This window comes from Tasmannia lanceolata, unplaced genomic scaffold (assembly GCF_043159265.1).
Source record: "Tasmannia lanceolata isolate RefF3 unplaced genomic scaffold, GAP_Taslan_0.1 ptg000026l, whole genome shotgun sequence".
Lineage (NCBI taxonomy): Eukaryota > Viridiplantae > Streptophyta > Magnoliopsida > Canellales > Winteraceae > Tasmannia > Tasmannia lanceolata.
Window position 1 is genome coordinate 2,050,005 of NW_027518703.1, and position 121,896 is coordinate 2,171,900.

The following is a 121,896-nucleotide window of genomic DNA, read 5'->3' on the forward strand; positions in this document are numbered from 1 at the left end:
CCACGTGTCCCTCATTAATGAAGGGCACACACTTCGAGGCAAGGGCGAGAGTAAATGCGCGTGTGTATGGGCCACGCAGGTGCGATGTGGATGCGGAAAAATCTCCAAGTGACTAAGGGTTATCTATGAAGTGCTTGAGCACGGAATACCTTCTAAGTGACTGTGCCCGTCTTAAAATCTGCTCAGCCCAAGCCGAATAGAATATGACGCGTCCGCCAAAAGACAAAAATCTGCCCGTCCCAAGCCGGCCAGAATATGACGTGTTTCATAAAACGATAAAAATATGTCCGTCCAAAGCCGGACAAAATATGACGCGTCCGCAAGAAGACAAAATATGCCCAGCCCAAGCCAGACAGAATATGACGCGTCCGCAAGAAGACAAAATCTGCCCAGCCCAAGCCAGACAGAATATGACGCGTCCGCAAGATGACAAAAATATGTCCGTCCCAAGCCGGACAGAATATATGACACGTCCGCAAGAAGACAAAAATTTGCCCGACCCAAGCCTGACAGAATATGACGCGTCCGTAAAAAGACAAAAATCTGCCCGGCCCAAGCCGGACAGAATATGACGTGTTTCATAAAAAGACAAAAATAATATCACGCGTCCGCAAGAAGACAAAAATCTACGCGGCCCAAGCCAGACAGAATATGACGCGTTTCATAAAACGACAAAAATCTGCCCGTCCCAAGCCGAACAGAATATGACGCGTCCGCTAGACGACAAAAACCTGTCCGGCCCAAGCCGGACAGAATATGACGCGTCCGCTAGACGACAAAAACCTGCCCGGCCCAAGCCGGACAGAATATGACGTGTCCGCTAGAAGACAAAATTCTGCCCGTCCCAGGCCGGACAGATTTTACACCTCAACCTCTGGTCGTCCCAGGCCGGACAGACGACTTAGCCAGACAGATTTCACACTTCAACTTCTGGCCATCCCAGGCCGGACAGACGGCTTGGCCGGACAGATTTTACGCTTCAACCTCTAGCCGTCCCGGGCCGCCCAGATGGCTTGGCGGGGCAGATTTCACTCCAAGTTTCTGCCCGTCCCAGGCCCCAGATGGCTTGGCCGGACAGATTTCACTCCAACTTTCTGCCCTCTGGCTGTCCCGAGGATTTCACTCCAAGTTTATGCCCGTCCCAGGCCGCTCAGATGGCTTGGCCGGACAGATTTCACTCCAAGTTTCTGCCCGTCCCAGGCCGCCCAGATGGGTTGGCCGGACAGATCATTTCACTTCATTTTTTCAGCCGTATATCTTTTGTCACAGCCTCCTACTTCCCCAAATCACCACACTGACTTGGAGAACTGGGGGGCAACTGATGGGGTATGAAAAGCAGCGACCAATTAGCTGCCAACACGTGGCCCTTAAAGGGCCCACCACGAATTCGGCACTTGCCCAGGGGTAGTCTGGTAATCTGCCAAGAGCAGGTGAACCTAAACCCACAAAAGGGCCGACACCTGTTCTGGGGTAGGTAATCCAACCACCCCAGGACTCCCTCTATATAAGGCCTCTCAAGGCTCAAAGCAAAGGGTAATAACTTCTGAACCACCACTTTTAAAGTTTAGGCTCTGCACTTCTGCTCATACTGACTTGAGTGTCGAAGGGCCCGTCCGGAGCAACAACTTCGGGTTGGTCTTCTGACTTCGTGCGCTCTTGTACAGGACTCAGTTCTTTCACTTCAGCTCTTTGGGCCGCCAGATCAACACCTACGTCACTGCCGTATCTCTTACCAATTTTAGGCCTAACAAGTTCCATTTTTTTTCCATTTGAGCAGCCTCATGAATGGAAAGCAACCGTATAGTAGGCAAGAAAATTTTAGAAGATTTCCTCAGTGCAAGCTTTTCCTATCAATAAAGATTTCAGCACATGGTGTTGCCTAAAATACAAGGATTTTAGGATTGGCCACCATTAACTGATTGTCTCCACTCTCCACAATCAGCCCGCTACTCGCCCATCTCAGAAGAGGAGGAATTGGAATATATTGTCAATTCCTATTCCTGATTCTGGCAATCCAAAGGCAAGTTCAAAATTCTAAGGAGCTATTTATTTGGTAGAAATGCTATGAATAGCTATTCTTCAACCATTCTCATTTTCTGACTTTGGCGAACACCATTCTCTCCTCTCTTTTTCCATTCTCCACACAAAAAAAGTCCAAAAATGCTGTGGAGAATGGTTAAAAAACATGCCCAGAGGAACCTAGATCACACTTAGACAATGTAATCCGGAAAAAAAAAATTTGTACGGGTTTGCAAGTAGGTATGCATGCATTTTTTTTTAAAATGCAATGGCTCTACTTAGTTCAAAGATTCAAACCATTCATTTTGAATGGTCTCAACATAAATAGGCCATTTCCCGAAAGTCATTTCCATCGAATCATCCTAATCCTTCTATCCATGGAGCTTTATATAATTTACCCCATCAATGCACAGATCGGAGGGTTAGGATCATCCGATGGAGATTTTTAATGGGGCACATCTAGACCTGGCAAAAAGTGACCCGGACCCGTGGGCCCAACCCGCCCGTAATTTACAGGCCTGGGTCACTAAATTAGTGACCCGTTGAAATTTGATATAGCCCGTACGGGTCCCATCAAAATTGTGTTGGGTCGGGTGGCCTGCGGGTGCCCGTAAAAGCCCAAATGATCGAGATTTTATATGGTGAAAACCCTTATAGTCCGTATTTTTCATAAAGTGTTGTACGGACCACATCATAGGATGATCTAAACCGTCCATGTGCTGGAACACAACGTAAATAGGTTGTGCCCCAAAAATCATTTCCATAGGATGATCCTAGCCCTCCGATCTAAAGAGGTTTCCAGAATTAATAATATGAAATAACTCAATAGATCAGAGGGCTAGCTTCATCCTATGGAAAAGATTTTTTTGCCACAACCTATTTACGTTATGGCCCATCACATGGACGGTTTGGATCATCCTATAGTGTGGGAATAAAAACAGCCAAAAAAAGAAAAAAATGGGTGATCTGCGGGTCCACCCGGCCCATACGGGTGGGGTCTGGGTTCACCAAATTGTGACCAGTAAGATTCAGGGTCATTTGTAACCCGGTTGTACGAACCGGACCCATATGAGTTGAGTGAAACCCGGCCCGCCCACCCGTTTTCTAGGTCTAGGCACATCCTACTAATGTTGGCCCAACAAATAAATGGTTTGGATATTTATACAAAGCAGGCCATGCTCTTTTTTTTTAGTAGGCGCTGGGAGTGGACACTATTTAAAAACTGAGTCTAATCCCTTTTTCTGTTGTTCTTGTTTAAAAAAATAGATACATATGTAGTACAGAGAAATATGTAGTAAAGCTGTGTGCTTTGTTTAATTCTCTATTCTGGAAGCTGAAGCTAATGGCATTTCTTGGCCTTGAAAACGAGCATTCATATGGGCAGCTTCTCCAGAAGAGGTTCTTCCCGAGTGACTAGAGCCAATATACGTTTTTACGGGTCCAGGAACTGAAAATTGCATTACCAGTAAACATTCAATATGCTGCCATTAGAAGTACTGCTGGAGGGCAGGTGGGGCAGCTTTCCATTCAACAAAAGAAATAGATAATTATTGACGTGAAATGGAGCGTCTGAGACAAATATTGACGTGAGATTCTTCTCGATGGATGTATTTCTAAATACATTTGCTCCATCATATCCCTACATTTCAAAGAGGGCTCAACTGAACTTGCGTTCAGATGAGAAATTCCCATCGGTCTTCTTTTCGTTGTAAACAAGTTGAGTAAGTGTTTTCTTTCCATAGATCCCTATGGCAACGACAGGAAAAACACAGATACCTCTTGGGTATTCATCAATCTTCACCAATCTCTTCTTAGTAGTATTCATTCTATGTGCTACCTGCTTCCAATTGCTGGTTTGATTTCCTCCTTTCTTACGCTTTCGAATCCAACAACCCACGTGCTTTGTGATGATGTGAACCCCCATTTTCACTAGGGACGCCCCTCCTTAGAAACGTGAATGGTAATAAAGGAAGAAGATTTTTCAGTAATCTTGGTTGATTTTCGTTAATAATAAGGAGTGCTTATATAAAGCACTCAAGAAATAAGGAGTGCTTATATAAAGCACTCAAGAGACAAATACGGTAAGTAACAAGGATAAGAATAGGGGGTAGAGTTTCCTAATCAACTAAGTTGCCAGATCTAAATAATTACCTAATCTATTACCCAATACCCAATAATCTGACAGTCACATCATAATGGATCTGATATATTTAACATATATGTTAGAATATGTGAGAATTTCTATTGTTCTTGGATACAATACAATTAGCCCTAATAAGTGATTATATAGAACACTCAAATGGTTAAACATAGAAAGAGATAAACATAACCAAGGCAAGAGATAATTCTAGAAATCCTACCTACAAAGATTAGCCTAATTGTTGATTTAAGCTAGCTACCTAATCTAGCTAGGTTACCCCTTTCAACCCACTTGCCTAATCTAGCACTATGGTGATCCAATGGTATGAATTCAACACAAACTGACTGTGAGATATCACAAATTCTAACAATATATTCTATCGGTTTTCTGACCGCCGATCGACTAACTTTTACCGATCCGAACGGCTAAAGATAGTCCACTTGCAGGCGTAAAATAGATCTAAATTTACGATATATTATTAGATGAGTTCAGCCCGCAAACCACCTTTTCCCACTTAATACATCGGTTGTATAAAACGGATGTACAAAACCGAAAGTGAAAACCGAATTGGTGATAAACAAACTGAAAGTTCGGTTTTCGGGTTAACTGAAATTTTTCTTAGAACTAGCTGAAACCGTAACCGAAAACCAAAATTTCTTTCCACCACTAACCGAATAAAAAAAACCGCCCCAAAATTTACAATTTCGGTTCGGTTATTCGGTTATACCCGAATAATGCACACCCCTAATTTATTGACTAGACATGCGTACCCATTGTGGGACCAAAATCGATTATTTGGACTGTAGGATTATTCGTCTAGTCATACTCATGTGAATAATACTTTTTATTTCTTATTTTGATTGAAATGAAATATATTTTTAACGCGTTTACCTACGAAAACACCACAGCCTAACAGGGAGCGGAACTGGGCAAATCGCTACATGCCATGAGGCATAGGAAGGAGTGGTGATGATGCCAAAAGTCGTGCATGGGCGTCAGGTGAACGTTCTTGACGAGTCCGGCTGTTCAGGTTGGTAGAGCACAAATGTATGCCGTCCTACGCTCACAGAGAACAACGTTAGGAGGGCCAGAAGTGTGGACTCGTGGCACCCTCCGACCCTCAAGTCGGAAATCGGCACACAACAATATCTAAGCAAGACTAATTCATGGTGATTGAGCATCCTTATGGGAGGAGAAGAAGATGTGTACCTTTGAGCAAGGGCATGCCTTTTATAGACTAGAGTCCTTACACCGTGGTTCGGTGTGCACGAGACGTGTTGCAGCCTTATTAGTGGAGGAGTAATAATGGTGTTATATTGTGTATCTTTGTCCTTAAAAAGGAGCTGATTGGCTGTCAGGCAGGTGAGGCACGCTTCCTGGCGCCGCACGTGTGGGAGGAATGTCAATTTCCTTTTATGACAGCGCGTGCTTGGTAGGGGGTGAATAGAACCGCGAAGTACGTTTTGGCAAGCCTTTGCCATGTGTCAAAACAAAAAACGCGGGTGCCGATTTTACCCCCAACAAGTGTGTATGTCATTTTTAAAAAAATGCCAAATAAAAAACTAAAATAAAGGGAGGAGTTTCTTGGTTATGTAATTGATTCCCATTTGGGTTTATGTATCATTTTTTGTATCTTAAGAAGTTGTTAGGCATGGAGACCTTATGTGGTGTGGAAGATTTTTCCTCCAAATTGAAAAATGGTGTACCTGATTTCTGTAAAAAAAAATAAAAAATAATTGATGATAGGAAAACCTTTTTGATGCGGCGAGTTGCGGCATGGACTAGGTCGCTCTCTTTAAGGTGAATTTGCACTTCTGCAGAAACTAATTCCTGTGAAACAAATTCGAACGCAATCACCCCCAGGATACAACAGCCCAACACGCCGTCGATATATATCAAAACTGCATGTTCAAATAGATCTAAACACCCAACAAGCATTCTGATTGCCCAACAGAAATGATTTAAAATAGATAAAGAAGGAAGAAGATAGAAGGCACCGTTAACAGAAAGAAATGACATAGAGTAAAGTAAGAATTCAAAGGTTTTGTTCGTTTTTTGAGTGGTATACAAAAAATACAAAGTTATCTTGGTTTTTATAAGTAAGATGTGTCTCTTCAAGACACCCTTTTAAAACCGTAATAACACCCCTCAAAACGCCCATTAGAAAAATAGTCGTTTTCCAAATGTTACAGATGCAAAAGGTCGCGAAAGGTCGGATCTTTAAGGGTCACCATATGCGAGGTAGGTCGCATCGATAAAGTACTTATATATAGTAAGAAGAAATATAAATTAAGAAAACTAACTATGGCATGTCTAGCAAGGTATAAACAGAAGCATGGAAATTCTTCAAGGAATAATTGCAGCCAAACTATCCACATTTACCATTTTTTTCCATTTGAGCAGCCTCATGGATGGAAAGCAACAGTATAGCAGGCAAGAAAATTTTAGAAGATTTCCTATCAATAAAGATTTCAGCACATGGTGTTGCCTAAAATAGATAGTCTGTTAGCCATCAATTGGATGGTTAGGATGGTCTGATTTAGTTGGCATTTCAGCTTACCAAGTGTGGTCCACTAACACAACACCATGTGTCCAAATATTCTATAGGCCTACACAATACTTCATTTTGAATGACCTCAACACCATTTCCCGAAAATCATTTCCATCGAATGATCCTAATCCTTCTATCCTTGGAGGTTTATATAATTTACCCATCCATCCAGAGATCAGACGGTTAGGATCAGCCTATGGGAATTATTATCAGGGCACATCTAGACCTGGCAAAAAGTGACCCGGACCCGTGGGCCCAACCCGCCCGTAATTTACAGGTCTGGGTCACTGAATTTGTGACCCGTTGAAATTTGACCCGGCGCGTACGGGTCCCAAAAAAACTGTGTTGGGTCGGGTGGACCTGCAGGTGCCCATAAAAGCCCAAATGATCAAGATTTTATATGGTGAAAACCCTTATTGTCTGTATTTTTCATAAAGAGTTGCACGAACCACATCATAGGATCATCTAAACCGTCCATGTGATGGAACGGTTGTGCCCCAAAAATCATTTCCATAGGATGATCCTAGCCCTCTGATCTAAAGAGGTTGCCATAATTAATAATATGAAATAACTCAAGATCGGAGGGCTAGGATCATCCTATGGAAATGATTTTTTCGCCACAACCTATTTACGTTATGGCCCATCACATGGACGGTTTGGATCATCCTATAGAGTGTGAATAAAAACAGCAAAAAAATAAATAAATTAGGTGACCTGTGGGTCCACCCGGCCCATACGGTGGAGTCTGGGTTCACCAAATTGTGACCAGTAAGATTCAGGGTCATTTGTATTTTGTAACCCGATCCGTACAACCGGACCCATACGGGTTAGGTGAAACCGGGCCCGCCTACCAGTTTGCCAGGTCTAGGCACATCCTATTTATGCTGGCCCAACAAATAAATGGTTTGGATATTTATACAAAGCAGGCCATCCTTTTTTTTTTTAAGTAGGCGCTGGGAGTGGACACTACTTAAAAACTGAGTCTAATCCCTTTTTCTGTTGTTCTTGTTTAAAAAAATAAATACATATGTAGTACAGAGAAATATGTAGTAAAGCTGCCGTGCTTTGTTTAGGTGCCAATGGCATTTCTCAGTCGCGAAAACGAGCATTCATATGGGCAGCTTCTCCAGAAGTAGTGATTCCCGAGTGACCAGAGCCAATGTACGTTCTTGCGGGACAAGAGAAATATGTAGTAAAGCTGTGTGCTTTGTTTAGGTGAGGTTTGCTGTTCTGGAAGCTGAAGCTAATGGCATTTCTTGGCAGCAAAAACGAGCATTCTATGGGCAGCTTCTCCAGAAGAGGTGCTTCCCTAGTGACCAGAGCCAATGTACGCTTTTGCGGGTCCAGAGCGAAAAATTGGATTACCAGTAAACATTCAATATGTTGCCTTAAGAAGTACTGCAGGAGGGCAACAGGGGCACCTTTCCATTCAACAAAATCATCATATACTATTGGGAATCTCTCAGAGGATGGAAATGGAGCATCTGAGACAATTTCCCATCTGTCTTCTTTTCGTTGTAAACAAGTTGAGTAATTGTTGTCTTTCCGTAGATCCCTATGGCAACTACAGGAAAAACACAGATACCTCTTGGGTATTCATCAATCTTCACCGATCTCTCCTTAGTAGTATTCATTCTAGGTGCTACCTGCTTCCACGTGCTGGTTAGATTTCCTCCTTTCTTACGCTTTCGAATCCAACAACCCAAGTGCTTTGTGATGATGTAACCACCCATTTTCACTAGGGACGCGCCTCCTTAGAAACGTGAATTGTAATAAAGGAAGAAGATTTTTCAGTCATCTTGGTTGATTTTCGTTAATAATAAGGAGTGCTTATATAAAGCACTCAAGAGACAAATATGGTAAGTAACAAGGATAAGAATAGGGGGTAGAGTTTCCTAATCAACTAAGTTGCCAGATCTAAATAATTACCTAATCTATTACCCAATACCCAATAATCTGACGGTCACATCGTAATGGATCTGATATATTCTAACGTATATGTTAGAATATGTGAGAATTTCTATTGTTCTTGGATACAATACAATTAGCCCTAATAAGTGATTATATAGAGCACTCAAATGGTTAAACATAGTAAGAGATAAAAATAACCAAGGCAAGAGATAATTCTAGAAATCCTACCTACAAAGATTAGCCTAATTGTTGATTTAAGCTAACTACCTAATCTAGCTAGGTTACCACATTCAACCCACTTGCCTAATCTAGCACTATGGTGATCCAATGGTGTGAATTCAGCACAATCTGACTGTGAGATCTCACAAATTCTAACAATATATTCTATCGGTTTTCTGACAACCGATCGAGTAACTTGTACCTATCCGAACAGCTAAAGATAGTCCACTTGCAGGCGTAAAATAGATCTAAATTTACGATATATTATTAGATAATTTTCAGCCCGCAAACCACCTTTTACCAACCGAACTTCTCCCAATTTCATAATGGCGAGGAAGAGACCTTAGTCACCATTTATAGCAGGGGAATACCCGGTAGTAACGCTAGATAAAATGACATTTTTTTTTTTGAAAATTTAACTCTAGAAGAAGAGCGAGCTGCTAAAAAAACATTTTGTTTGGAAAATAAAGAGGAAACACTACGTTGTGACACAAGTGCAAGAAGATAAGGATGTGAGCTTGAATCCCCACTACATGCAAAAAAAAAATACTATGAAAATGACCAAATTGTCAGTCATTTCCACTTTTGTCTTTACTTTTCAAATGAAATCCCATTTTGGAAGTTTTTTATCCTTTTAATCACTATCCACCATCGTCTTTACTTCCGGAAGAGAGAACTGGGAGGAGCGTCCCTTGTATGACAATGAGGCACTTTTATTATTCCCCTACTCTTCGAGTCTATGGGCGCATCAAACATGAATCTTTCCTAACAACCACTTTCTTCGCTTCCACGTGTACCTCGTGGATTTGATGAATAGTGTTGATCTATCTGGTGATCACAACTTGATCAGATGATCTTAGCCTACCAATTCTTTAAAATCAAAAATGAGATTTTTGCTAAGAAACGACCACACTTTTTAGCATAACTTTAGCAGCAGGGAATTGCTTCACTTCCTATCCTTGAGCAACCGAAACAACTCTTGATCCATAAAGCCTCTTTTAATGTTATGCCTATAAAGGCTAAATCATTGATTTCTGTAGGCTTTTATCTAATGGTTATGATGTTCGTGTTGGCGTGGGACTAGAAACGATTTGGTCATCTCATAAACGACCGGATAACACATCAGAAGAAAGTGGAAATGACAAGCCATTAGGTCATGTCCGGTGTTTATAGCGTGTGGTGGGTATTGGAGTTCATTTCTCTGTCTTCTTGCGCATATGTCAGGACAGAGGATGCCATTTTTCTTTTCTTTTTCTTTTTTTTTACTTTTTTGACAAAAGTGATTTTTCGTTTTGCTACAAATCCTCTAAAATATTAACGATATTGACTAGACATGCATACCCATTGTGAGACCAAAATTTATTATTTGGACTATAGAATTATTCGTCTACTCATACTCATTGAAGAATACTTCTTATTTCTTATCTTGATTGAAGTGAAATATATTTTTAAAACTATATTAAAAAGGGAGTTTCCCAACGGAAACTCAACAGTCTAACGGAGAGCGGAATTGGGCAAATCACTACATGCCATCTGGCATAGGAATGAGTAGTGATGATACCAAAATTCGTACCTAGGCGTCGGGTGAACGTTGTTGACGAGTCCGGCTGTTTGGGTTGGTAGATCTTGATCTATGCCGTCTTGCGCTCACTGAGAACAACGTTAGAAGGGCCACAAAGTGTGGACTCGTGGCACCCTTCTATGCTCAAGTCAGAAATCGGCATACAATAATATCTAAGCAAGACTAATTCATGGAGATTGAGCATGCTTTTGGGGGGGAAGAAGAAGATGTGTACATTTGAGCAAGGGGGTGCCTTTTATAGACTTTGAGTCCTTACACCGTGGTTCGGTGTGCACGCGACGTGTCGTAGCCTTATTAGTATAGGAGTAATGATGGCGTTATACCATGTATATTTGTCCTTAAAAGGAGCTAATTGGCTCTCAGGGAGGTGAGGCACGCTTTCTGGTGCTGCACGTGTGGGAGGAAAGTCCATTTCCTTTTATGACGGCACATGCTAGGGAGGGGGTGAGCAAAACCACAGAGTAAGTTTCGGCGTACCTTTGCCATGCGTAAAAACCAAAAAGGGAGTGCCGATTTTACCCCCAACAAGTGGCTTTGCCATTTTAAGAAAAATGCCAAAAAGGAAACTAAAACAAAGGGAGGGGTTTCTTAGTTATGTAATTGATTCCCGTTTGGGTTTCTGTATCAATTTTCGCATCTTAAAGAAGTCGTTATCAGAGGACAGTTTTTGGGCCCTATGTGGTGTTGAAGATTTTTCCTCCAAATTGATATATGGTGTACCTGATTGCTGTAAAAAACATAGAAAATAAATGACGTTAGGAAAAACCTTTTTGATGTGGCGAGTTGAGGCACGGACTAGGTCGCTCTCTTTAAGGGGAATTTGCACCTCTACGGAAACTACTTTTGGTGAAACAAATTCGAACACAATCACCCCCAGAATACAATAGTCCAACGCACCGTCGATATCTATCAAAAGTGCACGTTCAAATAGATCTGAACCACCCACACGAACACTTAGATTGCCCAACAAAATGATTTAAAACGAAGGAAGAAGATAGAAGGCACTACATAATGAAATAACATAGAGTAAAATAAGAACAAAAAGGTTTTTGTTCGTTTTGTGAGTGGTATATAAAAAATATAGAGTTATCGTGGTTTTATAAGTAAGATGTGTCTCTTCAAGACACCTTTTTAAAACCGTAATAACACCCCTCAAAATGCCCATTAGAAAAAGAGTCGTTTTCCAAATGTTACAGAGTAGAACTTAGTTGAATCCCTTTTTTTGGATGATACATATCTGCATCCTTGTTTTAATTTTATATCTTCATCATTCCTTTAAAATGATGTCTCTTTAATTTTGTTCATATGCTTCCAACATCAGGAGGCTGTTATATACATTAGTGAAGCAAAGCTTTTGCTTTCTCCCCTTCCATTCTTTTGAAATATTTTTTTTATTTTCGCGGCATTGTTTATACTATCAAAATTCTTGCACTAAAGACATCGTTGTTAATACCGCCTCGCTAAAACGATATTGTTGAAATTTTTTTTTCTCTTTCTTTTTTTGAACAGTAATATTGTTAAAAAGATGGATGATCAATGGGGGGTAAAAATGCCATAATCTGTCCTCTCCAATCCACCCAAGAGGTGGTATTTTGATTCAGTCCCAGCCATAATGGATTTTCTTATTAGATTTTTTTAATTAAAATCCAGAATCTATTTCCCGCCCCATGTATTCTGATTCTGCCTTTTTTAATTAGAATTTTTTTTAAAAAAAAAATTTAATTAGAATTTTAATTTTAATTTTTTTCTCCTTCCGTTGAGAGTGTCAGAATAGTAGTTGGAATATGATGTCAATTCCAATTAATTCCTGATTCTGGCAATCCAAACATAGCAGAAGAGAACTTAAAAATCGTGTGTTCGGCAACTATTCTTTTATGGGATTTTCCCCTTTTTTAGGGGTGGAGAATGACAAGAGCCAAAAAATCTCAAAAATCATGTTCGGATGCGTGACCCACTAAGGTCCGTTTCCAAAATTTCTGCTACTTTGTCGACTAAAAAATAGGATTCCTCGAAGCGATAAATAACCGTTTCTAAAATTTCTCATCACTCCGTTTCCGCCCGATTCTTTACGCGAGAATGAGAAGTGTTGCCGAACATGCATTTATTCGGTAGAAATGCTATGAATAGCTATTCTTCAACCATTCTCATTTTCTGACTTTGGCTGAACACCATTCTTTCCTATTTTTTTCGTTCAACACACAAAAAAAGTGTAAAATTGCTGCGTATAATGGTTAAACAACACGCCCAGATGAACCTAGATCTCCTAGACACCATTTAAAGAGTTTTTACATGGTACCAACCGTCATGTACCTTGCCGCTCTTGATATTTGATCCAACGTCATACCATTTTTTAAAAGGCTGCTGCCACCATATAATTTCTCCCATTGAGATTTTATATGGTGCAAGCCTGTATAGTCTCTTATTTTTCTTGAAGTACCATATGGCCTATACCACAGGATGATCCAAACAGTCCATTTGATGGGCCACAACATAAATAAGTTGTGCTATGATCATCCTATGGAAATTTCGGATTTTGTACCGAAATTTTGGATTTTGGCCGCGACCGAAATGAGTACCGAAACCGATTTTGGCCGCGTATTAGTACACAAAATACGCCTTTTTTCCCAACCTAGATTATAAAATCCAGGAAGAGGAAAAAAAACCGCGAAATCAGATCGTTGGCTCTTCAAACTCTAACGACGGAGAATTAAAGAATCTTCCAGCGATGAGTTCTCAGGTACTTGCCGGAGTAAGATCGAGCTCCCTTTCCTTTTAGGAAAAATTGTCAATTGGTGACACAAAAATGCGAAAATAGTGGATGGGGGACACCCTTTTGAAAGCTTGTGAACGGAGGTCGAAACACCTTTTTCTGACATGGCCTTTTACCCAAATACCCCTCATGGCAAAAAGAACACATTATAGTAGATTTTTCTCTCTCTTACTTTTCACCTACCAAAATTTACCGCCAACCTCTTGCAAATTTCTCCATTAACGCCTGAAACCCACGAAGTGTAAGTGAAGGTTAGTAGCTTATCTACTCTCTTAGGATTAGTGCTTCCATTAATGCATTTGAACCCTGTCTTTAGTGTGTGATAATAAGCCTGTCTGTATTGTGTGTGATAACCCTATCTTTATTGTGATTGATAACCCTATCTTATAACCCTTTTAAAATGGTGACTTAGGGCTTGTGCTTCTATTATCTCTGAAACCGTTCTTATAGAGTTGCTACAAGTGAGTTGAATCTCTTCTAGAGTTGGTACCCTGCTAATAAAGTTGGTATTAGTGTTTGATGACCCGAATATAGATGGTTTATGTAAACCCTTTTGTACATGAATCACAATTTTTTGCACTTGATAATCCCTTATTTATTGTTGGTAAGTCCCATATATTTACCTGATAAACTTGTTTTGACACTTGATACACCTCGAAGAGGCTTGGTAACCCCTTTGGAGGGGGTTGAAAAGCCCTTGTACATTCTTGGTAATTCCCTTTTTACTAAAAAAAAACAACTTATAGTAGAAATTTCTCTCTCTTACTTTTCACCTACCAAAAATGACCGCCAACCTCTTCCAGATTTCTCCATTAACGCCTGAAACTGACGAAGGGTGATTAAAGGTGAGTAGCTTATCTACTCTCTTAGGATTTGTGGTTGTATTAATGTGTTTGAACCATGTCATTATTGTGGGTAATAACCCTGTATTTATTTTGCTTGATAACCCTGTCTTATAACCCTTTCAAAATGGTTAGTTAGGGCTTCTGCTTCAAGTATCTCTGTAACCCTGCTTTATAACCCATTTATTTACTAGATAAACACTTGGTACACCCCCGGAGAGGCTTGGTAACCCTCTTGGAGAGTGTTGAAAAGCCCTTGTACATTGTTCATAACTCCCCTTCTATGTACTTAGTAATCCCTTTAGAAACTTGAAAACCCCCTTGTGTAGAGAGTTGAAAACCCCTAATTTGCAACTTGATTACCCTTTACAGAAGCCTCCGTACGGACTTGAATCCCCCATTAAGTAGCTGATAATTTCTTAGAACACCTTGTGGACTGACTTTCAAACCCCCATTGAGGTAGTGAAACCCCCTTTAGAGTCCATAACCCCACTTATGAACTTGGTAACCCATTGTGTACACTTGAATACCCCTCAAGAAGATATGAAGATCCCCTTTTAGCAACAACTCTATTTAGAACCCCTATTTAGAATTTTATAAAAATGTCTGAAACAATGGTTTCTCTTCTTTTACACTATGATGGAGATTTGAAGGATAATGTTTCTTGGGAATACGTCGGAGGGAAGAAGACATTGTTATCTGTCAACCGCGGAATCAATTTCGACGAATTTGAAGCTGCAATCCGAAGAATGATTGGTGTTATAGAAAGGCAGGTTTTACTATTGATAAAATGTCGATATGTTGTGGATCCATATATAGTCACTTTAATCAACATCGATGATGATGATGTCCTCCAAACAATGTTAAGGATGTTTGACAGATACATGTTCAATTCTGTGATGATATACATAACTAAGAGCATAAATGACAAATGTATTAATTCCTTGAATTCGTCAATGCTTCCCCCAAACAAACTCTGCACTAGGAGACCCTCTCTTAATCGTAGCATTCCTTCTACTTCAATTCCGTCTCAAAAACGTTTTCGTTTTGAAGTGGACTTGCAAAAAGACTACGAAAGTGAATTTGATGGGAGATATGTAAGTGAAGAGATCAAAGGTGCTCCAGTAAAACCTGTCATAAGGTATTGTAGTTCTTTGGCAATGTTTGAATACTTCCATATTTCAATTTATAATTCATATGGATCCAACTTGATTATATATTGCCGAACTATGCAGGTCTGAAATTGACTTAAATGAAACATTGGCAAGTGATTTGTATGGCAACCATGTTAGTGGAGGTATGACTTCCAAAATGTGAGAGATCTTGAAGTGGACTTCAGTAATATTTTTTAAGACGGTTTCTGTGTGAGGGGTTTAGATTTAGAAGAAGAAAGAAATGATGATGATAATGACGATGGTAGTGATGATGATGATGAGGAGGAGGAGGAGGAGGATGATGATGACGATTATGGAAATATCGGTGTTAGTCCATGCGCTCAGTCTTTCAGTGCGGATTCTCCTATCAGAGGGGGTTTTCCTATCAGAGAGGGATCTCAGCCGGTTCCGACTGACAGTAGTCGGTCAATGAAAGCAGATGGGATGTTTGTTGGGGCCCATGATGTAGATACTAATAATCTTCAGTTTGAGCAGTTAACGGTTGGGGCAATATTTTCTAATATGCAACACTTCAAAAAGGTTGTCAAAGAGTACGCTATTCGGCAGAGGTTTATGTTCGTGAGGTCAAAGTCAACACCGAAGAAGTATGTCGTTCGATGCAAGGTAGAGGGTTGCAAATGGCGTATAACGGGTACTAATCATATGACCTGTGTGTTAGTGAAGTCATTTGTCCCCGACCATACGTGTAGAACTAAATTAAGGGGCAATGATCACCCTCTTGTCACAGCAGCTTGGGTTGCGCAGACATGTTTACGCTTATTTGCTTGCCCAGATGATGCGAGGACGAGGATCATACGAGAATATATCAAGATGCATTGGGGTATAATTATAAGCTATTGGAAAGCGTACAACGCGATGAACATCATACTTGAGATTAAGTGTGGGAATGTGGAGGACTCTTATCGAATATTGCCTGCACTCACAGTTCAGATGATGAGAAGAAATCCCGGCAGCTATATGCGTGTTTTCGCTTATTTTGGACATTTGGTCCCAACATACGGTCTTTTCATCGAACACTCAGGCCTATAATTTTGGTTGATGGGACACATCTGCAAGGGAAGTATCTAGGAATCTTATTGATTGCAATCGGGGTCGATGGTAACAACGGTTTATATCCATTAGCATTTGGGGTTGTTGAGACGGAGAACGAAGATAGTTGGAGGTGGTTTTTTATGTTGCTGAGGCAGTACGTATTGGCAGCGAAGATGAACATATTCACCATATGCTCCGATCGACAGAAGGGGTTGTTGTAGGCAGTGCCTAATATATTTCTCAATTCTCATCATAGTTATTGCATGCGTCACCTAGCCGCCAATTTGCGATCCGAGTTCAAAGATGTTCTACTTGAGATATTGTTTTGGAAAGCCGCACGGACTTTGAGAGAGTGTGTGTTCAGAGAAACAATGGACAAGATTAAGATGAGGAATGAACGTGCACACAAGTGGATAAGTGACATTGCGAACGAACACTGGGCTAGTTTTTATTTTAAGGGGGATAGGTATGATGTATTGACTACAAATAGATCGGAGTGTTTCAATGATGTCCTGAAGGATGCGAGAAGATTGCCGATTGCATCATTGGTAGAGTACACTAGACATCAGACTACAGACTTCATTCAAAAGCGTCCGAAATTGGGTCATAGTTGGCAAACAAAGTTGACTCATTACGCAGAAGAACGTATAACATTAGCGAGGGAAGAGAGCCGCCAGTATACAGCTTATCGAGTTGGGGTTCATGAATATGAAGTACGGTCGCTTGAACATACAGATGGCGTAAACTTGGAACTTCGCACGTGCAGTTGTCGTGCATTCCAAACATTTGGACTCCCGTGTGGACATGCCATGGCAGCCATTGGCATCACAGATTTTGATGCATACGATTACTGCGAGAAATGGTTTCATGTAGAGAGATATCAGGATACGTACGCTGAAGTTTTGCACCCGACACTAGACAGGACCCAATGGGAATTAAATCCCGAATCCTTGATGACAATATTACCGCCGATTGCAAAGCGACCATCGGAAAGGCTGCGTACGAGAAGAACTGGTCGCGAATTGAAAGGTGGATTACATTACAAATGCACCCGATGTCAACAACTTGGCCACAATAGAAGAAGTTGCAAAGAACCACCCGTGGTAAATCAACAAGTTGACCAAACTGCTATTGGGCCTTCTGCACCCATACTCAGTAGGTCGGGCGTACCTTGCCAAGCTCCCTTCTTTGTGTAAGGGTGTAATTGAATTTTTTGAATGTTCTCAGATATTGTGATGACTTCTTTTTTGTTATTTTGTAAAGAATGGTTGTAATTGGAACATCAATACATAAATAATTTTTTTAGATATAGATATGCTATTTGTTCTCTATTTAGTTGTCGCTCTCCTACATCTAGACCATGAAAAGGGACTTATCAACAGTCAGAATTGGATTACCAACACAAATAATAGGATTATCAACCAATTCCCTAGGTTGATAAAGCTACTTGATGTTGGAATTCAGGTTATCAACTCCCTCCAAATAGGTCATCAACCAATCGGAAGTGAGGTTATCAACATAGAAAATGGGATCATCAACCTATTCCCTTGGTTGATAAAGGTACTTGAATGTTGGAATTCAGGTTATCAACTCCCCCAAAATAGGTCATCAAACAATCGGAAGTGAGGTTATCAACACAAAATGGGATCATCAACCCATTCTGTTGGTTGATAAAGCTACTGGAATTCAAAATCCAGGTTATCGACTCCCCCAAAGTAGGTCATCAACCAATCGGAAGTGAGGTTATCAACACACAAAATGGGATCATCAACCCATTCCGTTGGTTGATAAAGCTAATGGAATTCAAAATCCAGGTTATCGACTCCCCCAAAATAGGTCATCAACCAATCGGAAGTGAGGTTATCAACACACAAAATGGGATCATCAACACATTCCGTTGGTTGATAAAGCTACTGGAATTCAAAATCCAGGTTATCGACTCCCCCAAAATAGGTCATCAACCAATCGGAAGTGAGGTTATCAACACACAAAATGGGATCATCAACACATTCCCTTGGTTGATAAAGCTACTGGAATTTAAAATCCAGGTTATCGACTCCCTCAAAACGAGGTTACCAACATTCGAAAGTGGGTGATCGACCGAAAAAAAGGTTACCAACCATTTTCCAGGGGAGTAAAGCTGCTGGAATTGAAATTTAGGCTTACTAACCTCCCATTATTTTGGGTGATTGACCTTGGAAAGTGGGTTACCAACCCAAAAAAGAGTCACCAACCATTTTCCAAGGTAGATAAAGGTTCTAGAATCGAAATTTAGGCTTACCAACGTCCCATTTATTTGGGTGATTGACCTTGGAAAGTGGGTTATCAATCTAAAAGTGGGTCACCAACAATTTTCCAGGCTAGATAAAGCTTCTGGAATTGAAATTTCGAGTTACGAACCTCCCATTTTTTGGGTGATTGACCTTCGAAGGTGGTTTACCAACCCAAAAAAGGGTCACCAACCATTTTCAATGGGAAATTAAGATTCTGGAATCAAAATTTAGGCTTACCAACCTCCATTTTTTTGGGTGATTGACCTTCGAATGTGGGTTATCAACCCAAAAAAGGGTCACCAACCATTTTCCAGGAGAGATAAAGGTTCTGCTCTCAGAAACACAACATAGGACCATAGAAAGCTGTATACTTAACCTGTAAAAATACACATTTCAACTTCAAACACACATCATATTCTGTTCACAAACACAAACACACATCATATTCTGTTTTAATTTACAACTTTCCTAGTCATTCAGAAACACAAACACACATGTCAAAAACCTGTTTAAATTTACAAGTTCCAATATTCAACTTGAAACACAAACACAAACACACTTCCATAAAACCTGCTTACATTTACAACTTCTCCACCCATTCATAAACAAGTTCACAATTCCATAAAACTTGTTTCACCAACCAAGTTCTCCACCCATTCACAAACACAAACACACTTCCATAAAACCTATTTCAATTTACAAGTTCTCCACCCATTCACAAGCAATTTCACTTATTCACAAACAAAAACACAGACCATAACAACTTCCCCTGCCATTTAACAGTTCCCCTGCCATACTTTCCACCAATCTCCATTAAAAAATAAAGTTTTTACCATGATCATCAGAAAAAATAAACATCCATGAACATTAGAAGGTGTTCATATATAAGTGTGCAGTCCCCAAACTCTCCTCGTAAAAATCCCTCACGGAGTTGCAGCCGAAATTGAGGAATGTCTGTCGGCCCAAAGTTCAGTGGTTGACCATAGTGGAGATGCTCAATCGCTTTTAGGACAAAAGCGTCACAATCAACCCTGTATAAAAGCATGCATTGAATGGAGTTACTTTTAAGGTAACTACGAATGAGATAGGAATACTAACAAAAATTCAAAAGTTTTAAGTTTGAACCCACCCATTGTTCTGCTTTCGGAAGGCATCCATCTGTGAATATGGAAAGTCTCGGTGTTGCAACCCCGGCCCTTCAAATATTCCTTCATTAATGCTACCTGAATTTAAGACAACGAAGGAATATTGAGTGTTATACATATGGAAGTAACTTTAAATGTTACGGAAGATGTTAATTTACTTACAGTGGGAGATGCTCGCTCCTGAAATGAGTCCCCTTCCATTGATTTGAACTCGACCATCTTTTTATTCACCATATCAACAAGCACAAGAGCCCAATGAAAGTCTTGACAGCATGGGATTAAAAGCATCCTAATATCTTCTAACGGGATATGGTCAAGTGTACGATGCAATAGCTCATTCGCCAACCGATCGGAGTCCAACTTATTTTTGTCATCCATTGAATCACGCCCTAAAGTCTTATATCCCTGTACAATGAAATGAATTTTGTGGGAACACTAAATGATGGATAAGTTGTAAAGTAACATGTATAGCTACAAAAAAGCCTCTTACATGTACTGATGAAGGAATGTATACAATCCGTCCAGTCAAGGCATTGCTGGAGGCGCACAAATACTTCCCATATACATCCAACACCTACAACTCAAAAAAAAATCTTAATTACCTCAACCATGGGTGGGTACTGAAGACAACACTTAATTTAAAAAATGACACTTACTTGGCCACTGAGGACTCCTTTCAGGTTCCACAACGTTTCGAGATCCTCGGCCAAGACTTTTACCCCGTTGTGGACCCCGATCCGAGAGAGGCGACGGGGGACGTGCCCCACGCGCGCAGTCTCAGGATCATCCACGTGAATGGAGAGCTCTACCAAGGAACTCTCGAAAGAAGTGCCTCTCACAGCATGAGTGGGGATATAAGGTGAGATACCTCTCGATTCGGGGACTAGCCCAGATTCGAGGCGTACCTTAAACAAAGAAGAGTCGCCATCCAAGGAAGTGGGCCAAGGATCCCATACTATGCTCTGTTGCAACGGATAACCAGAGATTATAAAAGAAAGGTTCGTGCCTGGTTACGAATTTGGAAGGTCCAAAGAGCACCTCGTCCGCCCAAGTGCAAGCACCTGGTCTCTTATGCCATTTATTATTGATTTTGAAGAGTTTTGGGCGAAAGTCATATGAAATGAGAATCAATATCTCCGAGAAGACGTCTATCTAATCATGCATGTCTCGGAGATGAAAATAATAAGTACACATAAGATAAATGAAATAAGTGTCACCTGAGAATAACTAGGTTATGAATGTCATACCTAATTGGTGTCTAAGTTCTGGGGTGCAAACACATGCATGCTACAGCTAAAGGTATAGGATCTGTACATGAAAGTAAGAAAACATAGCAAAACATACAACATAAGTCAATTCTAAACATAACTGGATAAAATGAATCCTAAAACTCTAATGCATTGACTCGGACCAAGATGGCCGTCCATCTCAGCTGCTCTACGTATCCCGGCCTCGGGAAGAATCGGAGTCAACGTAGTTCGATGACCTATTCTAAACTACGATGCCTAACCATCTAGAACCGCTATCCTAGACTCGATCCACTAGACTCGACTAATTTTTAAAGCTTTTTGTACAATTGCTTAAGTTCAAGTGAATTGTAATTTTTAGGACCATCTATATGCCCTAACTAATGCAAGTTGATTAGCCTTAAGCTAATGCAGGTGGGCCCTATATCCTATGTGTAACTAGGCTATGCATCCTAAAGAAAACCAAGGGCTGACTATATGCTTCCTAGTCTAGCCATCGGTTCGACTAAATGTCTAACCGATCGACTCGATGCCTCCTAACTCTAGGGACACTCACACGATAGGGCACACCAAAACAATACAAAACAGGATAGCCTCCTAACTATAAACACCCCAAACAGCTAAGACAGACTCCTAACTCTAGGGTAAGATCTTTTCGAAAAGGTTTTGAAGAATTTTATATTTTTTGAAGGTTTAAATGTTTATTTTTAAAGGTTTGGCTGGACTTGGGATGTGGTTCCCAAGCTGCACTACGTACCCATTGGAAAGGGATCAAGCCAACGTAGTTCGAAAAGAATTTCCTAACTACTCCTAATGACTCTTGATTTTTAAAATTTTTGGGTTTTCAGATGTTTTTGAATTTTCAAGTGTTTTTGAATTTTTTTGTTGTTTTGACACAAGAGGATAAAATCCTATCATCATAAGAGTAGGACAGACTCCTGATATCCCGCAAAAGATGGACAGCATCCTATGCTTTGCGGGGGAAAAAGACAGAATCACGACTCTGCAAGGGTTGGACTGCATCATATACCTTACAAGAGTGGATAAAAATCACATGATTTGATAAGAGGTTGGACGGAAATCTAACCCCTATGATGATAGGACTGACTCCTGAAACTGAAGGACTGACTCTCTAGCTAAGGACAGACTCCTATGCTAAAGATTGACTCATATAGGAAAGGACAAACTCCTATTGCACAACTCTTAGAGGGGAGTGCTAATGAGGCTAGGCTAGTCTCCTAAAAAAAGAAAAGATAAAAAAAAAAGGTGCTAGTGAGACTGGGCAAGTCTCCTAAACACATAGATGGGCTCCAAGTAACCTTATCATTGCCTTAGCAATGATGCAAGGAGAGGCAACTAACAGACCGAGTTGGTCTTCTAGTGAGAGTACAATTGCTTGTGAGACTCGGGCAGTCTCCTAATATGCGACTCACTAATGAGACATAGCTTATCTCCAAAAGGTTTGATTTTCTACCGAGACATAGCGTGTCTCCTAAAAGAGGGCTCTAGATGACTCTTTCATCGCCCTTGCAATGAATGAGTTTCTAATGTCTAGGGGATACACATATAAAAGACTGGTCAAGTCTTTTGAAAAGAAGAGGAAATAGGGGTCATTATTTGGACTAAGCAAATCCCCTAAAAGATGGGCTTGGGATGACTCCTTCATCGCCCCTTCGGTGGGGGGAAACTAATGAATGACTCAAGAAAATATCTAAAAGACTAAGTTAGTCTTTACAAAAAGGAAAAGGGAAGATGGATTGTTATAAGGACCGAGCAAGTCCTCTAAATGATAGGCTTAGGATGACTCCTTCATCGCCCTAAGGAAACTATGAAGAATCAATAATGACAAGACTTGACCTGATAATGCTCAAAAGCATTTCAAAATGATTATAAGATTATGAATATCATCAGATTACCTTTCATTTATGCAATGATTATCATAAAGCAAAATATAGTAAGCAGATATAATGAATGATATTTGACAATTTATTAGGGCATTCTTGGATTATTTCATCTTCAAATATTAACTATTATAAAACAACATATTAAGATTTCAATAATAAACTTTGAACCACCATCAATACATCTATATATCTAAATAAAATCCAATATCACACTAAACATTTTACATATGGAGCAAGACAAACAAATTAATTAAACAACAATATTTAAATATGATATCATGACATCAAGAATACATTTTTCCCTTCTTGTACAAACAAATCATACCTAGTTATGTCCAATTTTTGCATGAAGAAATATGAACATTATTTTCCATGAATATATTGTCATAAAAGAATTAACCCTATTTTATTTATTATCCAAACAACAATAATGAGGGAAAAGGAACATATAAAATCACTTTAAATCAAATAAAACCATGGATCAAAAGACAAAGTTTGGGTGACTCCATTTAAGATAAAATCTGCTGGAACAAATTAATTATGCTTCATAGTTTACATCTAAACTTACAAAGTACTCTAATATGTTAATGTCTACAAATAATGCAAACATAAGATTATGAACCAGGCAACATGAAGCGAACGAATGTGGAGGAAGTAAATATATTTTAAACAAATAACCTTTATATATCAACATAACCATTCCATCAAAGAAGACAAATAGAATTTCGACTAATGTAATTGTTGTCTTATTTCAGTACTCCTATCCAATCCTCCAATATTACTGCCAATAATTATTCAAATTATTTAAAAATCACTAAAAGACTACAACCAACATCTTCACATCATCAAACTAAAAGCCACATTTTATTTACTACCATTAAGCAAATGAGATTTATCCTTACAGACATTGCTCTCCATTCCATCATTTTCTTGAGAACCATTTGAATAATGGAAACTGCTATTGTTTATGAGAAAATAAAGATAAATGACCAACATAAACAAGCTAATCATAAAGAGCATCTGAACTTAATGTTATTAGAATCACACATGTAACACTACTCCATTTTGATATACTAACAATCCGGCATAATATCTTTATATTTCTTCAAGAACTTAACATAACTTTAGTCAACAAAAATTTCTAGAAACCCATAATAAGAGATCTCCACAAAGAAGAAAAAACAAATTGGGATATTTACAAGACAAACATGGGCAGTCCAAATCTCATCTCTAAGTTCAATGATTAGTGCTAAAAAGGTGGTGGTAAGAATGTGACACTGATTTTCACTTGGTTTAGGATACTGTCAAAAACTGTTCAAGGTATGATGAAAGCGACAAGAGACCCACAAATGGATATAATCTATAAGATAAACATGCAAAAGATAATTTTTATGGTCTAAAACAAATGGCAGATCCATCATAGTTCACATTCAAGGATTTAGAAGTACAAAGCACCATCAAATTACTGTACAGGTACAGACCATTAAGGGTAAAGTCTACTCACAAACACGGATCATTTCCTAAACAATTTGTAATCACATTTCAGCAAGACTAAATCACAACTAGAGTTAAAAATCAGGTTAAAATCGAACTTATGAACCAAACATTATTTGCGAAGAAACTAAAATAGAATTAATCATAGAGACTTTAAACAAATGAAGGATGTGGAAACCCATATGACAGCAACCTGATGCTTTGGGCTTTTTAATAGTTACAAATCAAAATTACAAAAGGCAGAAAACTGTGGGGACAGCATCTGTGTGCTTTTAAACCATTACATGTTACATTTACAAAATACATAAAACTGTGGGGAGAACATCTGTGTGCTTAAAGACAGATATGAATTATGAATGTAAGATGTACAAGTCTCGAGCAGCCATGGGCTTTTTAACAGTTACAAACCATAATTATGAAATGTAGAAAACTATGGGGACAGCAGCTGTGTGCAACAATGGACGGCAGAAATGTGCAGAAAATGATTGGGCTGGTTATGCACTTGATGGGTATTGGGTGGACACTGGACTAGTTGTCTATTTGACGGGCTAAGGGCTGTTCATATCAAAAGAGGTGAGGGATGTTAATATTAAAGTGAGAGGGCTAATATTTATATATATATATATATATATATATATATATATATATATATATATATAAATAAGGTGGTTGCCAATACAAAGGAGGTGAGGGCTGATTTAAACATGTAAAAATAAATAAATAATATCAACAGGTGGACGATTTAATTAATCATAAAATAAAAGGTATATGGAATTCAAGATAATTCATCCACAACAATAATTTAACAATTGCATTACTAATTTAATTGCATTCATATTTAAAACAATTACATAACCTGATAACATAATGAAAGCCACTTGATTTTAATTACTTCAAAATTTCTCAAGAATACTAACTGACTATCCACAACTACTTGGTAATTTGATGACAAACATAATAGTAAGCATTCAATAGGTAGACTTTAATCATCTATAAATAAATGAACCTAAGGTTTATAAATGAAAGCCATGTATTGAGTCTAACATACTCAATAATACAATGAAAACCATGATATGAGATATTCAATAAATGGTCACGTTGAAAATTTCTAAAAAGAAAACTATGAATTTTTAATATGAATTATTTTACAAACTTAAACTCATTATGTACAGATAAGTAGCAATCTGTAAAAGAAAATTTCTATTTGGGAAATGGAAAGAATGAGTTTGATTATGGATCATCATATCAGTTTTTAGACTAGCGAGTGAGTTTTAAAATCCAACCCAAACAAAACCTGTATAGCATTAGACTAGCGAGTGAGTTTTAAAATCCAACCCAAACAAAACTTGTATAGCATGAACTGGATATGGTATAGCATGAACTGGATATGAATGAGATTGATTTTTTTTTAAAAACATGGACAGATTAACAGAACACAACTTGAACTAGCCCAAACTACAAAAAGAAATTCCAAAGTATTAGGATCAACCTGACTATTGTCATCCAATAAAAAAAATCTGAAAGAATTGGTCCTATCGTTAAACACGATAGAAACAGCATGAATTTCATTTTTTAGTTTTTAATAGAAGTATAAAATCTCAAGAATCCAAAGCTGAAATAGGGAAAGAAACTAGAAATACAATTATTCATGGTAGCAGATTTGACAACAACCAAATTCATTTTATTTTTCTATTATAAACATGACCGGTTAAAAGTAAAATCCAACAAAATATTTTAGTAAATAGGAAGCTTGTACTATGTACAGAACATGACTGAGTTAGCACCATTCTAACAAAATCCTCTGTTGATCTAAAGAATCCTCAGAGTTGTTGTTCTTTACAAATTACAACTACATTTCTAATCTCAACAGACATGTGCTTGAACAATGCACATTTCGATTCAACACATTCATTCAGGCTTGAATCCTCTTTTACAAGGGATTTAAAAAAAGACAAAGTTTAATATCAAAATATTAAGGCCTTGTAAACTATAGAAATTTCGCAATAGAAATTATTCCTAAAAAAAAAACAGGTTCAAAAATTATTTTTATTTCAAGATATTGATAGAAAATGAAGCACAATTAAAATCATCACATGACCAGAAAATCGTATTACAACAAATCTGAACATATGAACAAATAAGAAATCATGTGATTTCAAATATGTTAGGATTCCAAAGCAAAAGCATTTCTTAAACAGTGATTTCAACTCCATAGAAATTTTAAACCAAATCATGTAAAAACTCAGATCTAAAAAAAAAAAAATTTAAATGACAAATCATATAACAAGATTATGCAAACTTACCTCTCTGATGCAATCGATTCCCCTTCCTTGATCAAATTATTAATGAATATGCTTTTTCTACTCAATTCTTTGTTCTAATCTTTGCTCTTTTCAATTCCAAAGTTCAAAGTGCTAGATCTGAACAAAGTGAAAATCTCCTTGCCAATATCGAATATCTCACATGCCGATCGATCTATAGATGCATTCTCCCTTTCTTATCTATTGAAAAATCAACAGATCAACTATAACAATAAAATTTGACCTAAATCTAAACAAATCTGCTCGGAGAAGAAGGTATAATAAGATCTAAATATGACCAGAGTCTTGCCGGAGAAAAACGGACAGAGAAGAAAAACAAAAGGATTAGAGTTTCAAAGATCTAGATCTAGGATTTTGATGAACAGATCTACGATTTCAATGGACAGATCTAAAGCTTTGAGTGACAGATCTAAGGAAAAATGAGGAAAGAACTAGAGATATCTCTTGACCGGAATTCTACCGGAGCTAGGCCGGAGATTGACGGAGAAGATGAGAATAGGGTTGATCGAAGAAAAAAAATGAAAAATGGGTTTGGGATTTGGGAAAGGCTCTCGCTCTTTCTCTTCTCTCGATCTAGAAAATGAAAAATCTCCCTTTAAACGAATTTTTTATTTATTTTATAGGTAATATGGGGGTTGATATTGGCACTCACAAATGATGGGCGCGCGGTTTTTTTTTATGAGCGCGCGACAAATTGATGGACGTGCGGTTTCGTATGTCCCATATGGCCCAAGCTTGACACCATTCCAGGATAATCCACCCCCCTTTTCTGGTTTATACTACGGCATTCCCTCGGCTCATTTACTAGGCAAACGCGCTCCGATTTTGACGAAATTTTACGAAAACCTTGGTGGGACCCTAACCTACCTTAGGGAGAAATTTGGACTCCTAAAACAATGGTTTGATAAGGTTTTGCTCAAACTTGGAAGGATTAGGGCACGGTCAAAATGGGGTGTCTACACCCGTCAACGGTCATGAGAATACGACTGCAAAAATATACAAAGGTTAGAGGAAGCAAGTATCTAACTTTGAATAATGGTTAATTGAAAACAAGTGTACTTGCCTTTGGTCTTGTTTTTTCAACTTCTGAATGAGATCAGTTCGCCTCCGTGTTACTTTCTTCGTTGCCCTCTCACTTTTTTTCTTTGTCACTGGGGGTACTGTATAGGGGCTCTTGGCGTAGCTTGGTTTCCTATCCCTTATCTAATTTTTCACTCTCCTCTCAATGCTCCCTAATTTTTCCGTCCTCTTCCTCTTCTTTTTACCCTCAGGGCTATCGAGAATGGTAACAACATCTGACGCTCCTGTTACAACTGCTTCATTTACGAAGCCAACATCTTCACCCTGACTCATCACATTTTTTACCTCCATTGCCAGTCCACCACTGACAATGTTTGATGTCTCCAGAGTCAGTCCATCACTGACGATGTCTGTTGTCTCCATATCTTCCTCCTCTCTTCTTTTTTACCCATCTTTTCTCAATTCTTCCTTCTCCATTTCAGCTTGGTCTCCCTCCTGTCTTCTCATCGCTTCCCACTCCTTCTGTATAATTTCCCTCTCAGCTACAATTTGTATTCTTAAATTCTCCTTCTCCGCCTCCATCTCCACCCTGACTCTTCTTAACCTCTCCTCCTCTTCATTCTGTACCCTCTCTTTTTTTATATTCTCCCATGCCTCCCCTATCTTCTCCCACTCTCTTTTTATCCTCCTATCCTCACTGGCCTCCTCACCACCCTCCTGACCACCCTCCTCAACTACAGTATCCCTTCCTTCAAACGCAGGTGTGCCGGTTAATGCTGGGACAGTAGGTGACTGCCCTAATGGTTCTCCCTGCCTAATGATTCCTTCTTCCTCGGGTTCCTAATATACAAATAAGGGATACAGCACACAAAATTTGTAAACATTACCAAGTTAAATAAAACATAATATAAAAAGAGCTCCATTGCGATACCTGCTCGGGAATGTACCGCAGTTCGTCCTCTCGTGGCGTCAATGTCACCACTACCTAACGATTCGAGAAAGTTGTTAGATCAAAAAATATTAGAGACTATCTAAAATGGTATCTAGTAGATAGGGTCTCACCTCAGATTTGTCTATCTTCCCATGCTCAATCATAGAGTACTTCTTCGATTCATTTCCTTTCGAGTTCCACTTCAAAAGACGTGGACAGGCACCTGGATTTTTTGGTATCCACAACTTCGTGTGCTCGAAAAGCCACACCTGCACACACAAGACAGACTTTGTTAATATTTTATTAATAGGAAGATAAATAAAAAAGGCAAACTATTTCAAAGGCCATGATACCTGCAATGTGAGGGAGCAACCTCCAAGATATTTTCCACCTCCGACGGATACGTTTAAATACTCGAGTATCCAATTGTATACTGCTTCCCCCCAGTTATAGTCGCACATCTTCTCTAAATCATCGATATAGGGCCAAAACAGCTGGTCGGCCCGATGTGCAGCCTGAGTGAATAACACAGTAGCGAATAGGTGTAGCACAACATATTTCACACAAGTCTCTATGGAGGGTTGGTCCTCTAGACCAACTAAGGCCTTGATTTGCACAGAAAGGTTAGATGCCATAACAGATCCTCTACGAAATGGCCACCCAGTCAGTAAAGGAGTGGGTTTACTCTTGTCCGTCCACGGAACCCTCGCCAAATTAATTTTTTCCCATCTAAGTGGAAGGCCTAAAGCCAATGCAACATCGCTAGCCCTAAATGGAACTACGATACCCCCTAGCGTGAATGTCTTCGTCGCCGAAACCCACTTACTGTGTAGTGCTCTAATTAGAGGCTTATGCATGACAGCCTCTTCTAGTGGATTCTGTTCTAGGCGGATGAAGTCCTTGAAAGGGGTCTTGCCTATAGCATCATAGTGGGACTGCCGGAACTTTGTACTCCGCATCTCCTTAATAAAGCACGATGGAGAACATCGTGCAGGGACATATGGATCCTGTAAAACAACATACATAATCAGAGCTTGAACTTTTATCAAGTAACTTAGATTAAAACTGTAAAGATCAAATACACTTACATGTATCTTCTTCACTTCACTCTTCTCACCTTTCACGTTGCTTTTCATCTTCACACTTTTCACATCGGTTTTCATCTTCTGACCTTTCACTTTGGTTTTCATCTTCTCACCTTTCACTTCAACTATCTTCTTCTCACCTCTATTTTTCATTTTTGCCTTGTCACCTTTCAATTTCATTTCTCCCTTTTCACCTCTCAATTTCATTTTCCCCTTACCACCTTTGATTTTCATCTCCTCATTCTTTAAACCCATTGCGGGCTTCCTATTAGACTTTCGACTCCGGCTCTCATTTGCCTATTAACACAATTAGAGAATAAAGGAGCATTCTATTGACTAACAATCTAAAACGAGAACAAAAAATACTATACTTACACGCGTCTTCATTGTAGACTTTGCCTTCTCCCAATCCAACTATATATATTATCACTGTCACAAAAAAAGAACATAATTAATTGTAATGTAAGTTCATGTTTCTTAAAATGGGGTTCGCAACTCAAATATGTGATTCTCAAGTATAGAAACCATACCAAAAATTACTATATGAACAATGATCCAAAAGAGGATTGGCAACAATCTGAAAATGGGGATTATCAACCTCCCTTGAGGAGGTTTTCAACACTGGAGAAGGGGGATTATCAACCTCAACAGGGGGTTCTCAACACTACAAATATGAATTATCAACCTCAACCGGGATTCACAACACTGGAAATGGGTATTATAAACTCCCTGAGGGGGTTTTCAACACCGGAGAAGGGGGATTATCAACCTCAATAGGGAGTTTTAACACTGGAGTAGGGGATTATCAACCTCAACAGGGGGTTCTCAACACAAGAAATGGGGATTATCAACCTCCCTTGAGGGGGTTTTCAACACTAGAGAAGGGGGATTATCAACCTCAACATGGGGTTCTCAACACTGGACATTGGGGATTATCAACCTCAACAGGGGGTTCTCAACACAAGAGAAGGGGGATTATCAACCTCAACAGGGGGTTCTCAACACAAGAGAAGGGGGATTATCAACCACAGGGGGTTCTCAACACACGAGAATGGGGATTATCAACCTCAACAGGGGGTTCTCAACAGAAGAGAAGGGGGATTATCAACCACAGGGGGTTCTCAACACACGAGAATGGGGATTATCAACCTCAACAGGGGGTTCCCAACACTAGAAATAGGGATTATCAACCTCCCTTCAGGGGGTTTTCAACACTGGAGAAGGGGGATTATCAACCTTAATAGGGGGTTTTTAACACTGGAGAAGGGGGATTATCAATGTACCTAGAAAGGATTCTCAACACTGAAAGTGGGGGATTATCAGCCTCAAAAGGGGTTCCCAATACTGCAAATGGGAGATTATGAACTACCTAGAGGGGGTTCTCAACACTGGCAATGGGGGATTATCAACATCCTAGAGAGGGTTACTAACACTGGAAATGAGGGGATTCTCAACACTGGCAATGAGGGATTATCAATCTACCTGGAGGGGGTCCTCAACACTTAAATTGAGGGATTATGAACCTCAAAAGGGGGTCCCAACACTGGATATAAAGCATCCCAACACTGGAAAAGGGGGTCCCAACACTGGAAATGGGGGTTCTCAACACTGAAAAAGGGATATTATCAATCTCAAGACGGGGTTGTCAATAGTGAAAAGGGGGTTCCCAACAATGGAAGTGGGAGATTCCCAACTCTCAAAAGGGGATTCTCAACACCGAGAATGAGAGATTATCAAAAGGGGGTTCTCCACAGTCAAAATGAAACAAAATAGGGAAAAATAAAAAATTAAACCCTAGATGTGTAAAGACTTCCAAATAGTGACAATGAAACAATACACCACGAAGGTAACTTAATAGAACGAAAATAAAAAGTAAAAAAATATGAAACATGACACCCTAACATACCTGCACGATGGGGATGGGGGAAAAATGAAGCCCACGCCGGAAAAAATGAATCCCTCGCCGGAAAAATGAAGCCCTCGCCGGAATACAGTTGATAACGGAGGAGAGAGGTTCGGAATAGCGCAGGAAACCGCCCCACTCCAGAGAGAAGGAGAGATCTTCACGCCGGTCACACCTCACGCCGGAGAAGATGGGTTTCAGGTGGTTAAAATGAAAATGGAGAGTAAAAGTTAAAAAAAGAAGCCTCTGTACAGTTAAAAACGAAGAGAAGTAAAAACAATGAGCTTTTCTTCCTGAAGGGTATTTATGTAAAAGGGTATTTATGTAAAAGGCCATGTCAGAAAAGGTAAAATGACCTCCGTTCACAAGCTTTCAAAAGGGTGTCACACATTCACTATTTTTTTATTTTTGTGTCACCAGTTGACAATTCTTCCTTCCTTTTAATATGCATACGATTCTTCAATTTCCATTTGATACAGACCAGATTTAGATTCGGATCTTTCTCCTTTTTCCTGCATTTTTTCTTCCTCAGATTTCAAAGAGATTCGTTGATTTCTTGCGTGATTCGAGAGATTTTGCACAGATAGAATTCAAGATCTGTTTATATGCTTTTCTTTGATTAGAGAATGTCCGAGATTTGCTTTGGTGTGTCTATTTGTCTCATTTTCTTGCAAATTTTCTCAGATTACAATGAGATTCGTCGATTTCTAGTTTTCTGCGAGAGATTTTGCTTAGATAGAATTCAAGAAACTCAAAAGATCTGTTTATATGCTTTTCTTTGATTAGAGAATGTCCGAGATTTGCTTTGGTGTGTTTATCTGTCTCATTTTCCTGCAATTTTTCTCTGATTACAATGTGATTTGTCGATTTCTTGCTTTCTGCGCTGCAATTTTTTCTCAGATTACAATGAGATTCGTCGATTTCTAGCTTGCTGCTAAAGATTTTGCGTAGATAGAATTAAAGAAACTCAAAGATCTGATTATATGCTTTTCTTTGATCAGAGAATGTCCAACAGTTGCTTTGGTGTGTCTATCTGTCTCATTTTCCTGCAATTTTTCTCAGATTACAATGTGATTTGTCCATTTCTAGCTTTCTGCGAGAGATTTTGCATAGATAGAGTTCAAGAAACTCCAAGATCTGTTTATATGCTTTCCAGTTGTCCGAGAGTTGCTTTGGTGTGTCTATTTAGTCATAATAGTGGAATGTTTTTAGATATATGTGTAACTTTTGAATTCTAGCTGTTTTTGCAATTCCTGAAAACTAGATATTCGTCCCTCGTTGGGTATTTAGTAAACAATCTTAGTAAGATCTTTCTCCTTTTGTTGCAATTTCTCATATTATAATGACATTCGTCGATTTCTAGCTTGCTATGAGAGATTTTGAATACATAGAATTCAAGAAACTCCAAGATTTGTTTACATGCTTTTCTTTGATTAGAGAATGTCCTAGAATTGCTTTGGTGTTTCTATTTAGTCGCAATGGTGGAATGCTTTTAGAAGTCTGTGGAAACTTTCGAATTCCAGTTGTGTCTGCAATTCCTGAAAAATAGATCTGCTGTCTGCCTGTCTGCCAATTCCAATGTATTGATGATTCTTCTATCATCATTACACCGGATTGGATGTACAAATCCTCGGTTTACTTATTGTGCGGATGGTATTTCGGTAATTTTCCCGATGTAGTGGCAGTGATATATAAGCCACATGTTAGGGTTACGGGTTGCCAAGTTTTCTTTGTGTTTTCTTGGCCAAGAAGAAGACAAGTTTGTAGCCCTAGACCAAAATAGTGAAAACACTTCTCCTGTTGACGCAGGCACACTACTAAATCATGTAAATCTTGTGTTTCTTGTGTGATTGTGCTTATTTGTATCATTTCTTGTCACTTTTGCTGCACATCCTGTTTAATCCTTGTTGAAAAGGTATGTCTTGGTTTTCTCCATTGCTTCCATTATTTTTCATAATCATACATATATGGAACTCCTGACTTGACAAACTCTAATTGATCTTCACTTGACTGATGGAATCAGTCAATTGGAAGCCCGAAGATCATAAATTCAAGACACTTTTTGCGACTTACATGAGATGTTAGAGCAGAATTCACTTAGCTCATAGGGAGCAGTGATTTGCTCAATTGATGAATTTCAAGTTTTTCCTTGAAGGGCTCCTCGTCCTAAAGAAGAAAAAGAGTACAAATTTTGAGGAAAAATCAACTGGGAAGAAATTTATCGCTTTTGCATGCTTCAATATGTGTGTGTAATGGACTTGCTATGTAATTCTAGCATTCTCTCACTTGTAATTTATTGAGGTAGGATAGATATAGCTTATTATACCTTGTAATTGCAGAGAAGCAGCTTCTTCTCTGGATTCACTCAGCTGTGTAAAGGCCTTTCTGCGGTACTTGTTGGGGGATATGCTATACTCCAGATTTTCCCTTCAGCTGTTTCATATCTTGCTCTTATTCCCGCGAGGTATGGTTTGTTGTTCTGATTCCACATTCATAGTTATTTTAATCGTGCTCTTCAAACTCAACATGATTTATTCATGGAAAAACTTTGCTTTTCAGTCAATTGTATGCTAGATATATTTGGTCTCATCCCCTGCTTAAAAGTCAGCCAAATGCTGCTGGTGCAAGGGATTTTACAAATGCAATTAGACTTTCTGTTACAAGATTTTGTTATATTATTTTTTTTTTTTTAATGATATCATCATCGGAAGGTGAGAATCCAACTAGAAGTCAAATGGTTTAGACTTTAGAGTAATTTCCAAATACTAATCCAAGTCGATTCTGCTTGGCTGGACTATGAGTACCTAGTCTAAAACTCCAAATGTCAAATTTGAAAATAAATTATCCAAAAAAGAACTAGTGAAGCAGTCGGTAAAAGGTTGAGTAAGTGTGTTGAGAAGGTGGTAAAGACATGACTTCCTATGATAAGGAAAAAAAAGGATGGCAAAAGGTTGAAGCACTTCGTAAAGTGGGAAATTGGAAGGGGGTCTTAATAATGGAAACATCCAAAAAATGAAATTGTCCACTATTAGGAAGATGACTTCGGAAGCTAGGAGAAGAAATTGTAGATAAGGAAGTCCTTTGGGGATCTATAATTATGGGTAAATATGAGGAGGAGTAGGGTGGATGGGAGGGGGGCAATTTAGCTAGTGGTAAAGACTTGGGGGCATGACAGTTGGTATGTGAAGTCAAAGAGCCGTTTATGTCATTCATTAGGTTTAGGTCAGGGAAGGGTGTTGGGATTAGGTTTTGGGAAGGTGTATTGTTGGGTAGTGTCTCTTTGTGCCACACCTATTGTGCCACACCTATTAAGTATTTATAGGCTAGTGAGCAGGGGCTATGCCAGAAATTTTGCACAAGGGGGACAAAAATTATAGTAATTTTTTTTTCTCCAAACAAAAGAAAGCACTATTATAGTTTTTTTGAAAAAACCCTCATATGTTCATTGTTATATCCTTAAAAGGGGGGCATATCTTTTTTTAAAAGGAAGGGAAAAACCCTCACTTGGGAAGAGAAAAAGATATTTTTTAGAAGGGAGGGATATAAAAATGGTAAAATTAAAATTTTAAACTTATTTTGTACTCGGGATTCTATTGGCCATAATACGCTTTGCTGGTTTGCCCTTCTCTAACTACGATTAATACATCGGCAAAAAAATCGGTCAAAATAGTCGGCCATGCTCCATTCTTTAATGAGCCTTTCTCGTTATAGCGTTATTCTCGACGGGCATTGACGGAGTAAATATAGTTACTTGAGACTTCCATGTTATCACGTGTCAACTTGTTGGGGTTTATTTGAGTCAACAAAAAAACCCCTCTCTCTAACGAGATTATATATGGTGGCTGCCCCACATCGTTTGGCTGATCCAAACCATTAATTTTTGGGCCTTACGTAGATGTAGATAGGGTGTATACCAAAAAAAATTCTCCATACTGTTCATCCGAACCCTCACCCTCTGTTATGTGCAGATTTCTATATTGTACTGTCAATTTTAAACCTCCATAAATTGGAGGGTTAGGATCATCCAATGGAGAAGATATTTTGGGGCACATCTTTATACATTAGGGCCCAACAAATGAACGGTTTGGATCACCAAAATAATGTGGGCCTGGGCTGCACCCTCATACATGACCGGCCATCATATAATCTCCCTCTCTGAAAGATGTCTCTCAACGGATCTGAGACCTTTCAATTAAATGGAGTGCAAATATTAGATTCTGCGTGTGTCCTATTAGTACACTTTGATTTAGGAATCACGGGTGAAAAAATCATCTCCATAGGATGATCCTAACCCTCTAATATGTAGATAAATTACATTTAGAAATATCTATAGATTGAAGAGTTAAGATCATCCAATGGAGATGATTTTATGGGCAAGGGCGCAACAAATCAACGGTTTGGATTGTGAGGAAAATGCCAACTATTTAGGATTCTATTGATGGTATTTAAGAGAAGGATTTATTTCAAAATCGATGTAGCCTGTCAGTTTTAGCGTCAAGAGGAGATGGGCGATTTTTTTGCCACAAATCTGCCCATTTTTCTAAATGATTCATTTAAAAACTGAGTCTAATCCTATTGTTGTTATTCTTTTTTAAAAAATAAGTACATAGAAATATGTAGTAAAGCTGTGTGCTTTGTTTAGGTGCCAATGGCATTTGTCAGTCGCGAAAACGAGCATTCATATGGGCAGCTTCTCCAGAAGTAGTGATTCCCGAGTGACCAGAGCGAATGTACGTTCTTGCGGGACAAGAGAAATATGTAGTAAAGCTGTGTGCTTTGTTTAGGTGAGGTTTGCTGTTCTGGAAGCTGAAGCTAATGGCATTTCTTGGCAGCGAAAACGAGCATTCTATGGGCAGCTTCTCCTGAAGAGGTGCTTCCCTAGTGATAGTCCACTTGCAGGCGTAAAATAGATCTAAATTTACGATATATTATTAGATAATTTTCAGTCCGCAAACCACCTTTTACCAACCGAACTTCTCCCAATTTCGTAATGGCGAGGAAGAGACCTTAGTCACCATTTATAGCAGGGGAATACCCGGTAGTAACGTTAGATAAAATGACATTTTTTTTTTTTGAAAATTTAACTCTAGAAGAAGAGCGAGCTGCTAAAAAAACGGGATTTTGTTTGGAAAATAAAGAGGAAACACTACGCTGTGACACAAGTGCAAGAAGATAAGGATGTGAGCTTGAATGCACACTATATGCAAAAAAAATTACTATGAAAATGACCAAATTGTCAGTCATTTCCACTTTTGTCTTTACTTTTCAAATGAAATCTCATTTTGGAAGTTTTTTATCCTTTTAATCACTATCCACCATCGTCTTTATTTCGGGAAGAGAGAACTGGGAGGAGCGTCCCTTGTATGACAATGAGGCACTTTTATTATTCCCCTACTCTTCGAGTCTATGGGCGCATCAAAGATGAATCTTTCCTAACAACCACTTTCTTCGCTTCCACGTGTACCTCGTGGATTTGATGAATAGTGTTGATCTATCTGGTGATCACAACTTGATCAGATGATCTTGTTTTCCATATCATTGTCTTTTTATGTTTATCAGTGTCCTCTTGTTTTCCATATCATTGTCTTTTTTTTCTTGGAAATGGAGCCTAATGGTATTCTATTCTGCTCATTTTCTATTTCATCTTGTAAAGCTGTATGATCTCTACGTCCGCTTTAGTAGAAAATGTGTAGGAATAATCCAGATGATTCAAATATTTAATCCTGCTTGGGATTTGTTCCAAAAAAGTTTCTCCTGAAGTTGCTTTCGATATCAAATCTGGCTAACTACAATCGGCGTGGTTTGCTATAATATATAATAATTACATGCAACCTTCTAAACTGCTAGTCATGGATGAATCAGCTCTAGCAGGACGTAATAAATTTATAATCAGATTGTTCTTGTTCTGGGAAGCTTGTTCTGGGAAGAAAAACATGGGCCATCCATGGTTGTGAAAATTGTGTATGCGAAGAGAAATCTTTTTACTGAAGAACTCCTACTGAAATTGGGATCATTTGAATTTACCTTATCCACTAACATTATGGATATGATAATTGAGGGACGGTGATGCAAGTAAACTACTGGGAATCCATCAAAATATAAAATTTGCTGGAAAATTGAACAATCATGACAATAACCCAATCTCAAACAATGTTAGAAAGAGATAAAATGACAATAAATATGATCAAAACATGATCAAGGATGGAACTCAACTCAACTAAGCCTGCCCCAAACACGATCAAAGATGGAAAAAAAACCCAAAATCCAGTGGAGAGAACTTGTAACTATTCATCGACCTTGTGGAAAGTGCATTAAAACTTTATGCATATATAGACCCAAAGCACCATGAACCCTATGATTTAGCTGACACTTGAATTTATTGTTGACACACATGTCAACACTGAGACATTTCCACACTCATTTCGACACTAGTAAATGTATTGCTAGAAGTATCAGACTTAATATGGGCTTGTCGATACGTTTTTGTATGGTGTCAAGTGTGAGATTATGTTGTTTTATTCTGAATATTGTGTTTACCTCTTATTATGAACTCTTCTATTTAACACTTCTTACTGATATTTGTTGTTATATCCCCTCCCCTAAACCTAAAACTCTAAACAAACTCATATTCTAATATGATATTCATTGCATCCTATTGGTCTGCCTTCTCATTGCATATTGGATACTGAAGAAAACTAGAATAAATTGATGAATGCATCGTTATTTTATTATCTCATGTTTGTTTTAGAGTATAGTCACTTAAGCCTAAGATTTATTAGTTTGTTAAATGAATTGTTTTTACATTGTTGCAAATTATTCTAGTAATCAGTTATTTTCTACGTATGTACATGTATGGGCATGTCCCCATTTCTAGATTTTTTAAGGGTTTATATGTCAGACACCTCGTATCCGTGTCGAAACCTGTCATACAAATCCACATCCTCAAATCATAGCTATATATTTTTTTGAAAGGTAACAACAAATCACACATGCACGCACGCACATATGCACACACACACTTTGTTTTTAGTCGTGTCTCCGTTCTATTTTATTATTTATTTATTTTGATTTTCACTTCATGCTTGTGTCGACGCGTAACACTCATGTTCGTGCCCACGAATCATAGCCTAAATCCAATCTCTCTATAATCATTTTGCTGCATTATGGGCTTGTTCATAAACTTTGCATACATAAGAAGGCTGTTGTAGTTTCCAAGCATATTTGATCCTTTTGTTCGGCATTTTCTTAGCCCTGTTTTTAACTTATAATGTGTGATCTTTGGTATATTCTTACTGAAAATTGTGACTTGTATTTAGGAATAGAATGCAGCATACTTAATCAATAACTGATTTCCATCTAATTCCTGAGACTTGTAACAATGCATCTTAGTTTTTAGATCTTTAGTGACATATATTATTAACTACATGATTAATTCTCATCTAATTCCTGAGACTTGTAATAATATATCTTAGCTGTTAGATCTTTAGTGACATATATTATTAACTACATGATTTCAAATTGCGTGTTCTGATGGTGTAGCTGTTTTGCAGGTGGCCATTAGCATAGTTGGTCTTCTTGTCATTGGGAAGTTGCTAGAACCAATATGGGGTTCCAGGGAGTACCTGAATTTTATTTTTCTAGTTAACTTTTTCACTTCTGTGTGCGTCTTCATCACAGCTATAGCATTGTACTACATAACAAAGAATGAAAATTTCCTGTGAGTATTGTATGCTCCAGAGAGTATAATTTTGGCATGTTTATTTATGCTCGTAAAATTTTCCTTCATGTTACTTCTTGTTTGTCTTGTATGTGTAATGCTGTTTTCTTTTCTTTTCCCTTGCTTGGTTTCTTTTAGGATTCTTATGCCTCTTATGAGAATTTAAATGTTCTTATATTATATGAAATCTTTAAAGCTGGAAAGCATGACAATGCATATGGTGGTAGGACCCCTTAACCATCTGCTTGAACATTTTGGAACATTTCCTTCCTAAATGTGTTGTGTAGCTGTATGTATCAATGTTAACATAAAATAAACAAACACCGTTTCTCATTGTATTACATTAGCTTTTATTGATATGCTGGCTATTCCAATGTATATATTTCCTTTTATTTCAAGTCATGGTGATTTCTTAGAAGTCCGATCGTTGGTAAAATTCTTATTCTTATTTGAAAGTGCTTATTACAATCTTTATGGCACTTAAGCAAGAAATTCCTGTTTGAGCTTATTAGAGTAGATAAAGATAACGTTAAGCTCAGTCTCAACGAAATATTTTCTTTTCTTTTTGTTCTGCATTATTACTCTCTAATTTTGATGATTTTCTGTGTGGCAGTTATACACCACTCTCTGGCTTCCATGGGGTTCTTTCAGGGTTCCTGGTAGGGATAAAGCAAATTATTCCTGACCAGGAATTTCTTCTCTTCAGGATTAAAGCAAAGGTATGATAGACACAGTTCTGTTAGATTACATCAAAATTATCCATCTTTCCTTACCATTTTCATATAAATTTAGCATCTCAAAGGTATTTAGCTGATACTATCATCTACACGCCTTTTGTACTCTCACTCCAGTGGATCCCGTCCCTTGTTGTGTTGGTATCAATAGCTATAAGCTTCTTTACAGAAGAGTTAGCATCATACTTTCCAACATTAATATTTGGTACTTATATGAGCTGGATTTACTTGCGGTATCTTCAAAGGAAGCCAGAAACAAACCTCAGGGGTGATCCTAGTGACGAGTTTGCTTTCTCCTCTTTCTTCCCTGAATTTTTCCGGTAATAAATAATAGCCTCTTATGTGATTTCTGTCCTTGGAAGAGGCTTTTGAGTTAGGCTATATTGCCATGCTCTTTTTTTTTTCTTCTTATTGAGTGTGAATCTCTCTATTGGGATTTGCAGGCCGTTTATAGATCCCATTGCATCAGTCTTTGATCGTATGTTTTGTAGAAGATCTGAAATTTCTAATGAAGACAAGGGCCATACATTAGGGGGTGCCCCATTGCCTGGTTCGGACCCTATTGAGGCATCCAGGAGGAGGTGATATTTTGTTCTAATCTTGAAATTTTGGGATCTGTGTATTTCTAGAGTACTCTTTTGCTGTCATGTGTTTCATTCACTCAACACTAGTTTAGAACTATGTCACAAATATCGTTCTTGGGAATTTCTTGGCAAGGAAAAATGTCAGGATATATTATTTTTTTATTTTTTCAGGTTTATATAGAGAAAAATGATAAATAAAATAATTTAAAAATATAAAAATAAATAAATTTAGAAAATATAAAATAAAATTTATCATAAAAATATTGTGATATTATCGTAGTAAATGAAAATATTGCTTATATTTTTTAGATTCTCGGGATTATTTCGGGCTTTTTTCCGTTTTATTAAAATATCACAATAAAAATCACTATATTTTGAAAATATCGGAGATATTTGTCACATACGTTTACAAATAAGATATAATTCATATGGAATTCGCCAGCCATGAGTACAATTAGTAAGTGACTAACCTTGTTTCTCTTTCGTCCTAACTGGTACAAGCTTTAGCCAGCATTTTCCTGGATGCATCTGATTTCCTTTAGCTTTTCCCCCAATTCAGCTCAAGTTTGTATTTCCACTGCAAGTTGGTACCACATTTTCTTAATACTCTAGTTATAAGAAACTCATCACAGGACTTCACAGACAATATTGAATAGACACTGGCATTAAGAAATCTCACCCATAGACCTTTCTTGCCAAATTGCAGGGAACGAGGGGCACGGGCTCTGGAAGAAAGACTAGCAGCAGAGAAGTCCTCTTCTGAAGGGAGTGTTGGAGACCCATCTGGAAGAGATGGAGCAGAGAATGTTTGAAAGATCAAATGGTTCCTCCATTTTCCCCAAGACATGTTCTGTTTGTGCCTCTTCACTTTAACGGATTTGTGCAATTTCAGAGAACTGGTTCAGATTCTATTCGGAGGAGAATTTTTTTCCAGGTGTGTCACTCTTTTCTTTTTTTATGGAGAGAATGATAATTTTACTGGTAATGAAGTTTGTCTCTCTTCTTATTTTCATTCATGAAGATTTGTGTGTGTGCATCCAACTAGTTCTCAGATAAGGTCGAAAATATGTAAATAATGGCAGGGAACTCTCTGAAGTAGTGGTGTCATATGATGGATATTTCCTTCGATATGGGCCCCATTGCATCCAATTAGGCCCAGTGTTTAAAAACGCGGATTTGACGCGGAACGCGGCCAGGAAAAATCCTTGTCGACTCAACGCGGACGCGGCCAAGAATGCGGTTGACGAGGTTGACGCGGTCATAACTTGGGAGAGTCGAAGGAGTTTAATGACTATGTAGGGCAAAACGCGGAATGCGGATGTGGTGCAATGCGGAACGCGGCCAAGGCAAAAAGGAGTCGACTCGGGGGAGTTCCTTGTCGAGTCAAGGAGTTTTTGAACACTGATTAGGCCACATTGATGTGCATTGGGCTGCAACTTAACAATCCAAAGGTGGGATGAATTTTGAATAGAAAATTTTATGTACAAAAGGAAATGCCAATAGTCTCACTTTCACCCGGTTTACCACATTTGGTACCTCACACTAGTCACCGGCCCCATTGTTTATGTGGGCGGTGATCTCTTGGGCAAGTGGACTACAAGGTTTTAAATTTCGGTTTCAGTCGCCACGGAAACAGAAATATTAGGGTTTCAGTGGAAAATTTCGGCGGAAATCCTATAAAAGCATAGAAACATATCACAAAGGCAATGATAGAATTTAAAGATGAAAATTCAGGAAATGCTAGAATGACCATAAATACACACTTAAAAATTATCACCTAAGCAAGACTATCATCTATAATGGTTTAAAATATCGAACACCCAGCGACAGTGAGCGACATTCACTGTCGCGTATGTATGTCCGATAATTTAATAAATACTAAATTTCATATATAATTCATATAATCATTTATCCATAATGAATGCACCATATTTCACATGTAATTTATGTAAATATAGGTATCTAATATACACCGATATAGTTGAAATCACGGTGAACTAAACCTGTCTAGTTCAGTTTTAGCAAAGATCCTAACTGGTCTTAGTCTACAACATTCAACCAATGTCTTCAAAATGACAGGGAAATCATGTTTGGAGAGAAGATCAGTAGCAGCGTTGAAATTTCCATGCTATTAGATGATTATCATCTTTCTAATATTCATGAACTGGTTACACATAAGTCTTTGACACATTCTTTTATCTGAGTTGGTTTCCATTTGTTTCTTTTCTTCCTCCTCACATAATCATGGTAATTTCATGTTATAAAATCCCTTCCAAAGTACTAATGACTTTCTATTATTTTGTGGAGCACGAGGAATGAAAGCATGGGTCTGGTGACCAAGATAAAGTCATGGTGGCCACTAGCACTATTATACACTTAGCATCATGGTTGCAAAGTTTAGAGTTGGGTAAATTTCAGCTTGGCAGTTATCTGTGATTTGGGGAAAAATCAAGTAAGCTATTCAAGTAAATTTTGTAGAAATGGTAAAAAGATGGGAATTAATTAAAATAAGAATACCTTAAGATTGTGTACTTCTTTTAAAATCATTTTTAAACATGAATTCTTGAAATGATCACGAAAGACTCAATTACTTCAAAACCATTGCAATTAAATTCTTGAAATATCATCCATCAATATTGTTGGCCATCACAAATCCAGCTTATTGCCCTTGGCCCCACCATCATCGGACGATTTTAGACCTTTGATCGAGCAATATGAAAAAGACATCCTTTAAGATGTCTTTAAGCCGTTGATTTTGTATGTCATAATCTTATGAATGAGATCTATTTTCAGCATCAAACTTGGACCCCATGTGATTGCCCTATGATGCAGTATGAGATCAGCGGTCCCCGGTCAATCATCGAGAGAGAGAGAGAGAGAGAGAGAGAGAGAGAGAGAGTTGCAAAACCCCAACTGCATGGATGCCCTGTTGGATCCAAATGTCATGCATTTACAGTGGTACTGAAAAATTCAAAATTATAGGCAGTTAAGTGATGTGAATCCAATGTGAGAGCCCTGGTTAGTTAGGTAATGTGGATCCAACCAGGGCTCCCTTCAATTTAGCATTCCTCATAGATTTTTGGGTACTATTCCCATACATGCTTGAATTTTTATAACACTTGTCTCGCCCAATTATTCCGGTATAAAGACCTTTTTTTAAAAAATGGTAGCCAAATTTCATTAAAAATACAAGGGACCGGTATAAAAACTTTGTAACTATGATCCGATTGAGTTGCTCTAAGGACCTACTCGTTTTGGATTTTGAGAACTGATTTTGAGTCAAAACTGATTACTGGGCTCAAAATTAAAAGCAATTTTGTCCAATGTTCAGTTTTGGACTCACAAATCAATTCACAAAATCCAAAACGAACAGGGGAAACCAAACTGGAGAGGTCAGCTAGATTTTCTCTCTAAACCACCAAACAAATTTCCTTTCCTTTCATCCTCGACCATGTGTTTTGTCATTGAAAAAAGAATGTCTTTTTTTCCTGCCAATACAATCAAATGGGTCTCCTCTCATTTCTCTTCTTCATTGTGTCATTGAATCATAGTCACTGAATTTTGGTCCAATGCAGATATACCGGCGATGACAAAGATGAAGAAGATGAGACCTGCAGTGTCTGATAAAGAAAGCACCGCTCGAAATGCCTACTTCTTCTCATGATCATATCAAATGTATTAGGATACTGAAAGAAAGAACACCCAAATGTTTTCAAGCTCAACGTGGATGGTTGCTCTCTTGCAACCTCAGAAAAAGAGGAATCGGAGGGGGTTTTAGAGACAGTAATGGCGCCATCATCTAAGTCATTTCTGGGTCAATTTGAATAACGGACTCTACCGAAGTGGAGGCTCTTGCTATTCACTTTGGCATGAGCTTATTTAGGGATCAATTAGAAGGCAAGTTGGAGGTAGAAGGGGATTCTTCAAATGTCATTTCTTGGGTTCAAGGCACGAGCATTGGTCCATGGAGATTAGCTAAGTTTTTGGATGAGATTAGTTCAATGATCAACGATGATTTCCTTTCTTTTGTTCATGTTCCTAGGAGTGCCAATGATCTAGTGGAGGATCTGGCTGGCTACATCTGGAGCATTGGACTCATTGTACTTCGGGTCCACTCTCCCCATTGATGTGAATCTGTAATCTCATTTTTAACTGAATATAGTCATCTTTTTTTCAAAAAGAAAAAAAGAAAGAAAGAAAGAACACTCGCCGTGCTTAAATTGACAACATCAAATTAGCTACAATGAATGATCTGTTTTCAGGTTCCTTCAAGAAGTACACAGACCTAAAGCAGCAGGTCCATATCGACATGGAAAATGGGGCAATGGTGGATGGGGAGATGGCAGGGAAGGAGAGTGTCAACCTTGAAAGGTTCTGCGAAGATGTGGAGAACATCAAGGCCGACATGAGGGTGGTAGAGAGACTCTACAAGCAGCTCCAAGAGACGAACGAGGAGAGCAAGAGCGTGCACAATGCGAAGACCATTAAAGACCTCCGGGCACGAATGGACACTGACGTCGAGCAAGTGCTCAAGAGAGTGAAGGTCATCAAGACGAAGCTAGAGGCACTTGACCGGTCCAATGCTGCCCAACGGAACCTCCCCGGTTGTGGGCCAGGGTCGTCGGCTGACAGGACTCGAACGTCTGTTGTGGGTGGGCTTGGGAAGAAGCTCAAGGACCTCATGGATGACTTCCAAAGCCTTCGAGCCAAGATCACGTCAGAGTACAAGGAAACTGTGGAGCGTAGGCAGTGTGAAGCTTAAGCTGTTAGAGTTGGCGTAATTTAATCATTTATACTTTCAACACTTCCTCTCATGTGTGGCTCGTTTTTTTGGGGTGGGCTTTACACGTGAATTTTTAACATCAAGGTTGGATTTTGAACTCTGGACCTGCCATGAGGCAATAGTGCTCTATAATACAATGTGAAACAACCAATTACTCCGAAAGCTTAAGCTGTAAAGAGTTGCTATTTAATCATTTATACTTTAACAGGTACTTCACGATCACGGGAGAGAAAGCGGACGAGCAGACAATAGAAAATCTCATCTCTTCAGCGGAGAGCGAGACGTTCCTTCAAAAGGCCATTCAGGACCAAGGCCAAGGCCAGATCTTGGACACCATCTCTGAGATCCAAGAGCGCCATGACGCCGTCAAGGAGATTGAGAAGAACCTTCTAAACCTACACCAGGTTTTCTTGGACATGACTGCTCTAGCGGAGGCACAAGGGCAATAACTAAATGACATTGAGAGCAATGTAGCATACGCCAATTCATTTGTGCGGAGAGGGACGAGCAGCTACAGGCGGCAAAGGAATACCAGAAAAGCTCAAGGAAGTGGACATGTTATGCTATGAGCCTTGGTGCAGTGATCATCATAGTATTGGTCATACCCATTCTATCATCTCTCACATCATAGATAAAAAAGAAAAGGGGGGGAAATTCCCATAATGGGAAGATTCATTCTCCCTAGTGACACAACTACATGAGCAAATGGAAGGGCACATTGTCTTAAAAAAAAGTTGAATATAGGAAACAGAAATTGCTTAATTTTTCGCAATTTAAGTTTCTTACTGTCGTATTCTCCATTTTTTTGGAAATTTTGTTTCACATTGAACTGGCTCGCGAAACTTCAATTTCATGTCTTGTTGTCAAAGAAGAAGAAACATAGAAATGTATAACATAGTGACATAGTGTACATTACTTGATGTCTCTATACAGCGAAAGAAGAAGACTTTGATTGCATCTAAATTTTCAGTGAGCATAAATAATACAGAGCCATTCCAGTACACTCCACAAAATTCTGATGAAACTGAAACATAAAAAACATACTAGAAATTATCATAAAAAAATTGACATATTTGATATATAGTATAAAAATAAAAAAAGTGCAGATTGATTCTATGTGAAGGACTTACCTTTCCAATTCAAGAAGTCATTAACTGAAGAAATTAAGTAATTAGTCAATGTTAATCATCGCCATGATCATCATCATCAGATCAATAAAGAAAAAACACGCCATCACCAATAGCCGCCACAAGAACAGGAGCCATTCTTAAAATGATGGAAACGACTCGGGTCCCTCACTATAATTTCATGATCGATGATCTTGGAAATGAAAGTGATTGCACTGTGGCAGTCACCACAGATCTGCAGGTTCTTGGTGATTCGAATTGCAGATCCAGGGGATGAGGTCAAAACTCCAAAGGCAAGAGCCAGCTTCTCACTATGCTCCGAGAGAAGGGAGCCTTTCTCCTCATCGTCCACATCATGTAACGCAAAGCTTGTCTCGGGCAGGTACCCAATGGCCTTTATGCGTTGCATCAAGGTCGCGAGGACAGCATATATCTGTTGGGATTGCGGGTGGGACCTGTCCCCAACGAAGAATGATGCTGTGGCATTCTTTCCTTGGATCCAACTGCACCCGGGTTTTTTCTCAATCCCCGCCTTCTTCATCAAGCTTCTGATCCGGGCCACGTCTCTCCAACGTCCGGCATTGGCATAAATGTTTGAAAGGAGTGTATAGGATACATCATTCTCTGATTCCAATTTTAACAGGCGTTCCGCAGCATATTCCCCAAGTTCTACATTGGCGTGAGTCCTACAGGCGCTAAGCAATGCCACCCACACAACTGCACTCGGTTCCATAGGCATGCCCTCAATCAGCTCTTGGGCTTCATCCAAACGACCTGCCCGGCCCAGGAGATCAACCAAACAAGCATAATGCTCCACACCGGCGGCCACCCCGAAATCCCTACCCATGCTTCTGAAGTAATTCAGCCCATGATCAGCCATGCCGGAGTGGCTGCACGCATAGAGCACGACAAGGAAGGTAACTCCGTCAGGCACCAGCCCTGCTTCTTGCATTTCATTGAACCGGCGAAGTGCCTTGTCACCACGGCCGTGCATTCCATACCCCGTAATCAGTGACCTCCATGAGACTTCATTCCTTTGGGACATACTATCAAACACGTTTTGCGCGGCGTCAATGTCACCACACTTGGAATACATGTCTACAAGGCAATTGAAAACAAATAGCTTCACACCCTCGTACTGGTGGCGGGTTACATAGGCGTGAATTTGTCTACCATAGCGCAGGGCCGCTAGACGACCACAAGCCATCAGAGCACAAGATATAGTAAAAGCATTCGGCGTGGCATTGGCCTCAAGTAGCATTTGGGCAAAGAGTTTCAAGGCCATGTTGGCGTCCCCGTCTTGCTCGTAACCACCGATCATGACAGTCCAAGTCACCACATTTCTTTCCCTCGTCGGCATAGAATCAAACAAGGCTCGGGCAACATCGGTTCTTCTACACTTGGAATACATGTCTATGATTCCATTCTTCACCACATGATATTCACCGTCCTCATCATGGTCCCAATTCAGATGGCATCGGAGCACGTGACCATGAATTTCCTTCCCTTGAAGCAGAGCTCCCACAGATGCACAAGCTGAGAGGAGGGACACGAGGGTGACCGCATTGGGCTCCAATCCTTCCACCTGCATCTCCCGGAACACATCCAAAGCCTTGAGCCCATAACCCCTCTGAGCATACCCAGCAATCATCGCACTCCAAGTTACTACATTGAGCCCAATCTTCTGCGCGCGAAATTTCTCAAACACCTCCAGTGCATCCCCAAATCTTCCACTCTGAGAATATCCACTAACCATCGCGGTCCACGACACAACATCCGTCCTCTCCATGCCTTCAAAGATCTTAAGAGCTTCCCCCATCATCCCGCATTTCGCATACATGTCGAGCATAGCATTACCTGTTGAAGTATAAATGATTAAACTAACAGCTTAAGCTTTTAGAGTAATTGGTTGTTTCACATGGTATCAGAGTTATTGCCTCACGGAAGGTCCTCGGTTGAAAACCCAACAACTCCTTGATATTAAAAATTCAAGTGCAGGGTCAACCCAAAAGAAGAGGCGCCACACATCATTGGGAGTGTTACGGTATAAATGATTAAATAACACTAACTCTAACAGCTTAAAGCTTAAACATTTGGAGTGATTGGTTGTTTCACATTACCCACAACGATATCCGACAATAGCCCATTCCTTACAGCATAACAGTGAACTTGCTTCCCTTGCCACCACGCTCCAAGGGAAGCGCAAGCTGGAAGGATGCTCACGAGGCTAACCACCACAGGCCGCTTAGCCTCTTCCCTCACAGTCATTCGTGCGAAAGTCTCTAACGCCCTATTCCAATCCCCACTCTGCACGTATGCTGCCACCATCGAATTCCAAGACACCACATCGTCTATCCTTCTCTGACACATTTCGTCGAACACTTGGTGGGCGTCCTCCATGGAGCCACACCTTCCATACATAGTGACCAGCGCATTGCACACGAAAACATTGGACTCGAATCCATGGCTGCAAACGAGCGAGTGAACGGCCGTGCCTTGATGGAAAGAACCCAATTCGCCACATGCTTTGAGGATCAAAGGTAAGGTAAAATGGTCGGGTTTGGTTCCGAGACTTTGCATATGGTGGTAAAGAGAGAGGGCATGGTCTAGATGGCCTTGACGGATTTCATGGCGGATGAGGGAGTTGTATAAGAAAACGGGAGATGGGGAGAGTTGTGGGAGGGAGGAAAGGGGGTTGGAAAGAGAGGTGCATTCGTTTAAGAGAGAGGCAAAGTAATGAGAGGTGGAGAGATTGAGGGTGAGATTGGTGGAGATTCTTTTCAGTGCAAGGTTTAGTAGGGTGGGGAAGTGAAGAAGCATGGTATATTCCCATTGCGGCAAACTATCAAACACTTAGCATACCACTCTTTTCTGGCGCCAAGTTCGGTTTTGACTCACCCAGAGCTCCACAAGAGAACGTGTAGGCTTTAGAAAGGGAAATTGTTGTAACCTTTGCCCCCACTTTTACACTAGAGGGGGCTGTCCAGTAAAAAAAGGAAGGGAATATATTATCTTCCTGTATAAAATGGGATTTGTTAGGGACTTCCGCAAAAAGGCATTTTGAGGCTGGCTGTTGCATGAGAGAGCAGCCTTTTCATATGAATAAATGAATAAGACAAAATCTGATGAAAAGTGAGCATATGTGGCTCCTCTCTCATGCAACAGCCAGCCGCGAAATGCCGTACCCCAAACAAATCATCTTCATATGATGATGATCCTAATCCTATAATTTGTAGAGGGAGGTGGGACTAAATGTTTCGATGATCCAAAAACTTCATTGGTTGGACCCTGACTTAAATAGGATGTGCCTCGAAAATCATAAGCCTCAAATATGTAGAGAATGTATCATCGAATGATGTAGTCATTGCCATATTTTTTATAAAATACTAGGGTAAGTGATATAAATCCCCCCCTTTTGATTGCTTGGGAAGTATTTTTGAAGATTTGCTAGGCAATTTCGCAGAAAGCCATTTGCATCTCACTTTCCCTAGTGGGAAATAAGACAAAATCTTGGAAAAGTGAGCCGTGTGGCAGTTCTCTTTTGCAAAAGTGATCCGCGAAATGGCTTACCGCAAAACTGCGTATGAAATCCCTTTTTTTTTTCTTTTTTTTTTTTGAAGAAAAATCAAGGGGGGCCATATGTTTAGTTGATGCAAACCATTAATTTGTTCAACATCGACTTAAGTAGGTTGGTCCTGGAAAAGTCTTTTCCATTGGAGGATCCTAATCATTATTATCAACATCATTATAAGCTGTAAAATAAATGCTCAAGACACCAACAAATAATAGTACCAAATTTTTCCCCAAATCAAGGGCTGGAATTGTCGGATCTAGACGATTTTTTTTTGTCTGGGGCCCATCCACTATATGACTCAATAAATGAATACTTTTTTTTCCCACCAATCTCCTTGGATTTTTTTTCTCCCACATAAATCCCAGGAACCAAAAAAACCCGGCAACCAAACAGAGAACAGAGTAAAGAACAATATCCTACTGTATTCCTCACCCATTCCAACAAATGCAAATAGCTTTCAAAACAGGCAGTGCCATCCCTAGCGCTCTCTCAAAGAGATTCATCAAAAAGCTCCCTATCTCTGACCATAAATGAGCTCATGTGGTAAGCTTTTGGTCATGGAATCCGCCAAAACACTTGTGATACTCATGTGCTCTATAGAAATTCTATGATTTTGAACTCTTTCTAAGAACAATACATCATACATTGACCCCTTAATTTGTTGTTCTTAGAAAAGTAAAATTTTCAGTGAAATTATCACGACACATTCTCAGTGACTTGTTGGCTATTCTTGGGTTGTATTGGATTAAGAATGGAATGAGCAGGCAAAGTGTAAACCATCAGGCCGCTGGAATTCAATAGGATTTACTATGAAAATTTACCCTAGGAATAGGGATATTTTGATCATTTTAGTAGAAACCAAAATTTGCATGACATTTGGAGCTGCCTCTATTTATCTCTTTGTGCACCTACGCTAAATTAGATTTTGTTTTATTGAGCAAAATAGAATCTGTATTGCTTGGAGCTCTATATTCAAATACAATGATTGACTGTAAGAGGGATAGTCATCCCTAGAATTTATTATTAATGCTTTGACAATATTGGAGCTTAGTGACTGGTTATGGTATGCTCCGCCGGCTTTACTGTTAATGTTTTGATGACACTGGAGCTTAGCGACTGGTTCAGGGCCATATTAGGAGAGAGTCTTGAAAAAACCCCTTCATAAATCTTTGCACCAAATTAGAAAGCCTATAATCCTTTGTATTCTTAGTTTCTCAATTAGAAATTTCCTATTCTCATTTACTATATCCCAACTTAAAATCCATATGCCCATTAAAGTTTATAAACTTATTTAACTTACCCTAAACCTTAAGATCCTTGCTCCCATTAGGTGTAGAATTCTACTCCTGAATGTTGGGACCCCATTAGAACTCACCCTTAAAAGCTAGCCATTAATGGGAGGGTGCCCAAGTCCTCACAAGTCCCTCCACAACCATTCACTTTTCCGATGTGAGATCTAATTTGTTTTCGTGTGGAACCCCAACCATCCCCCCTCCACATGAGAACTACGAGATCTTCCCCGATGGATTTTCTCCATCCTCGAAGGGTACACCGGGATTAACAAAATCCTCGCCGAGGGATTTTCTCCGTCCTAGAGGGTACATTGGGGTTACTACGCTCCGACTCTAATACCACTTGTTGCGACCCTGGTAGAACTCCCCTTTAAAAGCAATAGCGCATGGGAATGCAATTTGGGCCGGGTACATTTGCTGAAAATGAATTAGGATCAAACCAAACCTGACCGATTTTATGGTAAAAGCTCAACCCGAATTCCCAAAAATCAACCCAAGCTGCACCGATACTGAGCAAAATCCGCCACACCTGGCAAACCATCTTGGCAGACTGTTCGACAAAAGATCGGCGGTGACCACGAATCAACTTCCTTTTCTTGATTCCTTTGAAGAATTCATGGTGAAATGTTGCATAGCATCGTATTCGCTACAAAAGACATACGCTTTACAAGCGCATACAAACCACATGCACCATAAAATCTCTCTATGTAATTTTATCAAAACATACCCACACAGTCTACATAAATAGTGAGACTTACATAATCCATCCTAAGTGACAAGGTCTTCTCCAACATAAAAATGACATCCTATTTATTACATCTCTCATATAACAGACTCAAGAAAAATGAAGTAGCAAAGCCTTGTAGAGTTAGGCCTTGCTGTAGAAATACCAGGCTAAGGCAACCCCAATGACAAGTAGTGGTAAAAGAAGCTCAAAAAAGTTCACCGATGAACCCTTGTTTTCTTGTGATGTCTTAACAGCAAAGCCCTCTGCTTTCCCAGCGGCCTGCTGGATTCCGACATCATCTTCGTCTTCATCATTAGAAGCCTTCTCCACCACACCAACCAAATAGCTGCTCATCATGCTTACGGCCGAAACACTATGGCCCACCTCCTCAAATGCCTCAGTAGCATCTTTACCTGAAAAAAAAAGTGTCAAAAATCCCAATTTATTTCGGCCACTAGGGGCCATTTGAATACAAGGATTTTAAAATCCTAGGTTTCCTCAAAAATCCTAGATGGAAGACAAAAGGAGGAGACCGTCCATTGTTTTCTGATTTCTCGCCCCTCTTTTCGTCAAGCGAGAGAGTAGGAGACCGTCCCGTGTTTCTAGGTTTTAGAAGTCTCGGGATGGGGGAGAGATATCAAAAACTTAGATTTCTTAATTAAAATCCAAATTTCTAGAACATTCCAGGTTTGGATTGCTTTGCTTTCAAACTAAAACCTGGATTCTATAATCCGCATATCCAAGCAACCCCTGGATACGTGGATTTTAGAATCCATGTTTTTAATTTGAGAACAGTGTAAACAAGGGTTCATGATCAAGCTGTTGTATGCTGTCCTGACAGCGTTTCTTGGATTTTAAGTGAGAAATTCAGGTTTTAAAAATCTCTCCTGCATCCAGGGATTTCTAAAACCTGGAAATATGGAGGATCTGCTACTCTCTTGTTGAAGGAAAGAAGGGCGAGAAGTAAAAAACAAGTCAAAAATGATGGCTGGTCCGCTTCTTCTCTTGTTTCTTAGCTACAATTTTGAAGAAACCCCATATTGTAAAATCCGCGTACGCCCTTAGTATTTTATTATATTATATTTGTTCATGTGCATGGCATGCAGTGAGTGGCTGTTCTGGGTTTGATCTCCTCCTTGGAGTCTTCATATCATTTTCCCTTTTAATTATGAGGTGAGACATGGTAAGAAGCCTCAACCGTGTGAGGGATCTTGCTATAAATGCCGTCTATATTTTACTATGTAAGAAGACAATAGTTACCATTTTTAATGATAAAATTACCCCTTATCTCTTCATAAAATAACTAGGGAGATGATTCCCACCCCACCCCCACCCGGGGTTACGCTCCCCCCTTTTTAACGCGAATGGGGGGTGAAAAAATCATCTACCAAAAACAAATGTATCTCTATTCATAATACACATAACAACATTATGAGGGCACTTTGGGATAACCCGAACTCAAGTGTCTTCAATAAGTACCATTCTCCTTTTTTCTTGGTAGGTAAGCTGGAGTTAAGCAACGGAAAAAGGGGATCTCAAGAGAGAAGTGCCGTTCTCCTATGTCATTCTCCTGCCATTTTAATATCATAAAATGCACGCCACTTTTATTTAAGAATTTAAAAACTAAAGGGAAAATTAAATATACACCCTTGTGGTTTGGCCATTTTCCGCTTTAAACCCTGTGGTTTGGAAGTTACCAACAACACCCCCTTAACTTTTCTTGGGTTTTTTAACATGACGTAGTGGACAGAAAGGAGGAAATGACTGTTCTGCCCTCTTCTTCCCCACCTGAAATTAGCGTTTCCATACTTTAAAACTTAAAATTAGGGTTTGATTTAAATCATTGTTTATTTATCAGCATAAACCCTCGATTTAGGAGTTCTATTTGTCTTCATTCACATCATTATCATGAATTGCACATAAACCCTAAAATTTTAGGGATTTTTTTTTGTTTTTATCAATGTTTTTTTTTCTTGAAATATGTGTTTGATGTAACTATGGGGTGGGGTTTCATTGTATGTGGTGGAGGTGACGGCGGTGGGAAATGACGTAACCTTAATCCCTTTGCAAATGGCTTAAAACCAATGATAAATTGTATTTATGTCCTCAAAATATTAATCATTGTTAGTTTTGGTCATTCCGTCAGGTTAAACTAACGGACCGTCAATGTAGGGGGTCTACTTAAAAATGTCAGGAAGTTGAGGGGGTGTCTGGGTGTCTTTAGTAACTTCCAAACCATAGGGTTTAAAACGGAAAATAGCAAACCACAGGGGGTCTATCTGTAATTTTCCCAAAACTAAAAGACACTTGTCCCCACCAAACCCCAGCTTACCTACCGGGAAAAAAAAAATAAAAAAAACTAAAACACACTTGCAAGTCTTGACACGTGTCATCTGCCGAATGCACGTGAAACATTGCAGATGACATGAAGGTCCCATGTGACCTAGCTCATGTTCTTACGTGAATTGGCATCAAAAGCCGTCTTATTTTACCACTTCTTCCTTCTCTAATTCTACCTAACACCACTTTTAAGACGGAGTCCCACCTCATCTAGTAATTTAAGCTCCTCACCAAATGTAATAGTAATGTAAATTGTGTTTTTAACAAGAAATGATAGAATGAAAGGCGCCCTTGCAAAAATCAGCTTCAACGGTGCCCCTACTGGTTAATTCCTGAAAAGTGGATGGTGCCTAAGAAAGTGGAAACCGTGTTGACTTTGCATAAATCAACTAAGGCGCCCTTGAAGCTAACTATTGCAAGGGCGCCCTTCATTCTATCATTCCTCATTTTTATCATATACAAATAAGATAAATGAAACTATTGTACAGAATTCTAGGTTGGTGATTAGAAGATGGGATGCTAGCAACACGTGCACAGGAAATACACGCACATTGATTGATTGATTTTAAGAGGGCACATATGCAGCATATTTTACTGTTAAGAAGGTGACACTAGCAATCCTCCCCAAAAGGTTGTCCTTTCAATGATCTGAACCATTCATCCCCACAAGGGCATCCTTCTTCTGTAGTGGGACCCAGCAAACAAACGCTTCAGATCATCAAAAGACCTGTGTTTGCGTTGTCCACGCGACTACTTTTATTGCGAACGCACATAGGATTAAGGGATACAAAAATCAACGGCTTAGCTTCTCCTGCTAGGGCTGGACATGTGCTTTCAGCCAGATGGCAGACGTGACATGTCCACATGACAGACAAGGAGGCTAAAAAGTTTGGGTGCAACTCCGGTCGGGTTACGTTTGGGTTGAATTTTCTATCATTTTTTTTTTTCGGAAAATGTTATCAGCACTGCTGTATTTTGATGAGGGCACTCTCACTTTATTCAAAGTACGGTATGGCCCACACCATAGGATGATCCAAACCGTCCATTAGATGGGCCACCGCCTAAATAGGTTGTGCCCCAATAATCATTTCCTTAGGTTGATACTAACCCTCCGATCTTTAGAGGGTTAGGATCAACCCTCTAACATTCAGATCGGGTGCGATTTCTAGAAAATTCTAGAATCTAAAATAACTAGAGGGGTGGAACCTACAAAAAAGAAAAGAAAAAAAGGGAGCTGATCCGCTCCACTTTTAGACTGATCCAACCCGGTCTAAAAGTGGAGCGGAAATATCCAAAGCTTAGGGGAGTTGATATTTCTGCTCCCCTTTTAGACCAATTCACTCCAAGTCGGCAAGTCCGCTCCACTTTTAGACTGATCCAGTTGGATCAGTCTAAAAGTGGAGCGGAAATATCCAAAGCATAGGGGAGTTGATATTTCTGCTCCCCTTTTAGGCCAATCCACTCCAACTTGGAGTGGATTGGTCTAAAAGGGGAGCAGAAATATCAATTTCCGGCTTAAAATATCATCAACCCACACGCAAAATCCCGTAATTTCGAAATCGCACGAGGCATAAATCTTTACCCCCACAACAATTCCGACCTGATAAACATGAAATTTTCTCTTCCTTTTGCCTCTAACAGAAGTTCCCAATAAAGGTTTACCCGGCGTATGTCAAAAATTCTTAAACACATGAAATTTCTCACCTGAGACCTCTATTAGAACGTCTTCTCCTCCTGGATGTTCTTCCAAGAACTTTGTAACATCATAAACCTACAAAATTAAATAAATAGATTAATAAAAACAGAGCTTTAGATCTAAACCCAAAATCAATAAATAGAAAAACAGAAAATAAATTACCTTGCCATGTACAACTACCCAGCAGTCTTGCTTGGAGGAATGAACAGAGACCTGAGAAAGAGAGAAAGCCTTATTTTCTGCCATTTCTGAGAAAAACCCAAGAAGATGAGTGAGAAATGAAGGCAAGAACAAGGCTTTTTATTTCCTTTTTTTATGGGTTCTTCCTTATAAAGAGTTTTGTTGGTTCTTTCAATTGGGTCCCACTAAGCACCAAACCCTTGTCGGTCTGTCAACATATATATTTTACGAGATTTCTAGAATCTTTTATATTAGGTCAACAAATGAATGCGCAAGAATGGGAAAACTCTGGTTTTTTTTTTTTTGTCACGTTGTAGGATAATGCGCCCCACTGTTAACGTGATTTCGCATGAAAAAGAGCTAAAGAAATAAAGTCTACCGGCCACAATTCATGCTAACAGGGTAGAGTGGGGCGAAAAAATCATCTCCCAAAAATAAATGCTGAAATATAGTAAGCAAAAGAAAATAAGGGAAGTAAGATATTCTTCCCAGAAATAAATGGGAGAAGCCTATTTTTTAGCTGACCAAACTTAATATTTTGACAAATTAGTTACGGGGCGTCCTTTCCCACACGGTGGGGCGTCCTTTCCCACACGGTTTGGGAAGCATAGCCGTGCTCTGTGTGGTTGCTTGTAGATGATTGGGAGAATAGGAGAAAAATAAGTCAAAGAGAATTAGATAATAATGGAAGAGAATTGAAGATGGGGAGAATATTAGGAGGGAGATTTGCGAGTAGTGTTTGGTTGCGCGAAGAAATTAGCGGAAGATGTAGGGTGTCATTATCAAAATATAGGTGGAAGAGAGAGAAAAGTAAGAGAGAAAAAGAATAAGACAAGAATTTCTCCTAATTCCCCCAACAAATTTCTCTATTTTGGTGAAAAAAGGGGAAAAGATTATAGGGGAACATCTCCGCCACGTAGGCGCCACCTAGGATAAAAACCAATAATGATGTTTAGAAGTTGTCTGGTGGTCAAAGGTGTAAATGACAACCAAACATGCTTTGGGGAGATATCATGCATTTGAAACTCCTACAATCCCCCCAAAACAAGCAACCAAACTAGGGACAAAAATGTAAAAACATGTGCATGCTACTCATATATGTGTCATCAAGTTTCAACAATTGGAGGATTCGGTTTGTTTTACACTTCTCTTATTGGGTGTTGAAAGTGTATTGGGAATTGTAATAGCCTTTGACAACTCGTGAGAATTAAACATGCAATATAATCTGATTAAAATTGAGAGCGAGCCCTGATTAAAATTTGATAAATGCTAATAGGACAATCATTGTTAGGCACTTTTACAACGATGAGGAATTCCAAACTCAGGGTCGCCCTTGCAAAAATGAGGTGAAAGGGCCACCCCATTGGCAGCACACACCATCATCTTTGACTTTTCAGCCACTATTAATTCAGTTTGGTGATGTGCAGCCAATAGGGGAACCCTTTCACCTCATTTTTACAAGGGCGTCCTTCAGTCTAGCATTCCTCTTACAACGATGACGATGACGATGATGATGATCATACACAACAAAAAAGTGTAAAATGAGGGTTAAACAAATTATTTGTCAAATTGGCATTATTTTAAATTATTAGGGATTTTTAATTTTTAAAAAGGGGATCAAATTAAGTTTAGGCATTCTTTTTTTTTCAGAATTTTCCAATCTTATGAAGAATGATGTAATGATGGGTTACACACCAAATGAACTCCGGTAAAAAACTAAGGCCCTGTTCATTTTAGATTGTGACAACCGGATGTGAGCTTCAAACGGATTATTGGACTCAAGATTAAATGCAATTTTGAGTCTTATAATCGGATTTGGGGCTCATAATCGGTTGTCACAATCATGGTTTGAAATTTCGACCGAAACCGAAATGACCGAAATCCAAAATTGCCGAAACGTACCAAATTTAGGTCAAAATTTCGGAAATTTCGATAATTTCTGCGAAATTTGTTAAAAAATATTAATTTTTTATTCTTTTACAAAGTTTTGATCGAAATCACCGAAATTTCTGTCCAAAAAAACGGTATTTCGAGCGCATGTATCAAATTTCGACCGAAATTTCAGTTTTGGATAAGTCTGAAATTTTAGCCAAAACCGAAATTTATTATGCATTCTAACTTGAAAGATAAAGATAAGGTCTCACATGATGCATTCTAACTTGAAAGATAAAGATAAGGTCTCTATCTTCTGCAAACAAAATATGTTAGTAAAATTAAAGGACTAATTCTAACATTATTTATGTTACATTTTTTTATTTAATTTAAAAAGATGCTCAACAACACTACTAAAGGGGGATGGTCCCTTTTTGTAGTTAAACATGGGTTGAGTCATTTGGGCTGATTTTGTTGGGGATTGTAATGGTGATGCATCTTATTCATAGGTGTGGAAGGCTTCTCATTTGTCCTTTTCATTTTATTTGTTTCTAGCGCATGTGATGGGGTTAGGCACACGGTTTTGCATTAGATATGAAGTGATTTTGATAGAGACACTCCACCTTTAGGCCCTATTTGGATTGAAAGATCACATCCCGGATGGAAAAAATTTGTTTGATTTTTTTCTGACCACAATTAAGGGAAATTATAAGATTATAGTTAGTTTAGATTGATATTATCATAAATAGAATGTCCCTCTAAGTAAAAATTGAAAAGGGTTTATTCAAGTTATATTTTATATTGGTAAGTAGTGTTTAGTTGTCAATCTCGTAGAGTAGTGAGGGGGTGTCATTACCAATAGAGAAAGAGGAGGAGAGCGGGGGATAGATAGAGAGAGAAAACATCATTCCCAATATATAAGCAAACATGCAATAATTACTCATGAGACATCAAGTCTCCAGGGATTTCATTGCTTTATTAGCAAGCAAACAAGGGATTTTGCTAACTTGACACCCAAATGCCAAACAAAACCCACCATCCTGGCTTTTGTGCTGCCAATGTCTAGTAATCATGATTGTACTAGTTACAGACCCGTGCGATGCACAGGGCAAGGAAGAAAAATGGTTAAAAAAATACATCGAACCCTTTTTCTTTCTTTTTTTAAAAAGAAATAAATGCCAAACATTAAATTTAGTACAACCTAAGAGAAAATGATAGATTCTAAAGAGAAATTGATCATAATGGAAGAAAATAATCATCAAGAATTGTGGTTAAGATACATTGAAGAAATTACACTATGTTTCACAATCATTATAGTATCCAAATTTGCAAATAAGAAAAGAAAAGTCTGGAAAAAGAGTTCAGAAATGTACCCAATAACTAAGATGCCAAGCTCACGCCTTCGCCGTGAGTGTTCACAAAGGTAAATGAAGCACATATCAACAGTCCCATTTTGAGGCTATCCATGAGCTAGGAAAAAACCAACCTTGTCTGGGTTCGTCGGAATAATTTTATAAGAAATAGCATTTCTTATCTGAAAATTGTGGGAAAAAACAAAGAATAGGAAATGGAGAAAAATTAATGTAATCATAGGTGTATCTTAGAAATTGCAGCATGAAATTGAAACCCACTATACGTTTCTAGTTTCTCTTGAAAATGATTTCTACGGATTGGAAAAAGTTCATCGCAGGGTGTGTGTTAAATAGATGGTTTACCTGAAAATGGAGAGATAGACAGGAAGAATTGTACGAATGAAATTTATTGGAAAATATAGAATTCATTAGAAGAAACCCTTCTATTGTAACATAAAAAATTCATGTAACAAATAAAATGATTACATAGAATCAAGATAAACCAAAAATTAAAAAAAGGAGTATAGTCTATAGAGGGAGAGAGAGAAGCGGAGAGGTGCTAAATTCCTTTTTCTTTCCCACCTTATATTATAATAGATAGAAGCTTGGGGATGAAGAAGGAATATAATAAAACATATTCCCATTAATTTTGGGGTGTGACTTGAATAAAAACCCCTAATATGAATCACACCCATCTAGTCTACAAAGGTTTTTGGCTTGTCCTATCCATTTAATTAGGACGAATTAAATTATTGAATCATGGGAAAATCATTAAAAAAATGCAAAGTTTATGCGAAATTGTGAACAAAGGGTATTGATTTGAAATTTATAAAAAAGGTGTCGTCAGATGAGAGAAGATGGCTTTTAGGACAAATATACCCCTCTTACCTCTTTTTTCTCTCCACCTTTTTGCACCTATCCCTATGCACTTATTACCTTATCACCTTCCACCTTCTTCTTCCTCAAGACTTTTCTAACGTAGAAAACTCCATGGAAGGGTTTTGAAGGTTGCCATTTACAACAGGGTTTGGTAATCATGAGGGTTTATTCATGATAAACTTATCGAAGCAGTGTTACAAAATGCAAAGAAAATGAATTTTGAGCTTAAAATTCATTTTTTTTGTTTTCCCATTTTCAAGATCCATTTTCTTTGTATTTTTTTATTCTAAAACATCAAAATCAAGCTTCAATTTATGGTTGCCTGCATGACACTAAGATCACAATGTATATCCCTATTATCCTTCGAATTTTTACTTAATTTGAAAATAAAAATCTTTGGAATTATCCCTATTCTACTGGCTTCCTTCGGAAGTCCGAACAAAACTTCGGACTTCCGAATAGAAGCCAGTATACATAACCAAAATATTGGTTCCATTCGGAAGTCCGAAGGTTTGTTCGAACTTCCGAGTCGGACTTCCGACGGAAGACAGTCAAACTTTGTAGTTCGGTAATTGTCATATGTTAGTGCATCATTTTGGTATTTTTTTCGTAATTTTAATACTTTTCTTCTATTTTTTCGTAATTTTTCATTTAAAACTTAGCACTTCAGCCACAAATCCGTAATGATTACTATTTTTTGCAAGCAATGATTACTATTTTTTGCAATTATGCTTTTGCTAGCCACCTTTGCACCCATATTACTTCTGCCAATCTTTGCATCAGAGGATGGGCCACAAGCCGAGAAGTTGCCTCGGCAAAGGTGGCTAGCAAATTCCCATACAAAAAAGGAAAATGTTATCCACACTACTGTATTTTGATGAGGGCACTCCTCATTTAATTAAAAGTACGGTATGGCCCCCCATAGGATGATCCAAAGCGTCAATTAGATGGGCCACAACCTAAATTGGTTGTGTCCCAAAAATCATTTCCATAGGTTGATCCTAACCCTCCGATCTATAGAGGGTTAGGACCAACCCTCTAACATTCTAATCAGAGGGTTAGGATAAACCTACGGAAATGCTTTTTGGGGCACAACCTATTTAGGCTGTGGCCCATCTAATGGACGGTTTGGATCATCCTATGGTGCGGGTCATACCGTACTTTTAATAAAGTGAGAAGTGTCCTCATCAAAATACGGTAGTGCGGATAACATTTCCCAAAAACATCTTAAAAAATACAGCAAAAATCTGGGTGACACGCGGGTCGACCCGACCCGTACGGGCCCGGCGTGGGAACCACATTTTCTACCCCGGAGCCACTAGGGAACCACATTTTCTACCCCGGAACCACTAGAGAACCACATTTTATACGCCGGAACCACTAGGGAACCACATTTTATACCTCGGAACCACATTTTATACCCCGGAACCATTACGAAACCACATTTTATACCTCGGAACCACTATGGAACCACATTTTATACCTCAGAACCACTAGGGAACCACATTTTATACCCTCGAACCACTACCGAACCACATTTTATGCCTCGGAACCACTAGGGAACCACATTTTCTACCCCGGAACCACTAGGAAAATACATTTTATACCTCGGAACCACTAAGGAACCATATTTTCTACTCCGGAACCACTAGGGAAACACATTTTCTACTCCATGACCACTAGGAAACCACATTTTCTACCCCGGAACCACTAGGAAACCACATTTTATACCCCGGAACCACTAGGGAACCACATTTTATACCTCGGAACCACTACGGAACCACATTCTATACTCCGGAACCACTACGGAACCACATTTTATACCCCGGAACCACTACGGAACCACATTTTATACCTCAGAACCACTAGGGAACCACATTTTATACCTCGAAACCACTAAGGAACCACATTTTCTACTCCGAAACCACTAGGGAACGACAGTTTATACCCCGGAACCACTAGGGAACCACATTTTATACCCCGGAACCGCTAGGGAACCACATTTTCTACCCCGGAACCGCTAGGGAACCACATTTTCTACCCCGGAACCACTAGGGAACCACATTTTCTACCCCGGAACCACTATGGAACCACATTTTATACCTCGGAACCACTAGGGAACCACATTTTATACCCGGGAACCATTAGGAGGGGTATATTTGTCCTAAAAGTCATCTTCTCTCACCTGACAACACATTTTTTATAATTTTCAAATCACTACCCTTTATTCAAAATTTAGACAAAACTTTGCATTTTTTTAATAATTTTCCCTTGAATCATACTTTATAGGCAAATTAATCATGGGGAACATTAATAGCTTTATAGCTATGAAAAAAAAGAAAAAAGCTTGGGGATGAAAACTGAATATAATAAATCAGATTCTTATAAAGAAGGAATGTCATAATATCTATCAAAAGTATCCAATAGAAGGAAAAACATTCAATTTCCCAAGAACGCCAACTGATTCCTTTCAAAAATAGTAAACGATTTTCTTAATGGGAAAGGTGTGCATACTCGGTCGAGTAGATAAGCTTATCTACTCGGTCGGGTTAAAAACAGTGGGGGCCCACATTTTTGGGGTGATCCAAACCATTCATTTGAAAGGCCCTTCTTACCTAGATAGGGTGTCCACAAAAAATCAGCCCCATAGGATCATCCTAACCCATCCAACAGTGGAGGGGAAAATGGGCACATTTGTGGACAAGCTGTGTTTGTCCATTTTTCCCCATTTTTCCCTCCACTGTTGCATGGGTTAGGATGATCCTATGGGGCTGATTTTTTGTGGACACCCTATCTAGGTAAGGGCCTTTCAAATGAATGGTTTGGATCACCCCAAAAATGTGGGCCCATACTGTTTTTAACCCGACCGAGTAGATAACACAAAAAAACAGCCCCATAGGATCATCCTAACCCATCCAAAAGTGAAGGGAAAATGGGCAGATTTGTAGACAAGCTTTGTTTGCCCATTTTCCCCCATTTTTCCCTCCACTGTTGCATGGGTTAGGATGATCCTATGGGGCTGATTTTTTGTAGACACCCTATCTAGGTAAGGGCCTTTCAAATGAATGGTTTGGATCACCCCAAAAATGTGGGCCCCCACTGTTTTTAACCCGATTGAGTAGATAAGCTTATCTACTCGACCGAGTACGCACACCTTTCCCTTTCTTAAATTACTTTCACAATCTCATTCTCCCAGTTGTATAATTCTAGACCCCAAAATTCAGAGAAAAGTGAAAAAAAAGGGGGGAAAAACATAAGAACATTCAAAAGAAAAAAGCAAATAATTCCTCTTCAAGAGGACAAAAACCCCCGTTAAACTCATGTTTTCCAAAATTAAAATTAAAATCTCGTGCAAAGATCAGCAACTTTATAATTAAGCACCCAAAAACTAAAAACAAAATTGTCAGAGAAATAATGAAGTCAGAGATAGAAAGCAACGTGGAATATACCCTTAATTTACTTTTTCTTATTAGATTTTTTAATGTCATTAGCACATAAAAAAAATAATGAAAAAAGTAAAGAAAAACTTCAGTTACCAAAAAAACTTAGAAATTAAATGATATAAAACATAGTATACTTTGATGGCTTCTTCTCTCGAAATGTTTACCTAAAAGACGATAAATTATAAACCAAGAGTGATCAGTCACAAATCACAATAGTAATCCAAATTAAACTAATGTATAAGATCTAAAAGTTATGGAACGGTAAGCAATTTCATAACTCGAAAAGAAAAAGAAAAAAGAACACAATTCCAAGGCAAATCACCATAGTTGGAGATTGAAATAGGAGCACAGTCATTGTGACCTCTGATTCTCTCATTAGGTAGAAATAAGAAAAGATCAAAGTGAAACGAAAGGGAAAGAGAAGATTTTTATAGAGATATGCGAGATTGCTTATCCCGTTATAAGCATTTTGGAAAGGAATCACGATATTATTATAAGAGCATATTTTAGAGAGAGAGAAATTAGGAAGAGATAAAAATAAATCCGTGAAAGTTATGCATGTTTTTAGAGTTTTAGAGAGATAAATTAGCAAGAGATAAAAAAAAGATAACAATCCCAAAGATTTTCTAAGCATTTTGGAAAGGAATCTCGATATTATAACAACATATTTTAGGGAGATGGAGATTAGGAAGAGATTAAAAATAGGAAACAATCCTGAAATTCAGGAAAATTGCGTAAATTAGAAACGATTTGTGAGATATTTTAAGATGGGACGTCTAGGATTTCGTTTTACTATTTTATTATATGATTTGAGAAAGAATTCATTAGTTGAGATCAATCTGATCAATCTGTTATTGTCGTAGCTATATAATAATGGATTGTTGTGGATGACAAGGTTGCTTTTGTGAGGAGAAGAACAGGGCAGACGAGATGCAGCTGGTACAAGAAAGAAAAGGAGCACAAGAGGAGGATAAGTAGAGAGGACTAGTGGAGACGCGGCTCAATCATGGACAATAGTTCAGATCATGGTTTTAAATTTCAACCGAAATCTGGGTTCCGGTGGATACCAAAATTGAAATCTGGCATACCAAACGTTACAAAATTTCGATTGAAATTTTAGTAGAAATATCATTTTTTCCGAAATTTAAGGAATTTTAATATTATCCCGAGGAATTTCGCTAATTTTGCCAGAAATTTTGTAGGAGATAAAATACTAATTTATTTGATTTCGTTGGATTTCGACCAAAATTTTGAAATTTCGGTTTCAGTGATGACCGAAACGCATTCCGAAACCAAAATTTGAAACCATGGTCTAGAAAAGCACATGGTTATGTATTCGAAGGAGTACAACCTAGTAATAAGAAGAATATTAGGAACTCAAATCAGTTTGCAACGTGATTGATCCTCTTAGATGGAAGGTTAGTGACGTATGGCGGAATAGCGGAAGCTCTAATATCAAATAAAGGGTTGTTGTATAGGAGGGTAACTATTTTGGGTAAGGTTTCAAGAATGTATCTTGAGATTGTTTAAACAACTAGTGGTGGATTGCTTTAAACATGGGCTGAAGGAGTTAAAGAAAGGGAATAGAGAGGTAGTTTGGCTAGGATTTGGTGACTGGCTTTTACAAGGAAAACAAGGCCGGACTGAGTTTAAAGTGGTGATTGAACAGAGGATTTGGGGCTGATGGAGAGAGGTCTTGGGCTGCTGTCTTCTGTAGGTTTGAAGGTGTTGTCTAGTGATGCTCGGTAAGGGTAAAAGGTGGATGAATGGGCTGATAATAAGCAGGAAGGGGCTGCTTAATGGCTAATGAAAACTTGCATTAAAACAAGTTGATAAAATAGAAAAGAAAAGGGGAGGTTTCAATGATAAAACCTGTAACTTCTTCTTCCCAAAATAAAGATAGAAAGTGGAGATTTTCTCTACCACAACTCAAAGCAAATTTCTATTATTCAAAAGCTAATTTCATTTACAACTGGTAGTTTATTTATAGACTTTCATGGTTGGTTCCTACGTGAACACAATCCCTTACTTCTACTAAATTTAGGAAACAAAAGAAAAGATATACTTCTAAACTATCTTTTCCTACAATATCTCTAAAAAGTCCTAAAAAAACTCAAATTCCTATAACTTAGATACTTTTTTGAACGGCCAACTCGAGACCAATTCACCCAACTAATTTAATAAAAAAAAACTCTAAATAAAGCTAATTAAAATTTGGTATCAATGTAGGCCATTTATCTGCATGCTCGGATGAGATGCATCTGCATCAGTTAGCCTCTTCACAACTATAAGCAGACAAACAAGGAAATTAGAAGACAAAATAGGGAGCAAGAATTTAAGAAGACAAATCAGGGATAAGAACATGGGAAGAAGCAATGCAGAGAGAATCATATATTGATACAAGTTCTCTACAATTTACAATGAAGGAATTTCGTTTTTTTATAAACTCATGTGAAAAAGGTAGAATAACAACCCAATTTCTGAGACTAGGATAATTTACATCTACTTGTTAGGTATATAGTATAACCCTATATATGTTCTAATATAAGCCCAATAAGATAATTGACCGGTGTAGTGGGCCTACATGGGCTAGAGTTCATTAACCAGACAATAACCCTAGTGTATCTCTATATATAGGGGCTGGAGGCAACAAACTAGGTATTCCAAACTAGATACCTAGGGTGTAATGCTTCAAGCAACCTTGCTTGACCTAACACTACTAAACTAAACCATATAAGAAAGGTCTCTTTGTTAGATTGTGACTTGCCTCCTCCTTTAGATCTCTTTGTTAGATATGCGGCTTGCCTTGTTTCTGTTATGCGTCGGGGAATTGAGGAGGATTTGAGTGGTTTTTTTAGAGTATTGCAAAAAGTTGTGCAAAAGAGCGAACAAAATAAGCTTACCTCCAATGAATTAGGGTTACAACTTGGGCCGGATTGGGTCAGGTTGAGGCTAATCCTAAACTGGAAGACCCAAAACCTCAAACCTAGCCTGATCCAAGCGCGAGTCCCCAGTTAAGGAGGGTCAACCCTGACCCAATCTGACTTTAAATGTCTCAACCCCAACCCAACCATCTAAACCAATTTTCCAAGTCAGGCCGAGTTAGGTCAGGATGGATTGGATTGCGTTTGGGTTTGCACGGGAAAAATACAAAAATACAAAAAAATCATCACCTTATGATTTTGAAATTGGAGTTTTTATTGTGGTTTCTATTTTCTGTGTGATTTGCATGCCAGATTGGGCATGATTTCCATCCTCAAATTTGGCATGACTTGCACGAGACATATGCCATCTTGAGCATGATTTCCACCTCCAGGTTTTGCATGATTCGGGCATCAACTTTGGCATGATTCGGAGCATTAACTTTGGCGTGATTTCGATGTTGCCTATGCATTTTAGGTACTTTTTTATTGTATCTTACACATTCTTTATAAATCCCATAAATTAGGGATGATTAAAATCTTGTAATGTCTATATAGAGTTTTTATAAGATACCCGGCCGTGAAAATTACAAGGGGCCCCTTGATTTTTGATCTGGTCAAACCACCTTTTTTGATCTGGTGCAACCTGCCTTGTAATTTTCATGGTCGGTCAACATCCCTTGATTTTTGATCTGGTCAAACCACCTTTTCTGATCTGGTGCAACCTGCCCTTGTAATTTTTCACGGTCGGCCACCATATAAATTCTCTGTCTATATAAACACCACCTTTATTGGAATACAGGCACATATGGTTCAGCACTCGTCTATTTTTTTCCCATTAGTTTTACAGTTTTTATATGGTGTAAGATTAGTACAGTCGAGTATTTTTTTTTAAAAAGTATTCTCTGCCCACACCATAAGATCGTCTAAACGGTCCATTTGATGGGCCACAACATAAAAAGGTTCAGCCCTAAAAAATCATTTCCATTGGATGATCCCAGCTCTCAGAACTACAAAGGTTTCCATAATATGCAGTTCCTCTGCAGATCGGAGGGCTAGGATCATCGGAAATATATTTTTTCTGGAAACATCAACGTTGCGGCCCATCAAATGGACAGTTTGGATCATCCTATGATGTGGGCCATGCAATACTTTTTTTAAAATACTCGACTATACTAGTCTTAGTGTCTTACAGCAAATATCTTTCTGAAATTGGTATAAAAATTAGTGGCAGAGTTGGATTCAGGCCCGGTCGGGTTGCCCGAGGCCTCAATGCCCAACCCGAAATTAAATTGATTTGGCCAACCCAACTAGATCCGAGATCATGTTGAATCCATGGGAGTGGGCCCAATTTTATAAAATGGGACCGGGTCCATCCATTTTAGGGTCTTCAATTTATAGATGGATGTGGTTTAGTAGAGAAAATGGGGAGAAGAAATATGGCTATGGAACTATTGAGGCTTCCCATGTCCCGCTCCTTCTCATGTTTCTCCTTTTTCTCCAAATCAAATAGAACCAAACTTGCAGGTACTTTTTCTAACTTGGGTCTTCCTTTTCTACTGATTTATCACCTTATACACATACCCATCTTCTCATTTTCTCTGATTTTTTCAGTGACATGGGTCGATACTCATTTACATTCATACCCTCTGAGAACTTTTGCCACTGCAAAATTCGAAAAAATTCAACCAAAGAAGAAGTAAGCTTCCCTTCTTTGGCTATGATGTTTCTCTATTAAATTGAGGTTTGGTTTATAAAAAAATAAGCAGTACAGGATTCTGAAACTGGCTTGATAAATTTTATTAGCTTGAGGATTATTTATCAAAGATACTTCTTCATGATCAAAGGAGAAGGGTCCAATTTGCAGGAAATGCATAGTTCTGCAAACTGGATTGTTCAAGGCATTAGATAGACTATTCATGAGTAGACATACACATTTAAGGGTATAAGAATGACTATACATATGATGTATTAGAAATGCAGAACTTTGTTTATCAAACCATAGTTTTAAAACTCCCCCGCGTCATCGTGGACTCCCCCAAGTCGACTACCTTTACCCTTGTCCTCGTTCCACGTTTTGCACTACGGAGTCAATAAAAACTCCTTTGACTCTCCTGAGTTATGACTGCGTCAATCGAGTACTCAGCCGCATCAACCGAGTACTCGACTGTGTTGTGCCGAGTCGACTAGGATTTTCTTCGACTACGTTTTGACTTGCATCAAACCATGAGCTTGATGATGAGCACTTTGTCTTTCAGTTTGACCAAGTGTTTGGATAACATGATGTTATGAAAAATCTCTCCTCTTTAATGATCTGCGATTTCTATGGCAAAGTAAAACGAAGAGCAAAACACAAGCAACTCACAAAGACACAAAGTTTAACGTGGTTCGGCAAAGCCTACATCCACGGCAGAGGCAATGAGAAAATCCACTATATTGACAGGAGATTACAAGAGATGATCAAAATCTCTCACCAAACCCGCATGAAACCCAGCACACCCTTTTTCCCCCATTTTGAGCTCTCAACCCTCTTCAAAGATAAGAATACGAAAATAAGCCCTAAAACCCCCTTTTATAAGGTGGGCCCAAACTTGCTCTTAACGGGCCGAAATCACTTAAAACGGGCCGGGCCAAGCGGCCTTATCTGGGTCGCACACAATATTTCGGACCCAACCGGGTTTAATTCAAGACACCCAACTTAACAAATGAGATGTGAAGATTTAAGCTAGTAAAGTGGACATTAAACATTGATTGATTCCAGAAATGGATATAAGGTTTGAATGCAGTGAGTCTAATCCTGAGACCCTACGTCTATTTAATAGAATAAACTAGAAATGTATAAATAATAGATATAAATGCCAATAACATGACGAAAAAGAAAGAACTTGGTTCCTCATAGTGTGTACAATAAGGCAATATTATGGCTTTAGGTGTGCTTGAAGCAATGCTGTACACATGTCTTTTTGTTTGAATATCGTGGATTGTATTTAGAAGAGTACATATGTAGAAATTATACTGTAAAAAACATTGATTCAACAGCTTCACTTCTAAGTTTGGTTCTATAATTTATATGGTGACCTTGTTATAAATCTAGCAGTGTTTTCTACAGTGTGTCACACTTCTCTTTTTTTCTTATTTCAGTTTCATCCTTATCTTGATATGCTTACATGAAGATCACTTTGATCAGCGTATCCTTCTTATTTTTAACCCAAAAATTGTCATTTCATATGTTAAGTGTTGCTCTTTTTTTTTTCAGGAGGAGGAGATTGGATGAGATATGTCTCGAAAGGTTTCAGCAATACAGTCGAACTTTCATACAATCATGGATCATACAGGGTCAGTTGCAAGCACTCTTTTCTCTCTATTTCCGAAGATTGGTTGGGAATCATGAAGTGCTAAGTTGCTTGCAGGCTAGGCTGAATAGCCTTTAGCTGACTCAACCAGTCTTTCTTTAATGGAAATCTGAAATTCCTGTTTATCTGTGAGATTAAATTTATGTTTCTTCATGTTTTTGTTAATTTCAGCCTTTTTTGGTAAAAGGTCTTTTAATGTGTTATAAATTTCATCCAAATTTATTCTGGATGAAAAATTAAACATAGATAGGATAGGGCCCAATTTAAACCTTGAGGTCATAGTTTAGATCTCAGCTTACCTACCAAAAAAAGGGCCCAATTCATGTTTTTGGCAAGTTTCTAAGCCACATGTTACATGTTAGACCTTGGTGTGGCCTCTTGGTCATTTTATATGGATGTTTATATTTGCACATATGGGTTAGTTTTCTTTCTTTGTTTATTGTTATTGTGATCATGTGTCTGTTACATTTGTTATGTAAGCATAACAACTAGGATCAGCGATAGAAATAACTTCACATATGAGACATATTTCCATCAGTAGGTCAGTCTGCTTCTTGTATAACATTGCCCACCTGGGCGTTCAAAGTTTCCGGACAATAGTTGCATGATGAAGTGTAATGTTGACTCGGTCAATTAAGCATTTAAGAATAGAGGCATGAATGAGCTAGGTATGGGTGTCTAGGATGGTCCTCGGGACTAACAAGAATGGTTGGGATGTCAAACATCCATCTTGTTTGTACTTTGGATACCCATATTACCATCGAAGATCATCGAAGTTATTGACCATAGAAGATGGGGTTGATAATGTTGTGTTGGAAAGGGACTCATTGAATGTGATTAGATGGCTTAGTGGTCCTCTTAATCCACCGTGGAGATTTAACAGCTTATTTGATGAAATGGTAGATTTGGTGAAATCCTACTCTGTTGCTTTTCAGCATGTGCGCTGTTCCGCCTTTCAGCATGTGCGCCGTTCCGCCAATGCGGTGGCGGTCTTGCTAAAGCGGGAGTCTCCTTGGAGTCTTTCGTGCTTTATGACTCTCTCCCTCCCTGATATCCCTTGTTTTCTTCTAGCTTTTGTTTATTGTAGCATCTCTCTGTGTACGGACCATCTCGGTCTTTTACTTTGTTATAAATAAATCTGGCTACCATTTTCAGAAGAAAAAAATCCCAGAAATAGGGGCGTTGAGGATAAAGAAATTGTTGGAGTTACTATTATCTAAACTACAGAATGTGGTTCATACCACACATGCTAGAAACAATACCTTATGGGGATTGATCCGCTATCACTGTGCGAGTAACCACTATCACAAGCCTACCAAATTACTAGTACTGCATATTGACCCAATGAAAGCAACCTAAGTTTCCCTGAATATGATTAATTTTTTTAGAATGGCAAAGTATGATTAAATTTCCAACCACCTATTAGCGTATATGCTTCTGTTACAGCTAGAGATCAATATGATTGAATTTATCCTCAATCACATGCAATTTTCATCTAAAACCTAGAACTTTTGGTTAAGAATCTGGTAGAGGTCACACTGGATGTATCTGTGCCCATATAACTTGTGTATATTTAATCCACGCAGGCATGACTTTATGCATGTCTATTTGAACTTGAAACATGTATAATTTTATGTAAAGTCCACCTATGATGCCCATGTCTTACGTTTGGTTGAATGACTTGGACTGTGGCATTTAACACGCCATTCTCAGTCTTTCTCACCATTACATAACTATATTCCCCTTATTTTTGCATGAAAATGTGTTTTTTTTTTGGTTCATTTTCTTTTCAGTTTTTTACTTTTAGTTGAATGGTTTGCAGAGTAACAGCCGGCACATATTTCCTCGCCATTACAAAACCATATATTACATGAAAACCTTGTTTTTTACTCTTATCTCTCCTTTTCTTTTCATTTCTATCTGATCCAAAAAGCCTCTTTTTCAGGAAAAGTTTTTGTGGATGGGAAAGTAGTAAACAAGGCTGGAACACCTATATCAGACAAAGCTATTGTAGAGATAATGGCCGAAGTTCCAAAATATGTATGTAGGTGAATACCTCTGGAAACTGCCTATCTAGCCATTTAAAACTTTTAGTTGCATTCTCTAAGCTACCATGGAAAAACTATACAAGGATTTCTTTATTGTCTTATTTTCATGTTTCTAATCCAGAGCAGGACACAAGTTAGAGGCTGCCATTGAACAACTAGGAGTTGACGTTTCTGGAAAAGTGGCGCTTGATTCAGGACTTTCTACTGGAGGATTTACTGATTGTTTGCTTCAATATGGTGCATCATTTGTCTACGGCATTGATGTAGGCTATGGACAGGTATCTTTAAATTTTACTCTTGAAATTTCACTTTGAGAGTTTTTTTTTTTTGAAGGGCTTCATATATTTCAGTTTGAGAGTTGCTCTTAAACTTCTTGAAATACATGAGGGTGGAAGCATTTGGAGATTATAATCTGTCACTTGGTATACACACAGGAAAGGAAAAAGTTAAATGCTCGTGTTAATTATTTTTTCCTAGCACAACAAATAAAAATTTAGTTATCTTCATCCGAATAGAAGCGCCATTGATTCCCTTATGTGTGCTAAAGAAATTATTTACTTTCCAATATCATCCATGCAGCTTTAGGAATGGTGCTTTACTCAGCTTTAGGAATTTCTGAATATTTAGCCGAAATTTTGGCTAAATATTCAGAATTTCAGGAAATTTTTTTTTTTTTTAAATATCCGAAATTTGGGCCTAAATTGCTGAAATTCGGGGCCGACACCGAATCAAGGTACATTCGGTTTCGGTCCTGGCCGAAATCCGAAATTTGGGCGAAATTTCAAACCATGGCTTTACCCATGTTTTAATTTTTCTTATTTCTACTACAAAAGCTTTTTTCCCGAGCAAATGGAATTTTTTATTTAAAAACAGCAAGCCAAAGAGGACTTCAACATTACAAGAAAAAGGGAGCGAAAAGAAGAAAAAAAAGAAGAAGAAGAAAGGAAAGAGTGCAAACTTGCCATTAATAAAAAAGGAAAGACTGCAAACTAGACATATCATGCCAACACATCAATGCTGTGCAAGACACATCAAATTAGCTAAATGATAGTGTTTCCTTTACTATGGATATGGGAGAAGGAACACTATACTGCCAATGCTTGTTTCTTTTGAAGAAAGTTCAAGACACTCTACATATCCATGCTTACATCTGCTTTTTGTAAGTACAGAACTTCATATAAAAGAAAAGGCATAAACCAAAAATCCCTACCGTAACTATATATCTCGTATTTACTAATTCCCATACATTAAATCATCACAAAAGATTTGCTAGTCGATTGCAAAAATTGTAAGCTCCCATGCTTAAATTTTCTAAGCATGAAATTTTAGCAACTGGCTTGGACATTTCTATGTTTGATTGTAATCCTTCTAAAGTAGGAGTTGCATTTTCACAACTTAGTCTCGATAATTTTCTATCTCACTTTGGATTGCCACTTTTTCCTCTACTCTGGGATCCCCTCTCCCTCCCCTACTAGTACAATTCCATTAGGTCCGCCTTTAACCTTAGCAAGTCGAATACTTACATTGTTGCTCATTGTTACTTGTTCTATTAAGTGATTGTTTTGGCTTTTTGAATGACCTATTTGTAATGGTGCGACAATTTAGATGGACTTTAGAGTTTGTGAAGATGTCTATGATCACAAAGGGATGGAATTTTTTCCTCACTATATTCCACGAATACTATTAGTTATGTATCTGTAAACACCGTGTAGGGGTGGAAAGCAAATTGGCCCATAGTGGGTAAGGAAGGTGCTCAACGGAAGTTTGGATTCTTCGTTATCTAAAGTCCAGTCCAATAAAGGGGATTGTGTACAGAAATCATGGCCGCTCCAAGGTGGAGATCTTCATTGATGTCAGCCAAAACAACAAGAAGCTAGCACTAATCAGTTTCTCTTATGGTGTTGTGCCACCAGGTTATGGAAACTTTGACAACTAGTCTACGACACCTAAACAACCGCCAGTCATGATTCCTCTTGTGGTTATGACCACTTTTGTAGCACAAAATCCTCAACCATCTTCTACTACTACAAACATATCAGTCATCGAGGTGGCAGATCCTCAAGAACTGCTCACTCCTTCACTGGAAACAACTCATGCTACCCCACCATCAAGCAGCATTTTGTAGATGTGGTTTGGTTATTCCCATTTGTCTCTGTTTATTGGTGGGGAGGTATATGAAGGAACAAATAAGTGGAATGAAGAATGAAAGCTTGAAGAGAAACGGATTCTTCCAAAGAATGATCTCTCTCTCTCTCTCTCTCTCCCCCCCCCCCCCCCCCCCTCTTTTGATTCTCATTTCAAAAAACTATACTTCCCTACCTAATCTCTGTTTATTTTGGCACATAAAAGTAGGGATCAAAGAGATTGTGGTAGATCTTGTTCACCAAGAAATGATTCGAAATTTGATCTTGGTCTATTTGACATTGTTCCTTTTAATTGTAATCAAAGATCTTTTCTTGTCAATCGTTTGTTTCCCAAACAAATCGAAAAACCTAATGTATTAAACTAATCCTTGGCTACTACGTAACATATAGGCCTTGCATTGCAGAAGGGTGATCTGTTCTGATAAGGAGGGTGAGATTGAGAGCAAACAACCTCGTTTTGTTGTTTTGTTGTTTTGTGTGGCTGGATCTTCCAATGATCGATGATCTGTCTGTAACCATTGTGTATTCGTCGGAGGAAATTTAGTTACATGGAAGAGTAAGAAGCATAATATGATTGCTCAATCTAGTGCAGAAGCTAAATATAAGGCCATGTCTGATGACACTTGTGAAGCTTTATGTATTCATATATTACTCTTTGAGTTGGCCATACCGTCCCCCTTCCAATTAACTTATATGGAAAGTTGGAAACAACCAGGCCTCACTTCACATTGCCAACAACCCTGTTTACCATTAAAGAAACAAGCACATTGAAATCGACTGTCACCTCATTTGTGAGAAGGTGGCTTCCAAAATTATTGCTGCTCATGTGAAAACTGAAGACCAATTGGCGGATCTCCTAACCAAGGTCCTTGGGAAAGCTTGATTATCCAAGTTGGCACGATAGATATCTATGCTCCTGAGAGAAAATATTAGAGTTGAAGGTGCAACTGCGTTCTGTGCACACTTCCTTGTGGTATAACTGTAATTTACCCTTTATCTCTTTTACTGTATTCCCAAGCGTATTGATGCCGCTCGAATCTGTATTTGGGTGCGAACGGCCCTGATGTGTGGGTCCTGCCTCTTGTTGGGTTCTGCTCGGTGGGCGGGGTCAACCTGCGACCTGCATCTACAGACAAAAGGTTAAGGACCACCCAGAGTCGGAACTCCGGAGAACCCTTCGACACTCAAGTTAGACACCAAGAGAAAGGAGAACTGAACGGAGGTAAGACAAAGAGATTGCCAATATTCTCCGCAAGTATGCGCACATGAGGGAGTTGTCTTACCAAGGGGGCGGAATGCCAAAGGTCGGTCCTTTTTTTCGTGAGGGTATCCCCCTTTTTGTAGGCGGGAGTTCCAATATACTAGGCGTGATGTGGCAGTGATGTGGACCTCATATATCGTTGTAGATATCGGCGTGGAAGTGCATGCGTGTACGGTCCTGGATGATGAGGGAGTTGTCTTACCAAGGGGATGGAATGCCAAAGGCCGGTCCTTTTTTTTTTGAGGGTATCCCCCTTTTTGTAGGCGGGAGTTCCAATATACTAGGCGCAATGTGGCAGTGACGTGGACCTCATATATCGCTGTAGATGTCGGCGTGGAAGTGCATGCTTGTACGGTCCTGGAAGATGATACGACAAGATAGGAGATCCAGCAGTGATAGGTTGGCGGCTGGTTGAAACAGGTTCTGGTACAGCGGAGATGGGATTTGGAGCAGATCGTCAGGTCATGGTGGTGATGGGATGTCAGGGAGCTTCCTTGTGGAAGATGCCGAGTAGCTTGGAAGGCTACTTGGGAGAGGAGGCCGGGACAATGCCACTTCGAGCCAGGTTCACCCGCGGGTAGGACCGAGTGGTTCGGTACGGTGGCGGCGCTACATGTAATCATCCGAGGGGCTGTTCAATTTTTACCCCCCATCATGCATACATCTTTTTTATTTTTTTATGTAAAACCCTTCATTATAAACAATATCGTGCGTGGAGTTTATGCACAAATTTCACATCCAAACTCCTTCCTCTCTCCTCCTCGCTCTCTTCCTTGGAACTTCATCTCAGACTTCAGCTACCATGCTAAGGATATGACGAGAAGTACTTTTCATCAGGAGCCGTTGGGATAAAACGGAAATTAAGAGGGTTGTTAAGTTACCTAATGAGAAGCTATTAAATCAAATTTCAACCCTTCTCATCTCAGATAATGAGATGTCCAAATATCAGCCTCTATTGACTATTCTCAGATCATGGGATGTCCTAATTTCAGCCTTGAAGTTGTTTCTTTGTTAACCAGTTAACACAGTCACTCGTCTGGTGTAGTTCAAACTTGATGGGATGGAGGTAATGATGTCGAAATACTATGGTGCAAATCTCAATGAAAAGCTTCTTTTAGATGTTAAGATTTTAGGTGTTGATTTAAACTTGATTAAGCATGTATATCGGTAGCTAACAAAGTTTATTATCATTTTTTTAATGGTAGTTTATTATCATCTAAGGCTTCTTTTTCCTCTTCTACCTTGATAGTGATCATGATATTTATTCTTATGGATCATCACTCATGATCCTGCAAAGTGAAGGCTCCTTTTCAAGGCAAAAGTGGGTATCCGGACATAAGCACCCATTAACCCTCTTCCTTGGAAGGCTCAGTAAATGGCTTATCTGAGATAGAAGGCCTTAGAGAAGACACCAACATCCTCCACCAAAACATGATTTCCTGGACTTATAATCACTTAAAAACAATCACTGTGAAGGTTTCTGAGCTGGAAAAGCCATTGGCACCCATGTCTTGCAGGATGGAAGCTCTGTAGTCTATTACACTCCTTGAAGAAGAAAGTGATCACGGTGAAATTCATTGAAAAAAAGTGACTTCAAGAAAGGTTAAACAAAATGGGTGTGGAAACTGTTAAAGTATAAAAGATAAATAACGCCTTTCTCCAACAACTTAAGCTATTGGAGAAGTTGGTAAGTTAACATGGTATCAGAGCCAAAGGTCTCGAGTTCAAACCTCCCGGATAGCAAAAACCCGATGGTCGGCCCAAAGTGGGACCACATGTGCCACGTGTTTGCCAAGTGGGCCACACGTGCGGGGGAGTGTTAGTATAAAAGATAAATAACGCCTTTCTCCAACAGCTTAAGCTATTGGAGAAGTTGGTAAGTTAACAGAAACAAAATAAATGTTGTGCCCTAATTGAAAGTGTGCATCGGCTCATCAGCCAGAGCCTTAATTAGAGGGCTTTTACTATATCCAAAACAATCTTCTAAAAGGGCTTGTGATATTTATTTATTTAACCATATAAATAAGAGAAAAACAATCAAAGAAAAGGTCATCCCTATATTGGGTTGTCGCGGTCGAAAATACCGGGGATTTCACATAAATTCTTGATTCCATTTCGAACCATAATTCGAATGAGCCGTGATTTGATATTTTATCTTCTTAACCTGGTAAAATATTATATGAAATGGAAGTAATTCATAATCATCCGGTTTGGGGAAATGCACCTGGTGCAGTAGCTAATCGGGTGGCTTTAGAAGCGTGTGTACAAGCTCGTAATGAGGGACGTGATCTTTGTAAGTGAGGTCCTTTGGCATAGTATCCTGTTGGACTTCTTTCTTAAACTCACAGTTTTCTTCCGTTTATCCTACTTTTGAAGAAAACGATATCACTATTGCTAAGAAAATGCCTATCTATTCCAAATAATGCAGAAACATCCAAGCACATATTGCTCATAGTATATCTTTTGACAAGTTTAGTGTTGGTGTAAATTTTATGGTTTACCTGATTCTAGGTTTTAATGATTCAGGTGTTTGCTTTAAACGGTTTATACTTTTTCTTTTCTTATTGTTTTCACCGTGCTTTGTGATTACTGCTAGTTCTTGCAACAGATGCTGACTTCTTTATGAAAATAATATCTGTCGAATACTTCTTTAGGTGGCTGACAAAATTCGTCGGGATGAACGTGTCAGCGTTATAGAACGGACAAATTTAAGATATCTTTCTGGGCTTCCCCAAAAAGTGGATTTGGTGACTCTGGATCTTTCTTTCATTTCTATACTTCTGGTATGCTTTCATATATGAGCCATATCGGTATGCTATTATATTTTCCAGTATATTTTCTTTTAATGTTTGAAGCTATTAGAAGTATGTATATGTGCCTAAGCGTAGTTTAGTCTCTGTACTCTTTCTCTCTTTATATAAATACATAAGTGGGGGGGGAGTTCTCTCCAACTCACTCTTTCCTTCTCTCATTCTCATCTCTTCTTTCCTCTTTCAACATGGTATCAGAGCCCTAGGGTTGTGGTGCCTAGGGACCAACATTGGAGAACAACTCATCTCCTATTCTTCTTCTTCCATAGTCTTCCCTTCCTCCACCACCACGCCCAAAACCCTAGCTCCACGCCCTCACTGCCTCCACACCCCAAAACCCTAGCTCTTCTCAACTCATCTCAATTGTCCCCACGTCCCCAACCCAAACCCGACAAACCAAAACCCTAGCTGACACCCATCCCGACACCGCATCACCTTTAAACCTCGCCGGAATGCCATTCTCACCCATCCCGACAACCCATCCCTCTCTGGAATCCTATCTTTCATGAGCGAACCAAGCACATAGAGGTGGACTGCAATTTCATACGCCAGACAATCCAGAAGATTGAGATATATACTACTTTCACTTGTTCGGCGGATCAGCTAGCTGATGTTATTACTAAGTCTTTGAGTAAAGCTAAACTAAATGATATTTGTAAGTTGTAACAAGCTAGGAGCTTGCAGGGGAGTGTTAAAAGTATGTATATGTTCCTAAGGGTTGTTTAGTCTTTGTACTCTCTCTTTTTATATAAATACATAAGTGAGGGGAAGTTCTCTCCAACTCACTCTTTCCTTCTCTCATTCTCATCTCTTCTTTCCTCTCTCAACAGAAGCAATTAAATTGCCCTTCTCCTAATGACACATTTGATCGATGGATGAACTAGAAATGTTGAACTTGACCATGTTTTGTTATTTTGAAATGATGTGGGTGGATTCTCATAATTTCTCATACTTGCTATCACTCTTTCCCGTGCCCTTTTTGAGCTCATTCTCGATGTTTTCTGAATCATGTTGACTATTAGCATTACTGTTTATGTTAGATAACTATAAAGATAAACAGAAAGAGACAATCATGAATTCCAAAATGTAGACATAGTTGTCTTTGATATGATGAATACAGAAATTAAAATCCCAAGGAAAGAAAAGAAAGCGTACAGAAATATCACTTTTGAGGTTATGTAAAAAGCTTCACAGTTGTTTTTTCATTTTGTTGAAATTGAAGGTGCTTTTATTTTCAAGATGCAGGTAGGTTGTGTAAATTACTACTCTCCGATTTCGTAGTGGTCTCTTTTGACATGAACATGGCTCGATCAAATTTGATCCTTTTTATTGTTGAAAATGTTGGAATGAGAGAAAAAGAGCAAACACCAAATATATGCATATCTTTTATTTCATCCGTAAGATTGGTGACTCTCCACGGGCCATTGCTAATCCCTTTAGCCCATAAGACAGTGTTAAAGGATTCGCTTTCTGCTTCCAATCTACCTTCCATGTGTCTTGGTGAAAATGATCAATCCTTTGTGAAGGTCACAGTCCTCGGCTTCTATTGAATGTATGATGCTGATAGGGCCCACAAAAGAGTAGATAATGTCTCCGGAACAATTCCTAAATACGCCTCCAATGCCTGCCTTTCCAGGGTTACCAAGGGGATGCTACCTTTCAAGACTGTGTTCTAGCTCCTAATGACGATGTCTGTCGTGTATCTTGAAAAGAATGATGTTAGAAGAGCCCAAGAGACAACTGTTGATCTGATTTGCCAAACCATCATATCATGAGTGGATTGTGTACCTTCAAAGATGTTTGATTCCTCTTCTTCCAAAAAATCTAGAAAATAGCAAACGACATGAGGTGCCAAAGTGTTATACCAAAAGAGTCAAAACCGGTATTCTCCAATTCCACGGTATCTCTTTGATCGAATTCGGAAAAGCCCAATTAACTCCTAGCCAACTAAGAACCTAGTTCCATATGAGAGAAGCGAATATGCATTGAATGAAAATATGAGTAGTGAATTCCTCATCCGAATCGCAAAGTTAACACTTGTTTGCCAAAAATATGTCGATCTTTTTGCCTATCCTGCGTGTTGACGCTGTTAAGAATCGTCATTTATCAAAAACTTGAACTCTTGGAGGTATGTGGGGTTTCCGAATATTCTACCAAGTAAAGGAAGATGCTAATGGATTGCCCAAAAATCTAAATAGCGATTTTATTGAGAATACGCCATTAGATTCTGGGGCACATAACTTGTGATTAGGTTGATCCATAAGGATATAGATCTCCTCCAATCTGTACAACAGGTTCGAATAGTAAATAATCTCATGGTCTGTAAGGTTGCTGGACAACTCTACCCCATCACCATCCTTTCCCCAACCCTTTGAAAACACTCGAATACCATAACATTTTTTCCTGACAATCCTAAAAAGGCAAGGGAAATTATAGAACAACAGGATAATTCCTAACCGCCTATCACTCCAGAAACCCATGCTCTTCCCATCCCTTACCCTAAATCTAATTCACTGAAAAAAAATGTCAAAAAGAGGATAAATGGACCTCCATGCCCCCGAGCCTTGACCTCTGCCTAGTCCACCTGCCCTTTGCTTCTCCGTACTTTTGATGACCTTTCTCCAATGAACGTTCTTTCCATACCAAAGTGTCGAAGCCATTTTCTCAAGAGAGCCTTATTCCTTCTGATTAAATTTCCAATTCCCATACCTCCTTCTTTCTTAGTTAAACACACTTGTGTCCATCTCTCCAAATGTTTTAATATTTCTTCGTTCTCCTTTTCTTCCCAAAGGAATCCCTTTTGCTCTGTTTGGTTGCTGTGTTTTTTTTGTTCCCAGGATTTATGTGGGTAAAGGTTTAGTGGTCACATCAGCTTTTTCTTGCTGACATCAGCAAAATCTTGTCTTGAAAAGGGTGTTCTCTCTTTCTCTCTCTACCCTCTCTCTCCACTCATCATAATATCTTTCTCTAATTAATGCTTGTCCCCTCTTTTGTCTCCTACCTTTACCCACATAAATCCCAGGAAAAAAAAAAACCCGGCATCCAAACAGAGCATTTGGATTTTTTTCAGCTTCTTTGTGACCGCTAGGGGGATCTTGAGCGTCATAGAAAGTCCAGGTTGATGGAGTTTGGCAAACATAAGCGGGGAGTTTCTAAACTTGGTGAGGGTTTGAATATTTCTTTCCATCAAAATTCATGGGAAGCAAATGAGGTTGCATAAAGACTTGATAAAGGAGTGTCTCGGTCATCTCTGTGTGGGGACTATTTTACCGCTGAATAGCATTTAGGTTCCCTCCAATCAAGTTGTTACGTATCAAAATGCATTGACACACACATGTGTGGTCGTGCATCAGTGTTTAAAAATGCGGTTATGACACGGAACGCGGCCAAAGAAAATCCTTGTCGACTCGACACGGACGAGGCCAATAATGCGGCTGACGCGGCAAAGTCATATGAGTTGTAAACTTTTTAAAAAAAATAAATAAATAAAATAAATATAAAAAATATAGAAATGAGATAAAAAGTAATAAGTATTAAAAGAACAATAACCTCAGATTCATTAAATGAATAAGACAAAATATGCTACCAGGTGGCTGGTCTCTATTGCAAAAGTGTCCCACTAAATAACTTTTTGCAAAATTACCTAGCAGATTAGTAATAGATTCAGAAAAATGATATATTATGCCTCCTTTTTACTGGAGACAGCCCCCTCTAGTGCAAAAGAGTAGTCATAAATAAACTACAAGGGGTTGTCCCAAGTTAAAAAAATGCGACAAGTATATCACTTGCCAAAGATTTAAATGAACGTTAAAGAGGCATGATGAAACAGCTGTGGCGTACTTCCCAAAGACGCTTCCACAGATTTCATAAAAAAAAATGAAATAAAAGGTCAAATATGACACTTCTCTTCTTTGTTGATTAGTGAAAGCACATGTAGCCATGACAGCTCAGCCTGCCTTAATAGCTATCCAGCAGTAGCGTGTGCCAGCACATAATGAAAATAAGGCATGAGATACCCCCCCCCCCCCCCTCTTTTTGTTTACTTGGGACATCCCCATTTAATATATTTATAGCTATTCAGGCTATCCCAAATTCCCAAGTAAAAAATGGCTGAATATATGATTTCCCTTTAAAAATTCAATTCTCGCCTATATTTTTTCAACTTTTGAGTCCCACACAGGACATGATAGTATGGCATGATCCAACGGCTCATATCTCTTGCATCTTTAAGCACTAGGAAAGAGAAAAAGTGAAACAGTCTTTTCTTCTTTGAAACCTCTTTTCAATGTGAAAACAACCAACGAAACCAGGCGGTGAAAACAAATTTTTGCTAAGCGACGGTGAAAGGCGTTTGTGCGAGAAATCAAGTAGGGCTTTCCTCCAGATGAATGTGAATCAACTCCCTACCAAAATGTATAGGTAAGATTTTATAGTTGCCCTTGTTTTTTCTTTTTTTTTTCTGAATCAACTCTGCACATGAAATCTTGTTTTTTTTCTTTTTCCTGAATCATTCTCGTTCGACATGACTCAGACTCGGCCGAGTCTGTGACTCCTTGATGCGGCCACCACCATTCCGAGTCGACTCGGCCGAGTTCCGACCCGAGTCAACGAGTTTTTAAACACTGGCGTGCATGCATGCTGTGTGACTACCCTTTTTCTCTTATAATTTTCTATTTATTTCATTTTTCTTGATTTTTCTCTTCTTTTCTAGTTATTTTCATTCACTTGACTCACCAACTTTTTTAGTTGAACATGGAATTCCAAATACCAATATTTGTCAAAGTCTATTTCAATCTTCAAAACATATGGTGAATCTATGTTGGTTACACTCGTCAAACCTCAATTTGAGGCTCACAGATCTCAGCTTAGTGAATTCAGTATGACACTCATGGCATCGTTGTTTTATTCTGGAGTTTTTGTTAGCAACAATACCCGTTACTTTTAATGAGACCTCAATCATAGCATTAGTATATTTGGTCAGTTTAAAGAAAGAGCAATATGTTGTACTTTTAAGTATAAAAGTTCAATGAATTTCTAGAACCACTATAGAGAGAGTTTTGATTTGTGTGTTTGCAGCCTATAGGCATGCCTTATTTAATTTTCCTTCTTATCTTTTTTTTTTTTTTTTTATAAATGTAGGTAATGCCTGCTGTAGTCAACGTCATGCAAAATGAATCTACGTTGGTTACACTGGTCAAACCTCAATTTGAGGCTCGCAGATCTCAGGTTAGTAATTTTAGTATGACGCTCATGGTGTCTATTTTATTCTGGTGTATTTTGTTAGCAAAAATACTGTCACTGTTAATAAGCCCCCATTCATAGCATTCATATCTTTGGTCAGTTTAAAAAGGGGTGATCTCAAAGCCTGTGAAAGTAATTTCGTTAGTGTTGTATCTTTATTATCCACCAGAAAGAAAGAAAATATCTTTATTGTTATTTGTAGTCTCTCAGTTTGGTTTTTATCTTTAATATTATTTGTAGTCTCTGAGTTTGATTTTTCAGAAACTCTCTGAATAGAAGTCAGCTCTTTGTCACCATAAGATTGTTAAATTTTTTTTAGGGATTTGCTAGGTAATTTAGTGAAAAGCCACTTCGCGGCCCATTTTTTCAGGAGAGAACAGTTTGACTTCTTTAATACGTCTAAGGGAGCTGTTCTCTCCTCAAAAAATGGGCCGCGAAACGGCTTTTTGCGAAATTGCCTAACAAATCCCATGTTTTAATTATTAGGAACTCTAACCTGGTTTATGTGACATGTATGTGTTCTAGACCATTCATTGAGTGGGCCTCATCGTGGGATGTGCCATAACCCAAAAATGGAATTCCTCCAGTTGGATTGATAGAATTGTTAGATCAATGAAAGTTTTTGGCCATGCTCCACTCCATATATAATGGGGTTAAGTTTGTAGCTCAATTGGATGAGTTTTGTGCTTCAACCTTGGACTTGCATGTTTACCGCTGCTTTCCAACCTGGAATCACAAAGAATAAAATAAAGAAATCCATCCATCATGACACCCAGTCGATGAACATATCACGCATTGGTGTGCAGTGGCACACATATACCATATTGAGTATCAGATACCAAAAATGAAAAAGAAAAATAATGGGACACTCAAACCTGCACCCGTGCATGCACAAGAATATACACATCAAGCTGATTACTGAATTCAATATTTTGATGTTTTCCCAGGTCGGAGGAGGAGGAATTGTTAGAGATCCTGCCGTCCATCAAGAAGTATGTATCCATTCTCTTTTATGATTGGTACAGTGAAACTGAACCAATAAAAGCTTCTAGAGCTGTATTTCAGTTTCCAAGTTTGTTTGGTTGAGTCAATAAAAGCTTATCAGAAGACTGCACAACAATGACTATATATATATATATATATATATATGGGGGCGCGAGCTAGAGCTCAGAAACCACTACTCCCATGGTTGAGTCATCCAACCCATTTAGTTTATAGGTTATGCTTAGGGTTATGGTTATGGTTATGATTAGGGTTATGGGTTATGATTATGGTCCTATAGATCGAATGGTTAGGATTATGGTATGGAGCTGGTTTGTTAGGAACACCCTATCTATGTGAGGTAGTATAGAATGAACGGGTTAATATATATATATATATATATATATATATATATATATATATATATATATATATATATATGATACTGCCCATTTTCACCCCCACAAATGGACACCCTATGATGATCAAATGAAGCTGATTTTTGGTACACACCCCAACAATGTGGCCCCACCCTTGTTTCTTGTACTCGAGCGCAGGAACCCTTTAATCTCTCTCTCTCTCTCTCTCTCTCTCTCTCTCTCTATATATATATATATATATATATATATATATATATGTGTGTGTGTGGGGGGGGGGGGGGGGGGGGGTTGTTGTTGTTTGCAAAAGAAGTCCTTTCCTTTGTTTTATTTGCAAAAAGAGTCTTCTTGTTTGAAAATTTGCAAATAGAGTCGTAACGTTTGAGTGAATTTTGCAAATCAGGTCATGTCATTGGTTTGTGACCAAAATGCCCGTGGTAGATTTCTTTTCTAATAAAAAGACCAAAATGTCCTAGTATTTAAAAAGACAAACTATCTTATAAAAAGACCAAAATTCCTTCTATATACACTAGCATTCTTAGAGTTTTTATATGGTGCCCGACCATATAAACTCTTAGAATTTTTGTCTTAGAGCTTTTCTTAGAGTTTTTATCGGGTGGAGATCGTGGGACCTACCCAATCATAGCATTCTTGGCCTATGGTATGCATAGGTGTAAAAAAAATGAGCCCACCCTATCATGGGTTTGAGTTGACTTGGTGTGGCCTGTCCTATCAAAACATATCCGTGAGCATCATGGGTATTTTGGTCTTTTTAAAAGATAAATTTCATCGTTGAAAGGATATTTTGGGCTTGTTAAGAGTAAAAAAATCTACCATGGGTATTTTGGTCATAAATTGATGGCATGACTTGATCTGCAAAATCCACCCAAAAGTGATGACTCTATTTGCAAATTGTGGAACTAGAAGACTCTTTTTGCAAATAAAGCAAAGTAGAAGACTTCATTTGCAAAAACCCCATATATATATATATATATATATATATATATATATATATATATATAGAGAGAGAGAGAGAGAGAGAGAGAGAGAGAGAGAGGGTGGTCTCTTAGTTATTGAGCGTAGGGCTATACCATGTTTTTTTCCTAAAATGATCAAAGTACTCATGAGTGGTTTTTGAGGTTGCAATATAAGAGATTTTGTTGGGTTAGGATCATAGCAGATTTAGGATAACAGGAACCACAACTAGTTGAGTTACAGAACCGAGAGACTCGTAGAAGTTATTTTGACATATACTATGCAAGGGAGAGAGATAAAGGGATGCCAATCCCAAAAGATTCGGGAGGTGGTGTTGCCGGTGGAATCGAGAGATTGGTTTTGCGAGGTATGCGCCTACCGGAACTTCAAATGGAGGTGGTGTTGCCGGTGGGAAAAACAACACAATCGGGGGACCATACCTGGAATTATTCCCTTAAAATCCTGGAAGTGGGTAGAAAAATGAATTGAAAAGGGGGATTTAAATGGGATAGTAGATTATTGGTGTTGCCTCTCCTGTAAATATCTTAATTTTAGCTGGAGAGCCAGATGTTGGAGATGTCGTATGGAATTTAAGGATAAGTCCCAGCCTTCAGGACCCAGCTGTCTGAATCTTGAAACGGACATTAAGATAGATGGTGGCTGGCCAAATTCGGGGTCGATCTCCATGCTCCCTAGGGGAGACACTCCGGCCCTTTCTATATCAGGCAAGGAGGTAGAGGCAAGATTATCTTCGCTTAAAAGTTTCTTAATAGGGAAAATGAAAGACAAGTGTGGGGCTCTTCATGATCTATGGTTATGGGCTAAGAGAGACTGGAACCTTCCCTTCCTATCATGCCCATGTTTTCTGTCAAAAGATGAAGTCTTTATTCATATTTGAATCGGAAGAAGAAGCTGTAGAGATTCTGGACAAAGTAGTAAGGTGTGGGGTGATCAACTTCACTCCCTCCTCACATGGAATAAAGATTTCTGTCCGGGGATGGAGGAATTTTGGGTCAATTTTTATGCCATTCCTCTTCATATATGGGCCACTTCAACAGTTCAAGCTCTAGGTAATCTTCTTGGTCGTGTACTTGAAGTAAAAATGGAAGGGAACCACAACCAATGTATGACCTTTGTATCTGCTAAAATTCTTGCTCCATGGTGGATGTTTCTGCCACCATCTATTCAAATCCAGATCTCCGGTTAGAACTACACAATTGGCCTTGAATCTCTAAGCAGTATGGGTTTAGCGCCTTTGAGTAGGTTCCCACCGGATTGTGGCCCCCTTAGACCATGGTTCTCAGCCCCTGGAAAACTTGGTGTCGGTGTCGTCGCCTGCTTCTTTACCGAAAGTTCCTGGCCGGGAGCCATCGGACCCTCGGGACCTGCCCCATCGTTTTCAAATTTCAAATCTCCCTCCATGCCTGGCCCCTCTAACATTCCTACTAAGGTGGAAAGGGTCAAAATTGAAGGGTTCATTGCTAAAGAGGCAATCAGGATATGTCAGCCATTTTCGTTCTTGGTCAAGGAAATGATGTTTTACAGAGATAAGGAAGTACTTACGTACTGCTACAAAGGGGACTACCAGAATTTGTCCGGAAAATGGTAAATCTGCTTTTGATTCCACGAGGAAAATCTAGCAAAAAGAGGTTGTAGCAGAATTTTGTAAGGGGCCACTTTCAAAAACAAAGGAAAAGGTAAGGCAAAGGCAAGTGGATTGGTAAGCCCACCCTTTATCGTAATGCCCTCATCTCTTACTGATGAAGGATCATTAGATCTGACACGTTAGGCCCTAATATCGGTTACAATTGGCTATTGGGTTACAGTGGGTGGGGTACGGAGGGTTAAATACTTGTTTTGACGAGAACACTTAGTATAGATACAGTTACTTGTGCATTCATTCTTAGTAGAGTCAGTAAGGAAATAGGGATACTCATGGATGGCGTGTGGCTTTTTGGTTATAGCTATAAGAACTCCAAAAGATTTTGCCAGGTATGATACCTGGAAAAAGTCAGCAAGATCAGGAAAGAAATCATATTTTTCTTGGACTCTGGGATAGGCGGTGCTCGCTCTGCCTTTTATGGGTACGACGAGGCGGTTATCCAACCGTAGGCTTGCCTATGAAAAAACACCCAAATCTTTCAAAAGATTGAAAGGAGATATCTGGTGTCAGATTTGTTCTCAAGGGAGGAGTGAGAAAGGAAAGGAAAGTATGCATTATTTTTTGGGATTCTGTTTTAGGCGGCGTTTCCTCTGCCTCTTAATGATAGTATCGTGGCGATTCTAATCTTGTATTCAAAGATTGTTTGGTACTCTAAGGCGGTACTCCTCAAGAAATGGATGATGAAGAGCCCCAAGAATCAACTTCTTGCCCGGGGAATCGATGGCGGAACCTCTTTATAGAAATCATGGTGTTGCACTCTATTGTTGACAAGATTGGAGGAATGGCTTATGATGACGAATCGGCAATAGCCAATGCTTTCCTTAACTGTGTGGGTCGCCGGCCTGAGGATGGAAGACATCGAAGCAATGTATGACATGTTTGCAGAGATTTGGCCTTAGCAATTGTAGAAGACGAAATAGAATCTCGATCTTCCCCTAGTTTTTTGGAAAGGTCTGTGGGAGAATCTGAACAGGTTTTCCCATCCTCTTATATTCAAGGCTTTTTGGATGGGCTTGAGAAGAGTCCGCACTAACTTGTGGGGTATTTAGGAATAGATGGATTTTCTTTCTTTTTACGGGTCTAGAACCTTGCTCCTGGCCACCCTAATTGGTTCTATGTAATGCAAATAGGGACCCCTAGTATGTATTCTCCATAGTATCAATGAAACTGTGATTTTTCAAAAAAAAAATAAAAAAAATATATATATATATATATATATATATATATAAAGAGAGAGAGAGAGAGAGAGAGAGAGAGAGAGAGAGAGAAGGGTCCCTGCGCTCAAGCGCAGCTTATCTGTGCTCGAGTGCTGGAAACAGGGGTGGGGCCACATTGGGGGGTGATCCTAAGCATTCATTTGACAAGCCCCATCATGGATGGAGGGGTGTACCAAAAATCAGCTCCATTGGACTATCTTAGGGTGTCCATTTGTGGGGGAGAAAATGGACAGATACTGTTTGTCCACAAATCTGCCCATTTTCACCCCACAAATGGACACCCTATGGTGATCCTATGGAGCTGATTTTTGGTGGACACCCTATCCATGAAAGGGCCCATCAAATGAATGCTTTGGATCCCCCCCCCCCCCCCCACACACAATGTGGCCCACCCCTGTTTCTGTACTCTAAGCGCAGAAACCCTTACATATATATATATATATATATATATATATATATATATATATATATATAGAGAGAGAGAGAGAGAGAGAGAGAACGGTTCTACACATGTGTAGATAAGTTATCTACACACTAGCTTAAAATAGAGTGGGGGGCACATTATTTGGGTGATCCAAACCATTCATTTTTAAGGCCCTCACATAGATAGGGTGTCCACAAAAAATCAGATTCATAGGATCATCCTAACCATTCAAACTGTGGAGGCAAAAAATGGACTAATTTGTGAAGGTTTAAAGACATCCATTTTACCTCCACAAATCGTAGGGTTGGGATGATCCTATGGATCTGATTTTTTGTAGACACCCTATCTATGTGAGGGCCTTTAAAATGGATGGCTTGGATCACCCAAACAATGTGGGCCCCCACTGTATTTTAAGCTAGTGTGTAGAGACTCTCTACACATATGTGTAGGAACCGTTTTCTCATAATATATATATATATATATATATATATATGATGTGATCCAACCGTTGGATCATCTTTTATTCAGTTGATGGACCATTAGATTATTATTTTAGTGTTATTGGACTCATTTACTATTTTTTTTGGTTTCTCCTAGATGTGAGAGGATGTCCACATCACTAGGGCCCACTCACATGCACACATACACTAGCATCACTTACCCCTATCCTTTTATTTCATTGGTTGAGACCCTTTTACCCTTAAAAGGCTTATTTTCATAAGTAGTAGGAGAGGGGTAGAATGGACTTAGGCTCACTTAAGTTCTTTTATGCACATGGGGAAAATAGGGAGGGATTTGGGTCCACCAACACATATCTCACGTATATGAGAGAGGCTTGGAGGAGAAAACCCTAGTTTTTTTTGGAGTTTTGAAAATAGAGTGCAAGGACCCCAAGAGAGCCGACGGCTACTCCTTCTCTTCTTCTTCTTCTTCTTCACATGCCATGGGCATTTTCTCCCCTCAAAACTCACATCCAAGGTGAGTTTTCTCCCTCTTTCTTCCTCCCTTCTCATCTCTCTCATCTATAATCTTGTCTTCTCATCTCATTTTCTTCAAACATCTCCTTTTACCCTAATATTCCATCTCTTTTCACCATTCCCTTGCACATTCCTAAGGTTTTCTTGAAGGTTACTGCTGTCCACGCATAGATCCATGCTTACCAACCACTCCCCCATCATCTTGGACCGTTATGTGAGTATTTCCTTTGATGAATCACTGCTGCGTTTTCCGGTAAGCTTTCGGAAGCCCTGAAATCCATTTGCATTCCCTCCTTGACCCATATTTTGCACTAGATTTGAGCCATAATCATTTCCTTGTTGTTTTAGGGTGCTTGAGCCTTGATTGATGTTTGTGGGCCCTAGTTTTAGTTTATTTATTTTCCGGACAGCACACTGTTTTTTTTGAATAAATTCAGATTTAGCCCTTTTGTGCTCTCTTCAATGCATTGGAATGTTTCTATTCAAAGGCTGCTTAATTTAGAATAAGGTTGCACTGATCTTGTTTTCTCTCAAAATCTAACCATACGTGGGTTTTCCGGTTTTCCGGGTTGTTTAAAATCATTATGTTTGTGTTGCATTTATTTGGGTATGTTATGCATGTCACTTTGCAGGTTTAATCCCCACAAGCTCCATTAGATCTTGGGTAGTTTGTTGTAAGCCCTCCCAGGTTTGCACCAATATATATATATATATATATATATATATATATATATATATATATATATATATATATTAAAGAAGGTTATTCAACAAAAGGAGAAACCAATACAGAAAAGAGTTACATGAGAGGCAGACATAGCCACTCAACAAATCCAATGACTTCATAATGTGATGGAAGTCCTACACTGTTATATCTGTTTAAAACAATTTCCTCTGGGATTGCTGATTAGTCAGTGATTAATAAATAATTAAAGGATCAATATCAGTTAGCATTCTCATGTCTAGAGATTTATATGTTCAAAATTTTTTGGATTGTTTGAAATTCTGGAAGTAATCAAATGAATTTTTCTGTGGATATACGCGGATTTGAATATGCTAGAACTGATATGATCATACAATCATACTAACAAATTTACAAAAATCAATGTACCTATGTGATAGCAAATTGAAAAAAAAATAAAAATAAATTATATGCACATAGATGGCATAGTTTATCGATTGGATTATACTGTGCAGGTTCTAGAGAGGATCATTAAAGGCGTGGAAGATTTTGGGTTCTCCAGCCAAGGGTGGATAGAGTCTCCTCTAAAGGGAGCAGAGGGAAACACAGAATTTCTGGTTTGTTTTCGTAGAACACTCGAGAAGACCACATGATATTTCATTTCTTTTTTACAAATAAACAGCATTATTACAACGCGAGAGGGTTACAAGGCTCCAAATTTGACGCCTAAGATGGTCAGGTGCATTATCACCCAAAGAATCATCAAGAGAATCTATCTTTATATGAGAGCATGATTTCATTATTATCTCCCATAGTATTTTTATTTTCATAAAAAAAGAAAACCAATATCTGTTGGAGTGGGAGACTGATAGCTGATGTCATATGAATATGTTTAAGCAAGCAGGGAGATTTTTTGGACATTTCCATGAAGCTTTTTGTAAGAATATCATTAAGATGAAACTGGAGGAATGGATGACTCTTTTCTCCCATTGTAGATTTTTGGATATGAAGAAAATGGCATGTTACTCTGCCTACATCCTACAATGGAAAGACTGTTGTGGTTGACATATTTAACTGGCTCAAGTTTGTTTAGTTAGCTCTAGAATGGTTGAGTACTTTCATTTTTTCTCTTGAATCTCATGCAATGATGCAGATCTTTGCTATTCTTAAACCGTTGCCTGTTTGTCTGCTCGGGCACACAATTATAATATGGGTTTAAGGGCCCATGCGTTTGGGCTTCAGGGCTTGAAGCTCAAAATATATAGGCATTAATTGGAGTAAGGCTGATGATAAATTTGCGCCCCCAGAAAGATAATTCGCACCCCTTGTAATCTGATTTGATGTTGAAAAGCGTTGAAGTCTGCCACGATTCATGTTATAAACTGCGTGAATTATCCTACAGGAGGTAGAATTTATCATCTCACTTGGAGTAATATATAATGTCCTCTTTATGAGAAAGAAACATTTCAAGCAAAAAGCTGCCCTTAGTAGTTAGTAGACTGCCCTTCTGAATACAGTCAAATTCAATTTTGATGTAGTTCAAAAGGTATCTTTAGAAATCGTATCTTCAAAAATCACTTGAGATAGGTCCTTCAATGCTTTTCAGGATAGCAGGGGCGAACAGTTTTTTTTTTTTTTGTTAAGGCAAGTTGGCGAAGATTGAACCTGCACCCTCAACCAATTGAGCTACAGGCCTTTTTTTTTTTTGGTAAGTTGGCAAGGATTGAACCTGCACCCTCAACCAATTGAGCTACAGGCCCAACCCTTGGTCAGCTATCATAGTACTATTCTCGCCCAAGCACGCTTAACTTCGTTCTGATAGGATGAACGCATTTGTACTGTGATCCAAGAAAGCGGAGGCTTAGAAATCTGTAAGGACGTTTTTAGTGACACTTGTTATTCAAAGATTTTCATGTGCCAAAAACTTTGCACAACGCTTGGTAACTTGCTCTATCCTCAAAATTGTTGACATAAAATTTTATGAAAATTGTGAAATTTTATTCCATTAAAAAAAAAATGAAAAATGATCTTCATATATCTTCATTTTCATTTAAAGCGATTACTATTCTGAGAGACATGAATGCGGGCAAAACGAAAATCCTCCATCTCAACTCGTGCATACAAAAAACAAACACAGCTCAAATCCCCACCAAATACCAAAATCACTCTAAATAACAATAGTCAATCAATTTCACTCACATCTTTATAATAATCTTGTAATCTTACCATTCAAAAAATAAAAATCTTGTAATTTCACACAGCTTAAGTTCTTTGACAGTTCGCCACTGCCGAACCATGGAAAGTCTTTTGTATTCTTGTGTGTGGCTATTTGATTTCTCTAGCTCTATTAAATCAATGTTTTACACAATCCTAAACATATAATTGGTCCCCTGCAAATGGATGACAAAAAAAAAAAAAAAAAAAAAACCAACCATTCACATTCGGTGGAAAAAAATTTACACTGGTTAAATGGCTAGGATTGTTCAATGAGCAGAAGATTTTTGAGGTATGACTCATTCACAATGAAACACATCAAAGGAATGGTCTAGATGAAGAGTGAATCCAACCTGCATAGTTGCTGGCCTGAGCACTGCATGCCTTCTTCCTCTCTAGTTGCTGGCCTGAGCAATGTATGCCTTCTCCCTCTCTCTCTCTTTATGCTTTCTTCTTTCCGGTATGAGGGGCGGGCCAGGGCTGTTTTTCCTTCCTACGTTTCCTCCCACTGTTCTGTAAGTCAATAATCTTTCCTTCCCCATTGGGTGCCCACGACTATTTATGCTTGAATACCTAAAGAAACTACTTTAAATGTTTCTTCTATAGATTAGCCATCAATAACAGAAGAAATCGAAGTTACAGGACACGGCTCAATTAGCATTTCAAGGGTGATCATGAGCCCAACCGCCTGGCCAACAACTGATAGCCATGAGAGCAAGTATTGTTGGATAACTACATCCTTAATTGACGCCGTGTGACCATTAAACAGCAACTTCATCCAGTCACTAGTCCCACATGGGTGCAAAGTAACCCATGGCCTATTCAAATAAGGATGTTCCTGTCATCAACATACAAAGAAGAGTTTCAGAGGTTTTTGTAGGTAATATGTAACCTAGACACAAGCATGCATGTGACATCACTGTCAAATTTGAGAAGAGCTGCTTAAATTCATGGATCCTGAAAACCACTACATGCATACAGCAGCCAATTGTGATAAAATTGCAAGAATATAGAATTTTGCACACATAAAAATCAACCGGCTACACCAATTTCAAAAAAAATAAAAATCGATGGGCTACAATTGGGTACTTGTGATGTTCAAAAAGGTACATAAACCTCAATCCAAAAAAGTCTCAGATGACACCCATAGCCGAAAATCCCATTGATCCATCAATTCTAAACATCTAATCAGTAACCAAGAAATAGATAGTATAAGCAGCAGCACTCCACATTCAACTGGCATAAATCTTTTGATTGGACACTCGGGGATTAGCCTATCCAGGGGCGGAGCCAGGAATTTACACTTGGGGGGGGTGGGGGAGGTGGGGGCATGGCCACTAAACTAACCAGCATGCATGTACAACCATGTAGCATAAAAGGGATTTTGCAATTCTTTGGGGGGGCCATGGCCCCCCTCATGCTATATGTGCCTCCACCCCTGAGCCTATCATTGTTAATAGACTAAGGTTTCGTTTGGACGTGCATAAGCAGAAAGAGAGGGTAAAGATTCCCATTTCTTTCCTTTCCTTTTCCTCTTGATTTGAGAGGAAAGTCAAACAATAAAAAAGGCCTGCATTTGGGAAATTCATAGCTAACAAGGACCGTCGTGTGAATAGTAAATGGCAACCAAACAATGCTTGGAAAGGAAAATATTTCCTTTTACTTTGATTTTCCTAATTTTTACTATAACCAAAACGGACGGTGAATCCATGTTATAGGGCCTACAGGATGAATGGTCCATCTTGTACATGTTCATGAAGTGATGGTTTTGGATTTAGACACCTAAGTTCATGTGTTAAAAGGGAACCAAGGATTTGCAGAAGTAATACATTAGAACCACTACTAGTATAAAAAACATAATAAAACGATAGACTCGAAACAAAGTAAATTATGTTTCTCTAACATGTGTCTAATATAGAAAATTGGCATCCTTGTCATGTTGGTTACATGTAAGGCGCCTTACACTTAACAAATTGACAGATGTGGAGGCAAGTGGGTTGGCATAAATGCTGAATTAAGGTGGAATAATATATCTGAGATTGGTAGGATTAGTCAATCTCAATGATCTGAATTTTTCTATCATTTGTTCTAAAATGTTAGAAGTAATCATAAGGGATCAGTGTCGATCCAGAGCCTCAAATTCGTTGTTGTAACCTATTTCAGCTGAGCTCTGTTCAGCTAACTAGTTTCAAATTATCTATTTTTATAATTTAAGATTTTGTTTTGTTTTTCTACCAAACAAAGTAGCTGAAAAACAAATAGTACAGACTCAATGCCTCAGCTGAGATGGAACCCCAAATATGTCAGCTAAAAGAAGGTACATAATTCTCAGCCACAAACTCTCTCAGCGAAGGAAACATGCGATTTAAATCAGAAAATGATAATGTACCTCCTGAGTCATAAATGTCCATTTCGCTTCCATTAGTATTCTTGAAGAGTACAATGGGAGCTCTTTCTTGATGTCCTCAAACTCCAGAGGTTGTCCATCTATACAGAGCAATTAGTATTGGATCTTTAGTTCAGAAATGAATTCAATAGTTTGTGCAAGCTTTGATTTGAAGACATGTATACCACATCGATATCCACGGAAATAAAGCACAGGGACCCTGTAAGAAGGGCTGTATACTATATGGAAATCATAGATATGGGTTTCTTGATCGTGGCTTTGAACCTGGAAAGAATACCGAATAAAACCATGACTACTTTGTTGATAGAAATAAAAAGAATGCGCATGTGCATAACATATCATACCAAAATTAAACAATAATAGAATATAGAGCACCTACAAACGTGAGAAAACATATGTCAGACAGAGCTAGAAGATATTTGCAATTATTTTATCCATTCATACCAAGATAGGAAGTGAGTGCTTGAACTGGAAGCAAGAAATGCGAACCAGATAAGAGGAACAGTGGGAGAAGAAATGTCAAGAACCACAAGGGAAACAATCAAGAAGTATCACTATGGAACTCTTGGGATATCAAAGAAAATTGTTTTCCCAGTTTTTTCACAAGGAAATTCACTTACATGTTTCCTGATATTCTTGGATTTCCCAAGTTTTCCTTTTTCGAGATAACCATCTTGAGTTTGTGTTCCTGGGAACATGTTTCCCACTTAAGGGTGTCAATTTTGGCTCGGCCTCGGAGGCTCGCTCGAGCTCGGCTCGAGCAAGGTTTAATATGTTTAAGCTTAACGAGCCGAGCCCGAGCTAGGCCAAGCTCGGCTCGGCTCGTTAAGGCTCGATTTAATATGTTGAAATATATATCTATATACTATATAGCAGAAGAGAAAAGAAGAGAATTTTTTGAAAATTCTATGAGAATTACACATCACTTTTTTTGACTTTTTTTAACAAATGCACCCATTCAACCCACATATTTTCAATCCTACCCCATCCTTTATGCTTTTTAACAAAGGCACCCATTAAAGCCACATAATTTCAATCTTACCCCCCTCCTTTATGGTTTTTTAATAAAAATCTATAGTGTGATCTTAACCATCCGATTTAAGAGGAATTATGGAAACCTCTATAGATTGGAGGGCTAGGATCAGCCTATGGAAATGATTTTTGGGGCACAACCTATTTATGTTGTGTTCCAACACATGGACGGTTTGGATCAACCCTATGACGTGGTCCGTACAGTTCTTTGTCGGCCCGTGCATCGCACGGGGTTTTTTACTAGTATATATATATATATATATATATATATATATATATATAGCGCACCTTTCATATATGCGGTGGAGTGTTCTGATTGGTTAAGTGTAGGTGGGTCCAATACTTAATGCATGACGGAGAAAAAATAGGCATTTTTTGAAACTTAACGCATTTGGGGTTTTCTCATTCGAGCCTCGAGAAAAATAGGCGTTTCTCTCTGAAACCCTAGCAGAGAAAAAATTTCGCCAGAGAAATCCCACAACGGAAAGCAAGCTAGGGTTTGGACCACATCCTGTGGTGTAAAAAGAGTAGTCGAATTACACTAGGGGCTGTCCAGTGAAGGGGTGTGAATATATCATTGTCCTTTATATATAACCCACAAATTAGGGTTTCAAAGAGGCTTGATTTTTTTACTTTCATTAAAAAAACAGAGAAAAGGCGGGGAGAGAGAGAAAAGCAGAGAGAGAGAGAGAATGGAGGGAGAGAGGGAGAGGGTTTGCTCCGGCCCATCTCCGATCATCTTCCTCATCTCGCCGGCAAGCCATCCTCACCACCACCCCAAGATCTAACCTCCATCTGCATCTTCTCCAACTTCTCAAACCCCATTCTCCAAAAACCTTTCAAACCCTAGATCCATCCCCAACCATCCTTTACAAACCATAGATCTTACCCTTTCTCCATTAAATCCGGCTCCAACCTCCATTGATTCCGGCAATCTCGCCGGAATCCAACAATATTACCCCCACCAAACCCTCTTTGAGATCCACCATCATCAAACCCACTTCACCCATTAACGAGCTCGGTAAGGCTCGCAAGCCGAGCCAAGCCTAGTCGAGCTGAGCTGAGCTCGAGCTTGGTTCGAGCCCGAGCTCAAGTATCAAGCTTAACGAGCCGAGCCGAGCTGGGCCAAGCTCGGCTCGGCTCGGCTCATCTCATTTACACCCATATTCCCACTGCATTAAGCCCTCCATAAAATTATATCATATTAAGTTACATCCTTTACAAAGTTATGGGATTTTCGATCCAATGTTGGACAAGTGAGATAAAGTTAGGGCTTATCAAAGTCATAAAGGTATACAAAATCCTATATTAGTGATCCCCTGTAAGTTATAGCTTATCTAGGGACCCCGGGCATGAAAAATTCCATCATGGTCCCACGCTATCATCCACCAACCTCCTCCACAGAAATCTCGTTCATAGCTCCACCTCAGTTAACCAATAGGCAATTTCTACCTTGTCAAGATGGTTCAAAAGTTAATTGATTGACATCAAATTCTCGTAATGCAGTCGTTTCTGAACCTCGTCCAACTCTTCCAACAAGTCTTGCATCACTAGCCTCCCCTCTTCCTCCAAATGCTGCTCCTCCAAGTCCCTCTATATCCCTTTTATATTAAACTAAAAGTAAAAGAAAGTGCCCAGTAAATCTCCACCCTTATATGAAAACTTACCAACAACTAGCATCCTCAATCCATTCTGATAAAAGGAAGAAAACTTATCTAATAAAAATATAAAATAAATAACAATAGGCTAATAGACTACTACCATTAGACTCCTTTCTAAACTACACTTATTTCTAACGTCAAGTTGTATCCCCAATAGACTACTATGTTTCAAAAAAAAATCTCCAATAGACTACTACTATTACTAGTACCACTTGTTAGCAACTTAACAAAAAAAAATAACATCTTAAATTATATTCTCTCTAAAGTTATACTAAAGTCTCGGGCCCAACTTCATAACTTCGGGTAGGTTTTACTGTGCGCTGATCGGTGACTATTCATCTAGACCACCACCACATGTCCAATCAAGACATTCTGGCCTTAAAGCAAATGGATGATCTGATCCCCGCAATCAAAAAGGAACTTTTAAGGTCTTCCCATTGAATGACCATTGCCATTTGCAGGCCATGATAAAAAAATTAGGATCATAAGTTTGTCATGGGGCTGGCTAGTTAACTCACTACCAAAGTACCAAGCATAGTTGTTGGGTAGATCAACAACCCCGAATCACCATATGAAATTGTGATTATCATGTGGGACTGGCAACCCTAATAAAAACCAATACAAGGGGCACATCACCATAACACATCTCATTCACACATGCAGAGACACACACATTATGTTTTGAAAATCAGAATCGAACCGTAAATCGTAATAGGAGACGAATCATATCAGATAATAAATCGTAAGATTCATGATATATATATATATATATATATATATATATATATATATATATATATATAATAATAATAATAAATAAATCAGAGAATAATAAAGTAATTATTCATTTTTCGTCTAAATTCATTAATTTAAAAAGAAACTACCAAGATTATGTATTCAATATCATAATACGAATTGTTTGTTAACAAACCTGTCACATGTTAATCATCTGTTTCTCATCCAAACACATGCATATTGGATAATAATCCTAAAAATAATAAAAGACGAATATCAATTATAAAAAAGTCATCGATAATTGATATTTATCTTTTTTCGATGTTATCCTCATTATAGTTGGTTCCCTCTTCGAGGTAAGTAATGCCCTCAAGCACATGCATTGTGCATGACCTTTTTTTTTTTTTTTTTGGAACGGTTGCATTGTGCATGACCTTAGAAGCTGGAATCTTCCTCATGGGTGCCGCTCCCTGAACCACAATTCGGCGCTCCTTAGGATGGGAACTGCTCCCACGACACTCTCAAAGAGACGAGAACTGCTCCCATGGTGCTCCCAACCTGCTCCTATTATACCATCAATCCCACCATCACCAACTTCCTAGTATCAAACTCCTCCAACTCTTTAAAGTACTTCATTGAAGCAAGCACAAAGGCATCTTCAGAAGACACAAGGAACGAGGGCACGAAAATGATGATGATTAGAAATTACTACGTTTTGATTTACTTAAAATTTGAAAGATATATGTGAAGATGGTTAAAAATTACTATTTTTTGACGTACTTGAATTTTGAAAAACATATAAAGAAAATATTACATAAACGCTCCCACAGCGCTTCCAACCTTGACTCTTCTTGACCCCCACGCTTCCCCGCCCCTGTGCATGACTATTTCAAACAGGTTCGATTCGTTCTTTTGAAGGCTCTTTAATGTAAAAGGGAAATGGGGTCTTTCGAAAGAAATACAAAACTTAATTAGAATAAATCACATGAATTGAATAAATCGTACAAGTTACGATTGAATCGTAAAATTCGGTTGAAAATTGCAAGATTGATACAAATTAAGATTCAGTCATGGGATTCAAATTATAATCCATAAGATTTGATTTGAATTGAAAATCGTAAGAATTTCAAAACAATGCACACATATATACATTTACGTGTGTGTAAAACAGCTGAGAGTGGACGTGTTTTAGTTTAGTAGTATGTGTTCTAAGTTGGGCAAAAATGATATCTATGCCCCAGCTTGAGGGGGAATGTTAGAGAGTTAAGTTATTGTAGGGAGATGCATATTAATGTTTTGGCATAACCCTTTAGTTATTTTCTTATGTTTATCTGTTTTAAGAGGATGGGGCCCATCAGTGGATGGCCCTAGCGGCAATTTATATAATTTCTAAACTCTTACTCATCCTACTAGTAAGTTTCTTAAGTAAAAATAAAACATTATATCTACAAAATGTACTAACATGTTTAATATATGGGATTTGCTAGGGACCATCGCAGAAGGCATTTCGCGGCTGGGCTGTGGCATGTGAGAGCCGCCACCTAGGCTCAGAATTTGTTTTATTCATTTAATTCTGAGGCTAGGTGGCTGCTCTCACATGCAACAGCCCAGCCGCGAAATGCCTTATGCGATGGTCCTAGGGGTGCAACTTGGCCCAGGTTCAACCCAAAAAAAACCCGGGTTGGGTTGAGTTCGGGTCAGGTCAGGTTCAGGTTGAGGGCTTTTACAACCCAACCCGAGTGAAACCTGACATTTTTAATAACTTTTTTATTTTCTAAGCTTAAAATCTCGGGATGGGTTGGGTTGAACTCGGGTCGAGTCGGGTATCTCGGGTCGGGTAGAACTCGGGCCGGGTGGGGTTCGGGTTGGAAAAAGGGATTCCACGGGTTGGATCGGATAGGGTTGAGTAAATGGTTGTTCGGGTCGGGTTCAGGTTGGCCTCAACCTGACCCAACCCGACTCGAGTTGCACCCCTAGATGGTCCCTAGCAAATCCCTTAATATATTACTAGTTATCACCATATTATTATGTAGAAAAAAACAAAATAAAATTTGAGAATTGATTAAAACATGGCGAATCTGCAAATCGTTCTTTTTGGGTTGGCTGAATCCGACACTCAAGACCCGTGTCGGATTCGCAAACTCCTACCCGTACTGATGCAACATAGCTGAACTGTATTGGCCCGGTAAGACTGAAACACCAAGATACACCTATAATTCGCAGGAGCTGATATATGGGGTCCAAATCATATTGGATCCCTAAAACTCCAATACTTAACAGCTGATACAATACGTATTGGCCAAATTTTTTTTCTATGCTTACAAAGTCATAAACTATATGAGATGGTGTAAGAAGCCTAGGTGGCTTCAAATAATTGTCTCACGCAAATCCATAAAAAGAAAGGCATTCTTCACATCTAATTGAAAAAAGTGACCACTCTTGAATTGTAGAAACTGCAATGTCCGAATAATAGTCATCCAACGACTTGGGGAAGTGTTTCTTCATAATCAATACCGTACTCCTATCCTATGAATCCACCTTATCCACCAAACGTGCTTCACATCTCTCAATTGATCCCTTAAAACAGTTTTGTCTTTCCTTCAAGAAGAAGAACAATATCCTGGCCACCACTACGCTTTAAGGCTTGGAGTTCATCTAACACAGCCTTTTGCCAACAAAGTGCTATGGAGAAAAGTGAAGAAAGGCACCATATGGACCAGACTCAAGGACCAAATGACATCCCTCCCAAAACCCGCTAGAAAAGGGTAAAATCTCCTTAAGAATTCACCCAAAAAAGGTACCAATATTAGATTCAAGAACTGAATGCCTCATAGTTGTTTTTACCTCAATAAAGGTTTTCAAGGCAAAACTACGGAAAATGTACATAAGGATCATTAGAAGCAAGACTGGATGCTCAGCTTTGATATCATGTTACAGTTATCATGAGGAAGACCGGGTGCTCAGCTCTAATATTATGTTATTATTTTATGCAAGGTTTTAAATTTTGGTTTTGGCTTCGGTTTCGGTTTCGAAAGCCTTAGAAACGGAAACGTTTCGGTTTTGGACGGAAATTTCGGTAAAAATCTTGTAAAATCAAGGAAACGTATGAAACATATGCAAATGATAGAATTTGCATAATGGTTTTAAAACAAAAAAAACGCCTAAGGACATGCATTGTCGCACGAAAACAATTTGGTACCTGCCAAATTTTTCATGTAATTCATATAAATATTTATAAATAATGCATGCACCACACTTTGCATTTACTTCTTATAAATATAATTATATAATACATACCAATTAGTATATGAGTATTACACTTACAATTTTGGTTTATGCATTTCAGTTTTGGTTTCGGTGGGGATGGAAACAGAAACATTTCGGTCATTTACTGTCGGTTTCGGTGGAAATTTAAAACCATGATTTTATGTATAATACACATATACACACATATAGATGAGCAAAGAATATTGAGAAAATTTTACTAAATGATTAATGTTTCCACAACATTTGTATGAACACCTCAACAACTAAAAATAGATGGAAGAAGCTAGAAAGGGGTAAAATCTCCATAAGAATTCACCCAAAGATGGTACCAATACTAGATTCAAGAACTGAATGGAATCCCATAGTTGTTTTTACCTCAATAAAGGTTTTCAAGGCAAAACTACGGAATATGCACGAAAGGATCATTAGAAGCAAGACTGGATGCTCACCTCTGATACCATGTTAAAGTTATCATGAGGAAGAGAGCAGATGCTCAGATCTAATACTTTTTTTTTCAATGGTAGATCATTTCATTAATGAGCAAGACCGAGATGGTCAGAGAAATACAGAAAAGAGAATAAAAATACAAAGCCATAAGTAACAGGAAACAAACAGAGGGCCGAGTTCAAGGCGGGAGGAAATCGAAAAACTCCAAGCCCACTTTGGATACCCCATCCCTAGCGAGCTTATCAGCTTCACTATTTGAAGATCTTCTTACATGATGGAAAGAAGTCCCGTGACCACTAACTATGTCTTTTATCTCATCAAAGGAGGGAGCAAATCTCCAAGGAACACTTGATGCTCAGCTCGAATACCATGTTATTATTTTACGTATAATACGCATATACACATATAGATGAGCAAAGAATATTGAGATAATGATACTAAATGATTAAAATTTCAGCAACATTTGCATGAACCCTCAACAACTAAAAATAGATAGAAGAAGCAATTTTATACATATTGTTAATATGATATAATGAACTGTAACTCTGTAAAGCTACTATTAACAAGAAAACATGGATAAAATAACATAAAGTATACCAATGTGGCGTTATCGATAGGTGGTTCTTCTCCAAAGTAACTTTCTTCAGTATGATGTTCCTGTAAGAGTAGTTATAACAAGTGACAATATCAAGTGTTTGCACCATATCTCTTTCCAATGGAATATAACAGATTTCCCATATCAGTGAATTGATAGAGATCATATAAGTTACTAATACTGACATCACTAAAGTCCAGATGATACACATTTTCAAGAGATAAGTATCCCTCCGCCTGCAAAAAGGATAAGAAACAATGGCACAGAATCAGTAGTAGTTTCAATAGAGCAAACAACAACACCAAGATGTGAGCTACGAGAATGTGACTAACTTTATGTGGTGCACCCCATGGTAATCTTGGGCAAGATATCCAAGACCATGGTGGGAGATTAGGATTGATCTCCTTCCACCTTTTAGAAAGGGCTCTGGCAGCAACAACGAAGTCATCGGATGAGAGAGTTCCATCCCAAGCCCAGGAGCTTTGCATGGTATGCTTGGTTAAAGACAAAAAACTGTCATAGATTGAACATGCATGCTATTAGGTGAATGAGAACATCAAGAACCCATGAATAGGAACCCAAGTTTCTTACATACAGATACTGATTCAAATGAATATTCGAGCATATGAATGTCAATGACAGAATATAACAAAGAGATCAAATATGAAAACCAATCATGTAACCAAATAAAACATAACTTTGTAAAAAGGATTTTACCCAAGAATCCTTACATGCCAAATTACCCAAGGGCCAAGACTGATCATCAAAAGTATAACGTTATCTAAAATACTAAACATGCATGCATCATGGGTATGTTATTAAATGTATGTTACAAAATCAACAACATGATTAACATGCTGGATGATAATCTCAATATAAACATTACAATAACAGGACAGAATGTACAAAGCTGCCAAAAAAAATTAGGCAACAAATTTAAACCACATGAACAAATAATTTGAAGTTACTAAACTTACCATGTTATCGAAAATAATACATTCATAAAATCAAAAAATAAGATCAAAACAGACTGGAGTAATAAGACAATACAAGCTAAGATAATAATTATATAAAAAAGAAAGATTTGTTAAACAGGGAATAGATATCATCCACAAATTACATGGGTCTGCAGATACATCCTCTACGCTTAATTCAGTGTGATTTAACATGCTAAATAACACACTCAATGCATGTATTGCGATAAAAAAGACAAAAGCATGATTCGAGAATTAAGATAAAAGGCGTTTTCCCTGACAATCCATACTTTCCAAATTAATACCATCAGCACGAATCATTAGACGAATTAGGGCACCATTCATACTTCCAAAGTAAGACCCAGGTATCATAAATACTTCATATGTATGTCTACTAGACTTTTTATTGAATCAGCAGTGTGTATATAACTATATATATATAAATGATACATTTTACTTAATTCTTATTTTTTTCATTTGCTAATCATCTACAGATTATGATGAAAAGCTCCATACTATAGTTTTCATTTATCATATTCGATTTTCCGTGATCATCTTAAGTTACTTTCTATACATCTATGCAACTTGTTCTTCAGAAACTGAAAAGTCACACATTTTTACAATTTTCGTAGTTCATATTTCATTTTCATCAAATATTGCTAGGAATTCTCATGCATTCACCCACGCAATAATTCATATAGAAATGTAAAATTTGCAACAAAAAAATAAAAATTCTCAAATAGAGTGACCAAACAGAAACTCTAACAATTGATTTACATATTGTGATGATCAGAAATTTCTAGAAACTGGTGAGAACATAAACAATCGAGTTACGAACTGATATTTGAGACAAAAAAAAAGGAGAAGAATCGAACATCAAAACAAGGAATAGACAGGAAAGATTACAAACTAAAAAGAAAAAAAAAATTTACCTGATGATTCTCTTGACGCAGATCTCCGAGTCGCTCCAAATACCTAGAAAATTTGAATTCGAAGATTTTCAGTAGCCCTAATCGGATATTAGGGCTACTGACACTTTTTTAAGGGTGATGATATTTTCACCCCCCCTTGCAGTACTTGCACACCCCCCTGATAACGTGATTTGAATAAGGTTGGCCACTTTTCACGTCAAATCAGGTTATAAGGAGAGTGTGCACGTAATGCAGGGGGGTGAAAATATCATCGCCCTTTACACTAAATGGGGCTGTCCCAAGGAAAAAAGGGGGCGAAGGTTATAAGTTTCGCTACCACAAATTGAAGGGGTTAGGATCATCCTATAAAATCATTTTTTGGAGCCTAGCCAATCCAGAGCGAGGACCAAAAAATGAATGGTTTAGATCATTTGGATAATAAATACACTAGAGGGGAGCTGTCCCAAGGAAAAAAGGGGGTGAAGGCTATAAGTTTTGCTACCACAAATTGAAGGGTTAGGATCATCCTATAAACCCAATTTTTGGAGCCCAGCCAATCTAGAGCGAGGACTAAGTAAATGAATGGTTTAGATCATTTGGATATTTTGAAGTCGGTAGTTCTAACCACATCATATACAAGTGGCCCGTTTTCAGTGGACACAACTTTGCTCTGGCAATTTCGCAGAAAGTTATTTCACGGCTCACTTTCGCAAGAGAGCACAGTCACCTCATAAGCATTCAATGAGTGAGACAAAATCTGCTAAAAAGTGTGCCTGTGTTGCTGTTCTCTCCTGCAAAAGTGAGACAGCTTTCCGTGAAATTGCCTAGCAATTCAATCCCTTTTGGTAAACCTCTGTTTTAGGTTCATTAAGGTCCACGAGATCAGTGGTTCAGATTAAGGGGGGCACTATATGAAAGTGAGACACCTCATGATCTACAAAACGATAGTCTCGATCTCACTTATATGACCCCCATATGGGCCCATCCATAAATTATCCTTTACCATTGAACCTAAAAGTGACTTTCTAGGACAATTTCATGATCTACAAAACCAATGGTCTTGATCTCACATACATGCCTCCCATATGGGCCCTTGTAGGACGCAAAAATAGCCCTATACCATTGAATAGGGCTGCAACTTGGTTTGGGTTTAACTAGACCCGCATTGACCCGACCCGAAAAAAACATGGGTCGGGCTTAGAAATCAGGGGTCTTTGGTAGGGTAGGGTTGATTTTAAATTAGAAAACCCGACTCAATCTTGGGTAGGGCCGGGTTCAAAGAAAAAAATCTTGAAGCCCGACCCGACTCAACTCACATGGGTGTATTGTGACTAGGGCTGCAACAGGTCAGGTTGGGCCGGGCTTTTCAAAACCCTAGCCCAACCCTGGATCTCATTATCTTAGCTCTGGGCCACGCTGACCCTGAGTCAGGACCTAAGAAATCTCAACCCAAGGCCGCCCTGCTGGGTTGAGCTGGCCCTGATTGACCCTAACCCAAAAGTTGATCTTGGCCATCCACTTGAGGTGAACCTCAATGGCCAAGATCAATTCACCCAAAGGAAATGTTGAAGCCAAGTTTTGTTAACAGCACAAACCAAGCTGTCTTTTCTTCTTTAATTGGCTTGTAAGAGCATTTTGGAAAGGGAAATGATAAATGCGCCCCTTTTCATGACTTGGGACGCCCAGCTGCCAGCTTTCTTCTTTAATTGGCTTGTAAGAGCATTTTGGAAAGGGAAATGATAAATGCGCCCCTTTTCTTCACTTGGGACACCCAGCTACCAGCTGCATTGTACGTGGCAATCAGGTCCGTTCACTCCTTCAAATGTGAAGTACAACAGCATGTTTGCAGTCATAGATACATTGTAGCTCGGTGTCTCAAGTGATGAAAATGGGTGCATTTATTATTTCCTTTTTGGAAAATGTAATAAATTTTTCAAGTACTAAAAGACAAGATGGGTTGGTGTAAATATCAAAATACGGCATATAGTGTGAACAAGGTCGGGTTGGGCTGGCCCGAGGTATCAACCCTGAGCCCGACCCGACCCTAGCTCGGGCTTGCAAAAGTGAACCCAAGCCTGCCCTCAGGGTTGGAAAATCCAGCCCAGACCCTGTTCGGGCTCAGGGCAGTCATATAAGTGACTCATAGTGCCATCATACAACACAGATAGCAACTTTTAGATCAATATATGCACAAAATAGATATTTTGTAATTTCAAAAAAGTAACACGACACTCACCTTTTTTAGCTGTACAAATTGGGTATCTATTGACTATTGTACAATTTGTTGAAGGAAGACAGGGATGCACTTTATTTTAGATTGTCCAGCAAGCTTGACTCAGCAGTTTTAAGTAGAAAAGGAAATGAAATAAAGTTACAATACAATTTCAAATGTACTGCAAGCTTCACACTCTATATACAATGCAGTTAGATTGAATCTAGTTTCCATGCAAAACTTCGGTGCTAGTCGGCATCCTCTATCAAGATGTTCCATGAAGGCTTCGGCCAATCGAACCCGCAAAACATCCAAATTCACCTGCACAGAAAATGGTTTTTGTTAGAAGGATATTTTGGAAATTGTACATGTAACCGTATTTCACATTTATATAGTTCATATTAAATGGGAGCTCCCTAAGTGTGACTCTCTTCTTCTCCCTCGGTTCTTCTCCTCCTAGCTCTTTTCTAACAGTTTTGAATTGTTATAAGGAAATAGAATTCAAAAGCTTTTCATGCTTTTCCATCATTAGTATCCCAAATCCCAAATGCATATGGAGCCAACATGGACTCTGATGGTTTGGACAATCATGGCATGGTTAAAAACATTCTGTGACATGGCATCACACCATTTATATTCTGATATCTTTGAGATGCTTCAAATATCCCAACGTATATTTCCCTTCACAGATCCCACGCATCATACATAAAAAAAACATAAGAGAAACAGAAATTTTAGAGAGAAAACAAAGGAAAGGGCTTTGATGTTTCAGACAAAGAAAAACTATCTCTTGCAATGATAGGGGTCAACAACGATATCTAGATGACTTCATAAGCATGGTTTCCTAGAAATGACATCATGCATGTAGTGTATCCTTCAGAGCTAAATTCGAACAAATTATTCCGTGTTCTAACTATATTAGGTGTTGCGAAGAGTTTTCCTTTTTGTTTTGTCTGGAAATTCTCAACCATGAAACATAGATGACTACATAACCATGGCTTCTTAAAATTGACGTACTTCATGTTATAAAAACCCTTTTCCATGAAAGATTTTTAAGGAGAATCCTGATATACATTGCCAAAATCCTAGGCCTACAGCTGCCTCTAAATAAAGGGCCTTGTTCATTAAGCCTCTCATATATGGATGTGGTGATGATCTCAGAATAAAAATTCTAGATGACATGCTATGTAGAGAATTATAAGTAAAAGAGTAAGAAATGTATGGAATGGAGAAAGAACCTTATCGCTTTGAATGTTGAGCTGAAGGCTGCAATGAGTACAATAAATGAAATGGCGATATTCTCGTAACTCTCCTTGCTTGCAGATGGGACACCAAAACTTGTCATTCTCACTAACCTGCAGCTCAAGTCAGATAGTCTATCCATGTCAAATTGTTTCCAGCAAATAAGACAATTTATCAAGAAAATCAAGAGAGAGAGAGAGGTGGGGGACTATGAAATAGGGGTGCAACTCGGGTCGGGTTCAACCCGAAAAACGTCAAGTCGGGTTGGGCTGAGTTCGGGTTGGGTTCGGGTTTTCCCAACCCAAGTTGAGTTCGGGTTGAGGGCTTGGGCAACCCGACTCGAGTGAAACCCGACATTTTTTATCAATTTTTTTTTTTTTGTTAGCTTAAAAACTCGGGTTGGGTCGGGTTGAACTCGGGTCAAGTCAGGTTTGGTTTGGCAAAAGGGTTCCTTGGGTTGAACCTCGTCGGGTTGGAAATCGGGTCAGGTTGGGTTCAGGTTGAGTAAATGGTTCCTCGGGTCGGGTTCGCCTCAACCCGACCCGAGTTGCACCCCTACTATGAAAGCCCAGGCATACCCAAGGGAATCACAAAAAAGGACACGATTAACTAATTAGCAAGAGGAAATGCCTCTAAACAGAAGCCTTCCTTTTGCATTGGAAGCAGGGCCACTTTAAGACCTTAATCGTCATGGAATTGCAAAATTCCAAATAGGAAGCAACATCCCGTAATAAAAGATTTGTGCAACTATAATAAGAACCAAATCTCCCAGACACCACACCCACCCCACCCCCCTCCGTCCCTCGACATAACCAACTATTGCAAACAATGAAATCAAATGAGCATTTCCTGAACCAAGAACACTATCATCATTATGTGGATTTCATTTGCAAAAAGGAAATTGTTTCGAAAAATAGTAGGCCCAAATCATGCCAAGTGCTAAAAGTTTTTAATTTGCTACTTGTTAGATGTATGTATGTATGTATATGCCTAAGGCATAGTGGTCATATGTAACATTTCTCTCTTTATTTATAAATACATAAGTGAGGGGGAGATCTCTCCAACTCACATTCTTCTTCTCCATCCTCTCTTCAACATGGTATCAGAGCCTTAGGGTTTTGATCCCCTAGGGACCACCATCGACGCCCCTCTCCCGCAACCTCAACCTCTCCCCTTCGGCCCCTTCCCCGACACCACAACCCCCCTCCCTTCTCCCGTGGCTTCCGTCCCCTCTCCCCGACACCACACCCACCCCCCTCCCTCGCCGTAACAACTCCCCACCCCTCCTCTGCCTCCCGTGGCTCCCGTAGCCCATCCCCTACAATCCCCACCCCACCCCTCAGGAAACCCCTCACCCCCTCGCGCGACCCACTCTCTCCTCCTTCCCCTTCTTCCGTAACAACTCCCCCTAAGCTAGGAATGCTTGACATTTACATTCCAGCTTGAGGGGGAGTGTTAGTTGTATGTATGTATACGCCTAAGGGCATAATGGTCATATGTAACATTTCTCTCTTTATAAATAAATACATAAGTGAGGGGGAGATCTCTCCAACCAACATTGTTCTTCTCCATCCTCTCTTCAACACTACTGTTGATAGTCATAACTGCGGAACATTAACGTCTGCCAAACTTATGTAAATTACCCTTACTCTGATAAGGAGTTACAATTAAGTATAGAGAGGTGGCAAATTCAGCAACCAGCTGCGAGCACTTGGGTCGTCCTTGCAGGTAAAATGCTTGACATTGTATTTTTCTTTTCCCCTTTAAACTTTAACAATAAAGTGTTTGATTTTTGTGCACTTGGAAAGCTAATATCTAGATTCCTTTTATGGATGGGTTTGTTATTGCGAAAACTCACGAAAAATTGCAAGTGTGAGTAGGTCTCTCCTTTCTAGGATTGATGCGAATCTAGGGTTTGAAGATCACTTTTATGAGAAGAGAAAGAAAGATAGCAGAAGGAAAGAACGGGAACGAGAAGGGAGGACTAATTCTTCCTTAAAGAGGAGAGAGAAAAGAGAGATGGAAAAGTGAAAGAAAGAAATGGAAATGGAGTTCAAGGATAGAAAAGTGACCTAATATGAAGCATCACACGATTCACACCTCATAAAAGGCATAAGAAAGCATCAAATTTCATTCATATTTAATTGTTTTCAGGGCCAAGAGGCCTTTCATATTCATAGGCTATGCAAGTCATATGATTTTTTTTTAAAAAAAAAACTCCTAATCCTTGTTGCAAAACAACTCAAAATCTAATTAGACTTCCTATTATACTTAAACTACTAACTCCTCATTGAAATAAAACTATTACATGGACTCCCACTACTACAAGTAAATTAGGACTCTCCAAATCCACTAGGACTCCTAACTCCTCATGGAAATTAACACACTTCAAGTCTCACAAATACAAGGATTCCCTTATGTTGCAAGGTGGGCCCTTGTAGTCACTTAACAACTTAAGTGATTAATTATAAATGATTTAAATGCCTCTATCGCTTATTGGTAATAAACATGTGGGCCCCATTTTAAAAAGCTAAAACTTAAAGAAACCAAGCGAGATTGGTGGAAAAAGATTGTGTTACCCCTCTTATAACTTAAAGGGAATTAAAGACATCTAAAGGACACTTAAAAATTAAATGATGGGCCCTAGGAAAGTCCCCATCAAGGATGACTACATTCCTCGAAAACATTGTAGGGTATAAGTGTTATGGTTTACCAATAACTGATGCGGACAAAAAATCAACATGAATCGTTCGGTTCATTGGCGTGGAACAAGTTTCTTATTTTTAATCATTATTTTCGTCATTTTATTTGTCGCATACTTTTTAGGCATCAAATCTCATCCATTTCACTTAATTTTGCTATCATTAGAAAAGTTTTTCGATTAACTATCTAACGAGCCCAAGATCATGTGATTTGGATATCATTTGAGGAAGTTATGGACGTTTTTAGAATATGCTACATGCCTATTATGGGATTTCTATATTTAGGTTGTTTTAGTCTAAGTTTTCAGATTTTATTTTAGTAAGTTTAGAGGGACACATGAGATTAGTTTCTAGGTCTTAAGCTAGCTTTCTAGGGTTTCTTTTCTCATAAATACATCTTACAAAAAGCATTGTAAGGGACTTCTTTGATTATTGATTGAAAATTTGCCTTTAGGCTTTTGAGTTCTTTGAGAACTTGAGTATCTTCTAGTTTCGCTCTGAGAAACTCGGCTTCGTTGGGAACGAAGTAAATCACATCCCCTTCAAGGGTGATAGAAGTATCATAGTCCCTACGACGGTGATCGAAGGGCCCCTTTTCTTATTATTTTATCTATGTTTCCTCCGCTGATGTGCAATGAAGAGCGTCCGGATTTTTGAACTGCATCAGTTGGTAGCAGAGCACATTCTTTCCTTGGGTTGAAGAAGTTTGGTAGCACATTCTTTCCTTGGATTCACAATGGCTACAGAATATCTTCGATTACTTCAAAGGAGAGTTGATGAATGCCAAGATTGGGAGGTAATCCCGGACTTGAAATCGTTTTATTATTACTAAGAGTAGGAAATCATAAATTAAGAATTGCCAGAAGACATTCTTAATCGTTGCTAAAAGCTCAGATGATGATCAATTTATTTTTTATGGTGACAAAGCGATCAATGATTCACAGGAAGAGGTTGTTGATGTTCATTGTGAAATCATAATAAAAGAACAAAAAGAAATTGGATCTGACAGCACATTAGGTGGGCCAATAGAGATTGGAAGGACGGATCAGTGGAAAAACATTACATCAATTTTTTCATCAATTTATGTAGATCTGTTTGTTTAGATCCTACGTGGAAGCCTACAGTGGATATTGATGACTTCAAGCATGTTCAAGTTCAAGACAAGTCCTTTTTTAAAAGGAAGACAAGTCATATTTTCATCTTCAGTATTTGATCCTAGAGAGTTTCAGATGATAAACATTCTTCGGTCCGTTGAGAAACAAGAGAAGAGCGATACAACATAGGAGAGAATAGCGTGGCGATTCATTGAATAGCATACTCCTACCCTAATTCTATTGAATCGAAAGCAATACGCCATACGCACAGTTTGTAGCCTACTTTTTAGGCATCAAATCTCATCCATTCCACTTAATTTTGGTATAATTAGAAAAGTTAATTTTTTCATTAATTTATGTAGATCCGTTTTTATTAGATCCTAGATTGAAGCCTACAGTGGATATTAATGACTTCAAGCATGTTCAAGTTCAAGACAAGTCATATTTTCATCTTCGAGATTATGCAGTAGGATTTAATCCTCGACACTTAAAACTCGAGGATGAGTTTTTTGGAACCAGGGAAGTATGATGCGAACGAAAAATCACCAAGAATCGTTCGGTTCGTTGGCGTGGAACAAGTTTCTTGTTTTTAATTATTATTTTCATCATTTTATTTGTAGCCTACCTTTTAGGCATCAAATACCATCCATTTCACTTAATTTTGGTATCATTAGAAAAGTTTTCCGATTACCTATTTAACAAGCCCAAGATCACGCGATTTGGATGTGATTTAAGGAAGTTACTGACGTTTGTAAAATATGCTACATCCCTATTACGAGATTTATATATTTGGGTTTTTTTAGTCTAAGTTTTTAGGTTTTATTTTAGTAAGTTTAGAAGGACGGCTGAGATTTCTTAGGTCATAAGCTAGCTTTCTAGGATTACTTTTCTTGTAAGGGACTTCTTTGATAATTGAATGAAAATTTGCCTTTAGGCTTTTGAGTTATTTGAGAACTTGTGAGTATTTTCTAGTTTTGCTCTGAGGAACTCGGCTTCGTTGGGAACGAAGTAAATCACATCCCCTTTGACGGTGAACGAAGCATCCTATTCCCTACGATGGTGATCGAAGGGCCCCTTTTCTATTTATTTTATTTTTTGCCTCCGCTACCAAGAAACGAGGATCCTCCGAGTTTTCAGACCACATCAATAACACTTGGACCTGAATCTCATGCCTTGTGTAATCCATGAATGATAACAATTGGGAGTGATTAGGGCATAGTTTCTGAAAAACCCAAAGTGGGGGGATTTGCGAAACGAAAATGAAACATGAAAAAATATTTGGTAAAAAGTTTTTGAAATGCATGAGAAATGTATGGGAAATGCATGGGAAATGTATGGGAAACTTATGTGAAACGTATGAAAAATACATGGGAAATATATGAGAAACTTATGTGAAAGTAGGGCTGCAACTTGGGTCCGAAAATAACATGGGTCGGATGTAGAAATCACGGGTCTTGGGGTAGGGTCGGGTTTTAAATTGGAAAACCCGACTCAATCTTGGGTAGGTCCGGGTTTAAAGAAAAAACCTAAAACCCGACCCGACTCATATGGTTGTACCGTGACTTTCTTAAATATCTCTTGAATACCATATCAAATTATTTTCCAATATATTGATACAATTGTTTTCATTGAGGTGATTATGTCTATTATGTTAAAATATAATGTCTTTCTTAAATTTATACACTCGATGACATAAATTTAGAGATTTTTGGTGTGAAGATTTGTTTTTTTTTTCCTACAATCTTTAAAATTAGTCATTATCATACATTAAAAAAATGAAAACCCGACCCAACCCGAAAAACTATCTCGGGTAGGGTTCAGTTTTACGAATCTCGGGTTTTCATGTAAAAAAATAGACCTGACCCAACCCGAGACGAGATAATTCTCAGATAGGGTAAGGTTTTGGAAAACCCAACCCGCCCGACCCGAGTTGCATCCCTATGTGAAACACGTGTGAAATGCAGGGAAATGTGTGGGAAATATACGGGGAGCTTATGAGCAACACGTATGAAACGAATGGGAAACACCCGGAAAATGTATGTGAAGCACATAGGAAACATATATGAAATGTGTGAGAAACATATATGAAACATACAGGAGATGCTTGGCAGAAATCACACAAAAAATTTATGGAATACATACTAAAAAGGAAAACAATAGTATACAAAATAAAAATAATAATACATCGTGCACACAAAAAATTTATGGAATACATAATAAAAAGGAAAACAATAGTATACATAATAAAAAAAAATTATACATCGTGTGCCAATAACTAATATAATAACACTCATATTTACAGCAGCCTTGTCTTGACACTTCCATTTTTTTCACGCTAACATTTGAGCATTATTCCCATTAAAAAACATTTAGATATATTCAGACACACAAACATGATATAACACTCCTCCAGAATGCCTGGGTGATTTCATAAAGAAAAATTGCCATGTGTTGAAAACTTCTACGTAGGAGTCCTAACTCAGACCTACTCCCAATACATATCCTTTTGTGGGAGCCGTTGGGTGTCTACACCTTTATAAGTTTTTTTTCTTCGTCTCTCTCTCTCTCTCTTTTTTTTTTTTTTGGTTTCAAGAAGGTTTGCATTTGTTAAAATGAAAATTTCTAACACTTCCTTTTACTCAAAGCTTTCCTCCACCTTTTTTATGTCAAGGAATCATGCCTTGAGATCTACATTTTTTTTCCCAGTCCATCAAAGATTTACTTTCTCATTGTTCTTTTTGTTTTGGGGTTTTTTTTTTTTTTTTGGATTGATTTCAAATGAATAATTTTCATGTAGACAGATAATTCTTGAAATAATTACTGCATGAATCTTATCATTTGATCAAAGTTGATATGTTAGTCCTGACTGGAACTCTATTGACTTCTTTCTCAAAAATCTTTTGGAATTTATTTTTTATCACCTCTTATTCCTTATTTTTTATTACGTATTTATTTGTGTCTAGAAGTGTTCCGCATCCAGATTTTTGGAGGCAGTCGCACTGAACAATTTGATGTTTGGCACCTGTGCCAATTGTCTTGGTAACACAGATTTATATATCGACAACTAGTACCATAAAAATACAAGTACAACTTACGGAGTGCTCTATGTTTGTTCAAGTAAGAAGAAGATGCGAAAATGTTCTCTGCAACTAAACCGGAAGCATTCCAAGTAAGAAGTTGTGATAATGTCTTGGTAATACCAATGGAACCGGAGGCCTTCGCCGGTCCCATTGGTATTGCGGATTCTAATGAGGCTGAGGTTCGAGCGGTGCATCAAGCTCTCAAGTTGTTAGATAAAAATTGATTTGATAAAGTAGTCGTTGAAGGAGATTCTTTGAATGTATTACGGTGGCTCAAAGGCCTCCACTCTATCCCTTGGAGATTCGCTTTGTTCTTTGATGAAATTCAAGATTGGGTGGCAACTTCATCTATTGTATTCCAGCATGTGCGCCGATCCGCTAATGGGGTAGCCGGTAGGCTTGCTAGAGAAGGGGTTGGAAAGGATGATATGGAGCTCTTCGTTTTTTTACCTCCTTGAATACTTTTTGTCATCTTGTTCTTTAGACTTTTGTATTCTCTGTATTTGACCTCCTCGGTCCTTTTCTAATGATATTTATTAATATTCAAAAAAAAAAGAGAAGATGTGAAAATGTTCTCTGCAACTAAACCGGAGGCCTTACATGCCTTCACAAGCTTAGCTAGTAAGATGGATGATATCGTGGATGAAACCAAAGCATTGAAGATGGTCATAATTCTCCAAAATGTACAGTAAAAGGAGGTTGGATAAATTATTGAGACGACTCTCTTAATGCGATCCAACAAAAAAAATGATACCTTATGGAGGATTCTGATCCATTCAAGGAGATTTAAGACTTGATAGAGAACTCTAGGGAGATTATGGTTGCCGAAACCTCCAGCGAAAGCTAACTCCCTAGAAAATAGCTTGGCTAATATGGGATATGAGATATCCTATCTATAGGCTTTGGGACTCCGCCATCCACTGAAGAGGTCACTCGTAGCCCTATATATGTAGTCAGAATTGTCAGAAAAGGTGCATAATGGAATTAATCAATTCCGAAAGCTAACTCTCTAGAAAATAACTTGGTTAACAGGGAATATGAGATTCCCTATCTATAGACTTTGGGACTCCGTCCTCCATTGAAGGGGTCACTCGTAGCCCTATATATAGCCAGAATCGTCAGAAAAGGTGGATAATGGAATTACTCAATTCCGTAGTTAATGAAGTCCCAAAATTATCATGGGAAATGATAAATGCGCCCCTTTTCATTACTAGGGACAGCCAGCTGCAGTACATCTATGACTGCAAAGCGGTTGATGTACTTCACATGGGAAAGATTGAATGGACATGATTGCCGCGTACACTGCAGCTGGTTGTCCCAAGTAATGAAGAGGGGCACATTTATCATTTCCCATTATCATCTATGCTCTAGATAGTAATCCCAACATTTTCTGTGATATGCCTCTAGCTATACTCTCAGGTTTGGGAATCAATAATTGAAAAAAAAAACATAGAGATTAACTACTACATGAACCAGGGTTTGAGAACCAACACCAAGTAAAAGGTCAAAATAACTCTCCCAAACATAAATAAACAATAACCCACATAGTTCTTGCAGCTATTGTCTTGTAAATATATATTAAATGTGCTTGCATGCTTATGTACATGCTCTCACATGTGTGAGAAAAAGTATGACATACAGGAGACTAACGTGGTGTGAATGTATGCTTCATGGTATTGTTAGTTTTTGTACAAAGATTAGCATTAACTCAGTCCATTACGTGCATACCTGGCCATCATTAAGTTGCATTTGTTCATAAACCGCTTGAGCTAAGTAATCCTCAATATCCTCAAAAGTTTTGTCATAGACCTCTACTTCTGCATTGGATTGGCAAATCAGATAAATCATATCAAAGCACAAAACAACTGTTTCCAAGCAAAGGGCCTCACTTAAGTGTTTGGATTTGAAACAATGTTTCGTATAAAGGGTCCTATCTGCATGGCATAGGAGTGGCAAATCAATTAAGCTCAAGTTGATAAATCATGTCAAAACACAAAACACCTATCACCAAGCAAAAGACCTCACTATCATTCAGCTCTCAACTCTTTAAGTGTTTGGGACAATGTTTAGTATAAAGGGTCCTATCTGCATGGCATCCATCCCGTTCATAACATATATAAGGATTAAGTTAACTGAGACATAATAAACAAAGTGTTAAGCACAGCAACGTTGGAAATAGCGATGAAACATGGAAAGAGTCATTTTGAGGTTTTGCTAAAAATGAATAGAATTCAATATGAACCCAGCCATACAAGGTAGAAGCTCAACTAGGTGAACCGAAAACCCCAAAAATTACACCTCTTCCCGGAAAACCCAACAAACTGATACGTGTGCATGGCATGCAGTTAAATAATAATATTGAAAGGATATCGTTATACAAATAGTAGTTCAACAAAACATAAGATATACAAAATACATCTAGATTAATAGAAATAAAGTAAACTATAATGAACAGTTTGTCACCAAAAAAGGGCAAAACAGATATCTAAGGATTTTGCCTAACAGGTGCGCCGAAGCTGGTCTGACACAAGTGGACGACGTGCATCCAAGCAGCAATAAAACATTCCAAATAAAGCATGTAACACAAGACTTCGATCAAAGAAACATGTTATCATTCAATTTAAACCAAAAGATTTAACAAAATATTTAGAATATGTTTAGTAAAGAAAAAAACAAAACAAATAAGCATTTAAGTGTACATAAACCACCAACGTCCTCAACTTGAAAAAGAAGGAATTGGAAGAAACAGACTGCAATAATAATTTCTTTTTTCTAAAACATTTCTTTTGGTGAAACAAAGCATAACCAAGATATTTCAGGTAGAGTAAATTTATTGCATTAATAACCACAAAAAAATGGATCATGTAGCTTTATCGTGTCAGATGCATGCATTGGACAAGCATGTCAGACACATTTCAACATGGGTATCAGGACAAAACATATATGGCATGTCTCGTGTTAATACATTCCTATTTATCTGGATATGCTTCTCTGTACTCATAAGAGCTAATATTTATAAAACCAAATGTCATTCAATTATTTTCATAAAACTTTGTAGACATGCTCACATGACAGTATGTTTGTTTTTCCAGGCCTCTATGTGTTAAAACCGTTATGTTGTCTGGCAACAAGAAATGTGCTCATGTCTAGGTTAAAATAAAAAATTTCTTTCCTACACAAACACCAACGCGTCATTCTGATTTTTCCAACTTATTCATCAAAAAAGTTAAAAAGAAAAAAACTGTCTTACATTCTTACTGATGGCAGTGGAATGGAAACTTCTGACAGAATTTTTTTAATGATTTAAATTTGTAACTTCTGACAGAATTTACAAGTACTTTATACTTTCCGTGATACCCATGCAAAGCTCCATGAGAATGCTGGGCAATGGAATATGTAAATATTAGACGTTTTACAAGACATGTGCATTAGCACAGAAATTTCTTCTCTTTAGTATGGGCAGCATGAAAGTTTGATTGAAATTAACGTTAACTAACACTCATTTCTGTTATTGGAGAATATTTTAGAAGTAAGTTGTTAAGCTTTAATTGAAGTTAAAATGGGAAGGAAAACAAATGACTGAAATACACTAAGGCCCTGTTTGTTTCAAATTGTGTGACAACCGATGGTGAGGGCCTCAACCAATTATTGGCGCAAAATAATTTTAACTTTAATTGAAGATAATTTTGGGCCAATAATTGGTTGGAGCCCCTCACCATCGGTTGTCACAATCTAAAACGAACAGGGCCTAAAACTTTACCTCTTCTAATCATTTCCGCTTTGAGTTCTTCATGAAGAACCTTTTCCATTTCTATCATCAGCTCTTCGCTTAGCTCCTCACATTCGCCTTCAGTTGATCCAGATGCCATGTGCATACCATCATATTCCCATAAAATATCATCAGCATCGAACTTTGTGATTACTGTGCAGTCATCCAAAGATGACTGCTTAATCTTTTTCTGTTCGTCATCCAAAGATGACTGCTTAATTTTTTTCAGTTCGTCGGAAAATATGTCCCGGAAAGCAGATTCTACCATCTCCTATTAAGAAAACAGACGATAATAAGGAAATGGGTGTAAATTATTAGATTAGAGAACACCCAAAAGGAGGCAGAAATATGCTGATTGTATAAATACGAAATTTTGCAAAGAATTACATCAAGGCGGTAGATCCAATAAGACAAAAGTTTCCAACATTAGCTTGCTGACGGAACCATTAACCAGATAGTTTAGACACAATTTGTCTTCTTGACAAAAACAAACATAAGAATAGTCTTTAGTATACATGAGAACATTCACAAACTGACCAACAGAAATCAAAATGGTAGGTAATTCTGAAAACCAGATACATGATGCTACATGCCGTTCTCTCAAAAAATAAAAAACTTGGAAATTAGCTCTAACTTCAATAACAAAGAAGTAAAATGAGAAAATTGAAAAAAAAAAACATATTTAACCTTTTGATTCTGAACTTGTTTCCCATTTGTCCTGATTTTCCAGAGCAAGTGGGTTCGATTCTCCTGGACCCTCTTCAGACAGTTCCGACGAAGCTGTATTCAATGTAACAATATCGTCAACTTTCATTTTTATATGAGAAAAAAAAAACATGAAAACCCCATTTACATACCCACAAGAAAAGGAAGAGAAAATGTGAAGGGAAGTAAACCAAGTGCAGAAAAGAATAGTTTGATAAAGAAAATCTAGAATCCTACTTCATAGGAGAAAATAGAACAGGAAAAATGAAGTATCTTATAGAAAAGAGATGATGTAGAAAATCACAACCCACTTCATACTCCAACCAACACTAAAGAAGAAAACAGAATAAAGGAAATTGAGGTCAATTGCTACACTGATCAAGAAATCAAAATTGCCCATCCATACACACAACAAAAAGGAATCCAAATTTTGGACAAAACAGAAGATAGAAGACGAATAAATTACTAAGACCCTGTTCGTTTAAGATTATGGCAATTGATTGTGAATGGTAAAAGCCGATTATTGGACTCAAATTTAAACGTCATTTTGAGTCGAATAATAGGTTTGGCACTTACAATCGGTTGTAGTAATCTTAAATGAACAGGGCCTAAACATTAGGAGATGAACAATACAATCAAACCTAATAGGGGCCTGTTTGTTTTAGATTATGACAACCGATTGTGGAGTCCCCAACCAATTATTGGACTCAAATTTAGTGCAATTTTCAGTCCAATAATCGGTTGGGGACTCCACAATCGGTTGTCATAATCTAAAACAAACAGGGCCTAGACCCATTCATACACAGCTCATGTAGAAAGGAAATTGAGGTCAATTGATACAAATAAGAATGTGATCAAGAAATCAAAATTGCCCATTGATACACACAAGCCCAAAATTTGGACAAAACAGAAGATGCAAGATGAAAAAATTACTGAACAGTAGGAGATGACCAACACAATCAAACCAAACAGACCCACCTCATGCCCAACTAACTAAAACCAAATTCTGACGAATTTAGATGAAGGAACAAAGCCCTAAATAACACACTAGAAATAAAAAAAAGATTGGACATACCTTCTCTTTCCAATTGGGATGTTGGGCCTTCAAAGGCACTCTTCTGGGCCTTTGATCGTCCATCGTTTTGCTTCTCGTCTTCTGAATTTCTACTGACTTCTGATCTTCCATAGTGAACTTGGTTTTATTTTTTTTCTTTTCAACCAACCAATAAATAATGAAAACGGGATAGGGGAATTTTTTCTCTCTTTTCCTTTATTGTTTAGTGTAGAACAATACCCACTTTCTGTATTCAGAAGAACAAATCGATTTCAAACTAAACTAAAAACGCACGCGTTTGTTCCCGCCGAGGGGAAATAGGGTCTTTCTGTTCTGTTCAGAAATCTCGATGGTTTTCGATACGGATGATGAGAAATTTTAGAAACGGTTATTGTTATCGCTTCCAGGAATCCTATTTTTTAGTCGAAAAAGTAGCATAAATTTTGGAAATGGACCTCACCGGGTCATGCAGCCGAACATAATTTTTGAGATTTTTTTTAGCTTTTGTCATTCGCCACCCCTAAAAAAGGGAAAAATCCCGTAAAAAAATAGTTGCCGAAGATCAACGAATTTACCTAGTTCAGTCCAGGACAATAAAAAGGAAAAGACAAGCTGAGTTAGTGCGATTATTAAAACATGGTTGTGCTGATATCAATTCCCAATTTTTACTTGACCCTTTTCTTTCTTAACTTTTCCAACTGTAGACTACTAGGATTTGAGGTTTTTATAATTACAACAATGGCAGCAAAACAAGTCATAAAGGGTGCATTTGGATTGCCGGAATTAAGGGTGCATTTGGATTGCCCGAATAAGGAATAAGAATCGGCGTCTGATTCTGTATCCTCATATTTCAATGT

At 38.5% G+C, this 121,896-nt stretch overlaps 6 protein-coding genes and 2 pseudogenes across 11 annotated transcripts; 4 read left to right on the plus strand and 4 right to left on the minus strand.

Annotated features, from left to right (window-relative positions):
* The first annotated feature begins 16,612 nt into the window (after positions 1-16,612).
* LOC143858832 (uncharacterized) lies at positions 16,613-17,437 on the plus strand. The gene has a single exon (XM_077369545.1). It carries the CDS (start codon positions 16,613-16,615, stop codon positions 17,435-17,437), a length of 825 nt encoding a protein of 274 aa, XP_077225660.1.
* Positions 17,438-33,264: 15,827 nt separating this feature from the next.
* LOC143858833 (rhomboid-like protein 19) lies at positions 33,265-44,832 on the plus strand (annotated as a pseudogene). Its single transcript, XR_013239054.1, has 8 exons — positions 33,265-33,390; positions 33,904-34,028; positions 39,115-39,281; positions 39,895-40,000; positions 40,133-40,335; positions 40,459-40,596; positions 41,306-41,533; positions 44,175-44,832. The product of XR_013239054.1 is annotated as a rhomboid-like protein 19 (transcript).
* Positions 40,958-49,556, minus strand: LOC143858530 (pentatricopeptide repeat-containing protein At5g16860-like). The gene is made up of 4 exons (XM_077369176.1): positions 48,630-49,556; positions 46,513-48,366; positions 41,279-41,382; positions 40,958-41,176 (listed from the first exon to the last, which is right to left on the minus strand). Exons 1-2 carry the CDS (start codon positions 49,327-49,329, stop codon positions 46,616-46,618), a joined length of 2,451 nt encoding a protein of 816 aa, XP_077225291.1. The 5' UTR covers positions 49,330-49,556; the 3' UTR covers positions 40,958-41,176; positions 41,279-41,382; positions 46,513-46,615.
* On the plus strand, positions 44,843-45,831 carry LOC143858834 (syntaxin-124 pseudogene; annotated as a pseudogene).
* A 2,505-nt stretch (positions 49,557-52,061) lies between the features above and the next one.
* On the minus strand, positions 52,062-56,465 carry LOC143858536 (uncharacterized). Its single transcript, XM_077369185.1, has 3 exons — positions 56,301-56,465; positions 56,147-56,213; positions 52,062-52,515 (listed from the first exon to the last, which is right to left on the minus strand). The coding sequence occupies exons 1-3, from the start codon at positions 56,382-56,384 to the stop codon at positions 52,244-52,246; spliced, it is 423 nt and encodes a 140-aa protein (XP_077225300.1). The 5' UTR covers positions 56,385-56,465; the 3' UTR covers positions 52,062-52,243.
* An 11,689-nt stretch (positions 56,466-68,154) lies between these two features.
* Positions 68,155-92,007, plus strand: LOC143858690 (bacterial hemolysin-like protein). Of its 3 annotated transcripts, none has more exons than XM_077369405.1 (9): positions 68,155-68,312; positions 68,400-68,484; positions 70,042-70,121; positions 72,084-72,186; positions 72,308-72,464; positions 78,246-78,374; positions 83,541-83,627; positions 84,590-84,634; positions 91,454-92,007. In XM_077369405.1, exons 1-9 carry the CDS (start codon positions 68,210-68,212, stop codon positions 91,589-91,591), a joined length of 927 nt encoding a protein of 308 aa, XP_077225520.1. In that variant the 5' UTR covers positions 68,155-68,209; the 3' UTR covers positions 91,592-92,007. The 3 variants fall into 3 exon arrangements, with proteins under 3 accessions (XP_077225520.1, XP_077225521.1, XP_077225522.1); XM_077369406.1 differs by having other exon boundaries at positions 70,045-70,121; XM_077369407.1 differs by lacking the exon at positions 78,246-78,374.
* Positions 92,008-93,100: 1,093 nt separating this feature from the next.
* On the minus strand, positions 93,101-105,352 carry LOC143858630 (ubiquitin-like-conjugating enzyme ATG10). Of its 2 annotated transcripts, XM_077369324.1 has the most exons (7): positions 105,203-105,352; positions 103,629-103,809; positions 103,482-103,532; positions 103,299-103,358; positions 95,724-95,823; positions 95,542-95,639; positions 93,101-93,990 (listed from the first exon to the last, which is right to left on the minus strand). In XM_077369324.1, exons 2-7 carry the CDS (start codon positions 103,782-103,784, stop codon positions 93,760-93,762), a joined length of 696 nt encoding a protein of 231 aa, XP_077225439.1. In that variant the 5' UTR covers positions 103,785-103,809; positions 105,203-105,352; the 3' UTR covers positions 93,101-93,759. The 2 variants fall into 2 exon arrangements, with proteins under 2 accessions (XP_077225439.1, XP_077225440.1); XM_077369325.1 differs by lacking the exon at positions 105,203-105,352 and having other exon boundaries at positions 103,629-105,183.
* Positions 105,353-107,368: 2,016 nt separating this feature from the next.
* Positions 107,369-121,438, minus strand: LOC143858607 (RPA-interacting protein A). 2 transcript variants are annotated; one of them, XM_077369297.1, is made up of 7 exons: positions 121,061-121,438; positions 119,968-120,060; positions 119,272-119,551; positions 117,401-117,445; positions 117,240-117,328; positions 108,632-108,748; positions 107,369-107,714 (listed from the first exon to the last, which is right to left on the minus strand). In XM_077369297.1, the coding sequence occupies exons 1-7, from the start codon at positions 121,169-121,171 to the stop codon at positions 107,553-107,555; spliced, it is 897 nt and encodes a 298-aa protein (XP_077225412.1). In that variant the 5' UTR covers positions 121,172-121,438; the 3' UTR covers positions 107,369-107,552. The 2 variants fall into 2 exon arrangements, with proteins under 2 accessions (XP_077225412.1, XP_077225414.1); XM_077369299.1 differs by lacking the exon at positions 117,401-117,445.
* Positions 121,439-121,896: the final 458 nt, after the last annotated feature.

What these genes read in the sequence shown, in the direction of transcription:
- LOC143858832 (XM_077369545.1), top strand. Translation starts at nt 16,613, where the DNA reads ATGGACAAGATTAAGATGAGGAATGAACGTGCACACAAGTGGATAAGT.
- LOC143858530 (XM_077369176.1), bottom strand. Translation starts at nt 49,329, where the DNA reads ATGCTTCTTCACTTCCCCACCCTACTAAACCTTGCACTGAAAAGAATC. An exon ending in ATTGTCGGATATCGTTGTGG is followed by an intron (nt 48,367 to 48,629) that starts GTAATGTGAAAC and finishes ATACTTCAACAG; the next exon opens with GTAATGCTATGCTCGACATG.
- LOC143858536 (XM_077369185.1), bottom strand. Translation starts at nt 56,384, where the DNA reads ATGGCAGAAAATAAGGCTTTCTCTCTTTCTCAGGTCTCTGTTCATTCC. An exon ending in GGGTAGTTGTACATGGCAAG is followed by an intron (nt 56,214 to 56,300) that starts GTAATTTATTTT and finishes TTAATTTTGTAG; the next exon opens with GTTTATGATGTTACAAAGTT. An exon ending in CGTTCTAATAGAGGTCTCAG is followed by an intron (nt 52,516 to 56,146) that starts GTGAGAAATTTC and finishes TTTTTTTTTCAG; the next exon opens with GTAAAGATGCTACTGAGGCA.
- LOC143858690 (XM_077369405.1), top strand. Translation starts at nt 68,210, where the DNA reads ATGGGGAGAAGAAATATGGCTATGGAACTATTGAGGCTTCCCATGTCC. An exon ending in AAAATTCAACCAAAGAAGAA is followed by an intron (nt 68,485 to 70,041) that starts GTAAGCTTCCCT and finishes TTTTTTTTTCAG; the next exon opens with GAGGAGGAGATTGGATGAGA. An exon ending in TTGATGTAGGCTATGGACAG is followed by an intron (nt 72,465 to 78,245) that starts GTATCTTTAAAT and finishes ATACTTCTTTAG; the next exon opens with GTGGCTGACAAAATTCGTCG.
- LOC143858630 (XM_077369324.1), bottom strand. Translation starts at nt 103,784, where the DNA reads ATGCAAAGCTCCTGGGCTTGGGATGGAACTCTCTCATCCGATGACTTC. An exon ending in CTATCGATAACGCCACATTG is followed by an intron (nt 95,824 to 103,298) that starts GTATACTTTATG and finishes TATTCTTTCCAG; the next exon opens with GTTCAAAGCCACGATCAAGA. An exon ending in GGACATTTATGACTCAGGAG is followed by an intron (nt 93,991 to 95,541) that starts GTACATTATCAT and finishes TGTTGATGACAG; the next exon opens with GAACATCCTTATTTGAATAG.
- LOC143858607 (XM_077369297.1), bottom strand. Translation starts at nt 121,171, where the DNA reads ATGGAAGATCAGAAGTCAGTAGAAATTCAGAAGACGAGAAGCAAAACG. An exon ending in AACAAGTTCAGAATCAAAAG is followed by an intron (nt 119,552 to 119,967) that starts GTTAAATATGTT and finishes TTTTCTTAATAG; the next exon opens with GAGATGGTAGAATCTGCTTT. An exon ending in TCAACATTCAAAGCGATAAG is followed by an intron (nt 107,715 to 108,631) that starts GTTCTTTCTCCA and finishes TTTTCTGTGCAG; the next exon opens with GTGAATTTGGATGTTTTGCG.